The 144,179-nt window shown below is 41.4% G+C and overlaps 2 protein-coding genes across 6 annotated transcripts; one reads left to right on the top strand and one right to left on the bottom strand.

Annotated features, from left to right (window-relative positions):
* Window positions 1-25,426: 25,426 nt before the first annotated feature.
* LARS2 (leucyl-tRNA synthetase 2, mitochondrial) lies at window positions 25,427-125,922 on the bottom strand. Of its 4 annotated transcripts, none has more exons than XM_061586992.1 (21): window positions 125,695-125,920; window positions 123,929-124,183; window positions 120,798-120,926; window positions 107,791-107,882; window positions 106,938-106,998; window positions 105,129-105,218; window positions 96,586-96,729; window positions 76,936-77,043; window positions 76,340-76,499; window positions 73,301-73,405; window positions 71,320-71,435; window positions 70,211-70,494; window positions 64,192-64,290; window positions 61,156-61,293; window positions 57,328-57,431; window positions 54,376-54,558; window positions 49,505-49,674; window positions 47,301-47,378; window positions 38,368-38,479; window positions 29,557-29,684; window positions 25,427-26,511 (listed from the first exon to the last, which is right to left on the bottom strand). In XM_061586992.1, the coding sequence occupies exons 1-21, from the start codon at window positions 125,767-125,769 to the stop codon at window positions 26,332-26,334; spliced, it is 2,811 nt and encodes a 936-aa protein (XP_061442976.1). In that variant the 5' UTR covers window positions 125,770-125,920; the 3' UTR covers window positions 25,427-26,331. The 4 variants fall into 4 exon arrangements, with proteins under 4 accessions (XP_061442976.1, XP_061442977.1, XP_061442978.1 ...); XM_061586993.1 differs by having other exon boundaries at window positions 125,660-125,919; XM_061586994.1 differs by lacking the exon at window positions 96,586-96,729 and having other exon boundaries at window positions 125,695-125,922.
* On the top strand, window positions 125,881-139,225 carry LOC133365308 (uncharacterized). 2 transcript variants are annotated; one of them, XM_061586996.1, is made up of 9 exons: window positions 125,881-126,021; window positions 126,440-126,514; window positions 127,118-127,304; window positions 131,086-131,199; window positions 135,524-135,596; window positions 135,805-136,003; window positions 136,091-136,252; window positions 138,226-138,283; window positions 138,971-139,225. In XM_061586996.1, the coding sequence occupies exons 1-9, from the start codon at window positions 126,014-126,016 to the stop codon at window positions 139,076-139,078; spliced, it is 984 nt and encodes a 327-aa protein (XP_061442980.1). In that variant the 5' UTR covers window positions 125,881-126,013; the 3' UTR covers window positions 139,079-139,225. The 2 variants fall into 2 exon arrangements, with proteins under 2 accessions (XP_061442980.1, XP_061442981.1); XM_061586997.1 differs by lacking the exon at window positions 125,881-126,021 and having other exon boundaries at window positions 126,440-126,516.
* Window positions 139,226-144,179: the final 4,954 nt, after the last annotated feature.

The following is a 144,179-nucleotide window of genomic DNA, read 5'->3' as shown; positions in this document are numbered from 1 at the left end:
CGGCATCCTTAACAAACTATAGTTCCCAAGATTATTGAGGGGGAAGCTGTGACTGTTAAAATGATATTGAATTGAATTTTATTTATTTCGGTCATAGACCAGCAAATATAAAGTAATATTACATCAGTATTACATTATACCAGAAGGGGCAAATAACAAATTTAAAACTACATCACAAATATCAGTATATAAAAGCATAAAACAACATTAAAATGAACACAGTAACCTCCTCCTACATACAATGGAGGCAGCACAAAAACTGGCCACCTTGGATGTAACCTGCGGATACTGGTCTGCCAGTAGATATTGAACGTAACTTGCATCAGAGCCCCTGGGCATTTTTTGTAGGATCGGGGTGATAAAAATATGTCATAAATCTCGATAGAAGGAGCAATACAACAGAACCTGGCCCACTGTCTCCACCTCCCCCACTTCACAAGGGCATGTCCGCTCGCCATCGGGGAGCCTCTTGAATCTTCCTTCCAACAATGCAGAGGGTAGCACATTAAATCTGGCCAGCGTAAATGCTTTCCTAAATTTGGGGATGGTCAGGTCTGCCAAGTAATTGGCAGGCAAAAAAACCCCTCTCATTGACCCTAAAGTTTGGATATGCTGCGGCCAGCCTTAAGTTGTTTTGGAGTTCAATATCACAAATTCGTTGAGAAATGGCTGCTTTAGCCTTGGTGTAGCCTAGAACTAAAATAGCATTAGTCGAGAAGTTCAGCTCTTGTATTTTAGCATTCACTGCCCATTTCCATTTTGACTGAAAGGCGTCTTTTAGCGACAGGGGGGCTAGTCCTAAGGGGAAGAATATCATCTTCAACCAAAAGTTTAGCATATACCTTCATGCACGGGACTCAATAAGAGCTTGCCCTACCTCTAAACGTAAGAGTACATTGGGAACACAACTAGGGACACCAAGGATGCTTCTCAGACATTTAGTTTGTAAAGTTTCCAATGGGGCATAGTTGCCATAAGCACATAGCTGTGATCCATATAGCATTTGAGCTATAACCTTCGCAGTGAACACCTGTATGGCCGAGGGGATATATTGTCTTCCTTTGGTGTGAAAAAAGGCAAGGAGTGCCTTTGCACTCCTCTGGGAATTTGCAATGACATTATTTATTTGAGCTTTCCAGGTACCGGAGGAGTGGAAGATTATTCCCAAGTATCTATAAGCTGAAACCTGTTCAATTGGATGTTCATTTATTTGCCAACGATGTTTGATCCTTTTCCAAGTGAAAACGAGAACCTTGGATTTGGCATAATTGATTTCCAGCATTTCATTATTACAGTAGGAGTCTAGAGCTCTTAGCAGCCGCCGGAGACCAACACTTGTTAGTGACAGAAGCACTGCATCGTCTGCATAAAGAAGAATAGACAGAACTCTATTCACCAAATTAGGGGGATGGGAGTTTATCACCGCTAGGCTTTTGACCAGAGAGTTGATGTACAAGTTAAATAAAGTGGGGGCTAAAATGCACCCATTTGACTCCGTTAAAAGTTGGAATAGAACCGGTCAAATGTCCAGCACGGTTGCATCGTACCCTCATGCAGGTATTTTCATAGAGGCTCCGAATTAGGGTTAGCAATCGCCTATCAATATTGGTATCCTCAAGTTTTCCCCAGAGTCTGTCTCTTGGGATCGAGTCAAAGGCCGACTTGAAGTCAATGAAAGCAGCATATAACGTCCCCCCTGGTATGGATGTATATTTTTCCGCTAAATGTTGGAGAACATGGCCCTGATCAACTGTGGGACGCCCCATCCTAAAACACGCTTGCTCAGTTTCTAAGATGTTTTCTTCTCCCAACCAACTTAGTAGTTTCTCGTGAAGATGGCTTGCGTAAAGTTTGCTAATTATACTCAGCAGACTAATTGGTCTGTAGTTTGCAGGGTCAGATCTTTTCCCTTTTTTAAAAATTGGGATAATAATAGCAAGCCTCCAGTCCTCAGGAATACATGCTGACTGGTCAATACAAGTGAATAGGGCCGCTAAAATCGGAGCCCACCATTCTATATTGGCCTTGAGAAATTTTGGAGGGATATTATCGGACCCTGGTGCTTTGCCCGGTTTGAGTTTGTTAATAAATAAAATAAATAAATAAATTTTATTTTTCAGTCGCCTATCTGTCCGGGTTAGGGACACTCTAAGCGACGAACAACAAAAGTAAAAACAATACATATATATATCAACACAACCAAATTTAAGCTAAAAGACCATCCTTCAGTTCATATAACATACAATTAATCTGTCCCAATCTTGTAGGCCTGCCTGAATAGCCAGGTCTTTAAGGCTCGGTGAAAGCTTGACAAGGAGGGAGCATGTCTGAGATCAAAAGGGAGGGAGTTCCAGAGGGTGGGGGCCACAACAGAAAATGCCCTCACTCTGGTCTGCTCCAGCCTAGCTGTTCTCACCGGTGGGACCGAGAGAAGGTCTTGTGAGGCTGATCTCGTCAGGCGGACCAAGAGAAGGTCTTGTGAGGCTGATCTCGTCAGGCGGCATAATCGGTGATTCTGGACGTGTTCATAAGGCTGGTAATCTCAGAAATAGAGACAGGAGGCCATTCAGGGAGATTATCTATGTTAACCCATGCAGTACACACACTGCTTTGTCTCAAGGCAAAAATGCCCCTGAAATAAGATTCCCAGTGGCTAGCAGATATATGATAGTCCATAGTGGCTGGTGCACGCTGCCAACCCCTAGAGACAATTCTCCAGAACATAGCTGAATCATTCACCCTAGTCACTTTTATTAAATTCTGCAAGGACTCTCTCTGCGCCTGTTTCTTTTTCTCTTTGATTAGACTTTTATAGCTCCTCTTCAGCGTCAAGTACTCTACTGGCAGTGTTGGTAAATCAGATCTCCTATATTGCTTATATTTTTCCATTAGAGTATTTTTCATAGCAACACATTCTTGGTCAAACCACGATTTAGACACGGAAGAGGGAACATGTTGACTTCCCAAGATTTTATGTCTCAGACACTTTTGCAGGAGCATAATTAATTGCTGGTACAAATCTAAAACTATTCCAGGGGACCTCGCTGTTAATATAGTTTCCCAGTGGCTAAGAGTGGTTTCATGGTACAATAACTCTGTTAAGTCCTTGCCTAGCTTGGCTGTTCATCTAATACGCAAGGCTCTTTTTTCTGCCTCCATGTTTAGCACTGGGTCACATTCCGCAAACACCATCTGGTTTCCGAAATCTAAGGAAAGGGCCAACGGTAGGTGGTCACTCTCGGCGCGGTTCCCTACCCTGCAACTAGTCACTAAATTTAACACATTATAAGAAGCAATAAAGTAATCAATTGTAGAGGCCCCGAGACTCGTTACAAATGTAAATTCACCATTTCTATCCCCTTCTACACCACCATTCAATATTACCAAATCAAGCCTGTTTACCATCTGCAAAAGACAAAGCCCAGCAAAGTTACATCCCTTATCCTTGGACTGTCTAACAGGCAGTGGATGGGCCATCTCCATTTCCGGGGGGCATAGATGGTAGTGCGAGTATAAAGCTTCATCGTTTTGTCCTACTCTGGCATTAAGGTCCCCGGCCACAATAACATAAGCTTGAGGATACAAGTCCAACATGTTAAAATGATATAAATGTATGGTGTTTCCAACAACCTCTGGAGGGCACCACATTGGTTACCTGTGACTTGGAAGAGAAGATAAACCTTATAAAAGGGATACCTCCCCATCTTATCTAAAACCTGACTAATAACCCAGTCAAATCCAACAGTAAGGGCAAGATGCCAATGTTCAAAGATCTAAGCCTAACTGATTCCATTTTACTTTCTATCCCACAGTATTAGGAATATAACATGTAAAGTGAAAGAAATTGCTCTGAAGTATTTTATAAACCAGTTTATTTTTTTTACATGCTGCCTTTGGTATTTTTTATTATTACAGTTTTATAATTGATTTTTGTAAGGCACTTTGAGGCATTCATGAAAAGGTTGGGATATAAATCCTTAAATAAAAAGAAGTCATCTGTAGGTCTGTATCTGAAAATGTCAACCTGCTTCCTTTTCTAGGGGACAAGAATATATGCAGCCATCAGTTTTTGACTTTTTATTTTATCCCATACAGTGAATGTGCATTAATTAGGTAGGAGATGTCCAGAGTTGCCCTGCCATATTTTTACCAGGGACCACTTTCTAAATCAGATTATGCCATAAGGTCAACATCACAAACAAATTTCCTACAACTATTGTTATAGGATTAGGGGGTTGAGATGGATGGTGTCTTTGGGTCCCCTTTCCAGCCTCTGATTTGGAATTTGTTAGGGGTCTTCAGTCATGAGTTTGCAAAAACTCTTCTCCATAGATTCAGTGCTGCATTTTCTGTACTTCTTACCGAAGATGACTCTAAAAACCACAAGTTTCTATAGCTGCCTAAGATATAATCTACCTGCCTGTTATAACAGTTAAGGCAAGTATGTGAAACTAGTAAGTTCATTTTGCTTTTAATTTCCTTGACTGCAGTTCTGTGTTTGTTAATAAACCCAACTTTTTCATTAAGTATGTCCATCTGTATTTTCTGCTCTCTGGTAATTCTAGCTAACCTTATATCTCTGCATGTTAATACTTTGATGATTTTGGTCAAGTTATTGAGAAAACCTACAGGGGAATTAGGTGATCTGGCCACAGTTAAGCTCTCAGCGAATACTTGCCAAACATGACAACATAAATATGGACAAGCAGCTGTCAGAAGCTCTGATGGATTTTGTCATTTGAAGGCCTGGCACTTCAATAAAGCACCACTAAAGGGTGGCACTTCAATAAAGAACACAGCAGAATTGCCTGCAGTTATAATATTCAGTATACCTCTCCCCTACTTTTCCATATTTTTCATTTCTAGCATCCATTTTCCTCCTACAACTTGCCACCCCTTCCCTCCCTCCAATCCTGAGCAACCTGTCCCATAAGATAACAACACAGAATTTATCTCGCACCTACCCTGTCCTCCACCTGTCCCATCTGGTATACAACCTCCAGCTTGCCCATTATGGCATCTCCATTTCTGACCCCCATTTCCTGTTTGCTTGACCTCCAGCCCACTCACAACCATGCCTCCTGCCTTTGGTCCATGTGCCCATTGCCTGGACCCCATGGCAGCCTGTCACAAATTAGGCCTCCTACATAACAAACACTTCTCAGTAGATACCTCTTGTATTTGTTTCCACCATACTTGAAATATCTCTACTGTAATTCTTTGGAAAGACAGTACCTGATATTCCAAATAATGTATAAATATTCTCACATAGTGCTGGTAAAGAATCCTGCTAATTGTGAGAATTTGCCAGAAGGGCTTAATTAGCACTGTTTTTATTTCACCAGAGGTATTCTCGTAATGAAAAGTATTTTCCATTTGTGGAAGTAGAAATTCAGTATACTGTGTGTGTGTTTAAATATAAGGAATAAGGAATAAAATAGCAGTACCATTGTTCTTTCAACTGGTAACTTTTGCTCACAAACTGGAGCGTTAATCAAACAGCAACACCAGGGAAGACCAAGGATGGGGGCAGCAGTGGTCACTGGTGGGGCACCTTGGACTGCTCCTTGAAAGTTCAGACTAAAATCCAGAGCGTATTCCACTGCGCCACTAACATGGAATTGTCAGTTGCCACTGGAGGTCAGGAAATGCCACCATGTAATTGCAATTTGCTTGTGAAATTTTTTGTAAGCCACTTTGAGAGCCTCGCAAGGCTATAAAGTGAGGTATAAGTATTACACATAAATAATCTACAAGAATTCAAGCACAGCTGAATTTCACAGTAAACGGCTGTCTCCCTCATGCCCTACTTGTGCGAGGCACCTAGCTAATTGTTGCTGGACCTTTTGTTGTCTGGTACTAGCCTTTTGAGTGTGCTAGAGAGAGGATGAGCTTTGTAAAGCTGCAGTCCTGTATATGGTTGCCTGGAAGTAGGTCCCATGCAACCCAATGTAGCTTGCTTCTGAGTGAACATGCATAGAGTTGCCCTCCAGGGTCCCTTTCTTGCTCTCCAGGCCTTTCAAGGGGCAAACATAAGAGCCAGAAGCCTTGGCTGTTTCAATCTGGCCTGTGTTTAACTTTAGCATTAAAGGGATTTTTAATAGATAATATAATCTTATTATTTTCAGAGCTTGGAAAAGTTACTTTTCTGAACTACAACTCCCATCAGCCCTAGCCAGCATGGCTACTGGATTGGGCTGATGGGAGTTGTAGTTCAAAAAAGTAACTTTTCCAAGCTCTGATTATTTTTGTCATTATCTTAGTATTTTAATGTGTTGATTTTGTTTTTTTATGATATGAACCACCTTGAGTGGACATTGTCCCAAAATACCTTAATAAAAATAAAAAATATTGAGCCTTTACAGGTTTCCACTCTGGCTTGTGGCACCCCTAACAACTTTGAGATTTGTAGTACTGTGAGGGGAATAGGGGTCTCCTAACCATTTTCAATACCCTTCACAAACTACACTGCCCAGGATTCTTTGGGGAAAGCCATAACTGTTTAAAGTGGAATAATAATGAAATATACGTGTGAATGTGGCCAAAGATGCACAGAAAAAAATTAAAGGACAGCAGCAAGCACTAGAGTCACTAACCATTATTTTTTCTTTCTTACTGCAAAGCATTTAAGGATGGTTCTACGAGCCACGCTGACAGCAAAACAAATAGCCCTTTTCCTTCAACAGTGGAAAGTCTGGGCCCACTAAACACAGAAAACTGGACATAAGATCTTCTGCAACTAGCAGTCCATGAGGAAATTCTGCTCCATAAACTACATCAAAATATCAAACTTCCAAGAGATTTGGAGCGCATTTCTGGAACGCTTTGCTGAGTAAAACCCGTAAGAAGTGGGAAGAAGTGGGAGGCATAATGGAATGCAGGGATGGACACTTCTCCAACCCAACAGCTGTTCATCTGGGACTCCAGCAGAACGTGGACACTCATTTATCTTAATCCTTATCTGAGCACATGAACCTGAACATTACATAACACGCCAAACAACTGAACATCAGGAAAAAGGGGGGGGCATGAGGGCATATGGAGGTAGCAGAGATGGGGAGTGGGAAGGGAATAAGGGATTGCACAGTTCTATTGTAATAATGTGAAAATCCTAATAAACTATACATAAAAAAGAATAAGAAAGTGAAACCTAGCAGCTTCCAGAATGTCTATAAGCAGCCTCCTTCTCTCTTCCCCCCCCAACCTCCACTCAGGAAACCCTCTTCCTTCTTCCCTGTCACAAAACTAAACAGAAGATCTTTACATTTCTACAAAGCAAAAGGCTTTTCAGTGTAAAACAGACACGTCATGGTTTTAAAATAGCCATCATAAGTTTCAGTGCATGCATAAAGAAAAACTAGATGAAACTTTGGCAATCCTGTCTCTTGAACTTCCTTTTTAAAAAGCGGGGAAGGGGGAGCTTGGAACAGCACTAGGGGAGAGGGGCAAACCCCTGCTCTTGGGCCACTTTTTCCGATGTGATTTTCCCACCCCCACGCATCTATTTGCTCAGCTTGGGAAAATGTACAGGTACATGACATAACACACGTGTTTTCCCAAACAGGGGAAATAGCAGCTGGGGGTAGAAGGCAATGAGTTCTATCCAACAAAGTTTTACTTAAAGTAGTAGACCCATTACAATTAAAAAAGCCTAAGTTGTTTGTGTCCATTAGTTGAAATGGGTCTACTCTGAGTAAAGTTTAGTTAGCTGCAACCCAATTTACAACAGGAAAATGGCATCGTGGGAAATGTCATGCTCCCAATCCTCTCCCTTATGGCTGCTTTTAAACTAAATTTTAACAGATAGTCTCTGGGTCTAGGTCTCCAGCGTCTTGTCTAGTTTGTCCACAGATACACAAAACATGAGACATGATGTGATGTAAGTGCGTATTTTTACTCTGATGATGTTTGTTTTGTTCTGGATTATTTATAGCCTTTTCTACAGGACTAGTTGCTGAAAGCAAAAACCCCAAGTAAAAGAAGATGGGTTGCACCTCACGGTGGCTTTGCCTTAGCAGGAAGTGCTTTCACTCATGCACCATCAGGGCACTGGGTTCTTGATGATCTCCCCTATCCACACAGGTCTCCCATCCCACTTGGAAACCTGCTGCTGAGGGTTGGGGAACCCCCTGGAACAGAATGGGATGTGGCTTAGAGGTCTGTGGTCGGAAGGAGGGATTGGCAGAAGTCAGGTCCCCAGACTTGCATGAATGGAAGCACTTTCTGCAAAGGCAAAGCCACTATTGGATATGAACCCATTGGCTGCAACCCCAAGAGCTGCATATAGCCTCCTTCAAGGGGCCTGGGCATGCCCAATGAGATTTCTGACTTTGTCATCTTTGAACAGTGAATACTCATTCATGCAGTATCAAAAATGCAGTTTGTCATAAAGCTGCTGATCAAGAAGAACAAGTCCCTTGGGCTCATAATAGAAATTCACAGTTCTTTAGATCCTGGCCAATGTTGCATGTCCAGACAGATGTTTATCTGGTAAAGTTAAAAGAGCAACAAGGGTTTAAATCAGGATTTTGGGCACATTCCAGCCCATGTGTAGTGGCTTTTCTAAGCAAAAGCAGTCTCAGGAAAGGGTGATCTGGAGTGACTGAAGCTGCAGGGTGTGTATGCTTAACCAGCCTTTCCCAACCAGTGTGCCTCCAGATGTTGTTGGACCACAACTCCCATCTTTCCTCACCATTGGCAATGCTGGCTGAGGCTGACGGGAGTTGTGGTCAAACATCTGGAGGCACACTGGCTGGGAAAGGCTGGCTTAACCCTTCTCCTTCCCAGAGTTTCTCCTCTCAGGATCATCTCCTTCTGCAATTAATTTACCTAGGAAAAGCAGCCATTAGGCTTTTGTTACATGGCTCTGCATGTAACATATACTTAAGAACAGGGCTTTAGGTAAACCCTTTTAAGTTCCACTGAGGTCAACATGCAAGTCAAGCCTTTGATTAAGGTTCATATTAGATGTTGCATTAATCCCACTTTTTAAAAAGGGGTACTTAATGCTGCCATATTAATGTTGAATGAAAAGTGGCAATGGGATCCCAGCCAAGCATGCTTCCAAACTGAATTGGGTCCTGCATAGGGTTGCCAGGTTCAATCCCTGAGACTGATCCTGTATCTTCTGCTAAAGATACAGGATCAGTCTCAGGGATTGAACCTGGCAACCCTAGTCCTGCACTGGTTCCCTGCTGAAAATTGTCCCCCTGCTGCTAGTCACTCCCAAAGGTGCAATTTACAGCACCTTCAGAGCTGGGGAGGAGTTTCAGTGGGAAATCTGTATGAGATCCTGATTTTGGTCAGGACAGGAGCATGGTGCTGGATAAGGGCCCCACAGCTGCTTTTCCTTTAAAAAAAATGTGGCATGCTTTCTTAAAAAGCACAGTTAACATAGGCTGCAATTCTAGGCACAATTCTACATTTTTTGTAAAATGATTTCCTCTACTTTTATTTGCCGTATAATGAATCACTCCCCACTTTGCACATCTTTCCATCTGACACACCATGCAAAGGTTACTAATTCCAGCTCTGTCTGCAAGGTTGCTTCACTTGTGTGAATTATTTTGTCTCTTTCTCTGACCCCTTTGGCCTCAGTTAACAATGTAAAATACATTTCCTTCCTGTTCAGAGAGGATTAGATCAGCAGTGGGTAAAACAACATGTGCACAGACAATACAGAAAACACTCAATCTCTTCACATTTGACTTAGAGGTCTGTTTTAGAGTTTTGGCAGCCTTCATTGGTAATACCCACTTTTTCCTCAGGCTTGCCTGTAGAGCTAGCAACCTGTGCAATGGCCAGTGTCCCCAGATGCATAGCTGAGCCCACTGAAAACCATAATTAAGCCTCTAATTGGTTTAGGTTGTAAGTCTATGCATACTTTCGCAAGAGTAACCTCCATTCAACAAAGCAGGACTTACTTCTGAGTAAACATGCATAAGTTTGCTTTACAAATCCATTAATAATCTTAGTTCATTAATCAACGGAGACCAGTTTTTATCAGTGAAGACAATTTTGATCAGCTGTCTCCCCACATGCTTTAATCACTAGGGCAATGAGATATGGTTACACCACCTATTTACTTCTAGGGGTGGTGAGATGTGGTGTGTACTAGGGAATGAAAAAATAATAATAAAGATGGCCCTTCTAATAATGAATGTTTTTGTTTGCTGTGTAAAGTAACTTACAGTCTTTCTATATGAAAAAGCCACTTGTATTGAGAGGCTTTGGTAATACACATTTTTAAAAACACATTTAAAAAGCAGCTGATTTATCAGGTAATTATTCTCTGATCACTTGACAGCCCTAAACGTCAATGCAGTTACAAATTTTCAACTGTACCACATGTGTACAATTACGTGTCCTGAGTCTCAGCTTCTGTTATCTAAACCACATGGCTGCAGAAAGAAGCTTGAAAGTGCATGGCAAGTGCCTGATGAAAGCTCAAAAGCCAGCTGAGCTGGACGTCTAAAGATCAAAAAATGAGGCTTCTGTGCTACAGCATGAGCCTTCAACTGGTGGGCCAGTAATCACAAGTAGATTGTGTCTTGGCCTTAGGCATGACACCATCATTTTCTTTTTGTTGTTTAGTTTAAGAACAAAACAAAAACAGGAGAGAACAACCATCTGCAAAGGAGAACAACAGCTCCTTTACTCATCTTTAAGATAATTATATTTTTGTATGTTTGTTGGTGTTCTTCTTACTTTGCTTCTTTCCTGTGTTACTAATGTTTCTACAGAGAATCTAAACTAGAAAAGTTTATTTCCCTCATTATTCATCCTACAAATCTGTGTCAAATTTATTTTTATTAATTTCAAAGCCTTTTTATTGGTCAAAGTCATATGATGGTGAAGGTAACTTTTTTGTGTGTTTCAAATTGGAGGTTATGTTCTATTTCTATTTTGGGTGCATTAACAGTGGAATCTGAAACTGCAGTTTGATGTAAAATCAGACTGATTCCATTATGTTGCTACTTCAGCAATGACTCTAGCTGTTAGAAAAAAGAGGATGCACGTTTTCAGCTTGCTATGTTTAAACCACTTCATTTAAGGCAAGGTGGGCACAGTCAATTAAAAACATAGAGCACACCTAGCATTTTGCTAGAACATATTTCACCTCTCACTGTTTTATCTTGTGCAAATTGAGACACTCCTGAGGTCTACTGGAAACTATTCTGCAGAAGTCATTGGCATTATTCCACAATTGTTTGGAGTTTTTTTAGTGTAAATTTTGCAAAGTGTTGCTGTACTTCACATGTTCACAGAAATAAAAAAAGAAAGAAAAAGATTTCCTATAGGAAACTTCACTAAAATTGCAAAGGAAATCAGACATATTCAAAGTGACCATCTGAACTATATCAACTGTCTTAATAATGTTGCTTCCTCCCAGCTAAAACAAGATCAGCACAGCACATGCCTTCTTTCTATTATTTGGGCTGATTGCAGGTGTTGCCACCACTCACCATATGCTCAGAGGCACATTACCAAATTCTTCCAAGCTACAGAGGAAGTGGATTAGACTGTGAAAGACCAACCCAAATGGTGTTTGCATTTTGACCAATTTGTAGGGCAGTACAATATCTCAGAGAGGAATTCAAGTCTCCTGCTCCCCTGGTGCATTCACTATAGCTGCCCAGTTTCCCTGCTTTTTAAAGGTTGATAGAAATAGCTGTGGGTTCTCACTCCCCTCCTCCCTTGCTCCTGATGTGCCAACTTTAAACCATGAGTAGTAAATCAAGAAGGAAACTTGGCTACCATTCGGGGTTTGTTAGGAGAAAAACAACCATGAAAGCAGGACCAGACATCACAACAAGCTAGACACTTGCTTGTCTCCTTGACAGCAAAGCAGCAGGAGGGGGAGGAGAGGAACGGAATCAGCACTTTTCAGCAGTGCGCACCAGGATGCTGCATATTCACATTAAACAATGGTTTGTTTTAAACTATGAGTCAACTATGGTTTAAAATGACATGCAAACTGGTCCATTCTTAGGTTTCATTAAAGCAAAGAATTGGGATGAGTACTCTTATCCCTCCTACAAAAAAAGTTATGCAACAAGAATCCTATAGATGCAAATGTATTTCTTAATCTGTATAATTTCATGTTGTAGAAAGCTGACTTTTTTGATGCAGATGTTGATTTTTTTTAAAAGCACACAATATATAATTCCAAACAAATCTCAAGATGTAACAAACAGAAACCCTGTTACCTCCCTGATGCTTCTGGTCTTTCTCATTACGTTTGTCTCATTCAAACATCCCCTCCCCCCCTCTGCCAGAGTGACTGACTGCAACTTAAATCCTCTTCTGATTAGTATAAAGAATCCATCTACTCATGTACAGTACAAAACTACACCGAGCAAAGAATGCAAAATAGCCTAAAAAAGGACTGAGCATGTTGGGGGCAATGTTTTCATTTCAATTTTAAATGAACAAATGTGACCCTTTCTCAAAAAGGAATCTGAAGAATTTCTCTGGTTTCCTGAAGGGCAACCGATTGCTCTATCTTCTCCAGTTGCCATTGAGACAAAGTGAAATTGTACCTTGGCGTACCAGAGAAGTCAACATGAAAGCATGTGATCAATTTACAGAGCACAAAAACCACCCCAATACACCCAAAAAACCCTGCACTCTGGCATGTAGCATTAGCTAAATCTTTTACATTATGTGGCTCAAGAATTTATATATTTATAAGCCACCATCTCATAGAATATCAAGGTGGTGTACAACAATATGCAAACAATAAAACATTAAAATCCATTTTTTAAAAAGCAGGACAAAACAATCATTAAAATGCCTATCTAATCAAGAACTAGGACCCTTCGTGGCGCAGAGTGGTAAGCGGCAGTAACGCAGCCAAAGCTCTGCTCACGGCCGGAGTTCAATTCCAATGGAAGGAGGAAGTCGAATCCCCGGTAAAAGGGGTCGAGATCCACTCAGCCTTCCATCCATCCGTGGTCGGTAAAATGAGTACCCGGCATATGCTGGGGGCGTAAAGAAAAGCCGGGGAAGGAACTGGCAATCCCACCCCATATATACGGTCTGCCTAGTAAACATCGCAAGACGTCACCCTAAGACTCGGAAACGACTCGCACTACAAGTGCGGGGACACCTTTACCTTTTTTTAATCAAGAACTGCATAGACCTGTCGGCATAAAAAAACCTTTGAATACGCATGAAAGCCAAAAGCAAGGTTGCCTGCTGAATCTCTTCCAGCATGGGACCGTCAACACAAAATGCCCGACTTCTGGTTGAGACCAGTTGGCCCTCTGTAATGCAAGGGACAGTGTGGAGGAGGAGAAGGAAAATTAGGTTAGCTTAATTGTATTATTTTATATAATGTTATATAGATTTATTTTTATAATATATGGATTTATTTTCTGTACTTATTGCCATGATTATTTCTAATTGTTCTTAATCTTTGGGGGGGGGGATGTTATATTTATTGTTGTTTGATATGTGATGAGCCACTCTGAGCACCATTTTGTGGAAAAGTGGCATACAACTAAATAGATGATTTTTTTGAAATAGATTAGAAAGTAAAGGCATGGACTGCAAAGAGAGATGTGAGATCCAACTAAAGCGGATGCTAGTGGGGTCTTTGCAATTTAATGCTGCTCGCCAAGGGTGGGAAGGCAAATATCTGACCTGCCCTAAAATCAACAAGAATGTGCTGAGAAGTCTGTCGCAGAGACCCTCCACATCCCTTTTAAAAACCAAGTTTAACCCCCTGTGTGTCAGATACTGCTCTTACCAAGTGCATGGCCTTTCCAAAAGTACCTCAGAAAGGCATATTGCTACTCAGAATGGCTGTGTCCTCCCAAATATAGCTAGAGAGCCAGTGTGGTATAGTGGTTAGAGTGTTGGACTGGGATCTGGGAGACCAGCGTTCAAATCCCTACTTAGCCACGATGCTCTCTCAGTGACCATGGGCCAGTCACCGTCTCTCAACCTAACCTACCTCACAGGGCTGTTGTGAGGACAAAATCAGGAAGGGGAGAACATGTTTGGATGCCTCTCTTTTTTTTGGCAGAACGTTAAGTGGCCACCATTGGCCAGATTGCTGTGGTGTTGACTGTGCCACGTCTCTCACTTGTTAAACTGCCCTAAGGTCTTTTTTCTGTGGTTCCAGTCCCTGTGTGGCTTGCTCCTTGAGCAATTTCTAGACCAATTTTCACCTGTTTATGTGGACATAAAAGGAGGATTCTCTGCCACATTCCTCTAATTGCTAAGTGAACAATTTGCAACTGAGCTCTGTCAATCTGCACAGGCCCTCTGAGGAACTGTAATTTCGTGTTCAAATGAGCTTGAGCCAGGAAAGTATTAGATATTTATTAAAATTAAACTCCAAGGGCTTGTCCAGGAAACTGATGTTTAAGTTGGAATTATCTTATTGACAGTTATTCTCATGTGAGCCATACATAAAGGCTAGCTTAGACCAGTTTTTTATTATTATTTATACCCCAAATTATGAGGGAAATTAATTTTTTTGCTTCTTGGGAATGTGAGCTATATAAAATGTTCATTGCAGAATTTTCTCAGAGAATGATACCCCAACAATGCTCAAAAGTCAACATACACATTTGGATTTCTTTTTAAGGACAGAGATTTTGTCTACTTCAAAGAAAAGGACTATATTTATACATTGTACATGACGTTAATGTGCTCATTTTCTCCAAGGATTAATGGCACCTACAGCCCTCCTCCTTTTCAAGCTCTCAGATCACTCCACCTGGAAGTGCCAAATATTTCTCCTTAGACAGGAATAGAGATGCTGAGCAATTTGTCCAGTCATGGCCTCTTAACAATAAAAATAGATCATGTTTGTTGCCCTTGTAAGTAGCTTGGCGCTGTATATAAATAAAAGTCAGTTGTTGCCCACAAGATTACAATCTGTTAAAAGGAAACTGCCTTGTGTAAAGCCAGTTTTTTGGTTCATCTAGTGATTCTAGTCAAACATTGCCTACTGTCAACTGGCAGCAGCTCTCCAATGGACTGGCAGAGGTCCATAATCTCCCTTCGAGTTGGAGATATCAGAAATTGAACCTGGCCCTTTGACAGCAAAGCATATGCTCTACCACTGAATTATGGGTCCTCCCTTTACAATGTGCTTTAGACATAACACACAAGGAAAGTAAAGGAAAGGATGGATGGATTAAGGAGGGAAATGGACAAGGAAGCCAATTAGCCTGGAAACTAAAATATAAGCAAAAATATAAGTCTAGCTAGCTGGCTAATAACAGAACCTGGAGTCCTTTTGTTTTTTGTCTGCTTCAATATGTTGTTCTTATGCTAACAGTAATGCCCCCCCCATTTTCCATGTGGAGTATTTATTTCTAGAGATTAAACATGGATATTATCTAAACAATTTTAAAAAGAAGGCACATTGAAAAATTGTTTGGTTTTTTTATATCAATTGATTTTTCTGAATTTTATTCTTGGAACTTTCTTTAGAATGAATATTTACAAGTAGTTGTGTTATTGGTTTTAGATTGCCACTAGAGAAGAAACTTGTATTTCTGAATCACATTGGGCTTTTAAAAACTCGGGCACCTTTGAGAATCTATTTCTCCTTTGCTTCTTTGTTTAATTACAGAGCTACAATTTCAGAGTCTGGTAATTGTCTTAAAGTGCCAATCTCAGTGGCTTGAATGTTGGGTTTTACCACTTCTAATCCGCATCAACCAGAGGTGTGTGGACTGCTCCAGCCCCAAGTGATCCTCTAGAGGTCTGCATGGGTAATAGGGACCAGCACAGGCTGCACCGTCTTATTTTACTGAAAACTTGGGATCTTATACATGCAAAACACAAGCTCTTTCACTGTTTACACAGTTGTATAAACTGTGGACAGTAGCATTCCTAGCGGGAAGACCTTGTGATGAATGCTAAGCAACAAGCTGCTTCTGCTTTCAAGACTCACTCTGTGTCATGTTTCTGCTTCTCCATGGGCTGGTTCAACTTTCTATCAACAAGAGCAGCTGGATCAATTATGCTATCACTTAACAGCCCTATCACTTCATTAAGGCAGATCCTTTTTTCTCTACCACTCCTGGATTGCACTTGCTGAACTTGATGTCCTTGGCATTTAGAGAGATAGCAATTATTAGAATAGATCTAAGGGAGTGGAGAATTAAGCTAAACATTTCCCAGAATTACATTGGTTGGGGAAACGGTGCCAATTCCATTCCACATTATGTACGTTTTGTAAATAACATAGTGCTGTGATTTGTACTTTCTTTGTTGCAATCCTTGGCTGAAAGGACCATTAGGCAATGTTGTCATCCTGTTGTCCTTCAACTTTACACATTCAGCATGACAAGAGGCATTGTTAATGCATCAAATCATGAAGGTGCCTGAGAAGATTTGTGCTGATCAGTTGTTGATCCTGTGACTCCCAGGCAAAAGATGTTTTTAGAGCAAACATTTTACTGTATTATTATTTTCATACAACTCCAAAGAAGAGCAGGCATGCATGTGCGCACACACACAAGCACAATCCATAACAAAATTATCCTACTTAGCCTCATTGGAGCTGCACAAGAACATTTATTGTATTCTCAAGCAGTTCCATTTATTTAAATAGAGCACGGGCACAATTTCTTGGTAGATTCTGCTATTTTATTTATTTGTAGAAAGTTTTGAAAAAAAGTATTTTGGTTGGTAACCACTGGGAATGTCCCTCCTTTTAAAGTGGCAGTTGTAACAATCCCTTGCTATGACCAGTGATGCTGCTTCAGGCTAAAGGAACATTTTAGGTTACATCATTCCGTTTCTGATGTTTAGGATTTGGGTTCCATTGCTTATGTGGTCAAAATGGTGTGACTCATGGATCAAGAGCAGCGGACAAGGGGGAACTAAAAAAACAACTTAGTAAAGATTGAGCATACTCAAGTGGCCATGGAATGCTGAGAGGGAGGAGAACTAGGGAGCGGGGAAGAGTGGAATGCAGTGGCTGGAACCTGAACACTCCATAATGCAACATTTTGTTGCAGAGTGTGATGTTCCTGTAAGTTAGCATCTGTAAACATAGTAAGTGTGGGTCTATTAGGTGATGTATGGTAATTGACTGAGAGAGAAAGGGGGAGTACATGGGTTAGAAGCTGAAGTATGCTGGATGATGATTGGCTGAGTGGCTGGCTGAAGGTATAAATGTGAGGATGAGAGTTGTGTTGGGGGGGAAAGTTGAGTTGGTTGGAGTGAGGTCATTTGGTGAGGGTTGGTTGGCAGAGTTCTGAGGGAGGTTTGGATTATATTTGGCTGATATTTAGAAAGTATATAAATGAACAGAAACATAAAGAGTGACACTAAATGAAACCATATGCTTGTCAAACAATCCTAAGTAATTGTGTTATTTCCTGGTATTATTGAATAAATACTTATTTGGTTTCCCAAAGGCCTGATCCTTGTCTGGGGAATATACATACCAGAAGGGAGGGCAAGGTAATTACCAAGGCTGAACAGAAACAGTATCTAATGGTGGCAGCGAAGGGAGATATTGTAACAAAGACAAGTATCCAGAGCAACCCAGAGTTGTATGCTTTATAGAGACAGATACAAGGGGGTTGGGAACAGCATAAACACTCAGTCACAAAGTAACCAGCTATAGAGAGACTCAGGCAAAGTCTCTGGGAGTATTGGTTACAGGACGTGACTGGTGGTGTTGCTTAGCAGTGGGATCTAGTGAGATCTGTGCTAGAGCGGAGTGGAGAAAACATAAAAACGATGATCCTGACGGTGTCCCTGGTGGTGCCTAGGGAAAAGTAGTAGCCACAAGCAGGTGGGAACCTGACAGGGAGAGGCAGGAAAGGACGTCACACAGAGCCCTCTTTTAAAATTTCTACTGAGGCCACTTGTCATTCCTTAATCACAAACTAGCATGCAATATTTTCCCATTTAGTGTATTATGTTAATATAATTGGTACGTTTTTTTCTTAAGCAGTACAGTTTTTTTGTCATTTTTTAAAAAAGCTACTATGATAGGAAGAGAATCTTGAACTTCCTGGAAACTTTTTTGAAGACCAGTTTTGTAGTTGTTCACATATTTTGTATTTTGAGATCTGACAGATTTTCCCACCCTTTTCTGGAACAGTTAACAGATTGGCAAATCAGGTTTAACATCCCATCTCATTAATTTAAAACTGAATTCATTTACTTCCCAGTAAGGATGCTTAAAATTGCAGCCTTAGAATTCTGTAGCAATTTTCCTAAATGCTGAGAACATATCTACATAAATTATATCAGAAATGTTGACATAGTAAGGGCCATCCAGTATGCTGGTGATGGAGGTATATGTTGGTGGTGATTTCCTAACTTTCAACTAATTCTTTTAAGTGCTACACTTGATCAGCTTGTACACATTGCATTCTCCTCCTTTTGCATGTGGCCCTCTCTTTAGGAAACTGGTAGCAGCTGTTTGAGAAGTCAAGTTAGTCATTTCCAAGCCAGCTTGGGCAACTCATGCTTCTGGTTACATGCTTACAATGCCTAGCCAGAAGAACAACAAGGAAGCTTCTGTCTTTATGCACCCAGTAGTGTAGTGGCAAATTCATAAGTGCAGGGTCCCTTCATGATAGCCACACCATGCACCATCACAGTAATGCCCCCTTTTCCACTTTCCCTCATCTCCCTGTCATCTTGCAAGTCCATACTCCACTAATACAGATGCCCCAGGAACCAATTAGCATGAAAGGGGAGACTGTTAGCTACTGAGAAGAGTCTTCTCAGTGAATGACTCACTTCCTTTCACTCTCACTGGCTCCAACCAGCACAAAAGGACAAGGACTTTTCTCAGTGGCTGTTCCCTTTTCATGCCAATTGGCTCATACACAGAGACCTGGCTGGGACCCTGTTCCCCAAAAGAAGGGTTCTATAACCCCCCATGACCTCAGACGACTACACCCCTGATGGACCCTAAGTTGGTCCAGTATTGTTGGGGTAATCCTTAACTAGCTTTGTCTTAATACTTTTTCAACACAGATATTTGGAAGGAAATCTGCCCAATGGCAAATCCGTTCATTTTAGCCAGATCTGTTAGTGTATTAGTAGACACAGTATCTAGTCACTGGCCAATGAGTATTCTACTTTCTTGAAAAGCTTGTTCTATCTACCATGCATTTGGAGCATTAAGTTTGGGATGTTGACTCCCTACCCCCACCCCTTCTTCCTTGTTTGTGCTGAAACACATAAAAGCAATTTTGTGAATGCTCAGCCTTTTCTAATCAAGCGTGCTGCTTACAATGCAAGTCTAAGCCCCAGCATAGTATGTGAAGAATTCTGGTACTTTCAGCAAAGCACTGCCAATCACTCAGGGTACAGAACAATTGACAAAGTGTTAATTAACATTCTTTTCCAGTTAATTTCGATTATTGAAAAAAGGTTTGTGGGAGGGGGAGGATTGGAAGAGGCAAGTACTAATTAGGCCCAAACCATCTCTAGCATTACTCCTTTTGGGAAGAAATGGAAGAGGAGAAAGCTTCTCAAGGGAATTCATTTTTACAAAGTTATTTGCTACTTTTATTAACAAGACATTAAGTTCTCTAACTTTTCAAACAGTTGGTATGTTGTTTTTTTACTCCATGTGGAAACTGAGAAAGCAAAACAGGCTTCTCTGGCATTTCCCACCCTCCCCTGAAATGGTGAGCGAGGCATTATAGTTATAGAACTACAAGATTAGGCACAAGGAGACTTTTTTTGATGGGCAAAAACTGGTTGTGTGAATAGGGGTTTACACAACCATGCTCAAGGATATGCTCAGGGTGCTGCTGCTAACGGTAACAACAGAGCATTGTAAATTTAGCAGCACCATTAAGAACTTACAGCTTTTGAAATGTAGGAATTATCTTTGCAAGCCAGATCTATACCCATTCTGATTGAAAGACCTGTTACAAATATGCAAAGAGAAAAGTCATCACATATATGGCAATCAGTGTCAACCAATTTTCCCTTTCTTTCCATAGCACAAATAACTAATTTCCCTGCCCTTAGGTCTGTATCAGGATAGAGGAAAGGGAACAGGTGGAGTGAAGCTAGGCATACAATGAGTTTTAGTTGATATACTTAACTTTGTTTCAAGAATGTTGACATTCTTTTCATACTGTATGTTTTCATATTTATTTCTGTTACTTGCTTTATACTGTAGCCTGTAATGAGCCTATCCCCATTATAAATAGGGGGATATAAAACAATGTTAAAATCAATTGATAGCAGCTATAGTGCATAGCAAATTTCTCATTTATTTCTGTACAGTGTAAAAGGCAAAGCCTCTTTTGATTTCTATAGAATTAGGACATTTTATTATTTCTTAAATTTATATCCCACCCTTCCTCCTAGAAGGAGACCTTTCAAGTATTCAATCCAGGGTGACTTACATTTTAGGATCCTTTTTCCTCCCATATGATGGAAGTGATGAAGGTATTTTATTAAATCACCATCATTCTAGAGTGTATATGAATCATAATTGACATTACTTTATAACAATTATGTTTGACAGCTGATTGAATATATATATTGAATATATATATTGAATATATATATTGAACGTAATTGTGATTAACCAAACAGAGGTTTTTATTATATTAACAAAACGTTTCAGGTTCCGCCTTTATCAGCTGCTAATATACAAATGCTGTTACCAAGGTGGCAGTTCTAGAGCTTTGAGGATGGAATGCTCAGAGGGGCTTCATTGGCAGAAGCTAAGTGATGCTGGCACTGTCCTCCAGGTTCAGGCCATGTGGTGTCAATGTGTCCAGAGAGTAAATCCAAAAGTTCTCCCTTTTAGTCAATGCTGCTGGATCTGCTGGCATCTCTATCGCTGTAATGGAAAAGTCCAACAGGCTGTGACCCTCGATGTTAAAATGCTTTGCAACTGGTTGCTCCACTTTTTTTTGTCAAAATTGCCGACTTGTGGTTCCTGAAGCGTGTGCGTAGGTCAGTTGTGGTCTTTCCTACGTATTGGATATGACATCCTGGTCTTTTCCACTCGATGATGTATACTATATTGCAGGACCTGCAGGTGATGTTCTGTTTGATGTAATATGTCCTTCCTGTCCTAGTGCTTGTAAAAGTGGCTGTCTCCCTGAGGTACACACAGGTGATACAGCGTTTGGAGTGACAAGGATGAGACCCTGGATTGGTGATAGGTGGCTTAAGCACAGCTCTCACCAACAGTCTGCACAAATTAGGAGGCCTGCTGATGGCTCTAGTAAGATGTTCAGAGTTTGCCAGCAATGGGTAGCTCTCCCTGATTGCTCGGTGATAGTTAGGAGATGCTGGATGGAAATCTACCACAAATGGAATCCGTTGCTCTCTGCTCTTTGACACCTCAGTATGATGGAGGAGGTTTTCTCTGGACAGAATGGAGGCTTGGTGGATGTTGCAATTGATAATATGTGGAGAATATCCTCTTCGAAGAAGGTGTTCTTTAAGTTCACTGATCCTTCTCTGGTATTTATCTTCAGTGTTGCAAATAAGTTTGATTCTCAGAGCTAAGCTATACACAATGTTCTTCTTTATATGCCTAGAATGGCAGGATTTCCAGTTTAAATAGTTGTGGGCATCAGTGGGTTTGCTGTAGAGATCAGTGGCTATTTTGTTGTTTTCAATGGTGAGAAGGACATCCAGAAAAGGGATGAGCGGATTGTCATTTGTACTATTAAATGTAAACTTAATAGAGGGATGGATAGAGTTGATGTAATTTTTAAATTGTTCTAAACTCTCTTTACCATTCATCCAGACCATAAAGACGTCATCAATGTATAGCCACCATATAAGTGGTTTGTTGATGGCCTTTCTGAGGATCTCCTGTTCCAGTTTACCCATAAAAGAGATTCGCATACGATGGAGCCATGAGAGTCCCCATAGCTGTGCCTTGTAGTTGCAGGTAGTGTTCTCTATTGAATGTAAAGTTGTTACAAGTCAGACTAGCGTAGCTAAAGTTGTGAGAACCTCTGTTGGAGGATTGTTCATATCTCTGGTGTTAAGGAACTCATTTAAAGCCTGAATCCCATCATTATGTGGTATATTGGTGTAAAGAGGTGTGACATCTAAAGTAGCTAGTATAGTATTGCTGTGGAATTGATACTGCTTGTTTAAAGACTCAATTTTAAGCAAGAAGTCCTTGGTGTCTTTGATATATGATGGGAAGTTTTGCACCATGTTTTGTAAATTTAAGTCAATGTACAGAGAAATCCTTTCAGTAGCTGTGTTGTTACCTGAGACCATTGGGCGACCAGGATTGTTGGCTCTGTGAATTTTAGGCAGCATGTAAAACCTTCCAGGGATGGGATTTGGATTAACAAGGAGATCAGCAGTTTCCTCTTTAAGAAGTTTCCTACTTGTAAGGTTTTGTATAGATGTAATGATACGAATATTGAGATCTGTGGTGATGTCTTTGTCAAGAAATCTCTATGTTGTTTCATCCTTTAGTTGTCTTTGACCTTCTGCTATATAGTCTGTAGTGTTAAGTACACAACAGCACCACCCTTATCTGCAGGCTTGATGACAACATCCCTTCTCATCTGAAGGTTCCTTAGGGCTATTCTTTCTTCTTTTGAAAGGTTGTCGTGAGTAGGAGTTGGTGTGTGGTTGTTGATGACTCTGTTTATTGATAAGAGAAAGGTTTCTAGGACTGGATTCCTGTTAATGTTCAGTGTCCAAGTTTTAGGGAGCAGAAACTGTAGCAGAGGATCTCTATTGTAGAGGTCTATGTTGTTCTTAGAGTCATCATAAAAAAATCCAGCCAATCTGCATCTCCTTTCAAATGCTTTGATGTCACATTTCATCTGTGCTATATTGTGCTCTCTAGGTGTTGGGCACAGTGGCGCAGAGTGGTAAGTGGCGGTAATCACGGCCGGAGTTCGATTCCAACAGAAGGAGGAAGTTGAATCTCCGGTAAAAGGGGTTGAGGTCCACTCAGCCCTCCATCCATCCGTGGTCGGTAAAATGAGTACCCGGCATATGCTGGGGGGTAAAGGCCGGGGAAGGAACTGGCAATCCCACCCCACATATACGGTCTGCCTAGTAAATGTTGCAAGACGTCACCCTAAGAGTCGGAAACCACTCGCACTATGAGTGCGGGGACACCTTTACCTTTTAGGTGTTGGGAAGAAGTTGAGGCCTTTGGATAGAAGCCTAATTTCATTAGGTGACATTTTGCCTGCAGTGAGATCTATTATTGTTGTGGAGTCATTTCTGTAAGTTATGTCAGGTGATCTTGTTATACATGTGGAAGTTTTTGGAGTAATTCTTTGAATCTGTTTTTCTTTTTCTTGTGGTTAGCTTTTGCTCTTGTAGTACATGAAAATATTTCTTTATAAATAGAACACTGTGTTATTAAACTGGATGGAATAAGAGGAAGATGATCTCTTAGAATAATATCTCTTCTGAGTTTTTTCTTTTTGGTGGCATGGACACTGATAAAAGTTGTCTGTTCTGTTTTATGGAGCAGATACAGGAGGCGTTCATAGTCGCAGGGTGTTAGAATGTTTCTTTGAAACATTAATTCCTGCTGTAGTGCGTTTCAAGGTCTTGATTTTCAGAAGATTCTGCTTAATAATCGTAGAAATAAGGAATATGCTCAGCTGATGTTTCTCTATGTGCCAATTTAGACATAAAGGGATACTTTCTGGAATAGAAATTGGTTTATAGATCTCAAGGCCTCGTGGGATAATGTTTAAGGTCTTATATACTTTAAGATGCTCTCTAGTAAGTTGGCATTTTGTAATCTTCTCTTGTAAAAACATTGCGTACCTTGGGTGGTTGTTGTGCATGATGGAGAACTTGAATGAAGAAGACTGGATCCTCGCTGGATGCGAGTTGCTTTGGTATACAGATAAGACAGTTTTGAAAGCAACAAACAGAACTTCACTCAAGCTTGCTCTGGATCCCTATAAGGATTCCGTTAATCACCTAAAAATATATATGAACGTAATTGTGATTAACCAAACAGAGGTTTTTATTTTATTAACAAAATGTTTCAGCTTCCGCCTTCATCAGCTGCTAACATACAAATGCTGTTACCAAGGTGGCAGTTCTAGAGCTTTGAGGATGGAATGCTCAGAGTGGCTTCACTGGCAGAAGCTAAGTGATCCTGGTACTGGTATATATATATATGCAAATGCAGAGTGAAAAATACATTTTTTAAAAAATTCAGCTGAAACTAAGGTGGCCAAATAACACACCGCAAAAAAAAAAGAGGACACAGATTTGGATAAAATTTGCATGCGTTGATTTATATGTATAGATGCAGATTTAGAATGAATATAATTTAAACAGAACTGCAATGTATCTTACCATAGTAGGAAAGTGACCAGATGGCTTGTGTGCTTGCTCAGTCTGCTATTCAGTTGCAAACTGCTGAACAAGTTCAAGGCCCCTCCTGCTCTCTATTCACATGGTTCTGTTTTAAAATTAATAACTTCTTATTATTCTTATGGTTCTTTAACTTTAAACCAGACTTGGACTGAACAGTCCTTCAAAAAGAGGACTGTCCTCTAAAGTAGGATATATGGCCACCCTAACTGAAACTAGACTGGTTGGTCACCGTAAGAATAGGATGATGGGCCATGGGCCTGATCCAGCAGGCTCTTCTTATATTACACCGCTTGTTAACAGGTCCAACCTACACTTAAGGTCACCCTTTCAACATTGATACAACTGTTACACCAGAGACTTTGAATCAGATTTTTGAATGTCCAACTCCACAGGACAAAGCCATTCCTTTAATTAAAATGAAAATGTCAAAATACCCAAGATATGAATTCTTTGAGAGCCAAGCTCAGGTTAGAATCTAACCAAATCTGTTGAATTATAAACTAACTCTTGCGGCTACCAAATGAAATAAATTTTACTTTGTAAAAAAGGGTGGTCCCAGAAGGCCTCCGTGGCCCAATGGCTGAGTGTGATGACAATGATATAGAAAGCTCAATGTATGCATGCTCCAGTAGGAAAGTATATTGAAATCTGTGGCACAGCAATAGCCAGGCAATATTGTGTCACCAGCCTGTGTTTCCTGAAATCTGACTCCAGCTTCTGAAACACTGCAACCCTTTGCTTAAATTCAGTCACTGCTAGAATGTGGTTTTGATAGATCTACTTGGGCTTTTTCGAAGAAATAATATTTAACTGTAATATTTGCCCTTTAACAGATTAAGAGCTACAAAGTATTGACCATACATTATTGGGCTGGTTTCCAAATTGTTAAGACAGACAGTTGACTTTGACTCATGGCTTGCAAAGTGTAAAAAGCCAAGAAGAACGATTCTGCAAATTGCAAAGAACTAAAGCCAGAAAACCTGTAGCTAGCCTGTCCTTTTTTTGTTACATGGTGTAAACATGTTTGTGGTGTCTAGAACAGTGGACTTATTGTACTAACCAAGTGTCTGAATTGGTTCATGAGAACACTGTGAAAGTACATAACTGACTCCCCATACTTGAAAGACAGTTTTTTATTTCAACACTGCAAAGTACGCTGACAAGACAACTTCCATTCTAGCCCAACATCTAAAGCTGTGTGAGAATGAGCGCTAAACAAAAGACCAAGAGTGGCATGTATGGATGTCCCTTGGCAAGATGACAATACTTGGACTTCATCTATTACCAGCATGATGCTTTGAATTGGGGAGGTAATAATTTAAAAAAGATTTTGCTTTGTTTTTGCCTAGAACTAATTATCACTAGCTTGTTTCATGTTGGTGAGCTCTGTGGGAATTGCGGAAAATATAGGCAAGATGTATTCAGAATAAGCAAGTAGGTAGAAAATTTTTTTTATTATGACTTTGCCCTGACTGATGAATAAATCTGAATGGTATCAGTAGCATCAGTGAAAGGGATGATTGTTTATAACACTATGCACTACTTACAGGAACCATCTGTTGTGAAGATCTTCAATTCATTTATTTTTTAAAATAACATCCTCCCCCTTTGCCCTCCTCAAAAGTTTTCTGCTTAAAGAAACAAGAATAGGATGGCTGCTACTTACTGCATTACGGCTTATCTTGCACCAAATGATCACTGCAACACTTTAGCTCATATCTGGCAACACTGATAAAAGGAAAACCCAGCTTTTGTACATGATTTCCGGAGAAATATTTGCAGAACGGCTCATGTTCACTGATTCTATATAAATTTAGCTCTTCTTTGTCACTCAACCCTTTTGCTCTTCTGCTCTCTGCAGCATCAAAGAACATGGTCAAGATTCAAATGGTTTTCACTTTAATGGGGAATGATATGACAGTGATCATCCCCCTGCCTCCCCATTTCCACCAAAGACAAATTCTTCTGATGAATTTTGTCAGCCAGAGTTACACAGGCAGTTCCAAAAAATGTGACTGCCCGTTATTCCTGGATAAGGAAGTTGATGAGAGCAGTCCTAGGAGACAAGATGAACTTTGTAATGGTGCGTCCTTGGAGATATTCAGTCCCCAGTTTACTCTGAACAACCAGTTCATGAACCATTTCTGCATCTCGGGCTACTTGCTTAGGTACACTAACTTTGCCACAAGGTTTGTTGTTGATCTGGAGGGGGGAAAAAGGAACAGATGAGAACCAAAGGAAAAATAAAAAAATGGGCCCGCTTAGCTTCTAGTCCATTTACCCCTATTTCCTAGTATTGGAAATGGAACAATTCATTATTATATAAATCCAGATGTTATTTAGAACTGTCAATCCATTAATTAGACCTCTGTTATCTTACATCAACCTGCCTTTTCATTTTTGTCATTGCATGTTATCACATATGTCATATGTACAGCCCTACACTATCTTAACCCAACTGGGTTTTGTTTAAAAAATAAGTTATATCTAAAAGTTCACAGAGTCTGTTTTACAGGATTAATGAGAAGCTAGTCTGGTTCGCATGTCACATTAAAATCATAGTTGAAATAAACTATAGTTTAATATAAATGAGCAGCATGCTGCAGCATGCTAATAAAATTATGTGTGCTCTGCTTCCCTGCTTCTGCCAGGAAACAAGCCATGGTTTGGCTTGTTGTATCTGCAAAACCCAGGCTTGTGGTCTGTTTCTTTCCAAATAAGCCACAAACTATAAGCCTGTTTGTTTCCTGGCTGTAGTAGGATCAGGGAGGAGTGGAATGACTACTGTTTCAGCATAGCGCACATTGATGTTAAACAATAGTTTATTTTAACTATTATTTTAGCTATTGTTAAATCAGGTCACTGAATAGGCACTGGTTAGTATTTAAAAACTAACCAGTGCCTATTCAGTGACCTGATTTAACAATAGCTAAAATAATAGTTAAAATCAGACCAACTTTTCCTGTTGTACATTATCAAGAGATTTTCTAAACGCTTTAAAAGTACCAATTTTCGATACCTACAGGGCCTGCAACCTCAGTTACGGGGGGGGGAGAAAAGTGAGAGCACTGAGGGAATGAAGTCTAAATTGTATACAATCAATGTATATGATTAGGTCCTGTCAGACAGGATCTCTAACTTTATGGGCTGCCCTGAAAACCTGCAGCAGTTTAGTTGTTGCTGCATGGTTGCGGAATTATAACAGTATCCTAGACCTCAACTTCACAACGGTCAATGCCAAATAAATAAATAAGACTTTCAAATTTCCTTTGCAATGGTATCATCAAAATGTTTAGGGCGCTATGCAATGCTAGTCTTACTCAGAGTAGACCCATTGAGGTTGACAGATATGACTAACTTAGGTTCATTCATTTCAATGGAACCAAAAGATGTGGATCAGAATGAAATTATCCTTGGAATTTCGTACTTCTTTGACTCTTGCAATACAGTTCTCAGTCAAATTGCATTTAGGATAAAATAATGTCAGAAATTCATACATAGAGATACAATATTTATTTAAGTACACATTTTTGTGCAGATTTTAAAAACCCAGATAAAGGCAGAAATGGGGCAGAATGAACTTGTGAATGAATGCATGCAAAACTGAAGACGGACTCTAAATTTCTTAAACATCCCATTTTTCAATTCAACACTGTTAAGCTGTTACCAGGTAGCAGCAGCCTCTGTTTTAGAAAAATTAAGTGTCAGATGCTATGATATACTGCGGATGACAAAACCCTGCAATAATGCCTGGCACATGAGAAAAATGAGGCATTTATTTCATTATGTCTACAGCAGAGAAGGCAAGCCAGCAGTGGCCTGTTTGATGCTGATTCCTGTTGGTACTTTGGGCTGAATATGGGCAGACACAAATCCAGCATCAAATGGAACAACGGAGTGTGTTACACAAACATAAGACAGAACTACAATTGTGAGGTATTGAAACAATGTCAAGATGTGGCTCAGAATGTCAGTTTGCTTGTGGAGCTTTGTTAACACAAAATCTGGAACAAAATATATAATTTATCAATATATTTATCTTGATTTGTATAGAAAGATAGTATACATTACTCTTGACAGGGGGCTACCACCAGAAATGGCAGCCCAGTGTTAGCCCCAACTTCAATAATGTGTAGGAATAATTAATCTGTGCCTTGACATGATCAAGCAGTATACTCTCCTGCACCAAGCAGTGGCAGCAATGCTGTGGAGCGAGAGGGGGTAAACACATGGCCAGATGTGTCAGAACAGGAGCTAAGTAGACTGTACATCTTATGGAGGGAAAGGAGAACTTGGCATAGGAATGCCATTTTCAGCAGCAGCTCTGTGTCATGTAGTTCTGCTCTAATTGTTTTTATGTCAGATAGATATTTGACCTCTAGATAGCCTTTATATTAGGGGGAGGAACATCCCAGGCTTTAGGGGTCAATCAGGCCCGCTGTTTCCACACAGTCCTTTGCCATTGCCCCACCACCTCTCACATATCTCTGAATTATGGTCTCATCCTGGATAGTTCCCAACCAGAAGATCACATCAACCAGATCTGGGGCTTCCAAGAGGAAGGACTGCAGCTTGGTGGTGTAACACACACGTTGCATCCAGACAATTGCCAATTCAATCCCTGGCAACAGATCTCCAGGCGTGGCTAGGAAAGAGTCCTGTCTAAAACCCTGGAGAGTCACTAGCAGTCAGTGTAGACAATGCTAAACTAGATGGACCAATGTTGTGAGCAGGAGTGACTGGCATGAAGGCGTGGTGTTGACCTCACGGCAGCAGAATCACAGCCATTTACCAGGGCAGTGTGAGGGCAGGCAAGATTGGGGTGGGGCAAGCATACCAGTGGAGTCAATCCTGGCTACCCCAACCTTACTGCTCCTCTGCTCCCCCCAGTCCTGCTAAACCGCAGAGATACTGCTGCTAGGAGGCCAGTTCCATGCCACAGGCTAGGCATTCTCAATCCTGACTCAGTCAGCTGTCTGTGACTTTCCAAAGGAGAAAACAGTGAGTAATCACTAGCTGAACCAACTGGAAAAAAACTTGGGGGTGGATTTGAAACCCGCACTGCAGCCATTGCAGAGTTTATTCACAGCTCTGTTCCTAAGGTGCTCAAAGACTACTTACTGGGCCTCAAGGCAGCAAAATTAATCTCTCAGTACATATCCTTCCCCTGCTAGGTGATGGTAGGGTCATTCAACGATATTTACAAATCTTACTAATCACTACTGAAGATAGAGCACATGTTCTTACCAGAACAGACACTTCCACTATATCTGGCTGCTCAAGGAACTCCGGGTCCACTACAGGCCAGGGCTGTTGCAGTACTTCTGTGTCCCAGAGGTGATGAGTACAAAGTTTGTTTTGAACATGAGACAAGCCTGAAATACAGCACCAATGGATTGCTTGTGCTTAAAAAAAACATTTGTTTTTTCATAGTTTACTAGCTCAGTTTAAGCATTGCCCAGAGCAAAATGTTTGGGAGTTTGTTTTAGCACAAAATTGCTGGCATCCTGCAAGCTGAATATGTACCAGATTGTGAATTACAATCAAAGAAGGTGAAGTGAAAGGAAGCAAAATCATTTTGCTATCTGAAATTCAAGCAACAGGCTAAGGAAATATGAGCAAGGTGGTTCTAAGATATTTTTAAGGTGTTTAATAAACAGAAGGGGGTAGGAGAGTTTCCAAAACATGCTAAATATATTTGATCATAAAGCTTAATTTAGGCTGTAATGTTAAACAGATTTGAGATTAAGCCCCAAACATAATGGAAATTATTTCTGAGTAAACAAATATAGGATTGCACTTTAAGAGGAATGTCACGCTGATGAAGGTAAACTGTTACCACTCCCAAAATACAGCGCATGATCTAGCCAAAGTTAGGCATGTGCTACTGAAATTAACTACCTAATGTCAGCTGGCTCATGAACAAAGTCTGTTGGATTAAAAACTCAATACCCAGCATTTCTATTAGCTACATAACTATATTTGGATATGCAGTCATTAGTCCAAGAGGAAAGCAATTTTTAATAGCAGCCAATCTTATTTTATTTAATTTTTTTTAATGGCCTTTCGGTAAATCAACCAAGGCAGTGTGCAACAAATCAAAAGAAAAATGAAAGCTTCATGCAAACATTAATATTAATAGAAACATGTTCTCCATGTGATTGCAACACATGCTCTTTATTGTGGGGAGTACCTCTCTGACAATGTACTTAGTTGGATGGTAGTTTCAGTCAAAAGGATATGAGTGGAATCTTTGAAAGTGTAAAGGAATGTGCTTCTTGAACAGTGATTCATTTTTCTTGCTGGCCTTTTTTGCTTAGGACTTTTCCATTTGTAAATGAGCTCAGTTCTTTCCTAAAGATCACATGTTATAATTATAATTTTACTTTCCAATCTAGGCCACTCTTTGATTTCCTGTTTAACTGGTTTTTTTTCATACCATTACAAAAAACAACCACTACCCTCACCTTTCTGAAAAAAGCTAAACCAAATCAGTTAGATGCTGGACATGGCCATATGACATTTATTTTAAAAATCCTCAGAGGAAGAGAACTCTGGGACAAAATCAATACAGCAAACTGGATAGTTGTTGAAGAGGAATTCATAACTAAGATACAACTATACAAAATAATGAAAATACGTCTCTGATGGGCAGGAAAGCGAAAAATGTTTTTTTTTTTAAAAAGACGTTTGTTTATTTAGCTTGTTTACTTTCCTGTCCAAATTGTCACTTTGGGAACCCAAAACAGAAGCTGTTGCATTACTGTCAGTAACTCAAATATATAGCTACGGTGAATCGAGTTGTCATTGCTTCCAATATTCATAAACATTATTAAAAGATTGCAATCCTATACATACATCAGGGAGGTCCAAGGGTTTACTTCTGAGTAGACATGTATAGGACTGCACTATTAATGATCCAAGGGCAATTCCATTTGCTTAAACCAGAGATGGGCAAATTGTAGTCCTGCAGATGTTGTTGGACTCCAACTCCCACCAGCCCCAGCCAGCATGACCAGTCGTCAGGTATGATAGGATTTGTAGTCCAACAACATCTGGAAGGCCACAGGTTGTCTACGCCTGAGTTAAGTCATCAAAAATGACTATTTTATAGAACTGGGAACCCATTACTTGTCTATTACAACAAACCTCTGTATTTAGAAATATTTTTAAAAATAGCACCTACTTCTCTATGGTTATATATAGTTCAAATGTGGTGTTCTGTTAGATACACTTGGTGAATGAGTAACTTCAGAATGCAAGGGGCAACTTCAGAATATTTATTGGAAAAAATCAGATAACTGAGTTAATTCTCTGACTGACTTAATTGAAGACTACAAATCATATAGAGGGATTATTCCTAGGAGCAGCTCTTTTGCTCCTCATAAAAAGAACAGGAATGATCACCAAACAGAGCAAAATACTTGGTGTGGCTAACCAGGATAGTATCCTTCTTGTAATTTCATAAAGTTTGCAACTTTCTTTATTGTTTAAGCAGACAGCAGAGCCCCCCCCCTCCAAATAAGCACAAAATAAAAGACAACAGATTGTTTCTATGGGACATATACATGATACACACATTATCTTCTCCATGCTGTATTTCTATGCCCTCCACATACTGGGCCTGCATTTGGGGGGGGGCATGTGAGAACTGGCAAGGCAACATAACTGATACAGACCAAAAGGGTAAATTTTCAGTAAAAGAAAAAGGAGACACCACATTTGATAATGTACCTTTTGCAAGATAGCTTTCATCTTTCCTGGACGGGACTCCTAGCATATAATAAAATCTTCCAGAGCAAGTAACCTTACATTCTTGTCTGGACAGGAAAATATTTTATTTTACAAACAATAAAAGATCTTAGATGCAGTGTCTGAATGTTGCTCAGATGCAAGGTTCCAGGAAGGAAATAGATTTCCTCATCCTGTTCATGTTTACAAATTGCCAAGTTATCAGTCAGGTGAACTCTGGCCAGAAGTAAAAGGCTGACTGACATGCTTTGGCAGTGCCTATGTAGCGGGGATGACATACAGGCTAGTGGAGCACTCCATTTTTAGAAGGAAATGCAAAGAGCATACAAGAAAACATTGCTGAGGTCAATTTTCAGAGAACAACTTCACACTCCCAAATACAAAATAGGAGAACACTCACAACCTCAGTGTTCACTGGCTGAAGTCGATTTCACCCTTAGGACATAATTCAAATATTTGCTTTGGAAGTTAAGTTTAGTTTTAGTTTCTAAAACTAAAGTGAAAAATCAGTACAACCCTTATGGTTTGAATGAAAAGGTAAGCCACCACTACCTCCCTTATAAGGCTTTCTATCACTAATAAGAAAGGAAATGTTTGGAATTTAACTATATTGTTGTGTACTTTTTCTGGCTAAGAAATATATTATTTATTTATATTTTTCACACTGCTTATTATAAAAATCTCTAAGCAATTTATATAAAAACAAAAATATAACAATGTCATTCTATAGTATTTCCTAAAATCTAGACAAACAAGATAAAAAATAGAACATAACTATTTATCACAAATAAAACTGAGCAATGTACAAAATAGAGATTTAAAAATTAAGAGTCAGAGTCCCGGAAAGCTTGGGTAAACATAGAGACTTTACAGAGGTGTTTAAAGGTCTTTATTTTCTTTGCCTCATGAATTATCCAAAGGAGGGCATTCCAGAGGGTGGGTGCCATCACCGAGAAGGCCCACTTCCACATTGTCACCAAGTGAAAACCTGCAAGTCATGGAACGACCAGCAGGGTCTCCTTAGAAAATCTTAAAGATCAGCTTGCTCTGTATTGGAGAAGGTGGTCTGCTAAGTATCATGGTCCCAAGTTGTTTAGGGCTTGAAATGTCTGTAACAAGACCCCTATATTATGGTAGCTATGAGTTGAATCCTAGGGAAATATGAGTTATCATGAGCTCTTCTGATACATACCACTACCAGAAAAAATCTTACATTGAACAATTTCCATCTTCTTTCTAGCATAAGACGGTATCTGCCCATATTTTAAGCCTGCTGATAACTGATAACTAAGAAAGGTTTTAGGATAGAAGCTGCACTTTTTAGCTTTTTAATATGTAGTTGAAGCCCCTAAAAGAACAGGGGCAACAGGCTCTGTTTGGGGCACCTAGAGAGAAGTTCAGCCACTAATAAATATTAGCTCAAGGCAGACAACTAGAATTAAGCAAGACACAACAGTAAAATGAAAAAGCCCTTGAAGGCAACAACAGCATTTACGAAGTAATTCAACCTAGGGGGAACATAGGCTAAATAAGTACTATATATAATGTACAAGCATATACTCCCATGGCCCCCGCCTTACTGATATGCTGAATGTTGGATCCATGTAATTATGCAGTAAACACTTCCCAGCCGCAAAATACTATCAAGACAGAAAATCCATTCATCTTGAGGGCAGTTCAAAGAACTTAATGTGAGACTGGATAAATGCCAATGTATGCTTTCCTGTTTGCTATTTCTTTCAGCCAACAGATTTTTTTAAAAATGTAGCCATCAGCACTTCATACTAGAGAAAGAGAACAGCTAGTTGGGCATAAGCATCTTTATGCTTGCAAAAAAAAAAAAGAGGTTTGTAGTTATTTGCAGAGCTTGGAAAAGTTACTTTTTTGAACTACAACTCCCATCAGCCCCAGCCAGCATGGCTACTGGATTGGGCTGATGGGAGTTGTAGTTCAAAAAAGTAACTTTTCCAAGCTCTGGTTTCTAATTGGTAAACTAGATGGCTGCCAAGTGTCATTCAAGGGCATAAATCACTATCAAGGACATGAAATGAAAAAGGCAGTGGCATTTTTTCATCACTCTCTTTCTTCTTCAACAAGCCATAGAACTGTAGCACAGAAAGAGATTTAAGTTGAATTCTCTGTCCCTCGCACACACATATACCACAGCATCCTATTTACCTACTGAAACTCTTGCTATAGAATGTTAGTTGCATTGTTAAAACATGCGGAAATAAGGGAATAACTGGTTTGCACTTGGCTAAGGTTTACTCCTCCAGTTCCTTCAGAGGTAAGTTATGGTGAAATAGCAATTTCGCCTCAGAAGGCACATGATATAATGCTGTTTTGTGAAAAGGACTCCTTCTAATGACCTAATTTTAAGTTTTGTAAAAATCACAGAAATGAAGCAACAGCATTTTCACCTCAGAAATGGTTACATGAATGAGTCCCATGTACTCTTAATTACATCTCCTTTACTCGAATAGCCCATATGCTAAATGACCAAGAGGTCCAATTAACAGAACTTCACTTGGTTAATGTCTGTAGCGTGAAGTGTATATTCCAACAGACCAACAATGGCAGCAGAGACAGTGAAGGCCCAGAGGATGGTCAGAAAGCGTGCAATGCAGTTCTAACTACTGAAACTAAGCAGGTTTGGCCTTGTAAACTGCCTGGAATCCACTGCTTAAGCTGCTTTGAACTCTCTGGAACAAGACCAAGGTATGTATATGAAAAATGATTTTTTTGTAATTATTTCTACATTTAATATTTTAAATTAAAATAAAGGCAACACCTGCTTAACATCTGCCACCTCTTTTCCTTTCCGGCTATTCCAGCAAGTCGAACATTTGTGGGTTCATTTTCATGTGGGAAGGGGGAACTCCCAGCTAACTCCTCAGTAACTGCTAAGCAAGTTCAACCAGTTTTCCCCTTGTCTCTGCTTGGTCAAAGTGTGCAGCATGAAAGAGCTGTCTGCACATAAGGAAAAGAAGCGTGGGTAGTCAGAAGCATACAGTCAAACCACAGGCTCCAAATACAGAAGCTATATTAAGATGAGGGATGGATATATATGGGATGATGAAAAAAACAGATAAGCAGCATAAACAGAAGACAAAAGCTATTTATTATCTAAATAGCTTACACTAGCTATGCAACCTTAAAGAGAAATCTTAAATGTAATTTGTGGTGAGCAAAGACTACCCATGATGGTAGATGGCAAGAAATGGGGAATAATCCCAATTTTAACTATTTAGAATCAGGGGAATGGGTTGATGTGGGGAGGAGGATCTTCCAGTTAAATATGGCCATGCGACCTTAGGATACCTATAAAAAGCAGAGTTTTATATGGTTGGGACATGGCACGTCCAGCACATAAGCAAGGAGCACCGTGGGAGATGGGACATTGGCAACTCTCACAACCAACCCAAGAAGCTGGAAGAAAAAGGAGTGAACTGAGACTTTACATCTACTCCTGAGAGATAGGATACATTAAGCGTTGTACCTGGAGGATGTTTGATATGTAACAGGAAAGTTGCTATGTAATGGGGAAAACCATTGTGCAATTGATTTTTAAAGAGACAGACATTTTATAACCAGGTTTACCTTCTATCCACCAAAGAGATACCAAGAAGTCAAAGGGGAAGGAAAACAGAGCTCTCACATTGCATTAACTGTCTAGACCAGAGGTTCCCAACCTTTACTATTACAGGACCCCCTTTGTAAGCTCAAAAGATTTTGTGATCCTCCCCCCCCCCCCAATTGTAATTTTAGTTTCTTTTTATTGAAAAAATGGTACGTGGCAAAATCACATCTCCAAATATCCCTTTCCATAAAAAGCTCCCTGCAGACAGGAAGGTGTTGCTTTCTTTTCATAATACAAAGGTCCAATCAAATTGGTATCCTTTCCCCGCCAACAGGCTGAAGATGTACAGTCCTGTCTCCCAACAGCGGTTTACAGTGTTGGGCGAAGATCCAGGTTCAAATCCCCACCCAACCATGAAACACTCTGGGTGACCATGGGCCAGACGGTCTGTCAGCCTGACCTATCTCACAGGGTTGGTGTAAGGATAAAATGGAAGGGGAGGGGGAACAATGTGCACCACCTTGAACAACTTGGAGGAAAGGTGGGATATAAATGAAATAATAATTAAATAAATAAAAAAAATTCAGCTACAGTATGTGGACCCCAGCCTCAGCCAAACTGCTGAGCTTTTTAAAAATCATCATCATCATCAAGAAAGCAGCAATATGGTAGTGGTGGGGATGCTAGATTGTGAAGACAAAAGGGTAGATTGATTGAGGAGGGGGCTTAGTGCTTTTAGGCCTTGGGATAATCATCAGAACTGATGACTTGGTTAGTGTGCACTTGGGGAATGAGAGTGGAGCAGAAGACAGATCAGCACGCTCACGCACGCACGCACACAAACACACCTGCCCCTCCTGCAAGGATCTGTAGGCATGCATGCATTTGGGCACATGGGAGGGGGGAAACCCTCAACTGCAGCAGCATCTTGGAGAGAGATGGGGGGGGCGGAGTGTAGGTGGAAGAAAGGAGGGATGCTGGCACACACACTTAGCTTCAGAGATGTGGGGGCGAGCAAGTCCTGAGCTTCCTCAGGACTTGGCTCTGTCTGGGCCGAAGGTGAGATCTGGGTGGCCTTTCAAATAAGAATAATTTTTTAAAGGAAATGGCAGCGAAGCAGGAGCCAAGAAAGGCAGGCAGGCTGGCTGTCAGGAAGGAAGGGGGAAAAGCAGCCTTTCCTCGCAGCCTCTCCTCTCGTTCTGAGTAAGGGTGTTGTCAGCTGTGGCAGTGTGAGGAGACAGGAATCGAGATAGTAATCCCCTCTTCTTCCTGGTAGCTCCTCCCTCAGCCTCCTTTGTGTGGTATAGAGAGATGCTCTGGTGCTTCAGCAAAGTCCTCCCCTCTCGTTTGGAGCAAGGGGGAGGTGTCATCTGCAGCGGCAGAAGGGAGTGGACAGTGTCCACGTAGTAAAGACTTTTTAAAAAGAAAAAATAATTTCTGTACTGTTTGCGGCCAGCTCTGAATTACTTCACGGCCCCCAGGTTGGGAACCACTGGTCTAGACCAAACCAATATAGATGCAAGATAGCCAACAGCTGCGTTAATCTGTTGCAGCAATCACCACCACCACCACTAGTCGTGCGATGCTTTAAAGACAAATACATGTATTGAGCCATAAGCTTTTGTGGACCTGAACCCATCCTAGATAAAGTGGGCATCCGATAAAGGCAGCTCTGGCCCAAAAAAAGCTTATGCCAGCTTGATGTTAGAAATTTGACGTTAGAAACTTGGGGAGCTTTAAAGACTGCCATTTTTACTATGACAAACACAATTACTGTTTTCATCAAAGACTTGAAAACTAACTGCATTCTTTTCTAGTTCTTGTGTAGATTTTGTTTCTTAGCTGTCTTTTTTTGTTTAGTTTATTAGCCTGGTACTATTTTTTGATGTTTCGTCGTTGTTAAGTTTATTTAAGCTTAAGAACCATTTTGAAATTAATATGAAAACGTGGTTGTCCCAGAACACCAGGTGGTCTCTTTGCTGAAGAGAACCTCCTGGTGTGGGCCTTACTCAAAGAGTTTGGTTGCTCCTTTTCATCACTGCACATCTCTCTGTTTGTTATTATTTATCATCTGTGGCCATCCTATCTTTCCTTCTCCTTTTCCCTACATAGAACTGACAGGAATACTTTCACCCCTATCTGTTTTACTGGCCCACCACTGGGGTTAACAGCCCCAGACCATTTTTTGCTCCTTCTTTTTCCTTTTCCCCCACCCGCAACATTCCCTCTGAGCCAGCCCTATTTCCCTTTGTGGCCTATCACTTTTCTCTCTACTACCTCCTTCTTCTCCCCTCATGACTCTCTTCTTGTTTTCATTTTCTCTTTGTCTCTCCTGTGTTCCTTCTCCTTCATGCCAGGGCCAAGAGTGAACACTCCTGGATGCTGCCTTTTAATATGCTCTGGAACATTCTCAGCATCCCGTGCAATCCCACTTCTGGGTCAGATGCCTCCACTCCGCATCAGGCCAGATGAGGAGTCACACGGAGAGCGCCTTCACCCATCGGTATCCCCTCACAGTGGTATATGCAAAACAATGTCATACCATGAAGTCAGACAGGCCAATACGACCCCTGTAACAATTGTTCACAGATACTAGTTGCCTCTAAATAAGTCCACTCAGTTACAATCAAAACATTTAGCTCTGACTGCAGGGTTTTCCTGGCACTTTTTTCACCACAGCGGTAAAAACAAAAGAAAAGAAAAAACACCATAACTGCGCAAGTTACCTTTCCAGATCTCTGAACTTATGTGTGGGGCCATTGGGGAAAGCATAACAAAAAGAGTTGCCAAAGCGTCTTCAAATTCTGCACTGTGGAGGATAAGCCGTTGGGAGGCTTGCTGCAGGAAAAAAGGAAATGAAGAATGGATTTTAAAATCTAAACACTCTTCAGTAAAATGACAGAATAAAAGTAAAAAATAATTAAGTGTTGCATCTTGAAAAACAGTATTTTTTATAGCAAGACATTAAAGACAGCTCTAATGCTTGCGCTAGCAAAAACATGGAGATCAAGAGAGCTGTATACCTACACACACATACAGGAAACTACTACCAACCACTTAGCTAAAGCAACCCTTGGGACTCTGTACTGATGCCAGAGAATGCTTATAAAGATCAGTTTATAGGATTAGAGCCTCAAAAAGTACATTGACAACTGGAATTTGTTGCTGTAGTACTAAATAGAGAGCCAGTGTGATGTAGTGGTTAAGGTGTTGGACTATGACCTGGGAGACCAGGGTTCGAATCCACACATAGCCATGAAGCTCACTGGGTGACATTGGGCCAGTAACTGCCTCTCAGCCTCATGAAAACCCTATTCATCCCCATAAGTCAGAATCAACTTGAAGGCAGTACATTTACATTTTTAGTACTAAATAAATTCATAATTCCTTTTGTAAATGTGTGTGATAAGCTAGGCAAGATGGATAACCCTAGCTGGATCTGTGCTTTGGTTGGATACTTTGTCAGCATTCCAGCTCTGTCTACTCAAGATAAAGCTATGGAGTTAGCTTAAAAAAAAAATAGATGCAGAACTGCAGGATAAAAAAAGTTTTCCAAGGGCCAAAACTGTGGGATTCTTATACAGTAACCCTATTTGTTTTGGCATTAGAAAATAAATATTAGTGGTTGGGCATTATTTCTTTATTACATTTATATCCCACCTTTTCTTAAAGAAGCTCAAGCCTGTGCATGGGGTTCCCCCTTTTATCTTTACAACAATGCTGTAAGGTATGACAGTCTGGAGAGAAGGTGACTGGCCCAAGGTCACTCAGTGAGCATCACAGCCATTCAGGGATCTGAACCTGGGTCTCCCCAATCCTAGCCCAACACACTCTAACCAGTAAACAGTAGTGGCTCTCCTGCAAGAAACATTTCTTTCACCGCCCAGAGGGCTATTGCTAGTCGGGCGGTATATAAGTCTAATAAATAATAATAACAATAACAATAATAACAATAATAATTTCTGTAACAGCACAATTTCACATCTACATATAATTTTTTTGGGGGGGGGATTTCCCCACTCCAATCATGCTACTGTATACTTATAATCTGGATAGGTATGCTATTATGCAGTAGCTATACACCAAGTGAATGTGCACTCACCAAAGGATATATGAAAAATGTCAAAATGGTGGATGCATGGTTGTAGGAGGAATAAACCTACTGATGTTCATCACTATTTAAAAAATATGAATTAGATACATATGCCTACGCAGAAGCTGTATGCTGGGGAACATATACCTTCTAAAGAATTTATAGGAAGAAAAAAAATTGCTTCAGGGATTGCTACTTAAACAAACACACACAAAGAATGTGGCAAGATGTACCTTGCTGTTCTCTCCAACCCTAAAAAATTACTAAACTGTATTCTACATAATAAATCACAATAGCAAAGGAAGATCTGATTGGTAAAGAAACACATTTTTCCCAGGTGCAAAATATTATGTAGTGACTGTGTGCTTGGAAAATGTGATATTCCTAAAGTGTTAGCTTGAGAAGGTATGCCGATTGTGTGTAACAAATAACCATTTATTAAACGAACTGCATCCTACAGTATTGAAGGAACTGGCTGAAGAACTCTTGGAGCCACCATCTATTATCTTTGCAAAATTGTGGAGAATGGGTGAAGTGCTGGACGACTGGAGGAGGGCTGATGTTGCCCCTATCTTCAAGAAGGCAAAAAGGAGGAACCTGGGAGCTACAGAGCAGTCAGCCTGACATTGATCCCTGGGAAATTTCTGGAGCAGATTACAAAGCGGTCAGTCTGTAACCGCCTTGAAAACAATGCAGTGATTACTAGAAGCCAACATGGATTTATCAAGACCAAATCCTACTAGACTAACCTCTCATTTTTTGATCAGGTAACCTCCCTGATAAACTGTGGAAATCCTGTGGACATAATTATACAGCCACAAGAGTGGCTGTATACTATAGCCAGCGTGGATTTTTCTCATTCCGCAATGTTAAATTGAAAATACCTTCCATGCCATTCTGATGCTTCCCATAAGCTCATTTCAAAACAAAACCTTACAAATAGTCCTAAGCTCAGAAACGCTTGCTTAACAACCCTCAACTCTCAATTTTCATGGCGATGCACAAAACAGTCAGAGAGAATAGAGTTCAAAATCTAAAAAGAGAGAAAAAAATCCCACATCCCTTTTGGACTTTTTTCTCTGAGAGTTCTCATAATCTGTTAAAATTCATTACAAATCAGCCATCGTCACAGAGTACCTGTAATCCTATTACTGACCTTGCCCCGTACTCTGACCTTCATCTTCTGTAGTTTAAAAGTTAAAAAATGCCTGGCTGATTTTTAATTAATTTAAGAAAGTTTGCATTTAACTGAATGATAGTGTCGGGCATGCTCAGTAAGAACCAACTATCAGTGTTCTAAAAGCCAGACTCCCAGCTCCTTGGCTTGCCTAATCAGGGGGCCGCACCCACACCAGACTTTGATTTCACTTGAGACAGTTATGGCTTTCCCCAAAGAATCTTGGGAAGTGAAGTTTGTGAACAGTGCTGAGAGGAGACTCCTATTCCACTGACAGAGCTCCAGTGGCCAGAGTGGCCAAAGCAGAGTCAGCTGCTCTGATTGAAGGTCTGTGAGGGGAACAGGGCGTCTCCTAGCAACTCTCAGCACCCTTCACTAACTACACTTCCCACGATTCTTTGAGAGAAGCCATGACTGTCTAAAGTGAAATAAAGGCCTGGTGTGGATGTGGCCAGAGACAGCTTTGGTTTAAATTTGGGTGGGAGGCTACATGTGTCTGCTGTAGAATAAAAAGGTGGGGGAAACGCTGAAAAGCAGTGATACTGTTCCTTTTGGAAAGGAAAGGGGCTTCCCTTCTGCCCAGTGCTCACCCACCCAATCTCCTCCCCATCCCCTCCCTGACCCTTCCCTGGGTCAGTGTTGGACTATGACTTGGGAGACCAGGGTTCGAATCTCCACACAACCATGAAGCTGACTGGGTGACCTTGGGCCAGTCACTGCCTCTCAGCCTCACAGGAAGGCAATGGTAAAACCACCTCTGAATATCGGCTTGAAGGCAGTCCATTTCCATTTTCAAACATGATTGCACCAAAAAAAATCCCACTGAATTCAAAAAGTATGTAAATGATAAAACCCACCCTCCCTTCTCCTCTCTCCTATCCCCTTCCTCTTGCCCCTTCCCACCCCCTGCTTTTCCCCCTCCCTCCCCATCCCCATCCCCTCCTTCCCCCTCCTCATGGTCAGTTTTACGTATCTTAAGCATGATTGCACGGGAATAAATACCATTGAACTCTATTAGCATGCAAATCATCAAACCTGCCCTCCCCCTTCCTTTGCCCCCTCCAATTCGCTCCTTCCCCTTCCCCCTTCCCCTGCTCCTCCCCCATGTTTAGTTTTACCTATCCTAACCATGATTGCATAGGAGTAAATCCCACTGAACTCTTATAAGCATGAAAATGATCAGACCTGCCTTTCCCTTCCTTCCCCTCTCCCTTCCTCCTCCCTTCTCTTCTCCTCCCTTCTTCCTTCTTCCTCCTCCCCTGTCCACTCCAGCCCTCCCTCCCAGTCAGTTTTACCTATCCTAAGCATGACTGCACGGCAGTAAATCCCACTGAACTCAATAAACATGCAAATGATCACACCTGTCCTTCTCCTCCTCTCCTCCCTGCTCCCATCCCCCTCCTCCCCACTGCCGTTCCTCCCCCCTCCCCTCCCCAACCCCTGTGGTCAGTTTCACCTATCCTAAGCATGATTGGAGGGGAGTAAATCCCACTGAACTAAATAAGCATGCAAATGATCAATCCACTCCCAGCAAACTTGCACAGGATCCCATTTCTTACCTCCCGGATTAAAAAGCAGAGAAATTCACTAACAGGCAAGTGAGTGGTGGCAACACCTGCAATCAGCCCAAATAATAGAAACAAGACATGTGCTGTGCTGATCTTGTTTTAGCAGGGAGGGAGTAACATTATTAGGACAGTTGATAAAGTTCAGATGGTCACTTTGAATATGTCTGATTTACTTTGCAATTTTAGTGAAGTTTCCTATAGGAAATCATTTTCTTTTGCTTCTATTTCTGTGAATATGTGAAGTACAGCAACACTTTGCAAAATTTACACTAAAAAACCTCCAAAAATAATTGTGGAATAATGGCACTGACTATTCTGCAGAATAGTCTCCAGTGGAGATCAGGAATGTCTCAGTTTGCACAAGATGAAACAGTGGGAGATGAAATATATTCCAGCAAAATTCTAGGTGTGCTCTATGTTTTTAATTGACCGTGCCCACCTTGCCTTAAGTGGAGTGGTTTAAATATAGCAGGCTGAACACATGCATCCTCTTTTTTCCAACAGCTAGTCATTGTAGCAACATATTGTAATCAGTCTGATTTTACATCAAACTGCAGTTTCAGATTCAATTGTTAATGCACCCAAAATAGAAATAGAACATAACCTCCAGTTTGAAACAAAAAAGGCTGTCTTCACCATCATATGACATTAACCAATACAAAGGCTTTGAAATGAATAAAAATAAATTTGACAGATTTCTAGGATGAAAAATGAGGGAAATAAAATTTTCTAGATTAGATTCTCTGTAGAAACGTTAGTAACACAGGAAAGAAGCAAAGTAAGAAGAATACCAACAAACATACAAAAATATAATTCTCCATCTTTGGAGATGGCAGGTGTTGCCACCACTCACCATATGCTCAGAGGCACGTTACCAAATTCTTCCAAGCTACACAGCAAGTGGACTGGACTGTGAAAGACCAACCCAAATGGTGTTTGCATTTTGACCAATTTGCAGAGCAGTCCAATATCTCAGAGAGGTGGTCAGGTCTCCTACTCCCCTGGTGCATTCACTATAGCTGCCCAATTTCCCTGCTTTTTAAAGGTTGATAGAAATATCTGTTGGTTATAGGTACGTTCTTAAACCGCAAGGTCTTTTGCCTATTAGTGAACATATCTCAACTTCAGCAATGCTTTTGACAAAGTGCCCCATGATATTCTGACTAGCAAGCCAGCTAAATGTGGGCTGGATGCAACAACTATCAGGTGGATCCACAATTGGCTGCAGAGTCATACTCAAAAAGTGCTTATCAATGGTTCCTTGTCATATTGGGGGTAGCAACGAGCGGGGTACTGCAGTGCTCCGTCCTGGGCCCAGTGCTCTTCAGCATTTTTATTAATGATTTGGATGAGGAGGTTCAGGGAATGCTTATCAAATTTGCAGATGATCCAAATTGGGAAGGACAGCTAATACCGTGGAAGACAGAAACAAAATTCAAAGGGATCTTGATAGGCTGCAGCATTGGGCTGAAAACAACAGAATGAAATTTAACAGGGATAAATGCAAAGTTCTACACCTAGGAAAAAGAAACCAAATGAACAGTTGTAAGGTGAGGAATACGTGGCTCAGCAATAATACATGCGAGAAGGATCTTAGGATTGTTGTTGATCACAAGCTGAATATGAGCCAACAATGTGATGTGGCTGCAAAAAAGGCTAATGCTATTTTAGGTTGCATTAACAGAAGTATAGTTTCCAAATCACTTGAAGTACTAGCTCCCCTCTATTCAGCACTGGTTAGGCCTCATCTTAAGTACTGCGTCCAGTTCTGGACACCACACATTAAGAAGGATGCAGACAAACTGGAACAGGTTCAGAGGAGGGCAATGAGGGTGATCAGGGGACTGGAAACGAAGCCCTATGAGGAGAGACTGAAAGAACTGGGCATATTTAGCCATTAGAAGAGAAGACTGAGGGGAGATATGATAGCACTGTTCAAGAACTTGAAATATCGTCACACAGAGAAGGCTCAGGATCTCTTCCCAATCGTCTCAGAGTGCAGGACATAGAATAATGGGCTCAAATTACAGGAAGCCAGATTTCAACTGAACATTAGGAAAAACCTCCTAACTGTTAGAGCAGTACAACAATGAAACCAATTACCTAGGGAAGTGGTGGGCTCTCCATCACTGGAGACATTTAAGAGGCAGCTGGACAGCCACCTGTCAGGTATGCATTAATTTGGATTCCTGCATTGAGGAGGGGGTTGGACTCGATGGCTTTATAGGCTGCCCAGCTCCAGAGATTCTTGGATGAAACGGATTATCTGGATCCATTTCAGTCTGGTTTCAGGCCTGGTTACGGGACAGAGACAGCTTTGGTCACCTTGGTGGATGACCTTCGCAGAGAGCTGGACAGGGGGAGTGTGTCCCTGTTAGTTCTACTGGACCTCTCAGTGGCTTTCGATACCATCGACCATGGTATTCTTCTGGACCGCCTTGCTGGGATGGGACTTGGGGGCACCGTGTTACGATGGCTCCATTCCTTTCTGGAGGGACGAACTCAGAAGGTGGTGCTTGGGGACTCCTGTTCAACTCCCTGGTCATTGACCTATGGGGTCCCTCAGGGTTCAGTTTTGTCCCCCATGTTATTTAACATCTATATGAAACCGCTGGGAGAGGTTGTCCGGGGGTTTGGGGTTCGGTGCCATCAGTATGCGGATGACACCCAACTCTATTTCTCCTTTCCACCTAACGCCAAGAAAGCTGTCCTGGTCCTGAACCAGTGCCTGGCATCAGTGATGGACTGGATGAGGGCAAACAAATTGAAACTTAATCCAGACAAGACAGAGGTGCTCCTGGTCAGTCGAAGGGCAGATCAGGGAGTAGGGATTCAGCCTGTGCTGGATGGGGTTACACTCCCCCTGAAGACACAGGTTCGCAGTTTGGGTGTGCTCCTGGACTCTGCTCTGAACTTGGAGGCCCAGGTCTTGGCCGTGGCTAGGAGTGCCTTTGCCCATTTAAGACTAGTGCGCCAGCTGTGCCCGTTCCTGGAAATGCCTGATTTGACTGTGGTGATGCATGCCTTAGTTACATCCCATTTAGACTACTGTAACACGCGCTACGTGGGGCTGCCTTTGAAGACTGTTCGGAAACTTAAACTGGTACAAAGAGCTGCAGCCAGAGTATTAACAGGGGCTGGTTACAGGGACCATACAACTCCCTTGTTACAACAGCTCCACTGGCTGCCAGTTTGTTTCCGGTCACAATTCAAAGTGCTGGTTTTGACCTTTAAAGCCCTATACGGCCCAGGTCCAGGCTATCTGTCAGACCATATCTCCCTATACGAGCCTGCCCAGGCCCTGAGATCTTCAGGAGAGGCCCTTCTCTCAGTCCCAACACCCTCGCAAGTGCGATTGGTGGGGACGCAAGATAGGGCCTTCTCGGTGGCTGCTCCTAGGTTCTGGAACTTCCTTCCTAGGGAGGCACGAATGGCCCTCTCCTTGCCATCCTTCTGTCGGCAAGTAAAGACTTTTTTATTCCGACAGGCTTTTGGGATAGACGGTGTTTAGGATTGGGCTTTACAAGGCTTGTTTTATTGTTTTATATTATTATCTGTATTATTTTAAATTGTTTTTAGATTTTTAAGTGCCCTTTACGGTTTTAAGGTTGTGCATAGTTTAATTGTATTTTAATTGTATGTTTTTCTATGTTTTTAACTATATGTAGTTTTATCTGTAAGCCGCCCTGAGTTCCAGTTTGGAAAAAGGGCGGGGTAAAAATAAAGTTTCAATTCAATTCAATTCAATTCCAACTCTGTATCTTACACACACACAAAAAACAAATCCTCATCCTCCAGAAAACTTCATTTGCAGATTGACAGCCCTCATTTGACAATTGTCTACAGATCCATCAGAAGTATTCATAATCAGACTTGTTTCCATAACACTATGTGTGTCTACCGTAGTTACTAGAAAGGATCTTTAAAAAGTTTTATAAGAACAGACTTCATTGCTTTCTGATGAAGTGAAACTTCTTGAGCTTGTTCTAATTTTAGCTTTCATACTTCCTGGTTTCAGATGGGAGCGAAAGTGGATATTCTGAAACGCAGATGAAAGCTTGTTCTATCGCACCACTTAAACGCTTTAAGGTTTTATTATGCACCCATCAATTTGCTGAGGGTGTGAACAGATAGCCTACAGAAAAATACACCATTATTACATTAGGTCTACGTTTCAGTACCTTGTTTCAACATGTATGATCCTTGCTAGGTATCCTGATTTAGTCAATAGCTGTCTTAGAATGGCAAGTTAAACTTTAATTTTCTTCAGAATGCAAATAAAATTCCTTTCCAATACAACCCCCCATAAAATATGTTCTAATTAGAGCTAAATAATATTTACCATATTAACAGAGATTAAGATTTGTTAGATATATGATTACTTATTGTAAATGTACTGCCTTCAAGTCGATTCCGACTTATGGCGACCCTATGAATAGGGTTTTCATGAGGCTGAGAGGCAGTGACTGGCCCAAGGTCACCCAGTGAGCTTCATGGCTATGTGGGGATTCAAACCCTGGTCTCCCAGGTCGTAGTCCAACACTTTAACCACTACACCACACTGGCTTACTGGTACTCAGCAATACTGGGAATGCCATATTTATGCATTTCTAAAAGGGAGGATTTCAAACTTCTTAAATCAATGGGGAAAAAATGTGCAATGGAATAAAATGATCTCATGGAAATCCAAAAGCTAAACTTGTAGAGATTTTACACTACCAGCTATGTTGATGTTATTCTTGATGTTAGCTTGGATCCATAGTGCACATCAATAGAGTAAAAAAGAACTTTTAGAAATACGCTAATTGATGTCATACTTACTGACAACGTGTTACTGAGGCCCATCAGTCGAGCAATTATAGTACGAAACAAGAAATCATCCATGAAGTATTCTGTTACCTAATTGCAGAAAAGCGAAGTTTTTTTCCTTTGGTTAATTAGATTTACTACACCTCCGCTTTTTTTTAAAATTCGTCTCCTCAGGTTTAACCACTGAAAAGTCCCTCCCCAATTTATCAAGCCAATAATTCTTTTAGTCAGTCTAGTACAAAACTGTTGTCATCCTCGAGAATCAGATCTCTGCTTGATAGTTACATCTTGCCAAAACAGCTAAGATTCAATCTTATGCTACCAAAAGCTTTTCTGTATGGTACCCTTTACTTCTTTACACGTTAGTATGGCATCATTTCGCTTGGGAGGCATAGGTGTGCACTTTAAGTAGTTGCCTTAGCCACTGGCATCTGCACCAAATGGTTTCATTCTGGGTGGGGCTTGGCATAACATAGGCAGGCCAAAGCAAGATGCAGAAGAACAGGTTGAATGTACTGAATATGAAAACATTGTGCCTTAACAAATCATTGCATCTCAGTCATGCTCTGGATGGGAGTACATACCAATGTCATGAAAAAGGATTGCCAAGTTTTAACTGAACTTGGCACATCCTTCTTATGAAATAATAAAAAAAGGAAATACCATAGTGGCTCCCTTTATATGTGTCTACCCTAGTTCCTGCTCACCAACTTGAACACCCAGATCTCAAGAGATAAAGTTGCCTTGTACCAGGTCTACTCTAACTGACAGCATCTCTCCAGGGTTTTTGGCAGAGGTCTTTGCCATCATGTAAATTCCAGGGACTGAACTTGGGACCTTTTTCATGCAAATCATGTATTCTACCACTGGACTACAGTGCCTTCTCTGACAGATAGATGGGAGCAGACAGAATGACAGCGTCTTTCCTTAAACAACACAGAGACTTGCGATAGCTTAAGAACTAACAAATTTATTATGACAAACTGAAAATGTTCATGAACTAGACTCCACTTAGATTATGCGGACTGCAATCCATGAAAGGTTCTCTCTCTCTACATACTAATATTTTTGTAAGCCCCTAGCCCGTCACACTGCAGTGGCACTGTGAATTGCAGCCTGACCGAGCTGTGCTGGGCTCAAGGCTGGGGGGGGGGGGGAAGGAAGGAAGCAAGCAAGTGGGGGGGCGAAGGACAGCAGGAGAGAGGCCTGTAAGCTGCCTAGGGAAGGCGGTGACCCAGGCATGCTGTGTGGTGGCAGTGTTTGTTGAGGTGAGCTGCTGGTGGAGGGCAGCGCTGTGCGGAGACTGCATTTGTCAGGGGGTGGCAGCAAGGGGCAGTGGCAAGGGACTGTAGTGACACAGGAACAGGCAATGCAAGTGGGCAAGGAGCACAAGGGGCCACAATTGCCTATGCACACCAGTGCTCCCACTGCACTGGGGGTAGGTATTGCGAGGGGGAGTTAGAGGGGTGCCTGGTAAGAGTTGGGGTGCCTGGTGGGACTGGGGGTGCCTTGGGGGAGTGTTGGGGGGGAGTGGGGGTGCCTGGGGGGAGGGGGTTGGCTCACTAAGCACATAGGGGCAAAGCCGCTAGTCATAACTAATTTGTTAGCTTTTAAGGTGCCACTAGACAATCTATTGTTTTGCTGAAAAAGACTAACATGGTTACTCCTCTGGAAACTTTCTCAAATAATTTATACGGGTAGACTTCCAAAGAAGTCACTGTTAGAAGTTTATCCTTCTCCTTTAAAATAAAGATTATTTAAGATAGATCTAGTGTTCCTGGTTATTCAGCAGGATAATGATTCTAACCATCCAGTAACGTTTTAGAAATTGTTCTAGTTTTCTTTATAGGTGTTTTAACCTGAAAACAGAATAAATGGAAGCACTTATGGAATTTACATTGTTATATTACCAGCAAAGCAACAACACAGTCTTCATAAACACACCGAGACAATTCCTATATATTGCCTTATATCTCATCTAGCCTAGTCACATGGGGGAGGGGATCATTATTATATGCCACTATGGAATCATATTTTCTTTCCCCAGTTTACAAAGGGGGGAGTTTTAAAAGCAGTAAAGAAAGTGATCAGAAGGCTAATTTTCTACTAAAATCAAAATACATTATATTGCTAAAGCTTAGTGTTACAGCCACCAAAACATCACTAAAGACCAAAATGACTTGATCATTTTTAGAATAGTCCAAATTCTTTCTAACCTCAGAGACTGTGGAGTTCTTCTGCTCCCAGATATATTTGGCTTCAACTTTCTCTTTCCGATTCAGGAGCTGAGAACTGGGCAGAGCCCCAGAATTTCTAACTTCAATAAATTTGGTTGCTAAGTGCCAGAGGCGTGATTGCCATCTTTGCACCCCAGGTATTGCATCAGCTGAATGAAAAATGGGAGGAGAGAGAGGTTTTCATTAACATGTGTTAAGATAACATTGTCAGAGGGGGGAAAAGTTTGACAAAAGAGTTCTGCCTCTTGTAAAGAGTCAGCATTTAACAGTTTTGAATCTAGCAATACTTAAACATACAACTCGTTAACCGAGTAAAATAAATTCACTAGCTTATTGCTATAGCAGTAAACATTATATTTAAACTATTTAGGAAAAGTGCTTTTCTTTTTGTTTTTAGGTTGAAGGGCTAGTGACAGAAAAGCCTTATCAGAGAAGTTCCCTTTGAACGTTGATGTAAAGTGATGACAAACACAAGTACTCTCTCCCCATGGAGGTGAAAGAAAAAAATACAGCTTCAAGTGGTACAACTTGGAAACAAAGATAAGTGCGAAGCGCACATCACAACAACAGTTAGTCTCAAACCATAGTTTAATCATGAACATGCCTCTCCCTTGCTGCATGTCACTCCCCCCAAAGCAGCTCAAACAAGCCATACAATGGCTTGTTGTGTCATCCAAACCTGGATTGTAGGTTGTTTGAAATAAACAAACTATGGCCTAAGTTCAAACAATACAACAAGTCACAGTATTGCTTATTTGAGCTGCACAGGAGCCACTCGGGAGGATCTGCGTGGCAGGTAGAGGCACATTCATGATTAAACCATAGTTCAAGACAAACTGTGGTTTATCATGACATGTGACTGAGATCAAAATATAACACTTCCCAATTACGCAGAATTAAGAAACCTGGGCTTATAATAGCCTTGATTATTCATTTGGGAATGGCTGATTTGGCTATCAGAGAGACACATCTCTTAAATGTGACTTTAATACAGCAATCCTACACCCAGACACTATAACCAATTGAATTCATAGACACTTACTTTTCAATAAATATGTACAGAACCTGTGTTGTTATCTGGCTAGCTGGTCATGACATATACCTCCACCACAAACCTAAAGAAATACATGATGGGGCCCTCGATGCAGAGATGCATATGTACATTGCACAGGCTTCTGGATTGTGCCCTGTGGATCTGCATATTTTCTTTGCAATAACCTCAGCCAGTTATTTTTACGGTGAAGTGGTAAATAGTTTTCATATCCCAACTTAAACGTTAGATCAAACCAATGACAGGCAGTGAGTACAGAACTATCGTAAAAATCTATATAAATACGTATGAAAGGAAATTCATACAAGGCTCCATATGAGCAACTCCTATGTGTAACGGGGCTGCCCACTGTTCTGGATGTACTTGTCCCAGGGCCATCTGACGTTCATGTAACGTTGCAACAAGACTTAAATACATAGGGACCAAAGCAAAAGCTAATCCACATGTATGTATACACACAGGACCTTTTTATTTTTATTAATTGAACAAATTTATGTACTGCTTAATTGTAAAATAAAACCTCTAAGTAGTTTCCAACTTCACACCTGATATAATAATAATAATAATAAATAATAAAATGTTATTTTTAGGCCGCCTATCTGGCCGAATGAACGGCCACTCTAGGCGGCGTACATAAAATTAAATACACATATAAATACAATTATAACATCAGTCTTTAATTATCAAACCCACCCACATCTGTACGCTATAAAACTAAAATTACCCAGGAATCCTATATGCCCGCTGAAACAGCCAAGTTTTCAATCTTTGGTGGAAACCTACCAGGGAGGGGGTATGCCGAAGATCATATGGCAGAGAGTTCCAGAGGGTGGGAGCCACAATCGAGAATGCCCTCTCTCTGGTCTGCACCAGCCTAGTTCATTACCCAGTCCAAATGAGTACCAGGCTCCAGCTGGTGCAAAATGCGGCGGCAAAAACTGCTGATGGAGGCACTGTTTTGCAGTGGTTCCGTTCCTTTCTCTCTGACAGGCATCAACAGGTAGCATTGGGAGATGAGGTTTCAGACCCTTGGCCCCTCACATGCGGAGTGCCACAGGGTTCTATCCTCTCTCCCATGCTATTTAACATCTATGTAAAGCCGCTGGGAGCTATCATCAGGAGTTTTGGGCTGCGATGTCATCAATATGCAGATGACACGCAGCTCTATCTCTCCTTTAAATCTTCACCAGAGATGGCTGTGGAGACCTTGTCCAAGTGCCTGGAATCCGTGAGTGGATGGATGGGAAGGAACAGACTGAAGCTCAATCCTGATAAGACCGAGGTGCTACTTGTGGGTGACAGGGGGAGGTTGGGTGCTGTTGACCTACAGTTTAATGGGGTGAGTTTACCCCTGAAAGATCAGGTCCGCAGCCTCGGGGTGGTTCTTGATTCCAAGCTGTCCATGGAGGCTCAGATTTCGGCAGTGAGCTGGGGAGCTTGGTACCAATTACATCTCATATGGAGGCTGCAACCCTACCTCCCTATTCATCAGCTCCCACTGGTGGTACACGCCCTGGTCACCTCTCGATTAGACTACTGCAATGCGCTCTACGTGGGGTTACCCTTGAAAACGGTCCGGAAACTACAACTGGTGCAGAATGCGGCGGCTTGGTTGCTTACAAACAGCCGCCGCCGTGATCACATCACGCCAGTATTATTTCTCCTACATTGGCTGCCAGTTGTTTTCCGGGCCCAATTCAAGGTGTTGGTATTAACCTTTAAATCCCTATATGGTCTCGGCCCAGTTTATCTGAAGGAGCACCTCCAGTACCACAAATTAAGCCGCCCAACCAGATCAGCCACACAGGGCCTTCTCTCAGTCCCACCAACGAAAACAGCTAGGTTGGTAGGGACTAGAGAGAGGGCATTTTCAGTGGCGGCCCCCACTCTCTGGAACTCCCTCCCATTCGATCTTCGCCATGCCCCTTCCCTGGATATATTTCGCCGGGCATTAAAAACTTGGCTTTTTGGACAGGCCTTCAGGAATTCCGGGGAGGGCTAACTTTTTTGGGATATTTTATTATCTATTGATCACCCTAACTGATTTCATGCTGCTGTGATTAATGATCGTACTGATTTTATTGTATTTTATCTGTATTGTATTGTAATTTACTGAATTTTAGTTTGTACGTCGCCTAGAGTGGCTTCGGCCAGATAGGCGACACAAAAATTAAATTTATTATTATTATTATTATTATTATTATTATTATTTATGGCTCACAACACGTGACATCACTTTTGAAACACCTGCACTGGCTACCCATCCTCTACCAAGCCAGGTTCAAAATCCTTGTATTAATTTACAAAGCCCTGAGCAACTTAGATCCAGGGTATCTTAGGGACCACGTGAACCCTTATATCCCAGCTCGATGACTGAGTTCATCTGCAGCAGTGGCTTTGGTCATCCCCCAAGTTGGGGAGGCTCATTTAACATCAACATGAAATTAAGCCTTCAGTATCATCGGCCCAGTTCTCTGGAATGCTCTGCCAACAGAGATTCAGCAGGCGCCTGCTGTTTTAACTTTTAAATGCCTGCTGAAAACCTTCCTGTTCTGCCAGACTTATGCAGGCAATTAAGATGTCTTTTTGCAATAATTGACCTTTGTTTTTATTGTATTTTTAATTTTTTTTCAGATGGTTTTTTTAAACTTGTAAACCACTTTGATGTTTTTAATGAAACAGTGGTATGCCAATATATTTATAAATAAATAGTGAATGGGTGCAATCCTGTTCTTCCACTGTGCGCCAGCTCTACACAGTTAGAAACCTAGTTTGTATCAAAAGGCTAATGTAAGTGGTATATGAATTTGGCTTCAGCGATTTCAACAACTCAGGTGGTCAGTTAAAGTGTTAACCACCTTAAGTAAGCTGTAAAATTCATAGTCAAACCAAAAATGACAGGAACAATCTAAAGCTAGGTCAGAAAGAATAAACCCAATAGGCAGATGCTTAGGACTTCTTGTTGTCCAGATGGTATCTCTGGTGCTAAACTGAAGGAAAAAGACAGCAACTAGAGCACAACAACATGGGCCTTGTAAGCACCAGGCTCATTGAATCACCACATTTGACACTGTAAGAACCCTCTCTTTGAAAGCATCCTTGGTGTTTCTCTTTCTTAACAGTATTCAAAATGTCTTCAAAACAAAAAGCAAACAATCTCGTTGAGGCTTTGTAACTGCCAATTGCAAATCTTCAGAAAATCAAATCACAATGCAACACAATGTCCAAAAGGCTGAAACAGGTTCCAACATGTGGAGATGTGGGATAAGATTTATTGTTATTAAAATAAATGTTAAAGCAGATTCAGGACATTTTAATGTTGATGAGAGCAGTGGCACTGGGGGTGGGATAGACAGATTAACCCCTTCTGTCAGGTATTTTTCAAGATACTTCTCACCAAGTTGTCATTAAAGTAGCAGCAGAAAAAAAATGCATGTTATCTATTGTGTTTATATTTTTCCATCAGAAGCTTCAAAGGAAAATGAAGATAGAGAAAACAGCAGGTAAAGTCTGGTCACAGACCTCCCAAGTAATGCCCCAACTCACCATGATTTAGGGAGAACTGGATGTAGATTAGGTGTTGCTATGAGAATCCATAGACAGCATGTATCAAAGAGTAAAACACAAAAGCAGTAACAATAACAATCCCTTAAAAGAGATATTTTGTCCAAAGTGAAAAGCACAGCATAGATTAATTGGGAGTGGGGTGGCCAGCTTTTTAAGCCCCCAAAGGAATTTTGCACAAACCAAAACACAAATCGAAGAACAGAATAATCTGGGTGTAGGGAGGGAGCCTTACTATTTGTATCCCACAAGAAGTCCTGCTCTGGAGAGGAAGCAAATAGGATGTAGAGTCGGACTGTATCAATTCCATACTGCTGGACTATTTCTTCAGGTTCTATACCATTGTGTTTGGATTTACTCATTTTTTCCCACATCACCTGCAGTTTCTCTTTGGTTTTTATGTGAACGGGTTCAGGACCTAAACACAGAACACATAGAGGAATTATTGCTTTTGCTTGATAAACCTCTAAAATGGCTTAAGTTAAGAGCCGGTTGCTTTTAAACCCTTCTCACACAGATATGATATCCTAAAAGGCATCTAAAAGGATAGATGGAATGAAGCTGCTCATTCTTTACTTGTTCCGTACATATCTTACCACCTGGGGATAAGAGAATGGGTCTGTTTGTAGCAAGGGTGGCTAACCTATAGCCAGATGTTGCTGATCTACAACACCCATTATCCTTGACTTCTGACTAATGTTGGCTGGAGCTGATGGGTGGTGTAGTTCAGCAACATCTGGAGGGTCACAAACTAGTTTTCTGTAGATTGGGGTGGCTGTCTTCTAGGGACAAAGAAGACCAACTTCTTTCAAACATCCTAGTGAATGTCCTCCACAAAACAATGACTTTGAAAAGTGACAAGAATCCCAGTTTTATGGGCCAAGCACCTTTTTCAAAATGGATTCCCTGTTAATGCAAGTCAGGGCCCCTTCACATATTACAATGAAGTAACAAGGAGAGGAAGACCAATGGAGTTTCAGTTTCACTTATCACAATTCCAGTTCAATGTATGAACACCCCTGACAATTATCATCAGTTTCATCCATACTTAAAATATAGGAACACTCCCACACAGACATCAGGGCAAAATGTGCAATGTTCTTTTCCAGATTTATCTAATGTACAAATCACTGTTCACCTATTCACACCTATCTAACGAGAAGCACCAAATCTTTGAATTACTTGCTGAGTATATCTGTGATAGCCTTGCCTATTCCACTGATCAAAAAGCAGCATATTTTATTATAGTCAACTCAGTTTAAAGAGGCCTGACCTAGAATGTATTCTAGCATCACTGTGTGCAGTCAAGCTTTGGGAAGCTACAGAAAACTTCATCCACGGAACTAAAGTTTCATGGACCAATTTGAGGGAATTTCCCTGCAGAGCAAAATATTGATTTTTGAATGGTGGAACCATCAGCTTTTTTCTCACCATCAGTAGAAACAAACAGTAACAATTTCTAGCTTAAGGATTTACAGTGCCTTGCAAAAGTACTCAGACCCCTGACCAATGCTCTCACATTACTGAATTACAAATGGTACATTGTAATTTTGTTCTGTATGATATTTTATTTTGAAACACTGAAACTCAAAATCAATTATTGTAAGGTAACATTGGTTTTATGTGGGGAAATGTTTGTAAGAAACATAAAAAACTGAAAGATGTTGCTTGCATAAGTATTCAACCCCCACACATTAATATTTGGTAGAGCCACCTTTCGTTGCAATAACAGCTTAAAGTCTTTTGGGGTAGGTATGTACCTGCTTTGCACACGGTGTTAGAGGGATTTTGGCCCATTCTTCTTGGCAAATTCGCTCCAGGTCGTTCAGGTTGGTTGGACGTTGCTTGTGGACCACAATTTTCAAAGAGCACCACAGATTCTCAATGGGATTGAGGTCAGGACTTTGACTGGGCCACTGTAGGACATTCACCTTTTTGTTCTTGAGACACTCCAATGTTGCTTTGGCCTTGTGCTTGGGATCATTGTCCTGCTGAAAAATGAATTTTCTCCCAAGTTTCAGTTTTTTAGTGGACTGAAGCATGTTCTCTTGCATTATTTTCTTTTATTTTGCTCCATCCATTCTTCCTTCCATTTTAATAAGATGCCCAGCCCCTGCTGATGAGAAGCATCCCCACAGCAAGATGCTGCCACCACCATAGTTCACCGCAGAGATGGTGTGTCTTGACACATAGGCAGTGTTAAATTTGTGTCACACATAGTGCTTTGAGTTTTGGCCAAAAAGCTCTATCTTGGTCTCATCTGACCACAAAACCTTTTCCCACATCTCGTCTGGGACACTCTCATGCTTTCTGGCAAACTCCAGATGTGCTTTCAGATGGTGCTTTTTGAGTAATGGCTTCTTTCTTGACACCCTCCCATACAGGCCAGTGGTATGCAGAGCTCTTGATATGGTTGACTGGTGCACCATTACTCCACTCGCAGCCACTGAACTCTGTAGCTCCTTCAAAGTAATTGTTGGCCTCTCTGTGGCTTCTCTCACAAGTCTCCTTCTTGTTTGAGTGCTGAGTTTTGAGGGACGGCCTTTTCTTGGCAGTGCCTGGTGGTGTGATGCAGCTTCCACTTCCTGATTATTGATCCAACTGTGCTCACTGGGATATCCAAACACTTGGTTATTATTTTGTACCCTTTTCCTAATCTATTACGTTATCCCTCACTTCTGTAGAATGTCCTTTGGTCTTCATTTTCCTTCAGATCCACAGCCTGGCCAATGATCCTTCATCAGTGGGGTTTTTATCCTAACAATGTGACAGCAACTTTAATGGCTGACAGGTGGAGGCCAATGGTAAGGTAATTGTGTCCTCGATAGGGCAATTTCTTTCATCTATGTAAACTGGGAGTTTCCACAGCACAGGGGTTGAACACTTAATGCATGTTTCAGTTTTCTTACAAACATTTTCCAACATAAAACCAATGTCACCTTACAATAATTGATTTTGAGTTTCAGTGTTTCAAAATAAAATATCATACAGAATGAAATTACAATGTACCATTTGTAATTCAGTAATATGAGAGCATTGGTCAGGGGTCTGAGTACCTTTGAAAGGCACTGTACCTATTGTTGCTGAATTTTATGTACTCTGACAAATAATGCCCTTTCCCAAAACTGGCCATTTGATTTTCTGGATATAGCTAGGGGACTTCAATGCCCATAACAATCTCACTTACCAGTAAGATCAACTTCTTCTCTCTTCAAATACTTGCCAGTTGTTGCTAGCCTGAACGTTCGATTCTTGATAAGACCTTGAACCAACAGCTTATGAAAAGGCTCTCTGAGAACACATAAAAAAATTCTTTTCAAAATAACAGTCAAAATACACTTTTGATATACGTTTGCGTGAATGTTTTGCAAAGGAGCACCAAGCTGATTACTCCAGGTGTAGAGATCCTGAGCCATCCTGACATTTCCATCCAGCTCCTTGGAAAAATTGGCCTCACCCTACTTTTCCCCTATTGTTGTAGAGCGTGTCAACCAAAAGGTAGGATTTTAAAAGGGACATGCACAGTGCATGGCTCAGCAGGGTTTCGCAGGTAAGGAGCATATTGGTCCAATGGCTTGGACCACCATTGCCCATGCAAACTTGTGTAGACTCTTCTTCTGCAGGAGAGGCAGGTAGTGATCCAAGATGAAGCCTCCTCGCTCAAGCACCTCAGATTTGGAATATCCTCCCCAGGGAGAATTGTCTGCCACCAAGCACAATGCCTTTTTGATGCAAAGTGAAGACCTTTCAATTTGCGCAGGACTTTTTGGATCTTCTGTTTGCCTCTGAATACCAGTTGCTGGAAATTGTACATGGGAGAGCGCTGTTGTGCTCTTGTCCTGCTTGAAGGTTCCATAGGAACATAGAAAGTTGCCATATACTGAGTCAGACCATTGGTTCATCTAGCTCAGTACTATCTACACTGACTGGCAGTGGCTCTCCAGGATTTCAGGCAGAGGTCTCTCCCTGCCCTACTTGGAGATGTCAGGAACTGAATCTGGGACCTTCTGCATGCAAGGCAGATGCTCTACCACTGACTTATGGCCCTTCCCTGAATCTGGTTGGCCACTTTGAGAACAGAATGCTGGACTAGAAGATATGCCATTGGTGTAATCCAGCGAGGCTATTCTTATATCTTACTATTGTGTTTTGACTGGTATGATACTGGCTCTGTTATAAATTTGATTTTACGCTGCTCTGTTTTCATACATTTTGATGTATCATTGCTCTTTTAAAAACTTTTGTGAGCCACTCCAAGAGTCTTCAAAGCGGCCCACAAAACGTTTATATGCATGCTCTAAATGAATGAAGAAATAAAAATAAACATATAGCTGCCCGGGTACAGAAAGACATGAGCTATTGGAACAGCCTGGAGATAGCAGCTCCTAAGGAAACAACTTGCTTTGTACCGGGGCCTCATGCTCTCCAGTGCCTGACTGCCAGCACAGACAACACATCAGGACAGAGGCTGACTGAGAGCTGACCAAGTATTAGGCTCTAGGTCAGAGGACTATTCCTTTAAAATTCTCCATTCAGCAGAAAGGGGGATGGAGCCTGGGAGGAGCAATCTGGCCCAAGAGGGATAAAAAGTCCTCTCTGGAGTAAGTTGTCGGCTTGGAGCTATCCAGGGTTCTGCAATTCCCACCTGATCCTGCTTGCTACCCAACTGACTGAACCACCCTCAACTGTCTGTCATAGCCCATGGGCCCTCACTCAAGGACACCTATCCAAATGATAAACACCACATTTGGAACCCTCTTCTTGTGCTACATCAGCGCTCCAGAATGGCTCCTCCTCCTATTACCAGGGTAACTTGACAAGCCCAGACCACATGGAAGAGGTCATGCTGAGGCACCACCCCATGGTAGCATCGTCCCTCCCAAAACTGGGCAGTGATGGTGTAGGGAAGAGCCACAGCATTGACCCAGGGCATCTCACATTGCCTGGGCAGTGCAGTGCAGTAAACTAGAATGGAGGCCTAGAATTCACAGGACATTTTCATTATATGGCAAACACACACACTTAGCTCATTTCACAATCAAAATGATTTACTACGTCAGAGCATAAAGAAAAAACCCAAAGCCAATCATGTAGTATATACTCTTGAAATATTAATTATTGAAACTGACATGGATAGGAGAATATGATTTTAACATCTCATCCAATACATAAGACCTCTGTCCGCTAAAAATAAGTTTGTTTGAAGCCACCACCCTTTACCATACACGGGAAAGCCAAGCAAACGCACACACACAAACTGGGTAAGTCTCCAGCTCAGAGGTAATTTTTCAGGGAACGTTTATCTTTGATGACATAGTGCTAATTCACAAATGCTCCCTTGTTGACACAAGCTGAGTTTTCAGTTTGTGTTTATTTGCAGAGACAGATGTTGGTAAAAAACACAAAATATTTTACCATGTATGGGAATAAAAAAACCTCCAGAAAATTGTCTGTAAGAAGGGAGTATGGGGGGATTGAGACACAAGAGAAAAAGATTGCATAAAGAGAGCCTATGAAAGTCTGGGAAGCAGGCAGTGCCGAGTCACAACAAGCTCAACCTTCTGCCGCAACTCTCCTTTATTCATTGCTCAGACATCAACAGTAACAGCTCCCTCTCATGGTCACATGTGGAAGCACAAGCTTTTGCCGATCTCATAGCTAAAAAAGCTTGCTTCCACTTTTATTCCAAAAAACTCTCCATACAGTGGCACATTTTTAAATTCTGTTATTTCTTAAAGTAATTACTCTTGGATCCCTGTCATTCCCACAGCTCATCTTCTCTCTAATCCACAATCACCTCAGTTAAAACAGCCTTGCTGCAGCAATGACTGACCTCAGACAAAGTTTTCCCATTACTGCTATAGGATATGAAATGAAGAACATGTATGGAGGGGAATTAACAAAAAAGTACAGACTATCATTTTTTCAGAGCAATAGAAGCTGCCCCAATTTAGAATTGGTAACATGTTAACTATACAAGTGCAAAAAGGGAGAAAGCCTCACTTTGATAAAAAGGTCTCTCCATGTAAGCTCTTAATTTCAGCCTCTTTCCCCTACTTCTACACAAGTCAATTTCTCTCCTAAGGAACATAGGGCAATAGGGCTGGATCATACAATATACCTTTACAGATTGCTCCCAAATGATGGGAAGCAAGAGCACACCTTCCCTCCCTGTCCACACCTAGCACGCCCGTTCCATCTCCAGCATTACCAGATGTCAACACATGAAATCATACATGCATAATATCCAACACATCTAGGCTCAAACCACAAGGCCAATTCTCAGATTGTTCTCTGATCTCTGCTGCAAGGTCTGGGCTTGCACACATACACCATTTCAAACATGACACGTACATGTGGATGTCTAGGAGCATCAGAGGCTGGACAGGTATGCTAGGTGGGCAAGGAGGCAACACATGCTTTGGCTTCCCCATCACAATGATGTGGGCAAGAATATTGCCTGGTCCAAATGACAGAAAGGTAGCAATCTTTTGCTATTCATGAACAATTACTAGCCTTGCATGAAACTATAAGTATGTGGACAATTCTTCATCCTTTTACATATGAAAAAAAAAACAATTCTTGAAAACCTTTAAAGTATATTGAAACCTACACTGTGGACTGTATTTGAGGAAAGGTGACAATGAACGACACTATCCAATAGGTACTTGGAACAATTAGACCAGGGTGCATAGATCTTCCCCAGCAGTACTGAAAGTGCTGATGAGAGCTAGTTGGTGGTTTTTGTTGTTGTTTTGCAGGTACTGTTTAAAGCATGAAGGAAACCTGCAAAACCAGTTTGACTAGAGACTGCTGTGAGATCGAAAAATATGAGAATAATATTCTAAGTTCCAATAGCTTTACCATATTGCCTCCAGTTCTCTGCAAATCTATTGTGTGTACACAGCCTAAATACAATGAAAAGTATACCTGGGAGCTCCTTCCTTTGCAAAGCTTTTATTACACTCCAGAGTGACTACTTAATGACTGAGATTGCCATTGTTTTCCCACTTACCTGTGTTTAGTCATCTTTTGGTTATGGCAAAAATGGCTGAAAAATCTGGCAAAGTACAAATGCATAACTGCATGCTCCTTCCCCCCAATGTACACATCCACAGGCATCCAATGGTCTGCCAAGTCTTTGTGAAAAGGCCTGTTAGCAAAACAACAAATGTCTATGATAAGAAGCATAGTCAATCAAGAAAACTTATCCTTAGTAGAGAATTTAGGATTTGACTGGCTTTCAGGAAGCCTACATTTAGATGCTACCAGTAGGGGGCAACATGACTTTATAATATTACAACAAAATCAATTCTGAACATTCAGTGGCTGCTATAATCCAAACTTCCAAACACAACACTTCATTATAAAATGAAACCCTCATACTGAACAATGGCAAAGGCTATCAGATAGCTCTGTAGAGGTTATCCAGGTTTGCATATGTGACTGATGGACTGTACAAGAGTATATGTACTCTTAATCACAGTCAGTGAAGTCACATAGGAAAACATTAATTGCTTTAAACTACAAAGCCATTGCAAGGGAAAAAGTTCAGGAATGAAACAAATACAATATTTTAAACAACAGTAAAAGCGGACTAAATCCTTTAAAAGGGTTAATCTGTAACAACAGCCCAAATCAACCTCAAGTAATTAAAACATGTGGTCTCTAACATGGCTACAGATTTAGCTGTGTAAACTTCTGTCTGGTTTTCTGACCCTTAGACACAATAAAATAGCTTTACAAATGAGTCGCTATTACACACTAGCAAGATTATTTCCCTTGATATATCAGTGGACAATACATAGTAAGCATCACCCTCCAGAGACTAAGCCGCAAAATACAGGTGCTGATGTACTAGAATTTTTGCTTCTTTGAAAAGGAGCTATGTAAAGGGCATAGTTTGAAAACAGGAGGGCAGTGAATGCCTTCCTCAGAGCAAAAACTGTGAAATCGCGTAGATAGTGCTATAGGGTATGATATGTTTTGAAAGAATGACACCACAGAGAATATGTGTTTTGAACTTATAGCATATCTTCCCCTGTAATTCTAATTTTAATACTCTTCTCATACAGGAATGCCTTTCATTTAATCAGAAATGAATCCAAACTAAGCTGCAATCTTAAAATTCATTTACTAGGGAGTAAACCTAATTGAACATAGTGACGCTTACTTCTAAGTATATGCATACAATTGTACTGCTAGCCATTATAATTTCACATTTCCTAGTTTTGCTAGACTAGCCATTTTTGCGATTTGCTCTTGGTATAATATCTTGGGTAACTGTGCTTCCCACATACACTGCAGTTTCAGCCAACATGAAAGAGACATGTACACTCAAGACTTAACTGTAGGGGCTCTGATTTGGGCTCTTAACATTCCTGTAGGTGTGCAGTGAGATAGCTATGATGTACTTGCAGAAAAGTCACTTGAAAAGTAGCTTTGATCAATTTTTGTATAATTTAAGCTTCACCATGCCTGCTGGCTTAGACCAAAGGTCGATATAATCCAGCATTCTGTTTCCACAGTGGCCAACCAGATGCCTATGGGAAGCCCACAAGCATTCTTCAGCCCCATAGAGTAGCTGACTCTTTTCCTTTCAAAGATTTTCAACACTGGGAAAATTAAGGATGCAATCCTATACTCACTTGACAGTGAGCCCAGCTGAACTAATTGGAGCTTACTTTTTGGTAGACATGCATAGGATTGTACTGTAAATTACCTCCCTTGGACCGAGCATAGTTTAAACACAGCACACTTTATTTTCAGTGTCTTAACCTTGCAACTTGTAGATATGTCACCCATATGAGTTTCTCTCTAAACTGGATTCCCAAATATAAGAAATGTTTAGGCAGTAGTTCTATGCGTACTTACCTGGGAGCAAGTGCCATTAAACACACTGGGATTTACATCTGAGTACACATGTCTAGAACTGGTTTGTTATTTCTGCTCAGTGTTAACTTGGTTGGATCCAGACTAAGTTGCACCTAGTTTCCACTGAAATTCATGGGACGCCAGGCTCAACTAACTTGTCCCATTGCTTTCAGTGGGGCCTAAGTGCAACTAATTTAGTCTAACCCAATATCGTCAATTTCAAATCGTGGGCCTTTCAGCAAGCATTTTTGTGTTTCTGAATAATTTAAAGTCAGACAGTCGTGTATTGAACATGCCAGAAGTGGGGCCACCAGTTTAAAAAACGCTAGTGAAACCTTGTCGTAACATGATACATTGTGGTTGTTTATTTATTTATTTATTATTTGATTTATATCCCGCCCTTCCTCCCAGCAGGAGCCCAGGGCAGTTTATCTCAATTATTATTATTATTATTATTATTATTATTATTATTATTATTAATTTATTTATTAATTAATTAAATTTATATACCGCCCGACTAGCAATAGCTCTCTGGGTGGTGAACATAAAATTCACTTTCCAAACAACTCCTGTGGCCAAACAGTAATGTTTTGCAGCTCTGGAAATATGAATGGCAAAGAACTTCTTTCAAGATGCCTGCTGTGGCAATTAAAAACCCTGCTAAAGCATTCCTCTCACTGTCCTGATGGCACACATCACAACTGCATATAAGAGCAAACGTTGCAGCTTACTTGGAAGTGCATACAAAACCAATTAAGAAAAAAATACCTATATTTTTCTGATACCACTGGTAATATTTATCCATGGAGCTTGGGAACATCATCAATACCTTTTTTATTCTCAATTAGCTCTTCAGATCTTGGGAAGTTTTGACAAGGGGATGATTTCAAACACACTTTGCATTCTGAGGTGGTGAGAGGGCTGTACCTTGTCAGAAGTTGCACTAAGTGATGCCCTTTAAAACAATCAGCAGGCTAACGACTTTGCATCCTGGGAGAAGGCACCAATGGCAGAACAACATATTTTCTCACAGGAATTCTCTTTTCATTGTGTTCAGCATAAATTGAAGGATTACCTACAGAAGAGCCTTGCTACTCCTTCCAAGCTGAGCTATGAAAAACAGGGCTGATTTATAAGATTACACATGACTGCCTGCTTGAATGCCTAAATTACTTACCTCACAGAATTATGAGGATCAGTGTACCTTAAATAATACCAAGCTGAATCAACAAATGTATCCATGGTGTCCGTTTCCCTTTTTGCAGGCTCCTTGCACCTGAGGAAAACATAATTATTAGAGTTCTGCTGAGACAAAAAAGAGCTATCTGGGGAGATTTATTGGCATGATTTTCTGCTTATGTCCCTTAGAGATCTAAGAAGCCACATAAGAACCAATTTACGTACTACAGTTCTGTGATTCTCACTTATTGTGCAAACCTAGCTTCTAACCGAGCATGCAAAGTAAGGGCTCACAGATCTCAGCAGAGGTGAGATCCACAAGGATCTGCTTTACAAGTCACACCAGAAGTGAGGAGATCAAAAATGCAAATCACTCAGGAAATCTTCTTCCGAACAATGTTCAAATCGGTTCTAAGCCATCTACTTTCTTAAAACTTGCATAAGTGAGTCTTAAATGAATCCACCTTTCCAGTGTTGATTCAGTGATTTTGACCTACTGTCAACAATCTGAATTTCTCAGGAACCACAGTACTTTATCCCTTTCATCAGCATTCCAATGTAGGATCCCTGAAAATGCTGAAGAACAGCAAAAATCTGTTGCTCCGGGAATGAGTAGATGAAAGGACGCTAGCTGCCAGTTGAGTTTTCACAGTATGAGAGCCTGAATCCTTTTGTCAGTCTATCAAAGGCAAGATATTACTCAAGTTCTGCTTTCATTTTAGAAGGATATAATCTTGTGTAGATTTCCAAAATGTGATAATTGGTTTGGATATAGATATGTTGCACTGAAATCAGTGTTAATAGTCATTACTATTTTATGTCCCACCAATAAACTCAGTCTGGATCTAACTCATTCACAATATTGAGCAGATAGCGCTCTCTCTCCCCCCCCCTTAAGCCCCAGCTTTGATGGCACAGGATCCACTGGACTAGAAACTGCTCAAACAGTTTCACAGTGTTGGACTTATTTGATTCATAACATAGTACATGAGTGAAATATCCATTTGTAAGCAGAGGGGTAAAGCCAACATTTGACTCTTGTAGTTTCCAAACGGAATCAGTCAGGGTATAATATATTTTAAGTTTGGTTCTCCATTTGTCTACATCCTTTCTGGACAATCCTCTCTCAAATTCATGTGGGCTGAATGTGGTTATTCACAGATGACCTATCTGTTCAGATACCTTTCTCTTTTCTACCTTATATGCATGATGAAGAGAGTCTCCCAAGGACACTACTTCAGAAATGGTGGGGGTGGGGAATCATAAGCATGAATGTTTCACTGTGTAAAAAAAAACTACCTGTACACAAAAAACAGCATGTCAGGATTGTATGTATTGAATTTACAGAAAGAAGCAATTTGTGCTTTTCTTTTCAGAGACTTTGCTATAGGACAATTAGCTTCAGTTTGTCTCCCTGCAAAATATTTTTAAATGCTTTAATGAAAATAAAGTTTTAATAAAGTTTTTTTTTTTAGAATGCTAGACAGAATGTTAGGATGGATGCCTCCCACTGAGATGCTTATTTTCTGTGTTCAGTGGAATGAATGTGTGGGAGTGTTCAGTCTTGTGATTTCCCACCTACTTGCATTCTGAATTGGCAGTCTCAAGAGGGCTGCATCATGCAATTCTTTTGTAGATTATCACATAGAAGTGAGAGAAAGGCAGATGCTCAGAGTAACTATTCATTACCACCTCAAAATGGCCCATGTTGAATCTGGCATTGGAATCAATTTCCAAGGCTAAGCCTGGGACATTGCTGGAGACAAGAATCATCCAGTGACATTTCTCTGCACTAGTCATGTTTTTTAAAAATATCACTATTGGCTCTTTCATGAAGTAAGATATTTACTAAGAGGAATTTCTTTGTTGAAATTTCCCAGTGCATGACTTCCCCTTTATCTCGAATGCATTTTACTACTACAACAAAATGGAACAAGCCCTCTTGAGTCACAGCCCTGAGGTACCTCATTATCAAAATGAATTTCTTCACTAGCCTTCAAATGTCCAGAGAAAGTGACAGGTTTACTGCTACTCTGTTCTGAAGTGTGAACGTCTTGAGATCACTTATGGCTTCAACAAGGCAGCCTAACGATACAGAATTCATAACAACTCTGCTGAGAGTAACGTTTCATTATATGCAAGATGAAGAGACAGTCTCCCAAGGATACAGGTAAATTCTGTTCCTTTCCACCCACATGCCAGCTATCCACAAGGTTTTAGAGTGTACAGATCTAGTTTCCCTAATGAATATGTAATTCTCTAAATCTGAGTTAGATTCTGTTGACCAAGCAAACAAAAGGCTTAAATTTGGCCTGCATAAAATTCCTTTCTAATCCAAATAGCTATCTACCATAAGCAACATGGAGCTTAAATTATATCAAAAGCAGCAGTCTTAAGATGACTTTACACATTACAATTTTCCACTGCAGAGAAAATCTTTTGGTACATTGAGTAGCAGCTTCTTGATCCCTGTATTTGCAGCAAATTAAAAACAACACTGTAAAAATGAAAAGGTAAGGAGAAAAGCAGCCCTGACCTTAGACTCATACAAATAAGCGAAATAAAATCTCCCCATTTTCCCCAGGAAAAGAAACAGTCCACAGAGCTTGGTTTAAGTATTCTGTTTCTGACAGCAATACAAATAAACTTGCAATAAAGGGAAAGATACTGTCACCATCCTCCTCTAGGATGCACACCTTAATGTGGTGAGGGGGTTTGAGAATGTGGAAGAAGCAGAGAGCAATGCTACCAAGAGGCTAGACTCCTAGCAGGGGCACCCAAGGCCTTATGGTCAAAGCTGAGACACCAGACTAAGATGCATCCAGACTCAGAGGAAGGCAATGGTAAACCACCTCTGAATACCTCTTACCATGAAAACCCTATGAACAGAGTATCCAAAATGCAACACAAGATAGTGCTGGAAGATGAGACCCCCAGATCAGACAGCACGCAACGAGCTACTGGAGAAGAACAACAGACTATGAGTAGCTCTGTGACTAATGATGCCACTGGGTTAAAGCCAAATGGAAACCCAGAGGCTAATGCGCACAGATGCAAAAGGAGAGTCCAGAGTTGTACAACATACACAATAGGAACATGGAATGTGAGAAGCATGAACCAGGGAAAGTTAGAAATTGTCAAGCAAGAAATGGAATGCATCAACATTGCAATACTTGGCGTGAGTGAATTAAAATGGATGGGAATCAGACAACTACAAAATATTTTATGTAGGAAATGAGAAATTAAGAAGAAATGGGGTTGCTTTAATAGTGAGAAGTGATGTAGCAAAAACAATTAAGAGCTATAACACAAGGTCTTGTTCGAGTTATATCAATGAGATTTAACGGGAAACCTATTAACATAACCATCATCCAAGTCTATGCTCCAAAGGCAAACACAGAAGAGGAGGAATTGGAGAGATTTTATGCAGAAGTACAGGAAGAAATTGATCACACACCAAAACAAGATGCGCTGATAATCATGGGGGGCTGGAATGCAAAAGTAGAGAACAAAGAAGAACTAGAAATTGTGGGAAAATGGGGCTTAGGAAATAGAAATGAAGCAGGAGACTTATTGAATTCTGTAAGGTCAATAATTTGTTTCTTGTGAACACATGTTTTGAGCAACCAAAAAGGTTACTGTACATGTGGACGTCACCAAATGGTCAATATAGGAATCAAATTGATTATATAATTGGTAGCAGAAGATGGAGAAGTTCCATACTTTCTGTGAAAACAAGCCCAACAGCAGACTGCGGTACAGATCATGAACTGGTAATATCAAAAATCAGAGTAAAGCTAAAGGAGAACAAAGCAATCATAATGCCAAAATACAATTTAAGTAACATCCCAGAAGAATATAAAGATCAAATAAGGAACAGATTTGAGGCTTTAAACTTAGTTGATAGAGAACCAGAAGGACTATGGATTGAAGTCAGAGACATTATCAGGGAAGAATGCAAAAAGACAATACCTCTAGTTAAAAAGAGAAAGACCTCAATGGATGACTGAAGAAACTCTTAAAATGGTTAGAGAGAGAAGGAAAGCAAAAGCAAAAGGAGACAGTTACACAGGTAGGACCCTAAATGCAATAATACAGCGACTAGTACATAGGGACAAAGAGAACTATTACAATAGTTATTGTATAGAAATAGGACAACAAAAAAGGCAGAACAAGAGCACTATTCCAAAAGATTATAGAGAAATTAAAGGGAAATTTAAACCAAGAGTAGGGATGTTGAATAATCAACAGGGGAACACACTGACTGACCAAGATAAAATAAAAGGAAGATGGAAGCAGTTCACTGAAGGACTCCATAAAAGAGTTGCCAGGATGACAGATTCATTCACGGAGGAACCATATGATGAAGAACCAGAAATTTTAGAATGTGATGTGAAAGCTGCTCTTAAAATACCTGGAAGATACAAATTACCAGGAATAGACGGCATACCAATAGAATTGCTACAAGTTACTGAGATTGAATCTGTCACAGACTGGAAGTGTTTAATATACATCCCAATTCCAACAGGAAGGGGATCCTAGGGAATGCAGCAATTATCAAACTATTGCCTTAATATCTCAAGTAAAGTAAAGTAATGCTCAAGATTCTACAACAAAGGCTCTTACCATATATGGAGCAAGAAATGCCAGATGTCCAAGCTGGATTTAGAAAGGGAAGAGGTACCAGAGATCATATTGCAAACATATGTTGGATAATGGAACAGACCAAGAATTATCAGAAGAAAATCATCCTATGCTTTATAGATTACAGCAAAGCCTTTGATTGTGTAGATCATGAAACACTATGGAATGCTTTAAAAGAAATGGGGGTGCCACAGCATCTGATTGTCCTGATGCGCAACCTATACTCTGGACAAGAGGCTACTGTAAGGACAGAATATGGAGAAAGTGACTGGTTCCCCATCGGAAAGGGTGTGAGACAGGGGTGTATTTTATCACCCCATTTGTTTAATCTATATGCAGAACATATACAGAAAGCAGGATTGGACCAAGATGAAGGAGGGGTGAAAACTGGAGGGAGAAGTATCAATAATTTAAGATATGCAGAAAATACCATACTACTAGCAGAGACTAGTAATGATTTGAAATGAATGCTATTGAAAGTTAAAGAGGAAAGCATAAAAGCAGGGCTACCGCTGAAAGTTAAGATGACTAAAGTAATGACAACAGAAGATTTATGTAACTTTAAAGTTGACAGTGAGGCATTGAACTTGTGAAAGTTGGACAGTGAAAAAAACTGGATAAGAGAAAAATCAACATTTGAAATGTTGAAGGAGAGCTTTGCACGTACCATGGACCGCGAAAACAACAAATAATTGGGTGTTAGAACAAATTAAACTATAATTATCACTAGAAGCTAAAATGATGAAACCAAAGTTATCATACTTTGGACACATAAGGAGAAGACATAATTCACTAGAAAAGACAATAATGCTGGGAAAAACAGAAGGGAGTAGAAAAAGAGCAAGGTGAAACAAGAGATGCATTGATTCCATAAAGGAAGCCACAGACCTGAACTTACAAGATCTGAACAGGGCGGTTCACGACAGATGCTATTGGAGGTCACTGATTTATAGGGTCGCCACAAGCTGAAATCGACTTGAAGCCACATAACAACTGTCGCCACTCCAAAAAAAGCTCATGCTCCTCTAACGATTGAGTCCAGCAGTGGGAAATGGGCACACAGCCTTTGAGAATTAGAATCTATCTTCTGTATAGAAAGAGCTGGTGAACAGTAAAGAAACTGAGGCTGCTCTCCACTTTTGCAGTAGGCAATCTTTTGAAAAGTAACAGCACAAGGTACACAGTGGCAAGATAGTAACATGTATACAACACAATGCTTTCATTTTGTCTTTTTTTAAAATGTTAGTAGCCATATTTTATATATAGATATATAGATATATACACTCCCTCTCTCTCTCTCTCTCTCTCTCTCTCTCTCCCAGCATAATTATAGCCAGAAGCAATATAGAACATGTGCAGTATTGCATACTCACCTTGGACATAAGCAGTTTACCCAGTGTGACGTGGAGCCTAAAAGTGAGTCACCCTTTCCTGTAAAGGATGTTATGTTGGGCAATTGCACAGGGAGGTCTTTATAAGGCACAGGAACAGGACCGCAGCTTCGGCAATGAATGATTGGGATAGGCGTCCCCCAATAACGCTGTCGTGAGATCAGCCAATCTTTTAATTTACTGCTTGTTAGGTGTCCTCCTACTCCTTTATTTTTGGCTTGCTGAGTGATAGCATTTAATGCTTGCTGTCTACTCATACCTGTGAACTGAGAAAGAGACAGTTGTTGATGTATCCCACGATTCATACTGCCATGGCAGTCACAGTTATGTTCCTATGTATATCTCTCCATCCACAGTCAAGAGAATGGAATTCTTTCAAAGTCCTAACAGTCTCTCAGAGTTTCCCCACTTTCACCTTCTGTTCAAGCTTCTCAGTTCACAGTCGTGTATAGAAGAATCTCATTTCCTAAAACAATAATGCAATTTATCTGCTAAGTTTAGAAGGAATCAAAAACTTTTCTAGGATTTCTTCTTTTTGCCCTCCCCCAACTTTCAGAAGAATATAAAATAGACGTTTCTTGTGTTAAGTGAGCATAGCACAGCATATATGTTTTACAATTAATATTCTGAGACCAGGAAGCAAATGGCTGTGTGGTGTTTTACACATACACTAAAGATTGTCAACCTCCTACCTCAAAAAGCAACTTCGGAAGGTTTCCCAACCCTCCTAAATGGAATTTAATGCAACATTAGGGGGTACAGTGCACTGGTGCAAAATTGCAATATGCCTCCTCCACAATGGATGGAAGCACTTTCTTTGCACACACAGGTCTCGTTGTACGCAGGCCTACATGTTCAATGCATTTCTAAATCATGTGGTGTAGATACATAGAGGTTTTTGGTGCTGCACATGTCTCTGGTAATTCACACCAAGAGCATCAGGCCAGTACTAGCTTGCTTTACTGGTTTTGGACATGGTGGTCTAGTTTCTACTAGCAGAAGGGAGGTTTTACGTGTGTGTTTTAAAGTTGACATTTGTTCCCACAGAGGAATGGGGATGATAAAGCAGAAACTCACAGGAGGGTACCAACCTCTCCAGAGTTGATCAGTCTCTCTGAACCATCAGGGAGAGTTTCAATTACTTCTTCAAATGATAGACCCAAATTCCTAGCAACTTCAGCATCATCTGGTTTAGTACAAGGGATTCCTGGGTAGGAAAAATAAGTGAAAATCATTTCCTAAACCGATTTCAAAGATGATTATTTCATCTTTTGGGTTTTAAAATGACAGTGCGCTCAAACAGCTTTCCTATTTAGAGTTTAGACAACATTGCTAACTATATATATTTCTTGCATATACTTTCAACTTCCTCAACCCATGTTTCTCTATTCCTTTCAGTTTACAGATCAGTCTTCAGAATCTAAATGTATTTAAATGGACACCTACTTCCTTCTTTGAAATGAGACTTTCTACATTCAACTCAACTATAGCCCTCACAGATTCAATTCAATATATATAGATAGATGAATTTGTCCTTGTCATCTCGGGCTATATATATTCTGAGAAGCAACAGATATAAATCTCTTTCCTCACCCTAGTTTTCATAATGGCCAGCACCAGAACATTTCAGTTCCTGTTGTGAAATCAATCTGAACATGTTAATTTGCAAGGTTTCCTCTCATCACAAGCAAAGGCTAGATCTAAAGAACCGTGATGACACTATTTCTGTGAGACGAAAGGAACAGGGAGTTAGACGTGTCTTCCTGACAGAGCAGCTCCCTGTGCTCCATGGCCTTTTGAAACTGAGAGGAGCTTCAAAAAGGCATCTGTCATACTGCAGGGGGTGGTGAATTGTTAAAAAGAAAATGAAAATGCACTAGCCTAAGGCAAAACACCTCTGTTAGCTTTTGGGTCCCAATCAAAATTAAAACTGATGGATGGGTACCATGATCAATTTAATTCTATCTCATTTCAATCTGCAGATATTCATTTTAACTCAAGGGTGAGGGACTTGTGACCATCCAGATGTTGCTGGACTCCTACTGATATTAGCCCCAGCCAACACAGCAAATATTCAAGGATGAGAGGAACTGCGGTCCAGCAACATCTAGAGGGCCACAGGTTCTCCACCCCTATTTTAACTGATGGTTCAAGTCAGGTGTTTATGTATCTCAAAAGTTGGAATAGAACAATAAACGGGGGAAATAGGTTAACAGGTTTAGATGGTTGTCCATTAAAAACGGAAGAGCATTATTTTACCACTGACAAGGCGGACTGAAACCTGAAGAACAGTCACATTAATCACCTGGGAAGCCCACTTGTCGGACATGAGCTTGATAGCCCTCTTGCACTGTTCCTCAGCAAGTGGTATTCAGGAGGCATGTTGCCTTTCATTTTAGAGGTGGCATATAGTTATTGCAATTAGTAACTGCTCATAGACTTATCCTCCATTAATTTGGCTAATCCCTTTCAAAGCCAGCCAAGTTGGTGGCCATCTCCACATCTTGTGGTAGGAAATTCTATAGGTGCAAACCTTCAAATCAGGAGTGGGGAACCTGTGTCCTTCCAGATGTTGCTGGACTACAACTTCCATAATTCCTGACCACTGACCATGCCGGCCGGGCCTGATGGGAGTTGGAAATCCAACATCTAGATGGCCAGAAATTCCCTACTCTTGCTTTAAATATCCTAATTTGGCAAGAGATCAGGTAGCCATAGTTTTTCCAGCTTGTTCCCTCCCTGGCTTTGCTGTAGCTACACACACACAGAGACACTCTCACTCTCTGGCCTACCCTGAGTGCTGATCCATTACAAAAGGTTGGGGAGAGACACTGTTGACAAGGTCAGGGAAGAAGCAAGCTGAAGCAGCCATGACTGCTTTAATTCCTGCTGCATTTGAAGATTTAACAAGACATGACTGTTCATCTGCTTTGAATCTGGCAATCCTAGCAGTGCTTATATCAAGCAATAGACCTTTATTTCTCCCTTCCATGGAGGCTTCTACAAACTAGGGACAGCCACCTTAACTGTTTCAACTGTACAAGTCCAAAAACCACTGTCTTCTGTACTCACCTATTCTAGTATCAAGATAGCCATCAAAGTCAGATTTTGCTGAAATTACTACAGGAATCTCTTGACTGGTGAACAAGTTCATAGCTTTCACTGAAGTAAGAGAGTCTACAAAAAGTGAAGATCATCATAATATAAACATTATGCCAAGAGTGCTCACTTATTACTAAGAAGGTTTGTTGCTCTGTTTTGTTACTAAAACCTAGTAGGCCTTGAAGATCAGATGTTAGCCTACTTATCAGTAATTTTGAATTTAATTCATTTCTAATGGATACAAAGCTTCTTGCTATGTTGAAAGCTTTTCCTCTCAGTCTGGACCTCACTCTTCATTTTTTTTTCTGAACAAATAATTTACTATTCTCCAAGAATAGATGAAAGATTTGTACAATGAAATATGCACATACAAGCAAGAAATAAGACATAAAGGATAGGATATTTTTGTCACTACACTGGAAAGGTTTTCCCCATAAGTCATTTTAGAAAGATTGTCTTTTTTGGTTTTGTGCTATCTTCTGCTGTTCTTAGGTTTTAAGAGAGCTAATTCTATCACTAACTGGCATTTGTAATTTCTCTCAGAGTGAAATGCAATTCTGTGGTCTCTCACTAGGTGTCGCTATTTTGTGTACTGTACTTTATTCTTCTAAGGGGTAACACCAGTTCCAATCATTCACATGTTCCTCTCATTTAGAGAAGATGCATGTTTTAAAATTAAGCCCAAATATGTCTATTGCTAAACCCAAACAAACCATGTAAACACACTGTCCAAATATTTCAAGCTGAAAGAGTTACAGGAGAAATATTGGACAATATTATTGGAAAGATACTTGTAATCATGCATTAACAACAAAGCTCCAACTGGGTGTTTAGTGTCCATCTTCTTTCTTACCTTAGCACTACACATTTCAAGGCATCAGAGGTTGGGGTTTAATAACCATGCAGAGTAAACTATAACTTAATTATACATGAAAGACACAGAATAGCTTCCTTGGCATTGCATTTGTATATCTGGAAAACTGGGTTCATCATTATAGCTATTTGAATATTTTTGTCAAGAGGTTCAATCCTTTATTGTTGTTTTGCAATTCTAAGGCAATACAAATAAATTCACATTACTTACTTCAAGTTATAAAGTACAACTTCAAAACAATCCCTTGATGTGGAAATCATTATTGTGCTAAATTACAAATGCTACTCAGATTTGTATTGGCATAAATACTCTTTATTTTCACTGCTTCGTAAGAAATTAGAAGCTGAGTAAGGAAGTCTTTTCGCTATAAATTGTTTTGTGGGGGTGGGGAAATGATCAGATTGGGATGCCTACCTGCTAAATTTAAATAATTTTAATTATTAATTAGCTTAAAAATCTACAAATCAAAAGGAGGAAACACAGCCAACAACTACAACAGAGGTGTGTGAGCACCATCATCCTAAAGTTCACACTTTTTGCATAACAACTGTTCAGCAAGATAAAAACCATACATGAAATCCACCTGTACCCTCTTCCCCTTGCTTAAGAAAACAGAAAGAAAACAAGTGTACAGAAGCAGGGCGTGGCCTTTCCTTCCATCCAAAACATACACATTAATAGGAGTTACTCACAAGCAAGAGTCCCTTGTCCAGTCATTACATTGATTGTATACTGTATTTTATTATGTTTGCTGTAAGTCGCCTAGAGTGTCCGTTAATTCGGACAGATAGGCGACTAACAAATAAAATTTATTATTATTATTACTACTACTACTACTACTACTACTACTACTACTACTACTACTACTACTACTACTACTACTACTACTATGGATCATGTTATTTAAACACATGCATACCCTCATTTACTATTTATCTGTCTATTTAACAGATAGAAACGTTGTAGCTCCTCCAAGGCAAGGTCCAAGAATCACACCAAGACAGCTGAAATTCCATCTTGTCCAACATCCTGTTTCCCAGACTGACCAGCCAGATGCTTCTGGTAAGCCCAAAAGCAGAGCATGACAGCAAGGGTCATTCTCCTGCTGTTGCTCCCCAACAACTGGTATTCAGGAGCATACTGCCTCTGAACATGGAGGCTCTGTTTAGCTAACAGTTGCTGATAAACTTATCTTTCATGAATGCTTGCAAATCCCTTTTAAAACACATCCAAGCTGATGGCCATCACCTCATCCTGTGGCAGTGAATTCCATAAGTTAATGATGCATTATATGAAGAAGTACTTCTGTTCGTCCCCAATCTATTCCTCCTGGTTGCCCATTCTGCACCTTGTCTGCCCCTGCAATATGCTTTTCGTGTTGGGGCAACCAGAACTGTGCATAGCATTTCAAATGCAGTTGCAGCCAAGATTTACATAAAGGCATTACGATACTAGCCATCCTATTTTCATGCATGAGATTTGCTAGTTTCACTGCTGCTACACACTGGCTCTCCTGTTCACAAATCTTCTCCTGAAGGTAGTTGTACACTGTAGGGTGTCACAAGTCTGAAATCAAGGTCTCTTTTTTGCGTGAGGGAAAAAAGCTTCTATTGTGGTACCTGCTGCATCTGGGTACCTAGTTCCTTCAACAAAGAAACTTCAAATTGAGACTCCAGTGTAAAATGCCTGCTTTGCCTCCCCAGCCTGTCTACTCTTTTATGTCCAGCTTCATGCCTTGACTTCAGGTAACCAGCCTTGATATATTTGCTGTAATTCAGGCTATATATTTGGGTCTATCTCTTCACCAGTACGCTGCAGTGTTTGAAAAATGACCTGTGCTTTGGCCCATTTTGCTCAAGTCTGACAACGTTAAGCTACACAAACACCTGTTTGCCTTAGTAAACCAAGTACTGCTAGAAGAAAAAATTGTTGTTATATGTCTTCAAGTCGATTACGACTTATGGTGACCCTTTAAATCAGCGACCTCCAGTAGCATCTGTTATAAACCACCTTGTTCAGATCTTGTAAGTTCAGGTCTGTGGCTTCCTTTATGGAATCAATAAAATAAATAAAAATAATAAATAAATACATAAATAAAATAAATAAAAATAACATGTAAAAACAGAAAAATGCACCTTTGTCTGGGACAAACTCCTTCTGGAAGACTTCCTTTAAACCACTATTTCCATGTAACAGTCGATGGCTAGGCAAGATGTATAAATGGGACGCACCATATATGGCTTCAGGCACATATGCATAGGCTGTTATTGTCTCTCCTGTAGGTTTATTATTAATCTGACAAGAGACAGGGAAAGGGTTACTGCAATTTCCTCCAGAACACCACACAATTTCCACTTGCAGTCATATTGTAAAGTCCCCTGCTTATGTTTATGAATTCTACAAACACATAAGACTCTGTTCTGAAGGCCATAGTCTGCATCTGAGAACACCATGGGGAACTCAGTTGCACAGCCAATCCAGCTATGTCTCTACCTGCACCACACCTGATGTCACATGTGTTGTCAGGTGTGGGGCAGGAAAACGACCATGGAGGCCAAAGGTGGCCCATGGGCTAGAGGTGCCCATCCCTGATTTAAGGGACAGCCTACTCCACCCGCACCTCATGTGTAAGCTCTAACTTCTCTAATTTTTCTCTTAACAGTTTCAGTCATCTGTAATCTATTATGAGATTATCATTGCAATTTTCTGTGCTTGCTAATAAAGGGCTCACCTTTAACAGAAACTCAAAATGGCATCCAGTGCAGTCTCCTAACCAATTTACTTGCATTTCCTTTATTCCATACCACTTGGGGAGGTCTGACAAACCATCAAGCATAGCCTGCAACAACAACAGAGGAAATTTTAGGAATTCAAACCTGGGTGGAGGATGGTTGTCCAAATGTGGCTCTGCTTCCCCTTCCCACAAAACAAATATGTCCTCCACCTGAGGACGTAAGTAACACTCTCTCCCAACTCCCTCCAACTGAAGAAGTAACGAGGAACATTCCCCCACTCCTACTTTCCTTTTTTAAGGAGAGAGAATTGTTCTCTACCCCAGATCTATGATGCCAAGTATGTGCAGAGAGGACATGGTATACTATACAGCAGGTATGGGGAACCAGATGTTGCTGAACAACAACTCCCATCAGCCTCACCAAGCGTGGCCAATGCCTAAGGACAATGGGAACTGTAGTTCAGCAATACCAGGAGGGCCAAAGGTTCCCCACTTCTGCTATACAGCTACCTGCAATCCTGGGTCTCATGTGGCTCTTGGCCTAATTTCAAATGCCCTCTGCAAGTAACCAGTTCAGATCTGTGATAAGAGTGAACTCTCCATTCCCCAGCAACCCACTGGGTAAGGAGAAACTGGGAGAAGGAAAAGGGGTGGCAGGAAGAAAGAGGAGAAAAGGGGGAGCCCATCCGCTTTTTGTTCTGGCTCACCCACAGACAGCATGTGATCCCTGACAGATTATCCCTGGGGAATGCGGCCCTCAACAGTAGTTCCATGTGGATCAAAGGTCACAGAGTATATAACCAGCTGGTGCCTGTGGCCAGCCCTGAATGCAGCAGACAAATGGAACTCTCCCTTGTATTTTATAACTGTTGTGGTATAGCTATAGATGTAGCACACATTTTTACCATGGGTTCAGGAATACAAATATAATTTATTTTTAACATTATGCATATTTTGTAACCTAACTGTGGCCTTGTGTTTTGGCTCATTATTACATTGGCCTTCTTTGTTGCTTTGTAAACATTGGAGCACAGCAAAAAGTATGTAAATAAAACAATTGTTAGTGTTCCAAGAACTCATTAAAATATCAAGATCACAGAAATATTACTTATCAATGCCACATGTCTTGTTTCATGTTTTCCTCCTGGAAAAACAGCTGCTGTCAAGACAATGCTGTACCCCCATACTGGTGAGTCACAGACCACCAGAAGTGAAAAGAACCTCACTATTTCTCTCTCACACACATAGTTTCTTTATATATCAGTGCCACTACAGATTAACCTACATATATCTAGACCAAAATCAGGTAACACCCAACGACTCAGACCAAAGTAGCTGAGCCTTACGCTGTAGAGGAAAACAGACCCACCTCACCAGGATTACTGACAAACCTGTCCTGAAGGAAAACACTTTCCTGACCTCAAATGATGATTAATTAGATCTTGTGGATGAAGAAACAACACATCCCTCTAGCTTGGTGGAGGGGAGAGGCACAAAAGCTACTTCCAGGGTAATGGCCAGTTCCTCCTGCATTTTCCTTGAAGCAGTTTACTTGCCAAGCCCAGAAATTGATTTTTAATCCATTTACTCTATATTGCTTTCCAAACAAGCCCCACACATTAGTATGGTAACATTGGACTTACGGCTTTTGAATAGAATGGCCACTTAACAAATGGCCAAATAAGAGGAAGTGCAACAATAAAATGAGGTCAAAAGAGGAAAATATTTGAATAAAATCTGCATATGCTAATTTAAATGTAGAGATGTAAATTTAGAAATATCCCTGCATTTTAAATAGAAATATTATACATATTATGTATTATAGCAAGGGTAGCCTACATGGTGCCCTCCACATGTTGTTGGACTACAACTCCCCTAACCCATGATCATTGGGCGTGCTGGCTGCGGTTGATGGGAGCTATAGTCCAGTGACATCTGTAGGGCACCACATTAGTTATCCCTGTACTATAGGGCTAAAAGAACGATCAAAATTAGACTTTTAAAAATGTCTGTTTTTTTAATGGTAGCACCACGCTGGCCACCAATAGAAGTCTGCCCCTATCTACCTAATGGTAGGTTGGGCACCAGGAGTAAGTTTAACTTAATGGCAATTCAATTTTGAGGAAAGACAAGAAGTGAAAATTGTACTTTGTGAGAGATTAATAAACCCATGCAAATTACTAAATAACATTCTAGTAAAATATCAGGAGTCGAGTTTTAATAAGGAAATGAGTCAAAGGGAGAAAGAAGAATGTAGCTAAAGGTTACAGTGTAAATGAGCACACCTGAAAAGCAAATCAACAATAAGCAGCACTCACATAATCGACCAAAAGAGCAAAGGAAATAGTAAATTATTATTTGTACTCAAAAGTGAAAACAACAAATGTCAGAGCAATCTACATCATCGGGGGGACAGGCAGGAGCAGCCATAACCAATACCAGGGTTTCATGTGAACAGGTGACTTTAGAAGCCAGAAGATCCGAGCAGACAACTCTGAGGCTGGGAAACACCGATTTATTTAAAGGACAAGGAATGGTTTAAAATGGTGCTTCAAAACATAAATGGGAACACAAGGCTTACAACATACAGATTTGTTTTGGTTTTTCTTAAAAAAGAGAGGGTCAGGGGAGAGAGATGGGACTACAGTGCTCCAGTAAATAATTTGATGACCAGTAACTACAATGCCAAACTTTAATCAGTCAGAGAATGAAGAAATAATGCCATTCTCCTTTTCTTTAATAGATATTATGCACAGGCACAAATATGCATATGCGTGGAATATTTTTTAAAATCTACAAAATAACATGACTTCATTTAAACAGATCCCTACTTTATCTTGGGCAATCCAATATAATGCCAAACACTCTGTGGTGCTCTACCTAGAAAAAGCTACATTATACCAAGTCAGACGACTGGCCCATCAAAGCTCAGTACTGGCTACACTGACTGGCAGCAGCTCTTCCATTTCAGACAGGGGATATTACTAGCCCTACCTGGAGATGTGTGGGATTGAACCTGGGACCTTTTGCATGCAAAGCAAATGCTTTACCACCAAGCAACTGCCCTTCCCTATAACAGAGCTCTCCATCATAACAGTGTTGCAAACAGATCCATAAAGCTGTTTTGGTGCAAAGGAGTTACAAGAAAAGCAAGTATGGGTGTTGGGAAATGAATGTAACAAACCTGAAGTGGGCCCAGATGAGGCACATCAGGAAAGATTTTTCCTACATACCACCCCAAAGGTTGTCAGAAACTACAGAATGGAGGTTATTGCGCACAAAATACTTCATAACTACAATATTAGAAGGAAAGTTAAACTGAAATGTAGCACAGTGTTATGGGCCTGGATTATATGGGATCCTACTGTGGGTGTATCAGTGTATGACACCATTGGAACTATGAACAGCCGAGGAACGGGTGGGAGAAAAGAGAGCACTGGGACAAATTGTGCTTCCTAATTTAGCTGGCTGTCACACTAGCAGCAACAAACTAGGCAAGACAAAGGAAACAAAATCAATAGCAGACACAGCTGAGTTCCCTACAAACAAGTCTCTTGCCATGCCAACTTTTGTACTGGATTCCAAAGAGGTAACAGGCACCTGTTCCTCATGGGACAACACCTCTAGGAGAAAAAGGAGATGCATCCCCACCTTCAGGAACTACATGTACATTGCACCTACCTCTTTCTCTAGAATGGAGGCAAAGCCTATTGTCCATACAATCCAACATAAAAGGAAAGGAAAATGTAGCACTTGCCACATTAATGATTCTGGTCCCAAAAAATCATGTTTAGTGCCCTGGTAACAGTGTGTCCACACACCTCTTCTTTGCCACTTTCCTTCTCCCCTGTCCTCATGTGCCCAACTTTGGCAAAGCTTTCCTGGCTTCCCAGGACATCCAAACCAGGAAACCGTTGTTTAAGAGCTCCATACAAGTCAGTTAATGAAACCAGGATCCTGGTTTCGAGGGAACCCTCAAACCACAGCTCCGATATCAAAGAAAGCTGTGGTTTAAGAAACCAAGATAGCTTCACCAAAGCTTGGTGCATGATGAGAAGAGGGAAGGCAAGGAGTGTGCAGGCATCAGTCCAGTAACCAGACATGCAATTCAGGATTTATTTGACTGGGGTCATTATGTTGGAATTGAACCACAAAAAAAAAGACAAAATTAAAAATTAGGCAGCATATTTCTCTCTTCAACAAACTAAATGTTGAAACAAAACAGAGAGTACTCCAGCCTCAAGGAAGGATAGCAAGAAAGCAGTTTTATAATATTAAAGAAGAAGACAATTCAGTTGAGATGCAGGTGAGAAAAGTCAGTTTGAGATTAGCTGGGCAGCACAGATAACACATATTCTTAGAACAGCAAACAATCTAGAATAATTGTTCTGAGGCTAAAGTAGATCTTGTGGCTACCAGGTTGCTGCCAGTGAAGGCAGCAACCTTGTATATTCAAATACAGACTTTAAGAAAGTAAAAGGAAGCAACAGTTAACTCACAATGGAGGAACAAAGAGCTGGAGAAAAAGCTCTTGCCTGAAATCCTGGAGAGCTGCTGCCAGTCAGTGTAGACAATACTGAGCTAGATGGATTAATGCTCTGACTCAGTATAAGGCAGCTTCCTATTTTCCTAAAGCACTCATCTATACATCTTCATCTACAAAACAGTTGAAGAAGTTGGGGGAAATTTTACCACCGTTTCAGATCTCACAAGCATATTTTCATTACCAGTGGAGAAGCAAGAATCACATTTACAATTCAGCATTATCTATCAGAAAATAAAAAGAGGCAGCAAAAGTACAGGCCAAAATTAACTTTATAAAGAAGAGCATCCATTATGGAGGCAAGAATCCAGAAGTACAAGGGGAAATTTTGATATTGTTTGGAAGTGCCAGTCAACAGCACCAGTTGCTAAGAGACACAGAGATGAGGGAATTATACAGCTGGGCATACCCAGCAAAGTGATGACCTAGATTGAAACCAGATCTGAGATGTTGCAGAGACAAAAAGATTACTGTCCAGAAGTGAACAGCTCAAATTAACAGAGCCTACATAAACACACTTAAACAGTATACGCAAGACAAGTCAAAAATCTACTGTTTATCAGCAAGTTAACACACACACACAAAAGGAATTTTATCAAAGCAAAAAATCTGGCAGTATCCTGGTCTGAAAATAAGATTTTTATGACACAGCCATGACATTATATACACAGGCTTAAAGCTTAACAGTAAACACATCAGACATAGTTCTTTTGTAAGTTGAAAAACAAATAATAGAACATGAATATCAGGGAAATGATTATTTCAAACATCATAACATATCTAACACAAAAAAAAAATTATAAGAAGGTAACAAGCTAAATCTGTCTGCTAACTAAGAAAACAATTTCCTTACATTATTTGTAATACCAACCTGCAGCCTGACCTACAATCTATATTACATAGTCTATCACAGAGCCCAGAGCCCCAATTCAACTGCAGAAGGACTATGGATTTCCATCCTACAAGATAACAGAGCGGCAGTCTATTGAAGAACACATGAATTTTAATTGATTTACACCACAATCCCAACTCAGGTTTACTGTGAAATAATCCCTGGTCTGGTTTGTATGACACATTAAGCCATATCTTGACCAAGTAAATATGCAGGCTCCCAGAGAGGAGTTCACGGCTGTTGTGCTCCTCCCTGGTCATTTTTTGCTGGTGTGCTGTGCTGAGCTAAGCCAAAGTTTGGCTTAGCGTGTTGTCTGAACAAATCTTGGTTACAGCTGGTGGATAGTGAGGAGAGAGCTTAACCACAAGTTTCGATTTAGACGTCCTGAACAAAACCTTGACTTAGCTTGGCATGGCAACAAAAAGGACTCGGGGGGAGCAAAGTAACTACAAGCTCCTCGCCATGAACCTGCACATTTGTGCAGCCTCACTAAGCCAGTTCTTAGGCGGCCCTTAAGGTTGATCCAGAAGCTGCAAACTGGTAGAAAGTATTATTAAAGCTAGATTAACTAAGCACATAGAAGAACAAGCTTTGCTGAAGCAGAGCCAGCATGGCTTCTGCAAGGGAAAGTCGTGTCCCAGTAACCTATTAGAATTCTTTGAGAGTGTCAACAAGCATATAGATAGAGGTGATCCAGCAGACATAGTGTACTTAGACTTTCAAAAAGCGTATGACAAGGTACCTCACCAAAGACTTCTGAGGAAGCTTAGCAGTCATGGAATAAGAGGAGAGGTCCTCTTGTGGATAAGGAATTGGTTAAGAAGCAGAAAGCAGAGAGTAGGAATAAACGGACAGTTCTCCCAATGGAGGGCTGTAGAAAGTGGAGTCCCTCAAGGATCGGTATTGGGACCTGTACTTTTCAACTTGTTCATTAATGACCTAGAATTAGGAGTGAGCAGTGAAGTGGCCAAGTTTGCTGACAACACTAAATTGTTCAGGGTTGTTAAAACAAAAAGGGATTGCGAAGAGCTCCAAAAAGACCTCTCCAAATTGAGTGAATGGGCGGAAAAATGGCAAATTCAATTCAATAGAAACAAGTGTAAAATTATGCATATTGGAGCAAAAAATCTTCATTTCACATATACGCTCATGGGGTCTGAACTGGCGGTGACCGACCAGGAGAGAGACCTCGGGGTTGTAGTGGACAGCACGATGAAAATGTCGACCCAGTGTACGGCAGCTATGAAAAAGGCAAATTCCATGCTAGGGATAATTAGGAAAGGTATTGAAAATAAAACAGCTGATATCATAATGCCATTGTATAAATCTATGGTGCGGCCGCATTTGGAATACTGTGTACAGTTCTGGTCGCCTCATCTCAAAAAGGATATTATAGAGTTGGAAAAGGTTCAGAAGAGGGCAACCAGAATGATCATGGGGATGGAGCGACTCCCTTACGAGGAATGGTTGCAGCATTTGGGGCTTTTTAGTTTAGAGAAAAGGCGGGTGAAAGGAGACATGGTAGAAGCGTATAAAATTATGCATGGCATTGAGAAAGTGGATAGAGAAAAGTTCTTCTCCCTCTCTCATAATACTAGAACTCGTGGACATTCAAAGAAACTGAATGTTGGAAGATTCAGGACAGACAAAAGGAAGTACTTCTTTACTCAGCGCATAGTTAAACTATGGAATTTGCTCCCACAAGACGCAGTAATGGCCACCAACTTGGATGGCTTTAAAAGAAGATTAGACAAATTCATGGAGGACAGGGCTATCAATGGCTACTAGCCATGATGGCTGTGCTCTGCCACCCTAGTCAGAGGCAGCATGCTTCTGAAAACCAGTTGCCGGGAGCCTCAGCAGGGGAGAGTGTTCTTGCACTCGGGTCCTGCTTGCGGGCTTCCCCCAGGCACCTGGTTGGCCACTGTGAGAACAGGATGCTGGACTAGATGGGCCACTGGCCTGATCCAGCAGGTTCTTCTTATGTTCTTAAGTGGTGTAACCGGGTTGGATAGGCTGCTAGGTGGTATGGTATCCCCTCTGAAATATAGCTCGCTCCAACCCGTGTTGGCTAAAGAAACCATTTGAAGACATATCTTTTAGCCCAGGAGTTTAATAGGCACAAATGACCAAGTCTGTTGTTACCATTTTAGCTTTCCGATTGTAATAAGACATGCATATGTTTGTGTGGGTGTGTTTTACATACCCTGGTCTAATATTGCTTTGCAATGAAGAGTAGGTAACAAATATTTTAAAAATGAACAAAACTATTTCCTATGGGAGATATTCTCTGCACAGTGCAGAAAAGCAGAAGGGAGTGCATGTTCTCTCTCACGGAAAAGATAAGCACCTTTACTCCTCTGAGTCCTCTGCCACACATAGAAGACATAGGGTAGTTTCTGATTTCTGATCTCACAATAGGCTTTGGAGATATTCTGATGCAATGAGATGACTTACTGAGCGCCTTCAAAGCTCAGCTCAAAATCAGATACCAGAAAGCCCTGCTTTCTCTTAAGTATGCAGCAGTCACCTTGCTTTGGAAGCAGCTCTTGAGTACAAAGTTCAGTGGAATCTGAACACCCTACCTTGAATCCTTTGTGTATGCTAGCGAGGTCGGAGGAGGGGCATGTTTGATGACGGCCACAAACAGCACCTCACTGTCAGAGTCAGAAGGTTTGTGGGCCCCTGGCCATGAAGCTCAAAAAGGACTTTAGGACGTCAACTATCTCCCACTAAACCTCCCTCACAGGGCTGTTGTAAGACAAATAAAAATAGTAAACTACGTTCAATAGAAATGAAAGAGACTTTCCTGGACTACATGCTGATTCTTTCTGAAAAAGTTCTCCTTTGAATTTTTAAGAAGAATGAAGTGCATAATTTACAGAAAATGGACCACTGGTCTCACCTGAAGGGTGATTTTCATAGGAGAATGCCATCATGCTGGATTATAGCTCGTCCTATCGTCCAAAGGCAAGAATGTTTCTGAAGTCAAGACTAGGGCATCAGGCCCCTCCCACTCTCCAGTTCATTCGCAGCGAGTCCAAAGAGATATATCTAAACATGCAGGAAAAAAGGCCAACGGGCCTAGCAGCAAGAACATAACATAATAATAGTAACATTAATAATATCTGACTCTAACCTAGCGAAAACAGTAATAGAAGTCTTGACTTCACTAGAGAATTAAAATTTAATGTAATATAATATAATATAATGACGAACTGTAATATATAAACCATCCCAAAAATTATGTAGTTATCCTCCAACTGGGAGGGTCATGATGGCATTCTCCTATGAAAATCACCCTTCAGGTGAGACCAATGGTCCATTTTCCATAGGAGGAATGCCATCATGCTGGATGTACCAAAGCAGCCCATAACCGGGAGGGACCACCCACATACTAGTCGTCATTAAGAACCTGTTGCAAAACTCGTCTGCCAAATGAGGCATCGGCAGAGGCATAACGATCTATTTTATAATGCCTTATGAACGAGTGTGGAGTAGACCAAACAGCAGCTCTACAAATATCGGCAACAGGAGCGTTAGTAGCAAAAGCAGCCGAAGTGGCTGCTGATCTAGTGGAATGAGCTGTTATACTAGGCGGAACTGGAATCTTAAGGGACTCATAGGCTAAGGTAATACATGCACGCAACCAGCGGGATAAGGTGGAATTAGCTACTTTATGCCCCATAGACCTTGGATGAAAGGATACAAACAAAGACTCAGTCTGTCGTATATCCTGGGTCCTGGACAGGTAGGTCTTGAGAGCCCTCCGAACATCCAACGAATGCCAAGCCTTCTCGAGCGGATGAGTAGGATTCGGACAAAATGAAGGTAGAACAATGTCCTGGTTGCAATGGAAAACTGAATTGACCTTGGGACAGAATGAAGGATCAGTTTTCAGCACAACAGAATCCTTGTGAAAGACACAGAGGTGGCGAGCAGAAGACAATGCGCCCAGTTCCGAGACTCTTCTCGCCGATGTAATCGCAATCAGGAACAGGACCTTGAAAGACAACAGACGTAAAGGCACAGTCCTGAGTGGCTCAAACGGAGGACGTTGTAAGGCCTGTAGAACCTTTGACAAACTCCATGATGGAAAACGGTGAGCTACAGCCGGCGAGTGTAGAGCAGTGCCTCTAAGGAAGCGTTTGATAAATGGATGTGAGGCAATAGGGGCGTCAGTGGAAGATACTGAAAGAATGGACGACAGGGTGGACGCATGTCGACGTAATGTGTTGGGTCTAAGTCCCAACATGAGGCCCCTATGAAGATATAGCAGCACTTGTTGTACTGTAGCCTTGGAAGGATCGATGTGTTGAGACTGACACCACCTGGAGAATGCTACCCAAGTATACTGATATATACGAGTGGTGGATGGTCTTCTCGAGGCCAAAATAATGTCAATAACAGCGTCTGACAGGCCGGCCGATCTCAAATGTCCCCGTTCAAATGCCACGCTGTTAGGTTGAGCCACTTGGGGTCCTGATGCCATACTGGGCCTTGTGATAAGAGATCTGGCCTGACTGGGAGTGGCCAGGGATCCATCACCGACAGTGCCAGGAGATCCGAGAACCACAGTCGACGGGGCCAATATGGTGCTATCAGAACCAGCTGTGCCCTCTCGCGACGTACCTTCTGCAAGGTTTTGGCTAATAGTGGTATTGGAGGGAAGGCGTATAATAGTCCCTCCGGCCACGGCAATGACAGAGCATCCACCGCTTCCGCCGTCATGTCCAGGTATCGAGCGAAGTACCTGGGTAGCTGGCAATTGCGACTGGAAGCAAAGAGGTCGACTGAGAAGGGGCCGAATCGACGCTGGAGAAGATGGAACACAGTCAGATGAAGTTTCCATTCTCCCGGAAAGACTTGTTGTCTGCTGAGCCAGTCTGCTGTGAAATTCCAAATTCCTCTGAGATGTTCTGCTTTGAGGGATTGCAGATGTTGTTCTGCCCAGTCGAATATGATGGAAGCTAGGCTCTGTAGAGGTCTGGACCTGGTGCCTCCCTGTCTGTTTAAATGAGATTTGGCACACGTGTTGTCCGTTCGAACGAGGACATGGTCCAAGTGGAAGAGAAACTGAAAATGAAGCAGAACTAAGTGGACAGCCTTTAGTTCCAGCCAGTTGATGTTTTGAGTTTGTTCTGCTGTGTTCCAAACTCCCTGAACGAACTGGGAGTTGCAGTGGGCTCCCCAACCCAGGAGACTGGCATCGGTGGTAATGACAGTCCGGTGGGGTTCTCTGAACGGAGTGCCTTGGGTGAGATGTTGTACCCTTGTCCACCAGCGGAAAGACAAGCGCAGTGTGGGACTCAGGGGGATTGCTCGATGGTTTGAGTTGGCAATGTCGTGTTGGAATGGCAACAGGGCCCACTGTAGCTGGCACGTATGTGCCCGAGCCCATGGCACAATATGGATGGTGGATACCAACATTCCGAGAGCCCTGGCTAGAAGCATGACATCTGCAGAAGATTTGTGCATCAGAGACCTTGCGATGTCTGTGATAGCGGTGATGCGATCTGGGGACAGGAATACAGTCGCTTGCAGTGTGTCTAACATTGCCCCTAGATGCTGCAGGCGTTGGGTTGGTTGTAGATGGCTTTTGTCGAAGTTGACTAGCCAGCCGTGGGCCGGTAAGATATGGAGCGTGAGTGTTAGATGACGATGAGTAAGCTCCCTAGACCTTGCGCGTATTAGGAGATCGTCCAGATAGGGGTAGATATGGACCCCTTGAAGCCTGAGGTAAGCCACTAGGGTAAGTAGCACCTTGGTAAATACTCTCGGGGCAGACGAGAGTCCGAATGGCATTGCTCGATATTGGAAGTGCTGGGAGCCAAAGGCAAAACGAAGGAATTTCCTGTGGGCTGTACAAATAGGGACATGGAGATACGCTTCCTTTAGGTCGATAGAGACAAGGAAGTCACCTTCTTGCAGGCTGTCTTTAATGGAGTAGAGGGATTCCATTTTGAACCTGCGATACTTTACGAAACGGTTAATGAACTTGAGGTTCAAAACCGCCCTCCATGAGAGATCTCGTTTGGGCACAGCAAATAGGAGGGAGTACACCCCTTCCGACCTCTCTGCATTGGGGACTGGCTCTATCGCCTCTATGTCCAAAAGGTGCTGTATCGCAGTCTGCATGATGCAGCGCCTGTCTAGTGCCCTGGGACAAGGGGAAGGATGAAAATTGTTTGGAGGTATTGCCCAAAACTCAATTGCATATCCATAACAAAAGAGGTCTCTGATCCATGGGACCTGAGTCAGAGGTAGCCAAAGTTCGGCAAATAGAATCAATCTGCCCCCAACTGGTATTGCCTTAGTATTGTCTGCGTTGGCGAGACCCTCCCCTGTATGAGGACGTTGAGTAGCCTCTGCAGCCCTGGTACTGACCTCTACTGGGGAAACGTCTATTCCAGCCTCCTCTGGTGGAGCGGAAGTCAAATGCTGGGAAGTCACGGCCTCGTCCCCCGGGCCGGGTTCCCCGAAAGGGCTGAGACATGCGATATGAAGTGAAACGCCTAAAGGGTCTGCGCTTGATGTTTTTGACGGTGGCCAAGACAGGCTTTCGAGTGTCCTTAGGGTCGACAAGCACTGCCCTTAATGCCTCTTCCCCGAAAAGTAATGAGCCTGCATAAGGTGCTCGTGAAAGATTAACTCTGGCAGTAGAGTCAGCCTGCCAGTGATGAAGCCAGAGGGTCCGTCTGGCAACGATCTGAGCCGCCAGGGCGCGTGCTGCTAGTTGATTCACGTCCAAGGTGGCGTCGGCCACGAAAGCAGCTGTTTTACGCAGTTTTAGTAGCGATCTGCGCAGGGAGGCAGGATCTGGATTGTGGTCCTCGATGAGGTCGTCTAACCACATCATCGCTGCCCTGGTGAAAATAGAGGCAGATGTGGATGCACGCATGGAAAAGGTGATGGCCTCATGGGTCTTGCGTAAAGCAAAGTCCAGTCTCCGTTCAGTGGCATCCTTTAGATGAGAGTCCCCTTCCCTCGGCAAGAGGGACCTGGAAACTAAACTGGAAATAGGCTCGTCGATGTTAGGGACAGCCAGTCTGGTAGAAAAGTCCGGGGCCAAAGGATAAAGTCTGTCCGCAATGTTATTAAATCGGCGTGCCTGTAAGGGGTGGGACCATTCGTCCTTGGCCAGTTTAGCGATGGGGTCTGGGACAGGGAGGAAGTTTTCAGCTGGCGTAGGGGATTTCAAGACCCTGGCCCCTTTTAAAGCGGGAGTGGAAGCTGCAGTTGGAGTGGATTGAAGACCAAGGGCGTTCAAGACTCTGCGCGCCAGGGGCTGGTAATCTGAAGAGTCGAAGAGGCGATAGGAGGTTTCTGGCTCTGGTTCCGAATGGTCACTCCACTCGGCCCCTTGGTCTTGCAGCGCGAATGCGGACTCTGCATCAAAAGAGGCGTCATCAACGAACCTGCCCCTGGTAACGTCAAATGGGTCTGGAGAACCTGATGGGTTTGTCTCACTGTGTACACTTTGAACCCCGCTGTGTTGAGGGATAGCGGGAGGTTGTGAAGATGATTGACTCTGAGTAAAAAAGGACAGCATGCCCTGAAGTTGTGTAATGAACTCGTGGGAAAGCTGTAGTCCCGGAGATGTAGATGGTTGCTCTTGGATAGGCGGAACTGTAGACGGCCCCACAGGTAGTGAAGAAGAGCAAGCTCTGGGTTGGCTGGACATTGGCTGTACAGGAAATCCAGGAAAGTCCTCCTCATCAGAGGAAGCCGCAGGAGAATGAAAGAGAGTAGTTAACTGTGCATGATTTGAGTCCTCTGGCACTGGAACAGAGACATAGCGGGGCCGCTTGATTGTGCTGTGGCTAAGATGTTTGGTTTTGGCAACCGCTTTAGAGTGCTTATGTTTGACCGCCTTAGGAGGTTTAGGCTTGGTCATCTGGTTTGTCACAGGCTGTTGTATCGGCTTGGTTGCCTGGGTTGTCTCTGGCTGTTCTGCCATCATATAGATAATAAGGGTAGCTGTACACGGCACACGACTGGGGCAGAATGCACAGACCCGGGCAGGCACAGTACACGGCACACGACTGGGGCAGAATGCACTGGCAGATGGCAAAGTACACTGCCACGATGGGGCAGAATGTACGCTATGAACAGTCTTAGAACATGCACAGTACACGGCACACGACTGGGGCAGAATGCACTGGCTGATGGTAGGTACACTGTCACGATGGGGCAGAATGTACACTTGGAGGAAAGGTGATATTGCACAACTTGCACAGTACAGTCCAAATAGCTTTGTATATTTTCAATAGTCTTGCGCACTAACAGGTGGCCTGGTGCACTGTTATGGCAGTATTAGTAAATTTGATGAAAAGTCACATGTGCACAGTAGTTGCAGTGATTGTAGAAAGCCACAGTAACCCAGTGGTTGCCAGGGTCAGCCTCAGAGATGGGGTTGGTAAAGGAACTTATGTAGAGGTAAAAATCCTATCTGCAGCACATAAACAGGGAGCAGATCACACAGAGGGAGCTGACAAGAACCTGGGCTCTGCAAACCCCAACCCGTGAAGGAAAAAATCCCCTTTTGTAATACTAGTGGGTTCTCAAAAGGGACGGAAAAAAACGGCCACTAAAATGGCGCCCGTAAAAAGAGCGGGAAAATTCGAACAAAAATGACGGATACTTTGCCCAGCAACAACCGTTGTATGAAGAAATGAGCAAGGTGGGAAAAATTTTTAACTGTAAAAATGGAACCGCCCACGGTAGAAATACAGCCGCGGGACTAAGAAGGTAATCGCGGCTGAAAAAATTAGCCTGGAAAAAGACTTCGTGAAGGAGGCAGGACAGCTAGCGGACTTCCTGAAGCCGAAGAGAATCGGCCAACAGGCAAGCCGCAGCCGCGGGCTGAAGGGACTGACTCCGCGAGGAACCAAGCGCCGCAGATGATCGAGAGAGACAAGGCAGCCCAAACAAGAGAAGTCGCTAAAAAAGGGGAAGGCAAAGAGCCGCAGACATCGGCTCCTGACGGGCGAATGAAGCGCTGCCCGTAAAAATGAACGACGAAGGGAGCCGCAGCCGCAGGCTCCCGATCGTCAAGGCACAAGGGGAAATGGCAAAAGGACCGGAGAAAATAAAGTACGAAAGAAGCCGCAGCCGCAGGCTCCTAATCGTCAGGGCACAAAAGGAGGATCGGTAGAACAAAAAAGGGGGGGCGGAGGCTGCCGCCGCAGCGCCTGGCCCCGTTGAGGAAAGAGACCGCAGCCGCGGTCTCTGTAGTTTGAGAGTAAAAAACACACCCCCGGGAAAACGAGAAATTGACAAGCAAATTGACATACAACACACAAACCGTGGTAAGGGATGAGACAAAGGGAAGGAACGAGACGAAACAACGTACACAAAACTCCACCCTTTATCACACAAAGAGAAAAAACTTATCTAGTCACTAGCTAAAGATCTTGCAGGGACAAAAGGCAAGAATGAACTGGAGAGTGGGAGGGGCCTGATGCCCTAGTCTTGACTTCAGAAACATTCTTGCCTTTGGACGATAGGACGAGCTATAATCCAGCATGATGGCATTCCTCCTATGGAAAACAGAGTTATAGTTGTAATTCTACAATCTCATATTAACCTCTAAATAAAGAGATAAAGCCATTAACCGGCATACCACTGTTCATTTAATCCGTGGGTTTCCCACCAGCATGTCTACAACTGCCGGTTGTGGTATTTAAACTCTATTGTGTTCATTACTTTTAGACAGTAACAACTCAGATGAAGATTACTGGGCAAATTAATCTTATTCTTATAACATTTTTCAAACACTTCATTATTTTTAATAATTTACTAATGATCAGCAGAATCTAGAAAATTACTTTGATTTCAGTCTGAAGAATCAAAATTGCTTGAATGTTTAACTTTCCCCCCTTATCCTACCAACAAAAGGGATGCAGGTTATTTTTCATAATGCATTTTTAAAAATTAATTTCTTGCAGCAGAGTAGTACTTATAGTGGAGCATGAAGTATGGGAATTACTGGCCGACATCATTTATTGCAGTGTAAAATCGTAATCTGGAAGGGCTCTTAAAGAATTAGATCTTTTCCATTAGCGTCCCATACTTTGATGTTCATTCACATCTTGGTTCTCTCTATCAGAATAAAGCTGCTGCAGATTTAAACTCGACCATCTTCTTTTCTTTTCATGCTTTGTAGGTGCAAATTTCCTTATTGCTAACCCCGAAGGTGCTAATACTAGGCTAACTGAATCAGCGGCACCATTAATGGAAGGCCTATGAAAGAAAATTCCTCACACTATGCTCCAGCGGGGCATGATACTGAGTACACGACTACCTTTATGTGCACAATATGGCTTTGTACAATATGCCTTTCTCTTCTAGAAACTGTTTACTGAAGTCCTATCCTATTTGTTAGCTGAATTAGTGGTCTATACCTGGCCTGATTTCATGCAAGTGGCAAGGTGAGGTAATGGGGGGGGGAGAGAGAGAATGGCATGGTGCACCTACTTTTGACTCTGTCTCTGCCCACCACAAGAATGCAGCCCTCAACAAAAAGAAAGTCTCCCATCCCCAACCTACAGGGAATTTGCTAATGCAGAGTCACTCAGTCTGTCTATTACAACTTTCTGATAAGTGTACTACTAGCAGAGACAAGTAATGAAGGATGTCTCACTCAACCTTGTACAAATTAGGGCTAGAGAGAAATATGAACTGGTGTGTGTATGTGGAAAAGAGGCTGTCCTTAGAACTCCTATAGATTTTACAAGAAAATAAGCCACCCTTAGATTTCAACACAACACAGGAGTATTTTCAACACAACAGAATTAAACAGAAACTACCAAAACTAAATGGGAAGCTTTTTGAAGATTCTATAGACACTGTTCATGTAACTATGGAAACAAATTAATTATGGTCTTAAAATACATAATTAATATTTGATTTTTAAAAAAACAGAAAAGAATTTAAAAATACTCAAATCCAGTAATAATTGCAGGTAGTTAGTGTCAAGAATAGCTAACTTTGGTCAAGCTGAAGTGAGGCAACCAGAGAGAATTCTGGGAACCTGTGGCCTCAAGATTCCCTACTGGGGAAGATCCGAAGCTCAGTGTCAGACAGGCAATTTACAACCTTGCAAGGAAATGCAACTGATGCTTAGGTGTTGCCCCTTATCAGCTTCCTGGGATTAAAAGTCAGGAAGAGGGGATGTTGTAGATCGGAACACCTGGATGATGCTGTCTTGCTCTCTCAATTTTCAAAGAAAGGGATCCCCAGCAGGGGCGGGATATGGCTATTTACTGTCCCCCCTCCTTGTTGAGGAAAAGAAACCCATAAATATGAAGGTTCTTTCAAAGAGTTCTTTCAAAGAGTTCCCTCTTGTTCCATGTAAGTATAGGATCTTAGTTAGGATAAGTCTTTCTTTTGTTTCGTGTCTGTATTGAACATCTCTCCTTTTGTTATGCCAATGACCATGTGTAGCCCGCCTGAGGGTGATTAGCTTTAAGAAATCAAACTACTATTTCTCCCTTTTGTATATACCAACGTATCTACTCTTAAATAAACAATCTTTGTATAAAAGGTGTATTGGCTTGGAACTAAGGATTCTAAATCTAGTGCTGGAAGGCTGAACGCTACGGATTGATTAGTGAGGGTAAGTCCCTCTAAAATCACATAGTACTCTGAGGTCCCTTCACTCAGGGGAAGAATTTAGAAAGAAGGGTGGTGGCAGTGAATACCAGGGACAATTACTTCCATGGAAAGGGAGGAGTGTGCCTGAGAAGTGGGAACCCAGTGGGGTGGGGACCATTCTCAGAAGCAAAGAACCCCCTTGGAGTACTGAGGGTAAGGAACCCCAGGGGGATGGATCTTTGACAGTTAGTACAACTGCGTGGTCATAACTTATGTGGCTTTAGAAAAACCTAACAGAAAGGAAATTAACAGTAAAGAGAAGGTGTAGATCCAGAACAGACAAATATGCACACATGATTGAGCTGAATTTCCTGCTTTACACAAAGGTGATGCAAGCTCTGAGGGCTGTACACAACTTGCTAAAGGTTTCGCTTGCGCTACATGTAGCATCATGCTATTTGCAACAAAATTTGCATAGCATTTTCAAGTGTTCAAAGTGCTTCACATCTAGTGAATTCATGGCAGGGGCAAGTCTTAGACACTACCCTAGGTTTTTCAGAGAAAAGAGCTAAATGTATACCGCCCATGGCTCTTATATTGACAAAATTTGCCATATTGTAACTGTTGAATTCACTGTAGAAAGTATGGAAGAGGCAATGCAAGGAAGTAAACTTGTGAAATGTTGACAAAGCTTATAGTACTTGCTCAAGAATTCTTACTCCACAACATTTTTAAAACATTAGATCTGCAGTTTTACAAGTCAAGTAATCTTCCCAATTTGTCACATGAGGGGGGGAGGAGAGATAAAAAGCAAGTATTGCAAAGAAAAATGGTTCTAAAAATGTTCATGTACCCGACACATATTCAGTTTCTCTTCTTCACACATAGAAATGTGCTTTTGTCCAAATATAACAAAGCTGTAAAAAAGGTCAGATTATACTAAAAGTTATGTTAGCATGACCTGTCAGTTTAACACATTTACATCAGAAGACACTCTTTAAAGGTGAAATAGGCCAAACCTAAATGGTGCTATAATCTTATTACAGTAGGGCCCCGCTTTACGGCACTTCGTTCATGCAGCGGTTTTCAATCAGGAAAAGGCCCCGCTCTTACAGCGCTTGTTCCACTAATATGGTGGGTTTTTTCCATCGCGCGCCATTTTGACGTCATTTTATGGCGATTTCCGCTTTACAGCGGGGGCCTGGTCCCTAACACGCCGTATTAGCGGGGCCTTACTGTATAATGATGCAATTATCTATCCACAAGGTTATTCACTAATAGGCAAAAAACCTTGCAGTTTAAGAACGTACCTATAGCCAACAGATATTTCTATCAAACCTTAAAAAGCAAGGAAATTGGGCAGCTACAGCGAATGCAGGAGACCTGACCTCCTCTCTAAGATATTGTACTGCCCTACAAATTGGTCAAAATGCAAACACAATTTGGTTTGGTCTTTTACAGTCCAAACCACCTTCTATGTAGCTTGGAAGAATTTGGTAACATGTGCCTCTGAGCATATGGTGAGTGGTGGCAATACCTGCCATACCCAAAGATGGAGATTTACATTTTTGTATGTTGGTTGGTGTTGTTCTTACTTTGCTTCTTTCCTGTGTTACTACCGCTTCTACAGAGAATCTAACCTAAAATATTCTATTTCTCTCATCATTCATCCTAGAAATCTGTCTCAAATTTATTTTTATTAATTTCAAAGCCTTTTTTTGGTCAATATCATACGATGGTGAAGACAGCCTTTTGTGGCTGGAGGTTATGTTCTATTCCTATTTTGGGTGCATTAACAGTTGAATCTGAAACTGCACTTTGATGTAAAATCAGACTGATTACAATATGTTGCGACTTAAGCAATGACTCTAGCTGTTGGAAAAAACAAACTTGGCCTGCCCAAGATGCATGTGTTCAGCCTGCTATGTTTAAACCACTCCACTTAAGGAAAGATGGGTTTGGTCAATTAAAAACATAGAGCACACCTAGAATTTTGCTAGAATATATTTCATCTCCCACTGTTTTATCTTGTGCAAACTGAGACACTCCTCATGTCCACTAGAAATTATTCTGCAGAATAGTCAGTGCCATTATTTCACAATTGTTTTTGGAGTTTTTTTAGTGTAAACTATGCAAAGTGTTGCTGTACTTCACATATTCACAGAAACAGAAGCAAAAGAAAATTATTGACTATAGAAAACTTCACTAAAATTGCAAAGTAAATCATGCATATTTAAAGTGACTATCTGAACTATATCAACTGTCTTAATATTGCTGCTTCCTCAACAATAAAACAAGATCAGCACAGCACGTCTTGTCTCTGTTATTTGGGCTGATTGAAACGAGCTTATGGAAGCAGCGATATGGCATGGGGGGTATTTTCAATTTAACTTTGCAGAATGCGAAAAATCCATGCTGGCTAGAGTATACAGCCACTCTTGTGGCTGTATAATAATGGCATCTTAGATATAATCGCACTTGCCCTATTCAGAGAGCAGGAAGACAAAATGATTCTACATAGATATTATTGATATCAGAACTTACAAGCGTGGTAACGATCTGGAAAGATCTTTTGAAGGTAGGGCGCACTCCCCAAAATCATTTATACTCACACCTTTGAATAGGCAGATGTTTTAATGAACCACTGTTTGAGGTATTTCTTTTCTACTTTTGCTCCTGAACGCCATGAACAACCATTTTCATCCACCTGTTCATTAGCGAGAACAGTCTGATCTACAGGGTCCCAGTTAACCATTGCCTAAAAAGACACAAAGAATCAAAAGAGAGGAATCCTGGAACTAGTAAGCATGTCACTGAAAGTACTTAGAGGGCTGTTGAGTACAAGTATACTTTTTGTGGACTCCCAATCTATATGCCAACTTTAGAAAACTTCTTGCAATCAGAGACTCAACTAGTGATCTCCTTTTAAAATGTCCACTGAAGTGCATATGCCAAAATTTATTTTTGCAGATCTCTCATAAAAACTTTTGAGATATTCAATATAATAGAACCCAAATCAACATTTATACTGCATTATTATTGCCATATTCCAATTGATCCTACTAAGGAAGTTTGCAGAAGTATGGGGCAAGATCTAAATAGTTTCTTTAGGCATGTCTAATGGCTTCCACTCAGCAAGTGGAACTTTGGACTCCCCCACCCCTTTTTTAGAACAGGGATGGGGAACTGTGGCCCTTCCAGATGTTGTTGGACTACAGTTCCCATCAGCCCCAAACAGCATGTCCAATGGTCAGGGATGATGAGAGTTCAAGTCGTCATCACCTGGAGGGCCACAGGTTCCCCAACCCTGCTTTACATCTCCATGCAGTACCATTTCAAAAAAGTAGTTCACCATGAATGAAGTGAAGCTTGATTATAAAGATGCTATAGCATGTGCCATGATGATAGAAATGTCATATTAAGAGGTGGCATACCTCTTATATTCTTTCGAGGAAGATATACAGTTAGTCACACAAATACAAAGCAGCATTAGACCCTTGAAGTAAAGAAGGTAAGCCATGTAGAAATGATTTGGTGGCTTGAGTTGTATTATACCGACATATCTGACAACAAATAAGTGATGAGAGCCATATTTATCCTACATTAATGCCCTCAGTGTTCAAGCCACTTCAATTTAATACATTACAACTGCAAGAAAGATATCTTACTGCTGCTCTACAACACACAACCTTTTGTGCATTATCCGATTCCTGACAGATAACAATATAAATTAAACCAAATCCACATTAATACAAAATAATGAGAATTCTTCATAGGAGAACTAAGCTCCTTTTATCTCTCCTGTATCACACTTTCCTTATCCTCCTCCATCCAAGGGAAATTAAAACTTACACATTATAAAAAACCCACTTGCAGTACATTTCATCAATACTGAACAGAACACTGGTTTGGATCCAAGCCCTTGCTTGTGTGAGCTAAAGCTCTGCAAAAACATGGAGAGTATGGTTCACTGACATTGTCTCCCCACCATGACAATCTTTTGTTCTATACTGTGTGCTGCTCCAGGGGTCCCCAAGACCTCTGCAGTGGCATTTCAGGGGGCATGAGGGCCAGCTGTTGTTGGAGAGGGAGAAATCAGGGACACCCCCAAGTGAAAGAAGTGCCTTCATTGCACACATGGATGTTTGAGGCTATATATTAAGAGCTATATATCAAGAGCAAAACTTTATTAATGATATGCCCTTTTCAGGAGATGGCATGGTCACAAAATATAGCGGTATTAAAATTATATAACTGAGGGATCACACTGGTCTTAAAAACAAAGGTTATGTATTAAATTAGGCACTGAATGACTTGCTAGGAAACACTGTAGGACTAAAACATTTGTTTTTAAAAGCAGAAGAAAAATCTGTCAAAAACTGCATACTATAATTTAATCAGACATAGAGTCTAGCAGTAGATTCACTGATTGGCAAAAAACCTTGCAGTTTAAGAATGTACCTATAGCCAACAGATATTTCTATCAAACTTTAAAAAGCGAGGAAATTGGGCAGCTACAGTGAATGCACCAAGGGAGCAGGAGACCTGACTTCCTCTCTGAGATATTGTACTGCCCTACAAATTTTGTCAAAATGCAAACACAATTTGGGTTGGTCTTTCACAGTCCAATCTACTTCCTGTGTAGCTTGGAAGAATTTGGTAACGTGCCTCTGAGCATATGGGGACTGGTGGCAATACCTGCCATCTCCAGAGATGGAGAATTACATTTTTGTACGTTGGTGTTCTTCTTACTTTGCTTCATTCCTGGAGGCTGTAAGTGAATGGATGGGAGGAAACAGGCTGAAGCTGAACCCCGACAAGACCGAGGTACTGCTTGTGGGAGATAGGAGGAAGTTGGGTGATTTTGACCTGGTGTTGAATGGGGTAAGATTGCCCCTGAAGGACCAGGTTCGCAGCCTCGGTGTTGTTCTTGACTCCCAGCTGTCCATGGAGGCTCAGGTCGTGGCGGTGAGCCGGGCAGCTTGGTATCAATTACATTTTATACAAAGGCTGCAACCCTACCTCCCTGTCCATCTGCTCCCACGGGTGGTACATGCCCTGGTCTCCTCTCGCTTAGACTATTGTAATGCGCTCTACGTGGGGCTACCCTTGAAGACGGTCCGGAAATTACAGCTGGTACAGAACGCGGCGGCACGTCTGATCAAGAACAGCCGCCGCCGAGACCATATCACTCCAGTATTTAAAGATCTGCACTGGCTACCAGTTGTTTACCGGGCCCAATTCAAGGTGTTGGTTTTTTTTTTTTTTTTACAATAATTTTTATTCAAATTTTCATAAAACATAGAAAACAAAATCATAAAACATTCAAAGACAAAAAACAAAACAAAACAAAAATGATTAAACAAATAAAATAAAATAAAATAAAATGTTGACTTCCCATTTGTCACATATCAAATCAGTTATAGGTCTACAATATATAACAATCCTGTCTCTTAAATCATATTATAAAATCACTTTCCTCCAGTAGTTATCTTAATTAATCATCAAATCTCATAAACATTACTTTATTCTTTCCACAAAAAGTCAAAGAGAGGTTTCAATTCTTTAAGAAATATATCTATCAATTTTTCTCCAAATAAACATGTCAATTAATCCATCTCGTTAATAATTATAATAATCTTATTGTCATAACCATAGTCCAAATAAACATTTCGATTAATCCATCTCATCAGAATCTGTTAGGTCCAATAATTTCAATAGCCATTATTCCATTATCCCTATTAGTTCCATCTTCCATCTTCAATAGTCCTGTTAAGTCCAGTAATTTCAGTGTCCAATCTTCCATTATCAGTATTCCATAATAATCTTGCTGTTGTAGCCATAGTCATATAATAAGAGTCTGATGGGAATTTCCTCTATCCCAAATATTTTCTTGCCATCCATTCTGAATAAGTTGCTGAAATACTGTTGTAAAGTCATATCTGTGTTCTTCTTTTTTACAAAATGCACTGGCTCATCTCTTAAGAGTTTTCCCATTGTCACATGGCTGCAGTTAATTCCATAGATTTTCTCTATATCAAGCTCCATCACATCATTCCAGTCCAGAAGATTATCCAAGCCATTGATAACTTTATCTCTAATATCTTCATTAATTTCTTCAGAGATAACGTTAAATTCCAAACAGTAGATTTTATTTCTAAAATCCATAAACTCCAGATCTTTTTCCAATTCCACATTTGTTCCAATCTCCAGGGCTTGTATCTTCCCTTTATTTTTTCTTTTCTCATCTCTGATCTCATTCTCCTCTCTCACAGGGTCCCCTATTTCTTTAAGCTCCTGCGTCATTTTGCTCAGTTCAATTTTCAGCTCCTTACTACCCTGTCGCAGGGTTTGTTTCGTTATCTCAATCTCATCCATTATTTTCTGAAACATAATTACTTCCAGATTCTCAGCCACTTTCTTGATTGCCATTTTTAAAACCACGAAAACAAAGCAAAACAAAAATAAAGAAGAACCACTTCTTATTTCAGCAACAATTGGGTTAATATTCCAGGCTTGATGACATCACAGTATAAACAGAGCAACCTGCCTTATCTCTCTTGTGCAAGAATGCAAAACAAATTTAGTTCCCAGCATCAAAACAGTTAGTGGCGTCGTGAAGAAGCAGATTCGTCAAAATAAAATAGACCAAAAAGAGAATAGTCCCAGACAATATAATATTCCTCGGAATAGAAATCAGGAATAGAAATCCCTCTTCTGTTTATTATCTTTAGAATGCACTTCCAGGACAGCTTTTTGCGACAGAAACAGAGATAAGCTGTTAATTTCGTGAATAACAGAGAAGAGCTATATCTCACCCAGAAGTTGTCCAAAGCCGATCAATCTGACAAATCTCCTTTTGCTGCAACAATTTAAACCAAGTAAAAAAAATAATAGAAAGAAGAGTGCTTGCCTGTTAGTCCGTTCTCTCTTTGAAGAAAAGATAAACGTATCGCTTAAGCAGATAGAGCTTGTTAGAAAGTCCGTCCGGCATTGTTGGCTGGACCTTATCTCATAAATTAATGAAATCCAGTCCTCCCAACAAAAACAGGCTTTGAGGTTGATCTCTACGTTTCTCCCTGCCCGGGAGAAATTTCATCAGTCAAAAAAAAAAATGTTCTGACTGATTTATATCTGAATAAGCTTCTTTTGAGGCGGGAGCCCGTCCCAAAAGCAGGCACAAGCGAAGTCACCCTTCCCGGAAGTCTCAAGGTGTTGGTTTTAACCTTTAAAGCCCTACACGTTTTTGGTCCAGTTTATCTAAATGAACGCCTTCAGCATCACCAGATAGGCCGCCAAACGAGAGCAGCCTCCCAAGACCTTCTCTCGGTCCCACCAGTCAAAACAGCTAAGCTGGTGCAGACCAGAGGGAGGGCATTTTCAATTGTGGCCCCCGCCCTCTGGAACTCTCTGCCTTATGATCTCCGCCATGCCACCTCCCTGACAGGCTTCCGCCGAGAACTGAAAACATGGTTTTTTAGGCAGGCATTCGAGACCTCTGTCTAATTTAGTTTAAATTTTTGTATGATGGGGGTAGGTTTGGATTGAGTATACTTATTGTTGTTTTGTATTATATGTTATATTTTACTCTATGTTATACTTTAGTCTATGTACGCCGCCTAGAGTGGCCGTTAATTCGGCCAGATAGGCGGCCTAGAAATAAAATTTTATTATTATTATTATTATTACTATTGTTTCTACAGAGAATCTAATCTAGAAAATTTTATTTCTCATTAATCATCCTAGAAACCTGTGTCAAATTTATTTTTATTAATTTCAACGCCTTTTTATTGGTCAGTATCATATGATGGTGAAGCCAGCCTTCTGTGTTTCAAATTGGAGATTATGTTCTATTTCTATTTTGGGTGCATTAGCGGTTGAATCTGAAACTGCAGTTTGATGTACAACCAGACTGATTACAATATGTTGGTACTTCAGGAATGACTCTAGCTGTTGGAAAAAACAAGCTTAGCCTGCCCAAGATGCATGTGTTCAGCCTGCTATGTTTAAACCACTTCATTTATGGCAAGGTGGGCACGGTCAATTAAAAACATAGAGCACACCTAGAATTTTGCTAGAATATATTTCACCTCCCACTGTTTTACCTTGGGCAAAGTGAGACACTCTTGATGTCCACTGGAGACTATTCTGCAGAATAGTCAGTGCCATTATTCCATAATTATTTTTGGACTTTTTTTAGTGTAAACTATGCAAAGTGTTGCTGTACTTCAAATATTCACAGAAACAGATGCAAAAGAAAATGATTGACTATAGCAAACTTCACTAAAATTGCAAAGTAAATCAAACATATTTAAAGTGACTATCTAAACTATATCAACTACCTTAATATTGTTGCTTCCTCCCTGCTAAAACAAGATCTTCTTTCTATTATTTGGGCTGATTGCAGGTGTTGCCACCACTCACCATATGCTCAGAGACACGTTACCAAATTCTTCCAAGCTACACAGCAAGTGGATTGGACTGTGAAAGACCAACCCATATTGGTCCCTTGGGCAGAGGAGAAGCCCCTTACCTTTTTAAAAGGAAAACATTGTGAACAGTATCATTGCTTCTCAGCTTTCCCCCCACCTTTTTAATCCAAAGCAGGCACATGTAGCCTCCCACCCAAATTTAAACTAAAACTGTCCCTGGCCACATCCACACCAGACCTTTATTTCACTTTGGGCAGTCATGGCTTCTCTCAAAGAATCGTGGGAAGTGTAGTTAGTGAAGGGTGCTGAGAGTTGCTAGGAGAGTTATTCCCCTCACAGGCCTTCAATCAGAGCAGCTGACTGTTAAACCACTCTGGCCGAGCTCTCTCAGGGGAATAGGAGTCTCCTCTCAGCACCCTTCACAAACTACACTTCCCAGGATTCTCTGGGGAGCCATGACTGTCGCACGTTAAATCGAAGTCTGGTATGGATGTGGCCCCCTGATTAGCCATGCCAAGCAGCTGGGAGTCTGGCTTTTAGAACACTGACAGTTGGTTCTTACTCAGCATGCCCGACACTATCATTCAGTTCAATGCAAAATTTATTAAATTAATTAAAAATCAGCCAGACATTTTTTAAACTTTTAAACTGCAAAAGATGAAGGTCAGAGCATGGGGCAAAGTCGGTAATGTGATTACAGATACTCTGTGGACATGGCTGATTTTTAATGAATTTCAACAGATTATGAGAACTCAGAGAAAAAAGTCCAAAAGGGGTCTGGGTTTTTTCTCTCTCTCGTTAGACTTTGAACTCTCAATTCTTTCTGACTGTTTTGTTTATTCCCATGAAAAGCGAGAGGGTTGTTAAGCGTTTCTGAGCTCAGGACTGTAAGGTTTTGTTTTGAAATGAGCTTATTGGGAACATCAGAATGGCAGGGGGTATTTTCAATTTAACATTGTGGAATGTGAAAAATCCATGCTCGCTATAATATACAGCCACGCTTGTGGCTGTATAATACTCTTTGATGTAGGACAGCAAAAGCAATCTGCATACTCACAGAAGCAGTATCTTCTTTACTACTTTTTCAAATGTCGCAGAATTGAGCTCTACCTCTGAAAACAGCTTGCATGACTGACCCCTGACTAAGATTAAGTCCCTATCTATCCTTCATACCCCTTCTGAAGCTCATTCCTTCATACTACCTTTATTAGAGACAGGAGTTTGCTGTGTGAATATAAAAAGAAAGCATCATGTACAGGCAGGCCTTTTTATTTCTCACTAAATTAGGTTCACAGTCAGAATGAAAAAATATCTTCACGCAGCAATTCCTGCCTTTGACTTCTTCATCCACTGCTGCTTAAAGGCTTATTAGGCTGAACTGTAGCAACTCCATCAGTCTCTACAGACTCCTATATATGAATGCATTTTTTTAAAAAAAATCATCTATGCAAATGATGTCCAATTCTCTCTGGCATATCTTCACTGCCAAAAACCAAATTTTGTATTAACAAAAATCCCCCAGTGACTTCAATGGAAGAAGATTGCTCAAAAGCAGCACCTCCTTTGGGACATTAAGTCCATGAAGCAAACAAATTTGTTTGTCACATCAGAAAGACTCTTAGAGAAAAAGAAAAGTATCCTACGAAGTTCACAAGGTCACTTTCATATGGTTACTGTCATAGGACTAAACTGGCCCCAGCAAGATGGCTTCCCATTGATCTCAGGCTTTGACTAAGGCAATCCATTATACATGAGGCAGCTTCTGAAGATGGTTCAAAAGTTTCAGTTAGTTCAAAACACAGCAACTAGGATGTTAACCGGCACTGGCTAGTCAAAACATCTCTCACTAGTTCTTACAAGCACATTCACTGGCTGACAATCTGTTTCCAAGTTGATTTAAGTTGCAGACATTTACATGTAAAGGCTTGAGCACCTGGACACCTGAAGGATCACCTATTTCCACATGAACCAGCCTATACTGTATCTGTATACGTCTGTGGATTCCATCCTCCAAGTGTGCCATCTTCCAGATCTTCACCTTCCTTTCAGACCAGAAAGTCAGTCTTATTGAACATGGTGCTCCACCTTTTGGACACTCTCTCCAAGCAAGTCTGTGTGGCACTCACTTTTATGTCTTCTTGACACCAAGTCCTTTTTATTTTGCCAGACTTTCAAATTTTTGGTTAAATTAGTTTTATATAAAATCACACTATAAATAAGCATGAGGTGCTGGGGGCTTAATATGGTATTTGACTGTTTTATCTCCCTACTTTTACATTTTCTTTGTTATATGTGTTATATTTTCTTTGTGCTACATCACAACCCACTTTCCTCCCTCTTATGACCGGCATTTGTTGTTTATTGCTCATTTTTGAAATAAATTTGTAACATTAAAAATAGTTGTATATGGCAACTGCAATTCTTGATTTTATTTTTCTGCTATTTTTACCTGCCACTTTATTATTCTTATTTATTTGTTAGCTCCCTTGAAAATAATAATACTGAAGAGAGGGGGTAAATTTTTTACAAGAAATAGTGTTTATTAACTTATGCAATGCAGAACAGCACAGGTACATGTCTACCTCTCTCTCGTCTCTCTCTCTCACACACACACAAACACAGAGTGTTATTTACATCTGTAAGTCTGAAAGTTATCACACAAACAATAATCACCCAAGGCTTTTAAAGGCACATCTAGAATTTAATAAGACAAAGTTCAACTTACTTCATTTTGATAGACTAATCCCGCTTCGTAAAGCTTAATAAAAAGATACTGTGTCCACTTATAGTATTCTGGCAAACAAGTGGTTATTTCCTGTAAACAGAGTAAGAACAGTTCCAATATGAGATCATCAGGATATATGTTGTTCATTTAGAAGACTATCACCAGTTTCAATATTCCACCTGCACTTGGATGAAGACACAGTGTTCCTACATTTCCCCCACTAAATCATGAAAGCCCTTTTAGGAAGGGACTCCACCAGGGCCACAATCTGGCAGAATTAGGTTTGCTTAAACCCATTTACTGCTGTTTTACAATTTGAGAGTGGGTACATTTGCAGGACAAGGTGTGCTTCTCTGGGAAAGCCAGTGCAGCCTTTGTACCATGCTTATGTTGTTGGGCTCAATATATAGGACTATGGCAGGCAACATAGACACATTGCTCTTAACTCTAATGGGGCTTAAGTTACAACAGAGTGTGTTTTGGTTAGAGAAACCTCTTGAATGCAAGAGCAGTTTAACAACAGAGAATAGGAAGCTGCCTTATACCAAATCAGACCATTGGTCCATCTAGTTCAGCACTGTCTGCACCGATTGGCAGAGCTCTCCAGGGTTTCAGGAAGGAGTCTCTCCCAGCCCTACCTGGAGATGCCAGGGATTGACCCTGGGACCTTTTGCATGCAAAGCAGATGCTGTACCACTGAACTATGACACCTTCCTGATTACCTAAAGTGTGACGGGCCATCAGTTGGAGATGCTCCAGCTCTGGATTTCCTGCATTAAGTAGAGGATTGGACTAGATGGCCTACAAGTCTCCCACCAACTCTTTGATTCTAAGTCAAGTGTTTCAATAACTTCACTAACTGAGCAGACTGGCCCATTAGGGTGAATGAGACACTGCCTCACCAATCTCAGTCTGTCCTTAGCTACCTCCCAGCCTTCTTATTTACATCCAGTTCAGGGGGTTGGCACTGGTTTCTTCCACCTTGGTCTCAGTGTTGCCATTATAGAAGGGGCCAAAACCAGAATTCTACCTGTCATTGGTTCTGGCACCAATTACAATTGGTCTCCCTGCCTTTCATTCTACCAGTTCCAATAAGCCACCACTGTTGACTAACGTGTGACTCAGTAAGAGGCTTGATACTGGTCATGAGCAAACCATAACTGCCCGTGCATAAAAGCCAACAAACAGATAACTAGTTCAAGGAAGAGCAAATAAGGCAAGCTTCTCACTGGTGACACAGAAAAGCTGATGGCCATCTACCAAGTGATTTCTCTGGCCGCTTCCTTACTCTCTCTCCCTTTCCCCCCCTCATGTGCCTATTTAGACTGTAAGCCTTCGGCCAGAGCTTTGCCCTTGTTAATCACTTTTACTGCATAGCACAGTGTGTATAGGTTCTTAAGAAATAATATCATAACCATTAGCACTTATGCCCATTTTTTCTATGAAATCTTTGGCTCAGCCTCCTAGTTCCCATGCTCTACCGTAACTCAGCCTAAGTACATGTAACAAACAGCCTCATATTGCTTCCTTGTTTAGCCCTGCCTCCACCTCCCTCTCTTGCGTTGTATTTTAGATTGTAAGCTCCTTGCGTCAGGGATCTGTTCTCTTATGCACTGTACAGCACCATGCACACTGATGGTTCTTCATAAAACACATAATCACATCACAAGTAAGGTCATCTAAGAAAACAACTTCCTTAAAATTTACTTAAATTCATGTGTTGTAAATATATACAGTTCTGTAATGCATAGTCTCTTGAAGTATACCAATTACATTTTAAATATATCTGTTAAAAGAAAAAAAGCTTACCCGATCCCAACTAAAAGACAAGCCTAATGCATCCAGTTGCTCTCGCATGTGCTGAATATTACTGTAAGACAAAATAAAATCCATCTTTAAACAAAAAAGAATATTTCAGAGACAACCGATATCCCAGGAAAGTACCTAAATTCCTCCAACTTGAATTAGAATAGGCAAACCAGGCTCCATCCATTCACTCTGCAAAAATCCTTTGTAAGATTGCTACTTTAACTCAGTGGTGTGGAAGGGCCATAGCTCAGAGGTAGAGTGTCTGCCTTGCATGCAAAAAGTCCCAAACTCAATCCCCAGCATCTCACCATAGGGCTGGGAGAGACTCCTGCTTGAAACCCTGAAGAGTCACAGCCAATCAGTGTAGACAGTACTGAACTTGATGGACCATTGGTCTGATTAAGTATAGGGCAGCTTCCTATGTTCCTATGAATCGCATTTGGATTACAAATCAACCCAAACCATGTAATCTGTCAGTATATTAAGGATACCATCTTTAAGGAAAATTTTCTTTCTGGCCCAATATGGGGAGAGTGAGCAGCAAATTCTCACACACAGAGTGATTAACTAATGTACCTCGTGTATTTTGTGGTTATATTTTCCCATGCAGAAAGAAAGTTCGGAGTAATACACAATGAGCCAGAGAAAGTATGCACAATCCAAAGTGTTTGTGCCAGACACAGTTATAGATAAATTCTAGTGACAGAGACCCTGTTCAATGCGTAGCTCTAACCTGTGGCTTTTTCTGTGAAGCAGAGACTAAGAGAATATAGGAAGGAGCAAGAACAGCACTTAAAACACAGCCTTCTGCTTCAACACTGACACATTGTAAAGCAGCAAGAAAAACAAACACCTTTGTGTCCAGTTTGCCGGATGCAACCCATGATCAATTGCTGCATTCTCTGCGGGTAAGCCAAATGCATCCCAACCCATTGGATTTATCACCTGTAACAAAAATAAGAAATGTCACCCTTTGTCACTTTCCAGAGCGGATTTAGTAACACCTTCGGGGCTCAAAATAATGAAGCATCTTTCGAAATTCAGCATTTTAGCTCTTTCACTGAATCATCCAGACTGTGCCTGTCAAAAACAATTTAGTTTTAAGTACAATGCATGGGATACTTTAAAAAAAATTATTTGGTAAGGCTTTGTGTGCTCTGCGCGCGTGCGCGCGCGCACACACACACACACACACACACACACACAGAATCTGCTTCAAGAAAAACAGAATTCTTTTCTACTTCTGAAGCTCTCACCAGCACATGTCTTATAGTAGTTTTTGTTGTCACAGCCACCCTTGGCTTGGTCAATTTGTCATGAGCTTGCCTTTCAGTTCAAAACCCTTCCTAAATGGACTGATCTGGAAGAAAGACATTGCACTACAGAAGCAGGGAATGGAAAACTAGGGCTATTCAGTGCTCAATTGTGGCTCAGTGTAACCCTGGAATCCATTTTCAGTTTTGAAGCCTTAACTTTTGAATATACAAAAGAATATATTAAAGAACACACAAATAGATTCAGAGAGCACTTACCTATTATTGAGGTAGGGATGGGGGACCTATGGTCCTCCATATGCTGTTAGACCAATTCCCATCAGCACCAACCAGCACAGGCAATGGTCAGGGACGATGGGAATTGTAGTTCAACAACTTCTGAAAGACCACAGACTCCCCATCCCTGGATTAAAAGGAAGACCTTCTGAGTCCGAAAGTGTTATTTCCAGGAAGATGAGCCCCAGAATCTATTTTTCTAGAACATACACTCTAGCCACCTTAGCTTTGTCAATCACTACATGAATATATATTTTGGAAAGTTGTTTGCTATGCATTTGGACACCTCTTTATTATTATTATTATTATTATTAACAAAGAATCTCTTCCCACCATCACATAGAAAATCATTCATCTGAATACTTAACTCAAATTTACCTAGTTTGGCATTCATGGGATCTGCCACAAAAGCCAGCTCAGATAAGTCTCAGGATATGTCTGCTGAACCTATGCTTTTTGTTTTAGGAGACCTGCACAGAAGTCACCTGGCTATCCAAAAACCAGTAGGGCATCAAGGGGAGATGAATATAAGAAGGAGACCACATAATCCCTTCAGCAGAATTTACATACATATACACACATCCCAGAGGTGTGAAAGAAGCACATCAATCTGTATATCCCTATGAAAAATTAGGATCTTGCTCTCGCTCTCTCTCGCTCTCACACACACACACACACAAAAAAAACATAAAAAATTATCACACAACAATTTTACAAAGGCTTGTGTTGCGATAGGCCTTAAAATAGATCAGATTAAGCTGCAAAGGATATAAGTGGAGCATATCAAAAATACAGTTTAAAATAGTATAACTTAAAATGGATATACATTTTAAATTAAATGATAAGTTAAATATAAATTTAACTTACCTAAGTAATATAACCAGCAGCACAAAGTGCTTTCATGAACACTTCTGTTATAAAGTGGCACTGGTGCTGTTAAAGACTTTGCTATACAGCAATGAATGTTTTATAAGATCAACAGTTTCCTTACAGATATAAATGAGGTAGCGCAAAGCACATTAAATAGCTATAACTGGTTAAACTTTAAGAGTGATTAGCAGCAGGAACTAATTACTGCTTTATCAAAGAGAAGCAATCAGTCCAGGTCTCTGAAAAATGCATCAGGCTGTGAGGCCTAAGCCTACACTAATTAGGTCAAGAATCATTAGACAACTGAATGTTTATACTTTGCCTGCATATGCAAGAGAAGAAAAACAGACTTTGGCTTTTGTATTTGGCCTCAATCTTAGCATCCTTACAATATATTCTTGATATGTCAGCAGTATATAAAGTAACATAGTAGTTATTCTAGTATGCCTTCTTTCTCACCAGCAATAAACCCTTCTACTCTACTCCTCTACTAATGAACCAGAATGTCATGTTTCACTAGAAACCATGCAAGAGACTGGGAAAGAATATTTACTGAGCAACATCACAATGTACAATGTAAATCGAGCAAACAAGGAGGCTTTGCCCACTGCATATCAAGTGGGTGTCAATTAGATGTCAGATTTAATTCTCTGTAGTTTGAGGCACATGAAAGGGCCATCTCTGTTGTGGCCCCTAGGTTGTGGAATGACCTCCCCTCTGAGGTGCATCTTGTGCCATCACTGTATGCTTTCTGATGATTGGCCAAGACACCTCTTTACCTAGGCCTGTGGCTGAGTGGATGTCTTTCCCCCTCTTGTGTTGCTGTGCACTGCTGCTCTGTACCGCTGTCTTGTTATTTTGTCATTGGTTATTTGATGGTTTTATTTTATGATTTTAATTTATTTTTATTTAATTTATATTCCGCCGTTCCTCCCAGAAGGAGCCCAGGGTGACAAGCAAACAAATGTGAATTGTACTTGTTTTAATTGTGACATTTTTGTAACCTACCCTGGAACCATTTGGTGAAGGGTGGGCTACAAGTCCAAATATACAAATATTCTATTTCTCTCCCCCTCCCCCAATTAAAACAGTAAAGAAAGAGATCCTTTTGGCCCAACACTATGTGACAACTGCATTTTTAGCATTTTGGAGCAACTTGCCTGCTCCAAGCCCAAGGGTGGAATGATATATTGCAAAATCCATGGGGCTATCACTGAAAAATGACAACTCTGCACCAAATCCCTTCCTTCCTTCCTTCCTTCCTTCCTTCCTTCCTTCCTTCCTTCCTTCCTATCTATCTATCTATCTATCTATCTATCTATCTATCTATCTATCTATCTATCTATCTATCTATCTATCTATCTATCTATCTATCTATCTATCTATCTATCTATCTATCTATCTATCTATCTATCTGATGCATTATTATTATTATTAGTCGCCCATCTGGCTGGCTGTCCAGCCACTCTGGGTGATGTACAGAATAAAAACATACAAATATATTAAAACATTAAAATTTCAACAGTAGTAATAAACCTAACCCACCCCAAAAGCCTGCCTGAAGAGCCAGGTCTTCAAGGCCAGCAGAAGCTCATCATAGCGGGGGCATGATGGAGATCGTTTGGGAGGGAATTCCACAGAGTGGGAGCCACAATAGAAAAAGCCCTTTCCCTAGTCCTCACCAGTCTAGCTGTTTTAACTGGTGGGATAGAGAGGAGGCCTTTTGAGGCTGATCTTGTTGCGCGGCATCCTTGATGAAGCTGGAGGAGCTCTTTCAGATAAACTGGGCCGAGACCGTATAGGGTTTTAAAGGTCAAAACCAACTCCTTGAATTGGGCCCGGAAAATAACCAGCAACCAGTGCAACTCTTTCAGCACTGGAGTGATGTGACCTCGCCGGTGGCTGCCTTTGATCAGGCAAGCCGCCACATTCTGTACCAGTTGCAGCTTCCGGTCCGTTTTCAAGGGTAACCCCACGTACAGCGCATCGCAGTAGTCTAGGCGACAGGAGACGAGGGCATGTACCACTGATGGGAGCACATGGTTGGGAAGGTAGGGGCGCAGCCTCCGTATCAGATGGAGTTGATACAGCGCCGCCTGGCTCACAGCTGAGACCTGAGCCTCCATGGACAGCTGGGAGTTGAGAATGACCCCCAGGCTGCGGACCTGGTCTTTCAGGGGCAATTGTACCCCACTGAGGACCAGGTCAACATCCCCCAACCTTCCCTTGTCTCCCACGAACAGTACCTCGGTTTTGTCAGGGTTCAGCCTCAGCTTATTCCTTCCCATCCAGCCACTCACTGACTCCAGGCACTTGGACAGGGTTTCTACAGCCAACCTCGGTGAGGACTTGAATGAGAGGTAGAGCTGCGTGTCATCCGCATACTGGTGACACTGCAGCCCAAATCCTCTGATAGCCCCCAGCGGCTTTATATAGATGTTGAACAGCATCGGGGAGAGGATAGAACCCTATGGCACCCCACAAGTGAGAGGCCAAGGATCCGAAATCTCATCCCCCAATGCCACTCTCTGGTACCTACCAGAGAGGAAGGAACGGAACCACTGGAACACAGTGCCCCTTATACCTAACCTCTCCAGACGGTCGAGAAGGATACCGTGGTCAACGGTATCAAAAGCCGCTGAGAGATCAAGGAGGACAAGGAAGGTGCATTCGCCCCTATCCAGCGCCCTCCTCATATCATCCACCAAGGCGACCAAGGCCGTTTCAGTCCCATGTCCAGGCCTGAAGCCTGATTGAAATGGATCCAGATAATCCGCTTCCTCCAAGTGCGCTTGCAACTGCTGCGCCACCACCCGCTCAACCACCTTGCCCTATCTTTTGCAACACCTAGGTCATCTTACCCAATGTTGTGGTAGCACAAAATTTGAATTTCTTTGCCCAACTGGCTGCCATTGGCAGGGATAGGGACTTGCATAGTGGGAAGAGAGATCTTGACATAGAGCTGCCATTGTCAGTGGAAGACCTGTGTAATGTATAGGTCTGTCTTCATCTGATGCACAATTTTTAAAAATAACATTTAAAATTCAAGTCTGCAGTGTTACAATATGCCTAAATTAGTACCATGGATCCAAGGTGACTCAACATATTTTGCACTCTCAGAACTGTGAAGTGTGATTTTCAACACTCATGTGAGAACAGAACAATCAGAGCATGTGCCTAAGCCAGGTAAGCTGACACCACCTAACCATTCTTTACACCACAACAGGTAACAATTCCTGGGATCTTCACAAGTTAGAAGTTACAACCTTATGCATTGTTGGGAAAAAATGTAAAGAACTTTATAGAAATGCACCAATTTGGTCATTTGATGAACTGCTACTGTTGTTAATAGTTTCCTCCCCTTCTTCCCACAGTATGGTTTTAAGTTGATTACGTTTTGCCTATTTGTGAGAAAGTAGTTTATTATGGTGCATTTTCTTTGCGCTGTAGAAAACTGTCTGGGTTTATTTAAGATTGGTTAAGTGTGTGCGTGTGTATGTAAACAATAAAAATAGAACAAAAAAAGAGTTGCTAAAGAGTTTTCTTGTTTAACTGAAGTGTTTTCTACACTACTATACATCATTCCTCTGAATAATTCCAGGTTCTGAGCAGCTGAAGGCCGAGTGTCATATCAAGTGTTTGCAACAATCTAAGACAGATTATGGCTTGAAGGCACACAAAGCCACCACCTTGCTGAAGCTAAGCAAGTCTGGGTCAGGTCAGTACTTGGATGCTGCCTTGGATTCCATGACAGAATAAAAGCAGGATATGCATGTAAAAAGATAAATTAAAAAATACAAGATGCAAGTAGTGTGAAAGGAGAATGGGAGAAAGAGTTACAAAGCATATGGATAAAAATACTTTGAGAGGCAAGTGGGGGTGGGAAGGAAAAATATAGAACAAAGGAACAAAAAGCTTTCTCCACTTATTAGCAAATTCCACTTAATATGTTCAACTTTATATTTGTTTTTGACTTGATTATTGGTGCCTATTATTTATATAATATGCTAAGCATCTTCTCCTCATGTTGTAACTCATCTCAGTCTTCCTCCCCTTAAATACAACCATGTTTCTCTTCCTCTTCTCTATTTGCATTGGCTTCTCTTCCATTATAGTCTTCCTTTTAAAATCTTCTTTTTAAACAAGCAAACCTTCTTGCTCTCTGCTTGTTTTTCCCCAGTTGCTTTTAGTAAATCTTTGTGCTCCTCTGGTACTAATCTCTTAGATCCAAGATTACCCCTGTTCCTTCATCTCTTTTTCGGGGGGGGGGGGTTAGCACATTACTTTTGGAACTCAGTGCCTCAAGATGTATCTCATTATGCCCACTCTTTAAGACTGAGGCATGTTTTTAGTGCTCCCTTTGACCACAATCGTCTCTTACATGTGAGCATTTTACTTGTAGTTTGTGAGTTAGATCTTGTTGTTCTTGGTCTACATCTTTATATTGAACAGTGCCTAGCTTTCATTTAGCCTCTTAATAAATATTGATAGCTACAGTGAAGTGCTACTCCTGCCTCCTGCAAAGTTCCAGGACAAAGACAGGAAAAAAAAACGCAAAACACCTGGGAAAGAGTTAATAGCTGACTTAGAAAGCTAAACCCAAATTTGTGGCCACCTATATATAATTACTATATTTAAATGTACATCCTGTGGATATTTGTATAAGAAAAAATACTATTCATTCCTTAGTCTCTGCAGCAGATGTATTGAGCTGTTACCGCAGAGATAAGTGTATTGAATAAGACACATTAGGGGAAAATCATTTCAAGTCTACTGTCAATTATCCATAGATTAATCTCTGAAGCAGATGTATTTATCTGTTACCATGGAGACTAATGTAGCCTTCAAAATACATTAGGGGGGAATCATTTCAAGACCATTGTCTTTTAACTCAAGATTGTGAATAGATTTAAAAGGCATTATAAAAATGTACTGTTCTGAACTTGTGACAGGCCAGCGGACAAAGAATATAGTATTCAAAGAGAGGGGAGTGCAAATAAAACTAGGAATGTGCTGGAACAGGGGGTGTTAATGCTGCAATTTCAAGCAATAAAACATTGTGGCAAAATGACAGAGGCAGTTCTTTTCCTAATTCATAAACAAGAAAGGGGAAGAGGAATACAAACGTAGAAGACAACATATGGAATGCTCCCACCAGTTCCTCAGTTTCTGAATCACTGTTCCTTGCTGCTGGAACTCACAGTATCATCCAGTAACACGAATCCACAAGTAAGAAAATCTACTGAATTTGTATTAGGGCTGAAAGAGTTAGTTGCTCAGTTAAATTAATGGCCATGTAGATCAGGGGTACCAACGTGGTGCCCTCCAGACATTGTTGGATTCCACCCTCCCAAGCCCCAGCTAACCATCATGGATGGTGTGAGTGTAGTCTAACATCATATGGAGGGCACCAAATTGGCTTCCCCTGGTGTAGGCAATGGACACATTTGCACATAATCCTAAACTATGGTTCCTAGCTTGCACAAACCACAATGTGCAGTACGTTAGCGCACATAACCCATTTATTCCTGCTTTGTTCCTCTCTTTGCAAGTATGTATATGTAAAACAAACCAGGAAGGGATAGTCAATCTTGGATTCTTGTTGGCTGTTCCCAAAGAAGCCAAGATTCATGAACCAAAAATAAACCATAGTCTACAGTGGCCTGATTGTTACATCACATTAAACCACAGTTCTTTTAGAAAAACCTCTGGTTTAATGTGTACAAATAGCATATTGGTGCATGCTGCTGACATGGTGGGGGCTTTACTCCTTCCCTGCCCTTGCTGCTGCTCAGAAACAAACAGGGTTGATGCTAGGAATGACTGGGTCCTGGGGCACCAGTCTGCCCCAGGCCCGTGCCGCTGTAGCTGAACACACAGTAGCTTTCGACACAGGCAATGTGGGGTTAATAAACCTGCCTGCATGCCCCACCTATCTATCATGTTGTGTGAATAGGGATACCAGATCTCCGGCTTTCAGCCGGAGATTCAGGCATCTGGGAGCCCTCTCCGGTCAAATCACCCCCAAGTACCTGGATCTCCAGCTTTCCAGACTCCCCCCAGCTGCGCATGCACACTTCATGCATACGCCGAAGGGTGTCAGCTCTTCACTGAGACAGCAGTGTCGGTGGGGGTGCAGGCAGGGCTGGAGATTTCTTGGTAATTGCCAGGCCGTAAGTCCTCAGCCGGCAGCTTGGCTATAAATCTGCCAGGCTAGCAAGGAGGAAGCAAGATAAAGGCAGAGGCCGTTCAAAGCTTACGTGCCAAGCCAGAAATCCAGAAGAGACGTCAGTGAAGGTCCGGGTCTAGTTTGCCGAGAGATCAGTCCAAGTCAAGGTTCAGGGGATAGGAAGACACACAGTGGTCACGCCTGACGTTGTAGTCAGCAACAAGCTGAAGCCAAGGTTTGACTTTTAAGGAGCAGGTTTGTCAGCAGGTGTGAGCCCTCAGCGTTTTGGCCTTAAGTGGACAGGCCTGCCCCTCTTCTGCCTGACCTTCTGTTGTCTACGTTCTGCAAGTGAGGGGGGAGTATCCTGTTCACTGTCTGCATCTGGCTGAAGGGCTTCAGCTGTGTCCGGGGTGCTCTGCAGCTGAGGGGGAGAAGGAGCTGGGTTCTCAGGAGTTTCCTCCGTTCCTCCTTCTGGGTCTGCTGCTTCTGGGTCTGCTGCTGTTGCTCCCGAGTCATCCTCGTCTGATGAGTCCTCTGACGGGGCCATGATGAAGGGGAGCCATCCTTGCTCTCTGCTGGCTGGGAAGGGGTCTGGGCAGGCCGCTGCCTCCCCTCCCCCTCCCTCCTTCCTGCCCACCCGCTTGTTCGCACACTCACTCGCTTGCCTGCCCACTCACTCACTCAGCAACCAGGGATTCCCTTGGTCAAGAAGCAGCGCGCACCTGCGGTGGCAGGCAGAGGATTGCCTGAGTAGCGCATGGACAGGCGGGCAGCTGCAGGCCATCCAGTCAGGGGGCGGCGGCGACCAGGCAGCTGACAGGATGCAGCCGGGACTGGGTGTGGGCCAGTGGCATCCGCCTCCCCACCTAAGCCCCTCCACCGCCCGCAAGCTGCTCTGCATGTGCAGCCTCTCGCTCTGCCTCACCTACGTCTGCTACAGCCTCATAGGGGTCCCCAGCGCTGGGAACGTGATACAGCCATGATATCGGGTATTTTGACAAAAGCCTGAACTTTGCCTTTGAAGCAAGAGGAACTTCTGGCTGGATTTTGTTGCTGTTTTTTCTTTTTTTAAATTAGATGATTAAGACTCAGTGGCTATTTTGACAAAAACAAGAGTCACACAGGCAACTGTATTTATAAAGACAATATTTAAGCTTGCTTCCCCTTTTCAAGAACTGGAATAAAATGACCAAAGGTACCTAGAAATTATGATTTAGTCAAGAAGTCTGCAACCAACATTCAACACTTCAAAAGGTTTTGAAATTTTAAGTAAACTACTTATATAGAGAGAAACTATAGTTAATCTTGTTCTATGAAAATGAAATCAAAGAAAGAAAGAGAGAACAGATATCTTGGGGAAGAGAAGGCTTCCTCTGAGAACATAGCATTCTTTGGACCTGAAGCACCATGCAAAAATGAACAAGATGGCAAAGGTTAAAGACATGCGCTTGCTCTTTATAAAAGCATTAAGATTTACTTTGATGTTTCTCTACGTTGACAAAATTACCACAGAAGCACTTTCCAAGCATAAAATTATTTTTTTCTTACTGGCACATCTGTTTAGAAGCAGCCACACTGGTAATTATAAAATCTGCAAAGACAGCATGGTAAAGTCTATACAGCACAATACAACTTTATATGAAATAAAATTTTAGACTCAAATTGCTTTGCTGTCACAGGCCTATTAGTTCCAGTGAAATGTCAAGTGCATTTTAATAGATAGCAATTTTAGTTTACACATAGCATTGCACTGAGCATTTACCTTTATCCTTACTCCCTGTCATCCATAGAAGCAACAACAGTGGTTCCATGCGCTCCGCTCAACCCTCTTAAACCCACTGATGATTCACCTTGTTGTTTGTTTCTTGCCCAATAGTGGTAAAAGAAAATTCACATACTGGGCAGTGTGGCTGCAACTGTTGTTGTTTCCAATCTACTGCCTATGAAGGTAGACCAAATCATGTGTGCTTTCTGTCAATTATATTCACTGGAATTGGGTTGGCTGACAAACTGAGTTTATAGCAACCCACAGGCGAGACAGAAAAGGGTAGAGAATCTTCTTACTTATTTCTCAGACCTCTTTCTGAAGTGAAGGGTCAAATATGTAAAGAAATTTGGATGGTAAAATGTAGGGGCAGGGCATTCCAGGCAGGGGATTGCCAACCCTACTTGGATACGGGTATCTTTGCAGAGGATCCCTGGTCAAGCTTTACCAACAACACAATCCAAACCATATCTACTGAGAAGTAAGTCCTATTGAGTTCTATGGGGCTTAGTCCCTTAGTAAGTGTGTTTAGAATGCAGCCCTTCGACAGCATCCACCTTTAGTCCTGAGTGCTCCCATCTAACATCTCCACAACACTAGGCTCCTTTCTTCCTACAGTGGCCTGGCCTGAGGGCACTTAAACTCTTTTTGCCAGAAGTGAGTTGACTAGATTAAATGTTCCCTACCCAGGCTCCATCTTTTAGCTAAGATTCCTTTCTTAATTTCCAATCAGAGAAATGTTTTTGTATGAATTGTATACGTCAAGCAACTGTGGTTGATGCTTAATGTAATCATGCTTAATGACATCACTTGGGCCCATCCCATGATGTCTCTTGGACCCGCCCTGTGACATCACTTGGACCCGCCCCACCACATCACTCAGGCACACCCCAAAATCTCAGGGTTTGGGATGCTTCTGACCTGGCAACCCTATGTGTGAATGATGTATGCGCACAGTGCCATGCCTGCCATCAACCAAGATGGCAGTGGGGATGTCAGCCCCTTAGGGAAGCTCCGGCAGCCATCTTGGGTGATGGCAGGCATGCATACACAGTGCACAAGGCATTCATACTGATAGGAGAGGTAGGTGGGGCGGGTGGGCTTATTGAAGCCCATGCTGTCATTCGGGGGGGGGGTACCTGGGAGCTCCCTCTTCGTGATTTGCAGCACGGTCGGGTTGCAGCATCATGGAATGGGAGTGCCACCCCCTCCCACCCTAAAGAGGGGCCCTTGGCCAAGGACCAACCTGGCTGCCATTTGGCACTGGTCCTGTGTCCAAACGTGGACTGTTGGTTTGTTTTCCCCATATCACAACAGGTAAGCCAAGAATAAATCTTGGTTTCTGCCCATGGTTTGTTTGGAGAGAAACAAACCAGGAGCCCAGGTCTGGATGACGCGGCATATAGATATTCAGTAGCAGGAGTAAAGTGCCAGAAGCATGCACCAATATGCTGCTCATTCACATTAAACCATAGATTATTTCTTAACTATACAGCAGGGCCCCGCTTTTTGGATCCCCGCTTTTTGGCGTTCCGTTAATACGGCACCAGCGGGGCAATCAGCTGGAGCTCCCCGCACTCCAGCTGATCAAGCCGGAGGAGGGGAAGATCGGCTGTAGCATGCTCCTCTTCTCCTCTTCTGGCACGATCAGACCCACACTCAAGCTGATCACGCCCGGGGAGGGGAAGATCTGATCTTCTCCTCCTCTGGTGCGATCAGCAGGTTAGGTTCCAGACCCCCACGCTACAGCTGATCTGCTTTTCTGGAACTTAACCTGCCTTATGAGTGGGGCCCTACTGTAGTTTAAAGTGATGTGTGAACCAGGCCAGTGGCTTGCAGTGGTTCTCCAGGGTTTCAGACAGGAGAGTTTCTCAGTCCCACCTGAAGATGCTGGGGACTGAACATGCAACCTTTCTAACAAAAAGTGTGTGCTCTATCACTGAGCTATGAATCTTCCATCATGACCTGAAGGCAAGAACAACATCCTGTACTATTATTGTCCTACAACTGCAAAGTCTATGACTTGCAAATCACACAAAGACACGGTAGCACTACTTCTAGATTTTCATCATAAGCAGAGGGTCTAAGGGGTTTTCTGAAGGATCAAACTTGGTCCAGCTTAATTTTAATAATAATTTAGTGCAATACTCTCACAAACCCTGATCCAACACCAAAAGCTTGGTATCCTGTCACCATGTAAAGCAGGGATGGGGAACTTGCAGCCCTCCAGATGTTGCTGGACTACAATACCGATCAACTTCATTCAGCATGGCCAATGGTTAGGGAAGATGCAAGTTGTAAACAAGCAATATGTGGAGGGCCACAGATTTAATGCATGGGAGCAAAGAGCCTTGCCAAAGCTATCATGTCATTTCCCAACTTTACCCCTTTGAAAAGGGAGAGATGTGTGCTCCAGAAGAGCAAGAACAGAGCTTCCAAATACTGCAAACATTTTAAAGTATCAGGACAGGAAGAGGAGTCTTGCTACTCTGTGCCATAAAATAAGCGGAGGACTGGATAAGCATTCCAAGAACAGCTCTGAACAGCAGGGAAGTGCACAGCCAGTGAAGAAATACCGGACAGGCTGAGAGACAAATAGATATAGATACAAAATTACAAATGGTGGTGACAACAGGGAGAGAGAAAACTAGGAATAAAGTTACAAGATTTTCAGTTTCTCCTCACTACTATGCAAATTAGGAAAAAATGCTGTCAGTCCACTTTTTAAAGAATTATTCATGGATTGTAAGAATTTCGGTAGTATTGTTTTTTAAATGTTTTAATCTTTCTTGCTGTTTTCTTTTTAATGTCTGGTCTGTGACTGTAATAAAACAATTCATTCATTCATTCATTCATCATTCAGTGATTATTTTACTTTGCTTAACAGAGGTTATTTGGTATGAGATAATCTGCAAAAGGTTATATAACCCAACAGCTAACAGCACATTTGTAAATGGGAATTCTAAATAAGGGAGGAAATAGCTAATGGAAATAATGGACCTTTCTCAGGAAGTTTATAACCGTGTTGGTTCCACAGAATGAGACATACAGAATAAATGAAATGACTCCTTTTTTGTGCCAGTGAGTTAAAAAATATTGCAAGTTTGCAAAATGCACAGATTTTTTAATCAGGCATAGGCATTCAAAAGAAAAACATTTCTTATATGCCCAGGTTGATGGATATTAGGGTATGTATGCCGCTCTTAGCAGAAAGGGAAGCTGGCCAGGTGTGGAGTGCAGAGAGAAAAAGAGAACAACGATGAAAGCTATCTAAAAAAAAAGAATATGCTGAGGAGTCAGAATAGGGCCCCTAATTCCTCTATAATTGGGTTTAGGTCCTCACAATTTGTGCTCTGCTTGTCACTAACTCTCATTAAATAAAGATTTCTGGCTCCATCTGTTCTTGAATACGCATTGACTGTTCTCAAAAGCAAGAGGCCACTCCTTCCCAGGCACCAAAGCATTATCCAAACAAACATCAATAGAATCATCCAGTGAACAGATACCTGTAATCCTCTCATGTTCTGAAACCGCGCGATTGTGTCACTTAGGGTGTAGACCCGAACATGGCCCATGTGAAGCTTTCCAGAAGGATATGGAAACATTGACAGGACATAAAACTTTGGTCTTGATTTCTAGACAAAATAATAAGCAAACAAAAACAAAGCCTGTAAGCTATAACTTTGGGGAAAAGAGTTTACCACGTTTTTAAAAGTCACGCTTCTGTTTTCTCCCCATCCCACTTTTTTTCAATGGTTATCTTAAAAGTAGGACTGCATTTTAATCAGCAAATCAGTTAACTAAAGGCAAGGGTGAATGTTAATAACTGGGTCAGATACTTAAGGCCACAAAAAGGTATGGCTCTTCTTTTCTTCTTCATCATTCAATTTATATCCCATCCTTCGTCCCAAAAGAGCCCAGAAGGGCTTTCTTTTGATTAATGGTAGTCTTTGTTTATTAAAATACAAGTTCTCACAATTTACTTCAATATCCTAAAAAGACACTTTTATTGAAAAGTAGGTGATATGCAGTTATATTTACCATAATGCACTGGAGTGGCAATCCTAACCCCACTTATCTGGGTGGGAGTAAGCCCCACTGAATTCAATGGGACTTACTTGCAACATGGTTGGGATTGCAGTTTAATTTGTTTATATAGTCAACTAAACATTCTTTAAAATCAGTGGATAGCCTACAATGTGATACTTCTTTTCATTTCATTGCTCATGCTTAGCATATTTCTAATCACCTCTTTGTAAAACACTTTCCATGATAAATAATTTGTTTCAAATTTACCAAGATACAGATTTTATAGAATACTTTTTGAATTCTAATGCCATTGGAAGGCATTTCAGTGCACATGATTCTTTAGTTCAGTTGCCCTCTCTTTTGTCTGGTTCAAATCCAGGATCAAGATGAGCAATGAGAACCCCCAGATGCATTATCAACCCTTGTTCTTTTTCAGACCACATTCACATGTGCAAACAGACACATGGGTGGCTACTTGAAACAGAAGCATTTGGAAAATGTTCCATGTGGCATTTACATGAAAAATAGTTCCTCCGATTTTCATTATAACATCACAAATTCAATCCATGAGGCTTGATTTCCTGTAGTTACCCACATTCCTCATTTAAACTGGCCCTTAGTTAACATTTGCTAGTTGATTTGTTAGTTCATAGGATGGTTCACCATGAACAAATTTGCAAACACTTATGATAACATTCAACAATTAAACTAGGATTTTTCCACATAGTCAGCACAGATTCAACCCAGGCCAGAGTTCACATCTTGCAAGGGACCTTCTACCTATCCTTTGCAGTGCAGAAAATCTCAACAGCTGTAAATAAGGTATAGAAGTGAAGGCTCAGAAAAAAAAGCTGGGTAAATTTGGGGAAAAACAGCCCCCCTCATTTTTTCTTGATCCCCCCCCCAGGCCTTCCCATCTCTAAAATCAGGTTACCTTTTTTTAGTAGGGGTCTTGTCCCTTTAGCACAAGAACCCATGACTCCCCAGATGCTGTTGGATTACAACTCTCATCAGCCCCAGCCAGAATGGCCACTGGCAGGGATGATGGGGGTTGGAGTTCCAACAACATCTAGAGAATCATGCGTTCCCAAAGCAACAAAGTTAAAGATTTTCTCAGCATGCAACTAGAAATGCTTCACCAGTTGGATTTCTGTTTGCCACACAGCTAGGTGTTAAAGGCACAAGCACTACACCCAGGAAAAAAAGGTTGTAACCCTAGGTAAACAATCTGTGTTCCTCCGATTCTTCACCTCCTTCAGATTCTAACTCCAAGACAGTATGTACTGCTAGACAAGAATCTTAATGAGCTGGGGGTTGAATCTTCATGAAATGAACTCCATAGAATCAAGTTAAGTATATGCCAATTAATGCAGAGGCTCATTTCAACCAAGGGTGCAACACTGCGGTTCACTGGGTGGCCAGTCACCATCTCTCAGCCTAATTTGCCTCACAAAGCTGTTGTGAAAAGAAAATGACACAACCTCATGTTCACTTCTTTGAACTCCTTGGAGGGAAGACAGGATACTAATGTAAATACAGCTTGGGTCCAGGCTATTTGTCAGACCGCATTGCCCTCTATGTGCCTGCCCGGGCCCTGAGATCTTCAGGAGAGGCCCTTCTTTCAATACCGTCATCCGCACAAGTACAACTGGTGAGGATACGAGATAGGGCCTTCTCGGTGGCTGCCCCTAGGCTTTGGAATTCCCTCCCTAAGGAGATAAGAATGGCCTCTTCCCTGCAGTCCTTTCGTTGACAGGTAAAAACTTTCTTATTTCAGCAAGCCTTTGATTCCGAAGGCGGCTAAGGATAGGCCCAAAAGGAGGTCATATTGCTCTTGCTTGTTTATTTTTTAATTATTCTGATTTTATGAGTATAGTTTTTAATATCAGAAACAGTTTAATGCTATTTTAAATCAGAGTTCATTTTTTAATTATATCTGTCTATATTTATTTACTTACGTATTATATGCTTTTAACTTTGGTAGGTTTTAATTGTATCTGTTTTTTATCTGGAAGCCGCCGTGAGTTCCAATTTGGAAAAACGGCGGGGTATAAATAAAGTTAATAATAATAATAATAATAATTTGAAGCAGTCCCTGCATTGATGTTGCAATGGAATGCTTGGTAAAGTATATACATAAAGCTCATTGGTGTTTCCACAACAAGCTGGTGGGCTGCCCTCTTACTGAATGAACCCAAACAATCTTACATATCTGATTGATAAAAGGCTACAATTAATAAAGTTTCAGGATTTCCCAGAATATGGGCCACAATCCACTGGAACTGCAGGGGAAAAAAGAACACCAGAAACTCTGACTATTGTAGATCAGTTATTGCAGATGAGGTTGAAGATGAAACAGTGTTGTAAGAGACTAAAATAGCATGTGGCAATTTTGCATGGGAAAGATAATTCAGAACCTGGACAGATATATCCAAAAAGGATGAAATACAAACACACAGAAGAAAAAAACCAAATGGCAGGCACAATTTCATAAAATTTTGGAAACACTGAACTGTAATATACAATCATTAATGTTTCCAAGAGCAGGTAATACTCAGGGTGGGAGAGGAAGTGAAGCATGCATTTTCAATTATGCCACAATCCTTACATCTATTTCTGCAGTTTTGTTGAACTGTTCCTTTATTCTTGAATGCCACCATCTTTCAACTTTCTCCCTAGTCTCCAGCGTATAGCTTCTTTCCCACTTCCCTGTTTCACTATAAATACACCTGATGCATCTTGGAATTAGACTCTTCTGCCATTTAATTGGGTCCAATACTCCATGTATTTGTCTTCTCCAGGGTTTGGGACATGTGAGGAATCTATGGTAAATGAACCACATTCTGCAGCATATGTTAGCAGCCTGTAAAAAACATTAAATGATCTTAACTTCATTGTGATAATTAGCAGCATGATAGTTTTTTAGTTTAACAAAATAATGTTGCTCTTCATAGGGCTTCTAAGAATGAAAAAATCCCATTTAAAGACAAGGACAGTAAGCAGGCAAGTGGCCAGAGGCTTAGCAAAGCTTGAGGAAGACTACTGTCTTCCTTTGCTGAGACTTTCAGGAAAGACAGGGCCCCGTACCATTTATTGAGGCAGTTAGGCTGATGAGGTCTAGAGCCATCTCTGATGTCTGCCTACAAACTTTCTCCCAATAAGACAACCCCTTGAATCATTTTTTGCTTTTAAGAGACATGTGGCATCTTGTCTAAGTTTGTGCTATTTTCTTGCTGTGACACTGTATAGTAGTCACTGTTATTTCATTTTTATTTTATTGTGCAGCATGCCCTCTGGAAAGGAAGCTGATCTATCTTTACATGAAATTAAATAATAAAGCTGAAAATGAAAGCACACCCATACGGGAATGTCTATTGGGATAGTGCTCTCTGGATCTGTTCACATGCAAGACACAAGAAAATCTACAATAACGGAGGCTTTGGCGACGTATTACAGAATACAAAGGAGTGCGGGTGTGAGAATGTTTTACACATTCAGAAGAACCCACATTATTATACAGCCTTCCTGGAAGAGTGTATCATTTGTGAATGGAGCTTGGGCGTTACATGATGATACTCCCCACGTCAGAAGGCACACTACATACTCTTAAATGTTATCTTTATTCCATGGGGGTTGCCTGTGGAATTCACCAATCAAGCAGCAAAACAAAACAAAAAGTACAAAGCTCAAACTGCAGGTTCTACCTGGCTACAGAGCAATGATATATAAATCTGTGAGAAACATCACAGACACCTAAAGGCCACGGGCCTAACTTTTTATGATTTCCCCTCTATGCCTATTTATATTTAAGACCTCCTAGGGGAACCTCAAATCACAGAGATTCTGCCACACACAAGAAGGGTAAAGGATCCAATACAGTGGTGGGGTGAGGGGGGAGCAGACTTCAGGACTGAAGGATCTATTTTGTTTTTCTAGAACTCCCAGGTCCACTAACTGGAACCAAGTACAAAAAAAAGCTTAAAGGGGGGCAGAAATACACACAATTAAGAAACAGGGAAACTCTAAATGTATCTTAGCACAGGATTTTGTTTGCAGTGGCACCACTGAGATCAAATCTTTTCCCACAAAAATATTTCACTGGTTTTCTTGCAAGCGTTCTTCATTTCAGCAGCCCAATTTTGGAGGGATGGGGAGAGTTGCTGCTACTGTTAAACAACTGACAGTCAGAATTCCTTGGTAGCCAATTACAAGTCACCTAGAAATCTACTACTAGATCTCGATCTATCTTCTGCCCATTAACACATTTACACCTATGCTCGTTCACGCAGAAGAAACCTCATTTGAGTTCAATGGAGCTTATTCCTATATTAGCACGCACAGAATTTTGTAGAGGGACTACTCAAATAAGCCTACAGAGCGAGCAGCTGAGCGTGAGCAGACGAAGACGGCCGGTATGAGAGTGAGAGGCAGACTTGGAAACAAGGACATCTCCTACACGCGAAGAGGGATCGTCACTCACGCCTCCCACAGCCCTGGGGACCAACTGGGCGCAGCCATCTTGCTTTCGACTTCTCTCTCCCCGCTCTCGCGAACTGAAGACCGGCCCGCGCATGCGCACAATGATCCCGTCAAGGGGGCGTGATCTGGGAGAAGTCGCTTGATAGCAGAGCGAGGGAGTGCGCGCAGTTTGAAAAAAGGAGACTCTGAAGTTCAGGGGAAACCACGTCACCAAATGTCCAGGTGGGTTGTTTGTGTTCCCTTTCCCCCCTGAGTCCCTTTTCGCTTTGTCTTATCCTGTTGCTTGTGTTCCTCTTATATCCTCTTGTGATTAAAGCTAGCGATTATAAACCGCTGCATTCGTTCAGTGGGGTGTTGGCTACCCCGTCCTACAGACAGCCAAGAAGCAGCAGACAGTTCTGATTGAAACCTAAAGTTCAGAGGCGCTGTGCTTGACAGATCAGTTTGGCTTTCAGAGAAGGCAAACAAGCAATGCATGTGTTGCAAATGGCTGTCTTTGGTATGAGTTAAGCTTCGTCTGTGTTCTGCCCTTCTGCTTCTTTATCTGAGCTCCTCTGCAATTTAGGGAGATGTCTGGAGGTGGGGGAGAAGGTACCTGGGTGCCATCATGTCAATGCATTTACAATCTGTTATTTCACAGGTCACATGCAAGACACAAGAAAATCTACAATAACGGAGGCTTTGGCGACGTACTACAGAATACAAAGGAGTGCGGGTGTGAGAATGTTTTACTATATGTCTGCTAGCTGTTTGTCTTTCCAATAAGTCAATATTCTTTTCAGACGTGGGACCCATCATTAACCCAAATTTGGATTTGGGGACCCACATTTTTTGCCATATATTTGGACAGAGGTAATGCTGCTTTTGTGGTCCCCATTAGATCAGGCCACAACCCAGTAACGTATCCTGAAGAGCAATGCTGTAAGCCATGGGTGGAGAACCTGTGGCCCTCCAAGTGTTGCTGGCCTGTGTCCCATTAGCCCTGACCATTGGCCATGTTGGCTGGGTTGGGGCTGATAGGAGGTGGAGTCAAATGCCATCTGGAGGGCCCCAGATTTTCCATCTCTGCTATAAATGAAGGCTATTGATTGGTTATATTGGTGGGGAACCTGTGGCCCTCCCGATGGTGAGGGGCTCCAGTTCCCATCAGCTCCAGCCAGCACGGCAGATAGCCAGGAATGATGGGAGCTGTAGTTCAGCAATATCAGAGGCCAGGGAAACACAGGTTTCTTGTTCATGGCTTATCTTAGACAGAGATGGGGAAATGGAGGTTGGTGTTAGCCTCTGCAATTTGCCATGTTTCTCTTTTTTGGTTTAGAGTTCCTGGAATGCCCCGCCAGAGCCGCAAAGTAGCCAGATCTGCTTGCACACCTCCTCCGCACACACCAGTCAAGGGCTCTTCATGTTCACCACTCAATGGCACTTCCTCCTTGGATTACAGTGTCCTGAAGAGGACACAGTTGCAACACCAATGTAAGAAGTTGGGGCTTCGTGCTACAGGGAAGGTGAGAGGGCACTGTCCTGGTTCATACTGAACTTTCTGCCCTGTCTTCATCTCACTGTTGAGAGTTAGATGGGAATATGAGCTTGCACAGTTCCAAGTTCCTATTTGATTATATTCTCATTTTGAACAGTGATGAAGGAAGCCCTACTTTCATCTTCCCTTCTAAGCCCAGTTAGCCCTGACTATTCACAACCAACTGCAGCATCTCCCCCCTGTAAGGTAGACTACTCTTTATGGTTAATACCTAGCTGCTAACAGTGACCACAGAAAGTTCCCCAAAATATTGGGAGACTTCAAAGACAGAATGAGACCATATACATATTCACTAATAGGCAAAAAACCTTGCGGTTTAAGAATGTACCTATAGCTCACAGATATTTCTACTAAACTTTAAAAAGCAGGGAAATTGGGCAGCTATAGTGAATGCACCAGGGGAGCAGGAGACCTGAACTCCTCTCTGAGATATTGGACTGCCCTACAAAGTTGTCAAAATGCAAACACAATTTGGGTTGGTCTTTCACAGTCCAATCCACTTGCTGTGTAGCTTGCAAGAATTTGGTAACATGTGCCTCTGAGCATATGGTGAGTGGTGGCAACAACTGCCATCTCCAAAGATGGAGAATTACATTTTTGTACGCTGGTGTTCTTCTTACTTTGCTTCTTTCCTGTGTTACTAATATTTCTACAGAGAATCTAAACTAGAAAATTTTATTTCCCTCATTATTCATCCTAGAAATCTGTGTCAAATTTATTTTTATTAATTTCAAAGCCTTTTTACTGGTTAATGTCATATGATGGTGAAGATAGCCTTTTTGTTTCAAACTGGAGGTTATGGTCTATTTCTGTTTTGGGTGCATTAACAGTTGGACCTGAAACTGCAGTTTAATGTAAAATCAGACTGATTACAATATGCTGCTACTTTAGCAATGGCTCTAGTTGTTGGAAAAAAGAGGATGCATGTTTTCAGCCTGCTATGTTTAAACCACTTTATTTAAGGCAAGGTGTTCACAATCAATTAAAAACATAGAGCACACCTAGAATTTTGCTAGAATATATTTCACCTCCCACTGTTTTATCTTGTGCAAATTGAGACACTTCTGAGGTCCACTGGAGATTATTTTGCAGACGTCAGTGCCATTATTCCACAATTATGTTTGGAGTTTTTTTAGTATAAATTTTGCTAAGTGTTGCTGTACTTCACATATTCATAGAAACAAAAGCAAAAGAAAATGATTTCCTATAGAAAACTTCACTAAAATTGCAAAGTAAATCAGACATATTTAAAGTGACCATCTGAACTAGATCAACTGTCTTAATAATGTTGCTTCCTCCCAGCTAAAACAAGATCAGCACAGGACATATCTTCTTTCTATTATTTGGGCTGATTACAGGTGTTGCCACCACTCACCATATGCTCAGAGGCACATGTTACCAAATTCTTGCAAGCTACACAGCAAGTGGATTGGACTGTGAAAGACCAACCCAAATTGTGTTTGCATTTTGACAACTTTGTAGGGCAGTCCAATATCTCAGAGAGGAGTTCAGGTCTCCTGCTCCCCTGGTGCATTCACTATAGCTGCCCAATTTCCTCGCTTTTTAAAGTTTAGTAGAAATATCTGTGGGCTATAGGTACATTCTTAAACCGCAAGGTTTTTTGCCTATTAGTGAATTTCCATGCTTTTTAATCTGGGAGGTAAGAAATGGGATCCTGTGCAAGTTTGCTGAGAATGGATTGATCATTTGCATGCTTATTGAGTTCAGTGGGATTTACTCCCGTGCAATCATGCTCAGGATGGGTAAAACTGACGGGGGGAGGGACGGAGGGCTGGAGTGGGCAGGGAAGGCGGAAGAAGGAAGAGGGGAAGAGAAAGGGAGAGGAAAGGGGAAGGAGGGAAAAGGCAGGTCTGATCATTTGTATGATTATTGAGTTGAATCGGATATACACCTATGCAATCATGATTAGGATAGGTAAAACTGACCAGGCTGGGCCTGCCAACCAAGACGTCTTCTGTATCTTTCACAGTTGGGCACGGGGAAGGGACAATTCTACCTTGTGGTTTTTCTCATTACAATGTTGCAAGAACACCAGCACTTGGCTGACTTTCTCTTCTCCTAAAGATACAGGATCAGTCTCAGGCCCTGAACCTGGCAACCCTACCTCCCACCCAAATTTAAAACAAAGCTGTCCCTGGCCACATCCACACCAGGCCTCTATTACACTTTGGACAATCATTTATTTATCTATTTATTTAGTGCATTTATATACCGCCCCATAGCCGAAGCTCTCTGGGTGGTTTACAATAAATAAAAACATTAAAAACATATATACAAATTTAAAAACACATCTTTTAAAAACAATTTAAAACAATTTATCATGGCTTCTCTCAAAGCCATGGCTCAAAGCCAATCATGGCTTCTCTCAAAGAATCCTGGGAAGTGTAGTTAGTAAAGGGTGCTGAGAGTTGGTAGGAGACGCCTTGTTTCTCTCACAGACCTTCAGTCAGAGTGGCTGACTGTTAAACCATTCTCTCAGGGGAATAGGAGTCTCCTCTCAGCACCCTTCACAAACTATACTTCCTAGGAGTCTTTGAGGGAAGCCATGACTGTCTCAAGTGAAATCAAGTCTGGTGTGGGTGTGGCCCTCTGATTAGCCAAGCCCAGCAGCTATGAGGCTTTTAGAACACTGACAGTTGGTCCTTACTGAGCATGCTCCGCGCTATGATTGGGTCCCAGCCAAAATTTATTAAATTAATTAAAAATCAGCCAGGCATTTTTTAAACTTTTAAACTGCAGCAGATGAAGGTCAGAGTATGGGGCAACGTCAGTATTAGGATTACAGGTACTCTGTGAACATGGCTGATCTTTAATGAATGACAACAGATTATAACTCTCAGAGAAAAAAGTCCAAAAGGGCTCTGAGGTTTTTCTCTCTCCTTTTTACACTTTGAACTGTCTATTCTCTCTGACTGTTTTGTGTATCGCCATGGAAATTGACAGGGTTGTTAAGCAAGCGTTTCTGAGTTCAGGACTATAAGTTATGTAAGGTTTTGTTTTGAAATGAGCTTATGGGAAGCATCAGAATGGCATGGGGGGTATTTTCCACTTAACATTGCGGAATGTGAAAAATCCACGCTGGCTATAGTAGCCACTCTCGTGGCTGTATAATATCCATTTGTGAGCAGCTACTCCATATTTGCTTTCCTCTTCCCTCCCTGTTCATTTTTCCTTTTATATTCTGTCAGTTAGATTGTGAACTGTGGACAGGGTTTGTCTTATATATTTTGATACTTGTACAACACTTAGAAAATATTTGGTGCTTTGTAAGTATATAAAAATAACTATATCATCAACAACTTTAAAAAGAGGCTTAGTTCTTGGGTGAGTTTAACTCAAACATCCCTGTTAAAAGGGCTGGCCTGAGACCTGGCATTTTTGGGTAGGTGTTGGGAGCCCAATTCCCTGGCAAGGCCCAGCTCTGTCACTGCTCAGGGACTGACTCTCTTCTACATTTTGTTTTAGCCCAGTGCTCTAAATGGCTAGGTCTAGCTGCCATTTTCATTTTCCACAATGCCCCCCACTCCACTATAGCATCAGTCTGTTGCATGGTGGGGAACTAAAACAACAGCTCCCTGAAATAACCCTTAAACTCATGGCTGTTGCCAGCTACCAAGTAGCCATTGCTGCCAGTTAAGTCTTCCACTTTGCCCAGGACCGCCTCAAACCTGGAGCTGGCCCTCTTCTTGAATACTTACTTCTGCCTTTTCTCCACTTATTTTCTTCAGAATGCTGAACTTGTGGAAAGGCTGAAAGCCTATCACAGAGATCCCCAGCTGAAAGCAGCAAGCAGTGAAGAAGAAGAAACAAGCATTACAAAAGAGAGGCTCCACAACCCTGGGGTGAGTGATTCTAGGTCTAGGATGGTGGGACCTCAGGAGGAGATAACATATTGCATAGATCAGCAACTGATGGAGTGGAAAAACAGAAGCCTGGGTTGAAAATGAGATGCTGGTTTCTGAGTGAGAAATGCAAACTCTGAAGAAAGCGTATGGAACATGAGAAAAACCTGCTGGATCAGGCCAGTGGCCCATCTAGTCCAGCATCCTGTTCTCACAGTGGCCAACCAGATGCTTAGAGGAAGCTCTCAAGCATGTTGGCAGTCCTGAAAAGAGGCAACACTTGATAATGCTCAGTGGTAGAGCTTATGGTCTGCAACCCCCTGGCATCTCATGTTGGGGGACAGAAAAATCAAGAGCTCTGCCTAAAACTGTGGAAATATGCTGCTAAGTGACCTCAGTTTAAGGCAGCTTCATGTATTGATTTATAGGTTACCAAGGATGGGTATAGCATATCTAGGAGGATATGCTTAATGATCATACAGCCACAAGAGTGGCTGTATACTATAGCCAACATGGATTTTTCATATGCCGCCATGTTAAATTGAAAATACACCCCATGCCATTCTGCTGCTTTCCATAAACTCATTTGAAAACAAAATCTTACAAAACTTAAAGCCCTGAACTCAGAAATGCTTGCTTAACAGTCCTCTAAGTTTTCAGGATGATACACAAAACACTAAGAGAAAATCTAGAGTTCAAAGGGTAAAACAAAAGAAAAAATCCAGACCTCTGTTGGATTTTTTCTGTTAGTAGTCTCATAATTTGTTGAAATTAATTAAAAATCAGCCATATTCACAGAATACCTGTAATCCTGTTACTGACATTGCTCCACACTGACCTTTATCTTCAGCAGTATAAAAGTAAAAAAAAAAAGCATGGCTGATTTTTAATTAATTTAAGAAATTTAACATTGGAGTCTGATAGCACAGGCATGCTCAGTAAGAACCAACTGTCAGTGTTCTAAAAGCCAAACTAACAGATGTTTGGCTTGGCTAATTGGGGCCACACCCATGCCAGACATTTTTTCCACTTTAAACATGCTTCCCTGAAAGAATTCTGAGAAGTGTAGTTTGTGAAGGTGCTGAGAGTTGTAGGAGACTCCTATTTCCCTGACAGAGCTCCAGTGTCCAGAGTGGTTTTAGCAGTCAGCCCCTCTTCTGGGGATTGCAGCTCTGTGAGGGGATTAGGCCCTCTCCTAGCAACTCTCAGCACTCTTCACAAACTACACTTCCCAGGATTCTTTAGAGAAGCCATGGCTGTTTAAAGTGGATGTGGTGTGGATGTGGCCAGGGACAGCTTTGCTTTAAATTTGGGTGGGAGACTACTACATGTGTCTGCTGTAGAATAAAAAGCTGTGGGAAACCCCGAAAAATAATGATAAAGGAAAGCAGCTTTCCCTCTGCCCAGTGTCTGCCCACCCAAACACCTGCAATCAGGACTGCATCTTCAGAGATGGAGAATTACATTTTTTGTATGTATGTTGGTGTTCTTCTTACTTTGCTTCTTTCCTGTGTTATTACTATTTCTGCAAAGTCTAACCTAGAAAATGATACTTCTGTCCTTCTTCATTGTAGATATTGTGTCAAATTTATTTTTATTAATTTCAAAGCCTTTTTATTGGTCAGTGTCATATGATGGCAAAGGCAGCCTTTTGTGTTTCAAATTGGAGGTTATGTTCTATTTCTATTTTGGGTGCATTAACACTTGAATCTGAAACTGCAGCTTTGATGTAAAATTAGACTGATTACAATATGTTGCTACTTAAGCAATGACTCTAGCTGTTGGAAAAAACAAGCTTGGCCTGCCCAAGATGCATGTGTTCAGTCTGCTATGCTTAAACCACTCCACTTAAGGAAGGGTGGGCATGGTCAATTGAAAACATAGAGTACACCTACAATTTTGCTAGAATATATTTCACCTCCCACTGTTTTATCTTGTGCAAATTGAGACACTCCTGAGGTCCATTGGAGACTATTCTGCAGAAAAGTCAGTGCCATTATTCCACAATTATTTTTGGAGATTTTTTTAGTGTAAATTTTGCAAAGTGGTGCTGTATTTCAGATATTCACGGAAATAGAAGCAAAAGAAAATGATTGACTATAGCAAACTTCACTAAAATTGCAAAATAAATCAAACATATTTAAAGTGACTATCTGAACTATATCAACTACCTTAAAATTGTTGTTTCCTCCCTGCTACAACAAGATCAGTACAGCACATGTCTTCTTTCTATTGTTTGGGCTGATTGCAGGTGTTGCCACCACTCACCATATGCTCAGAGACACATGTTACCAGATTCTTCCAAGCTACAGAGGAAGTGGATTGGACTGTGAAAGACCAACCCAAATTGTGCTTGTGTTTGTACAAATTTGTAGGGCAGCACAATATCTCAGAGAAGAGGTCAGGTCTCCTCCTCCCCTGGTGCATTCGCCATAGCTGCCCAATTTAAAGTTTGATAGAAATATCTGTTGGCTGTATGTACATTCTTGAACCACAGGGGTTTTTTTTTGCCTATTAGTGAATATTTGTTAATCATGTGCACAGGCAAGATGTCTCTGAATATCAGATGCTAGGAACACAGAACAGTGGGAGGCTATTGTTTGTTTGTTTATTACATTTATATTCCACCTTTCCTCCAAGGAGTACAAAGTGGCATACATATGGCTCTCCCCGTCTCTATTTTATCCTCCAACAAACCTGTGAGGTAGGTTAGGCTGAGAGAATGTGACTGGCCCAAGGTCACACAGCGAGCTTCATGGCCAAGTGGGGATTTGAACCCTGGTCTCCCCAGTTCTAATCCAACACTCTAATTGCTATATCACACCACACTGTTGACTTTGTGCCCTGTATGTGAGCATCCTGGAAGCAATTGCAGGGAAGAGGACGCTAGATGAAATATACCTTTGTGTCCTGAAGTGGTAGGGATCTTTTGTTCTTGCTGCTGCTGTTTATTACTGTGTATTAAATTTTTATCTTAATGTAAAATGTCTCTCAGTGACTTACATGCACAATTAAAACCACCACCAAGTTTAACAATAAAAAACAATACTGCCCACCCCCCAAAACACAGAAACAGAAATAAGCATGATAACTGGGAGAAGAGATACATTTTAACCTGGGACCTTAATTCAGTTCCAGGCAGGCCTTGCTGGGGAGGGCGGTCTAGTTATCACTTACATAACTGTAGTGAACCAAATGCAGAAATGGCTTGCCATCAAAGTAAGGGAGGCATGAAGAGCTGTGCTAGATTAGGCCAAAGACCCATCTAGTCCAGCAGTCTGTTCTCACAGTGGCCAACTAGTTGCTCACGGGAAGGCTGCAAGCAGAATCTGAGCGCAGGAGCACTCTCCCCACCTTCAACAATTGCCTTCAACAATGGAGGTAGAACACTAGTCCCACCTACCTGTCAAAATCCCTTGTGTGGGGTTCCCAAGCACCTGACAGCCAGCTGGCTTTCAGGCACTTGGGAACCACAGTATAAAGGACATTGCCAGCCCTACACTTGGCGCTTTGGGCAAGCGCTTCTTTCTCCCCCTCCTAATCAGCCAAACTGAGCAGGGTTCAACACACACATATTTCTCATCAGCTGCTTGGTGTGCATGCACTTGTTCCCTGCTGCGACAAGTGCACATCGCCAATGCAGAATTGCACCCTGCCTGTCAGCTGACATCATAGGTGATTGACCTGTAGGCCAGAGGTTCCCCACCCCTGAAGTAGAACAATGGTGGTGGGAGATGATGGATTGATAGAGGCATATCACAGGTGACCAAGGTCCAAAATAGCTTAAAGCCAAAACAGACTTGGTAATATAGGTTTATTTTGCTTGCTTGCTTGTTTGTTTGTTTATTGACTGATTGATTGATTTGATTTGATTTATATCCCACCCTTCCTCCCATCAGGAGCCCAGGGCAGCAAACAAAAGCACTAAAAACACTTTAAAACATCATAAAAACAGGCCTTAAAATACATTAAAACAAAACAGCTTTAAAAACATATTTTAAAAAGCTTTGAAGACATCTTAAAGGTTAAAAAACATTGTTTTTTTAAAGAAGATTTAAAAACATATTAAAAGCAATTCCAACACAGACGCAGACTGGGATAGGTCTCAACTTAAAAAGCTTGTTGAAAGAGGAAAGTCTTCCAACAGGCACCAAAAAGATAACAGAGATGGCGCCTGCCTAGTATTTAAAGTTGAGAGGGAAAACTGCTTTAGACATGGGGAACAATGGGTTGAATGGTTTTTGGGAATAAGAGAAAGCATAAAGTCTAGAGTGAAGAGGTGAAGCTCAACTGTATCTCTAACTCTAACACCCATCCTTTCCAGGCCCCTCCAACAGTTCTTTCTCATCTGGACTTGGCCAAGGATGTAAAAACTGAGCTGACTGAAGAGAAAACAGGTGACTAAATCTTTTAGTGGGGGACTGAGTTAGGAAATGAATTAATGCTCAAAAATAAACAGACTGGAGGAAGGCTTTACTAGAAAAGATGATGACAGATTAGACTCCTCAGAACTGAGGTTGAAGAGTGTCAATGAAGCTAGGTTTGCTCTCTGTGTGTGTGTGCATGCATGCGCGCTGCTGAACCAGCTCTATTTTTCCTTTGTAGATATTGTCTATGGTTGGTGTGTGGTCCATGGGATGGCACTCTACCGCCCACCATCCAGCTGGGCTCCTCTGTTGCTCCGTGGCGGCTTAGTCTGTGTCCAGGATGGGAAGAACATTGTCCCCTTCCATCTGCCTCCACTCAAGATCCCTGTCCCTGATGGCTTCTTCGACAACTATGTCTGTGAGGACTGTGTGATCAGGTAAAGCTACAGCACTGCCTGCTCTTTTTGCCATGGATCCCCTAACTCCTTTTCCAGCTTTAACGCTTTCCCGGTTTGCTGCTGCAGGAACAGAGAGAAGCCAAAGAGATGTCTCCTGTGCCAGCAAATACAAGGGAAAGGTAACCAAGATTCCTTATCCCAGAACTTCTTAAAGAGCCAGATTCCTCTTCAGGAGAGTATGTCTCGGCCTTCACTCCATGCAGCTGGTGTTTCTAACGACAGAAGAAGGTGAGTCAAGAATCCACAGAGCTGTCTTTCTCCAGAGTATATGCTTGTGAGGGGAAAGATGACAGAGGCTGATTTTTCCAGTACGGCAGGTATGTATCTTGTTCACACTTACGTCTTTTGGGAATCTGAGTGTGTGAATATGTCACCCACGTGTCCCATCACTTTAGAAAAGAGGGATCTTTTGCTAGGGATAAACCAGATGCTTTGCCTTGAAATGTGCCTAAATAAGGTGTGTATAACCTATGATATGCAGGTCCAAACCAGACTAAAACAAAGCTTTCTTTTACTGAGAGAAGAGAGAAGGATACAAAATTATTGGGTGTGTGGCAGCATTAAACATTAACACACTAACCCATTCATAACTCCAAACTAAAGAGATAAAAGGTCCCTAGTGCTATAAGGAATGACAGATCACCATTCTAGGCCCAGGGAGTGGGCAGTGGAATGCAGCTGCAATAATGTGAAGGAGCTCTGACCAAAAAGCAGGAAGGAATCTCTTTGCCTCCAGGTTTGCACTGAGACACAGACTCCCAGTGGTCTGCAGTCCTGTGCTGCATTCCTTGAGAATGTAGTTATACATGTTGGAGCTCAGATGGCATCTTGGGTCTCAAACCCTGCTCTTAAATCCAAAAGGAGGGGTCTGGGTATGAGGAGATCTCATGTTGGGGATGTATTTCTTGCTGACACTCAAAAAAACCAGCTCTGCTTTCTAATGCTGTCTTTGAACAATGGGGTTGTTCTGTGCATGAGGGAAATCAGCCAAGAAATGAGATAACTTTTAATTCAGGGTCTTCACATTCTTTGAAAGTGCCAAAAGGAAGGCACAACGAGTCAGAAAAGAGGGGGTTGGGGTGGGAAATTTAGTGCAGAATACTCCAAGATCTTGCAACCCTTTCGACTGCAAATGGTTAGCCAGAACACTCGTAACAGTCTCTAGTGATGGTAGTCAGTGGTGCTATCTGAGCAGGACTTTGAAGCCCTGGACCTCTGCACCACTCAGCTGAATGAGCAAGAGGAGCCCCCAAATGCAGTCAAGCATTCCGAAGTAATACACATTGCCATCTAAATAACCGTCCCCACCTTTTAAAAATGGCTCCCACTTAATATTAAGGCCAAAATATAAAATCATCTAAGTAGTATGTATGTTGGTTTAAAGTGGTAATTCTTAAACTATATACCATGAGAAATTATGTTTCCTGTGTCACCAAAGTATCCACCCACAGAGGTGGTTACCCTCTATGCATTCCTTATTCAATCTGCAAAGGGGACAGATTTATTCTGCTGCACCTCTGTCACTGGGTGTGATTAGATCTAGTTGCTTGCTATGCAGCAGTATTGTCTGCATCAGAGGAGGCTGCCTGTTGAAACTGCATGAGTCAATGTTCTGGGCTTGCTGTCTTCCTGTTAGGAGACACATCCAGATCCCTCATTTAATGCAGAAAAACGGGATGGAATCCTCTGTTAGTTTTGCACAGCATACAAAGGACTCTTGCAGCCAAAAAGGTTTAAAATGTGTGTCTAGTTCTATTTGGGGCAGGGGTGCATTGACTATAAGAAGTTTGAGAAATATTTCTTTGAGGCTGTGCATTGCACAGAAGAGGCTTAGATTTTTGCATGCATCCTGCAGATAAATTGTCATGTCTTAGTTGCTACTTCTCCTTTCACCGGACAACTGAATCCATGTTCCTTCTACCAGGGTTCTGTTTGTTCTTGAGAGCAGAGTTCCCCTCCTTTCTTGTATTTATATATAATGCTATATATACGTAAAGTCAGAGTCTCTCTCTCTCTCTCTCTCTCTCTCTCTCTCTCTCTCTCTCTCTCTCTCTCTCTCTCTCTCTCTTTCCCCCTCCCCTTTTGTGTTTAGAAATAGTTGCTAATAAGTAGAGAGGGCTACTTATGATGGCTCAGTGGGGATCGCATTTTGTCATTTACCTAGTGCTTAACTTCTCCCTTCCACTCCCCTGGCCTTGCAGGACCTTCGAGATTAAGAAACTGTATCAGCCCCAAGAGGATCAGGCGTATGCCCAGCAGGTGAGTCTCCAGCAGCAATGCTACTAGCGTTACTGTGGAAATTGCTTGCGTGGATCCTACTGCCACAAAATAATGAGGGCCGGCTGTGGAAAAGGCAGCCATTGTTAGAAACGTGAATTCTATGCTAGGGATCTTTAGGAAAGGGAAAGAGAATATAACTGCCAATATTGTAATGCCATTATACAAACCTGTGGTGCAACCAGACTTGGAATACGGTGCACAGTTCAGGTCACTGTACCTCAAAAAGGATATTGCAGAGCTGGAAAAGGTGCAGAAAAGAGCAACCAAATGATCAAAGGGGGCTGAATCACCTTCCATAGCTGTTAAAATTCAGGTTCTACTTGTGGGCTTCCCATAGACATCTGATGGGCCACTGTGAGAAACAGGATGCTGGACTAGATGGGCCTTTGGTCTGATCCAGAAAGGTTCTTATGGGTGTCCCCTGTTAGGTTCAAAGATGAAGGTTTCTCCTATGTGAGGATGTGGCTTGGAATGAGGAAACAGCTGGCTTGGATAATATGGGGCTGCCCCAACTAAATGTTGATACTTATCCAATGTGGTTGATTTGGGGATAGGGGAGGATGACTTACTCCTTGAGAACTGCTTGGATGCTCTGCTTACATAAGAAGAGATCTTCAGGATTTGTTCTGGAAGTGAATGGCAACCTTTTCTTCCTTTCTCATGCAGGTAGATGGGATCCTTTCCCAGATGGCCCGTGGACAGCTTGGTATGGACCGAGCTTTTTATCCCCTCCAGCCCCTAGTTGTCCATTCCCCAGCTCCTTTTGAAAGATGAGTGTGTGAGATTTGACCAAAATTGACTGGGAAGGAAGATCCAAGAGAAGTACGTTCATCTGTTCTAGCTCTTGTGCATATGGATGTCCTGTCCCCCCCCTTTTTTTTTTTTTTTGATCTGTTATAATAAAGATTCCTTGAAACGAAATACTGGATCATTCCTGCCACCACATTCTGAAAGGAAAGGGCTCTGTAGCCTGTTCACATCCATGCCCCTCAGGAGGCAGACAGTTCTGGGTGAAAACCTAGCATCCTTTCGGAGGAAGTATATAAATATCCCAAGCTCCTACTGAGGCAAAATAGCAGTTGCTCTCTAGATTTCCAGACCACTTTATTTCACCTAACCTGTCCGCTGCATTCCACCCTTCTTCTGGCAGTGGCTGGATTCTTTGCTTTTAAAATCTTTAATAGTGTCTGTATCCCTCCAAACTTTTTTCCTTTTTTGTTTTTACAAATGTGAAAGCTAGCAACTTTGTTTGGAATAAAAAGTTTTCAACAACAGGATTGCACTTATACCTGTGGCTTTCATGTGGCTGTTACTGTATATGATAGTAACTTAGTTGAAGTGGTATAAGGCACTTTCTGTCAGTCCATCATCTGCTGGCAGTGTCTCTCCAGTGTCCAAACCAGAGGGCTCTTTATCACCTGCTACCTGACTTTTATTTTTAGACTGAAGATGCCAAGGAATTAGCCCTGAAACCCCTTCCATGCAAAACAATATTCTCTACCACTGAACTATGGTCCCTTCCTAGAAGTGAGTGCTTTCTCACACCAGTCACTAAATTTTATTTTCCTTCTTCTCTGTATACCTTTTCCAGTCACGACGATCTTCACTGTTAGCTTTGGTTCATGTTCTCAGAAATAAGCTTGAAAGGACTGTATTTATTTAATCTATATAAAGCATATTTACTCCACTCTTTTGTTGAAAGAGCTTCCAGAGCAGCATACAAAGATCAGGAATAAGACAGTCCCCGCCCTTAGGCTTACAATCTAAAAGGCATGTCACATGAGGCAAAAGGGATGGGGAAGCTCAGGCACCAGTTCTTAAAATGACCAGCAGAGATGGAAGTGGTTAAAGAGGTTTGATGGAATGGTTGCCACCAGGTGATAGTTGAGAAAGGGCCAAAGTAGAAGGGATGAATAGCCCTGCTTGTTTTTCCTCTCTGCTCTGCAGCCAACAGATGACTATTTCTGTGCAAATGAAGAATCCTGTATTGGGACTGAATTCTATGCACTGAGAAATTTCTGCTTTGAGACTATTTTTTGAAACATTGGCAATAAATAGTAAACATTTCAGGTGTCTCTGGTGGTCACAGGATAGGTGATTAGTTTCTTCTTCATGGCTATCTTTTTTTTAAAAATTGTTTTTATTAGATTTTCATTTTCTAAAACATAATACAAAATAGAACTTACTCCCAAGATTTTTCTTTTATTATTAACAGCAAACAAACAGTAGCTACATCACGTAAGAGGTGCATATTACAAACTCAAACAGGAAAAAGGGATATAAGTGCACGTAAAGGCCAACAGGAGCCATGTATTAAATGCTAGTAGTGTGAGAGATGATCTGACCGAAAAAGGTAAGTGACTTTTGGGAGGTCGCACAGCATAACCTGGAGACATAAGGTAAGTTAGAAAGGGCCACCAAGTAGTTTCAAAGTTGTCAAATTTTATCACCCCTCTGTTTACTACACTGTATTAACTCGTCTTGTAATACAGTTGTCCAAATTTGACACCACCAACCATCTATGGTAAAAACAGAACTGTGGTTCCAGTAATGAGCACTTTCCATTTTGACAGCTGCCTCACACAGCCATGAAGCTCACTGGGCGACCTTGGGCTAGTCACTGCCTCTCAGCCTCAGAGGAAGGCAATGGTAAACCTCCTCTGAATACCGCTTACCATGAAAATCTTATTCATAGGGTGACCCTTAAGTCGGAATCGACTTGAAGGCAGTCCATTTCATTTTTCAATAAGACAACAAGAGTTTTTTGAGAAAGTTTCTGTAGATCTTCTGAAAAGATAGACAAAGCTGTACAAGCATTAGGTGGAATAATTTGGCATACAATGGAGGAAATTTCTTGAAATATATTAATCCAGAAAGATTGTACCACTGGGCTATCCCACCACATATGGAGAAAAATACCCACCTCTTTACATCCTCTCCAGCAATGGTTAGAGTGCCCAGGGATAATTCTCACCATTTTAACTAAGCAAAGTGCCATCTAGATACAACTTTAAACATGAATTTAATTTTAGCAGAAATAACCCTGATGGGGGGGTTGTGCCACATTGTTTTCCAAGATTGGTCTGTAATGTTAACTTCTAAATCCGCTTCCCATAGCTTTTTCAGGCTTGCAGTAGATCCTATACAGCAACTTAAGAGTCCCTTTAAAGTTGATAGATGTGGATCTACAATAACTTTCAAAAAATGTCAAAGGATGCACAGGATCTGCATTCCCTAGCAAAGAAGTAGTAAATGTCTGAACTTGTAGCAATTGCAACCAATTTGTATGAATGCTACCCAATTTCTCCAAGAATTGTTCTTTGGATAATGGGGCTTTGCCCTCGAACAAATCACATAGTCTGTAGACACCAGTCCTCTCCCATTTACCAAAGTGTCTGTACTTATATGGATCTTGAAAGTGTGGGTGTTCAAGAAAAGGCAATAAAGGGGATATTGATGGAGTTAAATGTTTCTCCCATCTTTTCCGAATATGCAGGATAGTTTTTAGAAATGGATTAACTGAGATGTGTACAAGATTATAAGAGTTTTCCAAAGGGAGGGGGACAATTCTACTTAAGTGTGTGTCAGTTCCTATTTCCATCCTTACCCAATTGATCAGTACTCAGATTTAGGAGTACTCAAACTTCAGATTGGGAATAACCAAACCACCATCACTTTGATGTCTATTTTGTTGTTATGTGCCTTCAGGTCGATTATGACTTATGGGGACCCTATGAATCGGTGACCTCCAAGAGCATCTGTCATGAACCACCCTGTTCAGTTCAGGTCTGTGGCTTCCTTTATGGAATCAATCCATCTCTTGTTTGGCCTTCCTCTTTTTCTACTCCCTTATGTTTTTCCAAGCATTATTGTCTTTTCTAGTGAATCAGGTCTTCTCATTATGTGTCCAAAGTATGATAATCTCAGTTTCATCATTTTAGCTTCTAGTGACAGTTCTGGTTTAATTTGTTCTAACACCCAATTATTTGTCTTTTACACAGACCATGGTATGCGCAAAGCTCTCCTCCAACACCACATTTCAAATGAGTTGATTTTTCTCTTATCCGCTTTTTTCACTGTCCAACTTTCACATCCATACATAGATAATTGACTCAATTACATAACCTAGCACTTTTTCCACCATGAATATATTTGTTAATAAGCCTTTACGCCAGCACAAATGAACAGGAAGATGCCAAGTACGGAGTGAATTATCTGCTTCTCCCAGTTACAGGTGGTTACAGGTGCATGGTCAGAAGCAGTAATCATCCAATATCTGATTCAATAATCCAATTTTCCTCCCTCTGTGTAATTAACAGATAGTCTAAATGTGGATAAGATTTATAACCAGGAGAGTAAAAAGAATAATTTTGTTCTTTGGTGTGTTTATAATGCTAAATGTTCGCTAGAGCATAATGTGCTAAGATATTGTGGATGGGTGAGGGGGACAGTTTAGCAGATTTGCAGTGACCAGTGCTATCCTTGGCTCTATCTGCGACCGTATTAAGATGATGATTTATTTATTTATACCCCGCCTTCCGGCCAAATGCCCTCAAGGCGCCTTACAAAAAACACAAATATAAAAATACAACATAAAGATCTCCCCCCAGGATGAGTATACCCTGGCCAAGTTATCCAAAACCTCCATAGCTTTCCTCAGAAAAATTTCTTGGCCTGTATTAGGACAGTATACTGAACCCAGAGTGATAGGTGTATCCTCCAGTTGGCCTTTAGCACACATATATATCACCCTCTGTCATCCTCTTGCGGGCTACCGGGCAAGCAAGTTTGAAACTCCCTGGGCTTTGGAAGATCCAAAAGAGTTATACTGCTCTCGAAGCCATTTACTTTTGAGGACATTAACAAGCAAGGCTCTTTGATGAGTTTCCTGTAGGAAAATAATATTTGGGGCTTCAGCTTTTAATAACATTGCAATACGGGATCTCTTCTGGTGAGTGGCCAGCCCTCTAACATTTAAAGAGAGGAATTTGATTTTATTCATAGTTTTGACAACCATTAAGAAGCATAATCTCCCCCAAAATCTTCATGAAACAATGAAGAATTTGGATACTGACCTCCCCAAAAATAAACATGAGAATGAACAATTAAACAGAACCGGAACAAACACAAAACATTGGCACTCTCAAGTGGAAGGAGCTCAGGGCAATCCCATTGTATATGTGGCAGTTCTATGCCCGAGATCTTGAGGTGCATAATGGAAGCTAGGCACTAAGTGAACCCACATGAAAAAAGGAACTCATTGTAGCCTCCCTTGTCTGACAGGTCTGGAGATTTTCAGAGGAGTAAACTGTTGACAGATTTGTAATATAACTGCATGGATGGAAGTATAAGATGATAGTGTGAAGATTCAGTCAGCATCAGTGTTCAGATATTGGTGCTGAGGTATATATCCTCATGGGTGCACTGGGTGAAGATCCACCGACTGCTTCTTCTTCATCTTTGTGATCCAGCCTGGTCCTTCTCCATCTTCAGAACAAATCTTGCCTTCTATCTCCTCACTGGGGAGGGTCACTCCTAAATCCAACAACATAATTTTCACTTCATGAATTGTAGAAGGGGAGAGGAACTTGCTGTTGTGATGCGCCACTAATTTGAATGGAAATCCCCACCAATATAGAAGCCCAACTTGTTTCCGGGTTTCAGTAATATCTAGTTCCTGTCTTCGTTTGAGTGTTTTGGCACACACATCTTGGAATATGTGGACTTGATGATCTCAATATTTCAACACTCGAAAGTTGCATAAGGCTTTACAAACATCATCCTTGACACAAAATCTGTCAGACTTAATCACCAAGTCTCACTGAGTGCTGCCATCTTTGGCACGCAGATCAGTGACTCTGTAAACTCCATCTAT

This window comes from Rhineura floridana, chromosome 10 (genome assembly GCF_030035675.1).
Source record: "Rhineura floridana isolate rRhiFlo1 chromosome 10, rRhiFlo1.hap2, whole genome shotgun sequence".
Classification (NCBI taxonomy): Eukaryota; Metazoa; Chordata; class Lepidosauria; order Squamata; family Rhineuridae; genus Rhineura; species Rhineura floridana.
This window is presented reverse-complemented; position numbering and strand designations above follow the sequence as displayed.

What these genes read in the sequence shown, in the direction of transcription:
- LARS2 (XM_061586992.1), bottom strand. Translation starts at nt 125,769, where the DNA reads ATGTCCTTGTTTCCAAGTCTGCCTCTCACTCTCATACCGGCCGTCTTC. An exon ending in GATTAGTCTATCAAAATGAA is followed by an intron (nt 96,730 to 105,128) that starts GTAAGTTGAACT and finishes GTGTCTTTTTAG; the next exon opens with GCAATGGTTAACTGGGACCC. An exon ending in CTATCTTGATACTAGAATAG is followed by an intron (nt 71,436 to 73,300) that starts GTGAGTACAGAA and finishes TTTCCTACCCAG; the next exon opens with GAATCCCTTGTACTAAACCA.
- LOC133365308 (XM_061586996.1), top strand. An exon ending in GCTGACTGAAGAGAAAACAG is followed by an intron (nt 135,597 to 135,804) that starts GTGACTAAATCT and finishes TTTCCTTTGTAG; the next exon opens with ATATTGTCTATGGTTGGTGT. An exon ending in TGTGAGGACTGTGTGATCAG is followed by an intron (nt 136,004 to 136,090) that starts GTAAAGCTACAG and finishes TTGCTGCTGCAG; the next exon opens with GAACAGAGAGAAGCCAAAGA.